Here is a 144,179-nt window from a genome sequence, read left to right as displayed (position 1 = left end):
TGCAATAATAAAATATCCATCCATCCATTCTCTTATCCTTTTCATGGTCAAGAATTTATAGGATGCAATAAACTGATTTGAATGTGTACTGCACTGCATGTATGCAAAATGTACATGCTACCACACTGTACACAGTGACAGTGGGGCGATTTGTCATCTGAATAGCTGGTCGGCCAATGTTGCCAAATTAGTGACTTTGTCACTAAGCCTTTTCAGATCCCTATCGACTTCTTTTCCAAAGAGCGACTAGCAACAAATTCAGCAACATTTTCTGGTGACATCAGCAACTTTGTGCCGGTGTTGTGCCAAAAAAGTGATCGTCGGCCAAAAAGTGATTTCCAGTATTTGCCAAAGAAAAAAAAGATTGGTTGTATTGAAATTGCATGAATGATATTACACCATTTTGAGCGAGAAACAACACTCCTGTCACAAGGTAGAAGCTGTAATCACTTTTTGGCAAAGTGACTTTCGTATATTCTTTATTAATGAGGTTAAAAACTATCACTGACATTAAAAATGTATTTTTTCCTGAGAGATCTGGCCAAGAGGGCTGCAGAAACTGCAACAAATATAACATTACAGTTCTATAAAGACTAGCCAAAAAGGACTGAATTGATTATAATGTAGATACAATAATCCAGAGTCATAAATATATTTGCAAAACAAGTCATTTCTTCATTTTATTTATAAGGCCTTCATAAATCCTGTGCACCAGTCTATTTACCGATATAAGATAATACATTAAAAAAAAAATTGGAAATCACTTTTTGGCACAACACCTTAAACCTGAAAACTCCGCTGTCACCATGTTTTGTGTACATACAGTGCTCGTACTGCGTCCCTTCGCCCGGACCTCGCCTCAGTGCCGAGGGGGACACCCCATCCCCGAACCTCAATTCGTCCTTTAGCGACTTCTAGCGGTTTTGAGACAGCTGACAGCGAGTTTTCTCACACAAAAGTTGGCAGCAGTGCCACCAATCACCAGATTACGCTCTCAGAGTGTTGGGATATCTCCCCTGTGACCTGATGTCCTGACTCCCCCTTGCCGTAGCATTTGTGTTGTACCTCATCAATCTCTGGTTGTGATAGCAGTTGTTTCTTGTGGGAACACTGAGCTACTAGTTGTTTTGTCTAAATGTTGGGTCTCCTCTTCATGTAACCCCTTTCACTTGAGTTACAAATGCAGTAGCATTCTCATCACTTGCCCAATTATGTCTTATCCGTGTCCTTGTTCCACCTATTGTCAGCAATGCTCTGGCTCCTCAACATCTAACGAGGACCTTGTTGATCAGGCACAGCTCTAAGTGCCCAAATCAAGGAATCTTTGTAATGATTCTTTACCACTGCAAGAGCATCACAGCTTCACAAACACATACACTCTAAGAGTGCTGCCGATGTTTGTGCTGTCTGCTATTTTTCATCTAACATCTTCAGATGGATTAGAGAAGCTAACATTCCAGTCAAGACCAAGAAATTGTGTTACTTGGTGGGTTTGAAGTTTGATTCTGGCATTGGCAAAATGGGGACGCTGTGCTCAGAAGCAGTTCTGTTTCTGAAAGGCAGGCGAGAGGCAGCCAACCAGAAGAAGGTTTGCTTAAGGGGAGGGAGATGAGCTAAAACAGTGTGTTTCAGAGGATAAACACCAAGGCTCAGTGAAAGACCAAAACAAGATTATTTTGAACTATCAATCATGTAAACAGATTCCACAAACCCCGCCTCCAGCAGACGTTCTAGCTGATCTGATGGTTGTCCGTTTCACGAACATGTCGCTCTCCGAACACTGAATCACCAAGATAACACAGAGGTCCTGTTGTTCTTTGTTTGGTTTTTCTTCCTATTTTTTCCCCCTTTTCTTTTTTCTTTCTTGCTTTTATCCTCACCTGTCAACTCTGGCATTGCTACAATACATTTATGTGAAAACTATTTAAGAGATAAAATAAAAAGGAAAAACGTTAACAAGAGGAGCTCATAGAGAATCTATAGAGCTCATCTCTATAAAAATATGGTAAAATATGGAGTATAATCAACTTTAAGGATGCTGTATATGATAACAATGTATGGAGGAGATTTTTAAGCTAAATGAATTAAATTTGTTTAACTAATGTGTTTCATCCATGATCAGTTAATTGCCAGCATATAGTCATAATGAAAAATAAAAAATAATCATGCTTTTTCAAATGACTTGTAGATGCTGGAGACTGTTTCCATCCACGCTACACAAAGAAAAGCCACTGGGGACAATCTGCACGTGTTCTGTGAGGCATTACATTGAATGATTAAACAGTCATTTTCCATGCAGCCATTTCATGCAGCTGTGAAGTGACAGGTGGACCACACAGTTTTCTTCCAGCTTTCTTGTTGTTGCCAAAGTGCTTTCTGCACATACTAATGATCGCAACCATTCTCTTATATTTAAAGCAACTTGTTACTAGGAGTAGCACTTAGGCAGCAGCAGCATGAGAGGTTTTTTACAGCTTGTTGAGCTGCTTTTCTGTCCACTCTTTATACGTGTTTGAATATACAAAGATTTATGTTTTCCTTTCTCTGAGGTATGGTACTTAACAGCAGACGATGGCACATTTAATATTATGGATACCATATACAAAGGTCTTAAAAGAAATAACCTTTATTGTCACATACACATGCATGTAGTGAAACTCAGTCACTGCCTTTAAGCCATCACCCACACAGCACAGGATGCGGAGCAGGGGGCAGCTAGAAAGCCCTCGGGGAGCAACTGGGGGTTAAGGGCCTTGCTCAAGGGCCCATAGTGGTGTACTGAGAGTGGAGACAGGTAGCACTTCAACACCTCAATATTCCAATGCCAGTCCGAGGGTGCTCTGGGGTTTTTCCCCCGATGGTTGAGAGTCCAGATGGTTTTCAATCCATTTCAGTCCATCCACGGGTGGAAATCCCATTTTTTCTAGTACATGTCAGTCCATGGAGTCGAACCAGCATCCTCACACACAGCATCCTCTCAGTCACAAACCTTCCTCTTCTCCTCTTCGTCCTCTTCTTTTCTGCCACTGAAAAAAAAACCCATCCATAACTTTTGAGTTATTTCTGCCAATCAGGGAGCTCAGTGAAGGAAGTCACTTCATCATGTATCACAGCATAACAGCATACGTGAGCTACCGATGTACAGCAAACCTGAATAAATTGGTTCTTCAGCTTTGAATGCCTTCTTTGCGAATGATAACTGGATGAAACTTATAGAATCGATGTGTTCATGTCAAACTGCAGGACAGGTGATGCCTTCTGCTTCCAGGTAACAAGGAAATGATGGACGTTCACAGAGCTTCCTGATTGGCAGAGCCAACTCGAAATTTTAAGTTAATACTTTGAAAATTTGAGAAAATAACTCAAAATTTTGAGATACCCAACTCAAAATTTCAAGTCATAGATGCCAATTCTATTTTATTATTTTCAGTAGCATAAACAAGCTTCCATACTTTTCAGACTGCAAGCCCTCCATAGACATTCAACAGCCGTTAATCTTTGACTCAGACAGCCTGGGGGGGGAGAGATCAGCTGTCACCGCAGTGCTTTTTTTTCATGACTGCATACAGGTGAAATTGTACTTAGAGAAATATTCTAGAAACACAACACATCTCTGCTGGCAAAGCAAGAGAGGAGCGCTATACAGGTAATGATAACCTTGACACAGAGATTTCTAAAGAAGTGCAATGAGAGGAAGAAACACTTACTCTTGTTGCCTGGAAACTACAATGTGCCAACTCTTTATAACACACATTACTGTATTAACTCCAGAAGACCTCAGAGGAAAAATGGACTCTGGGCCCCTGTTCAATACCTATTACCTCCCTCTGTATGTACACAGTGTCCCATTAAGTGCACTAAAATATTACCCTGTTCAAGGTTTGCAGAGGCATGTGGAAATCTGACCTTTGAGTTTAGGAAGATTCAACATTGTAGACCAAAGTAATGAAGCTAATTTAAAGCTGAAGTCTAGGTAGATAGCTTCTTGCTTGACACGCTGGTTTGCTCTCATTCTCCACGGTGTCTCATTTCAGTGTGTTCCCACAATTTCCAATCAGTAACTCAGCCAAAGCCACCTCGCTTCAGCAGCTTTCTGCTGTTTCTATTTGTGGCACCAGGTTGCCAGTGACAAATTTGGCTTTTCTTCCTTCACCTCTCTAATTTCCTGCTGTTTTCATTAAAGACACCGGTTGCCAGGTATTCGTTAAGCCATTCTCACAGCATTTAAATAGTCTCATTCTGTTCCCGCAGCACAGCAGCTGGAAGCCTCCTGCCCAAATATTCTCTGACCACCCAGTTTGAAACATTCGCAGTCCCACAGGTGGAACTAATGCAGTGCAATTATTGTAATGTAACCCTGCTGACAGTGGTGTGACTGGTTACATCTGCATTTGTTTGGCAGGTAAAAAACACATTCTGGTTCATTCTGCTTTAGTTTCACTCCAGTTTTGTTTCCCTGGTCACCGGCATGGACACCAGTTGGTGAACCCAACAGTGACAGGTTTCACTGAACATTTAAGCCCTCGTATCAGTCAGCAGTGTGTTTTAACAGGGCACATTTCATCCTTTCAACACTTAAATACATATAGATATAAATCATGTTAAAGCACCTATAAGAGGAGATGATATTAATACCTTTTTCATGATCATGGATTTCTGTTGCTGTAATCTCAGTATGTTTTATCCTACAGGTTACTGATGTGTTCCTTTTCCCTTTATTTTTAATTTGCATTTGTTTTACCCATTTTTATTCTTTTATTTTATTTACTCTCCTTTCTCTTTGATTCTGTCTCTCTCCACTGTGGGTGCTGCTGGTGTCTTTCGGAGCATTTTAAGGATAAAATTACAGTCTGCTGTGTGGCACTGTCAAAGGAGTTTGGACAGTGAAATGTAATATTTTATGAGCAGATATGTGTGTATGTGTTAAGCAAGCTAGCTAGCATTAGCTGATATCTTGACCCACACCCACCCACCCACCCATATCTTACCACTCCTGATTCCAAAAACTTACATATTTGCTCTCCAAAATGCTAAAACCACCACAGATTCATCCATCTTTTATATCGTCTCTATTTAACCTATCATCATTCTAATATGCTACAGTACAATTAAATATACCCACTTTACCAATCAGACATTGGCATTTGTGCCCAAAAAAAAGGCAGTATTACAACACACTGAAGACCTTTTTTTTTTACACATTTCTAAAAATACTAACCACAAACTAGCAGAAATATGAGGATCCTGAAGGTTTTGGGGGGTCTCTGGATGATTGGAGCACTGGGTTGTCTGCTCCACCTTTGGCTGACTGGCAATCATGCCAGGGGGGGGGGGGGGTTGTCTTTACTTTTTTCTCTTGGACTTAGAAAACTTTAGATTAAAAAGTGGCTTAAAAAAGATTTTACATTTGAACTGAGTAAAAAAAAAAAAAAAAGGCTGTTCTTCTTCAGTAAATCTGGACATCAGGGAAAACAGAACAGCTTTCTAGAGACGACTCCAACATTCATTCGCTCTGCTGAGTTTCAACTGCAGATGTCTGAGGACTAAGAGGTTAAAAACAGCAACCAAGGATTCAGAGAATGAGCTGGAGAAATGAGGGTTTTTTTGTCTTCCCCAAAAGACCCACAAGCTCATAAGTCAGTCCAGTGTGTCAGGAGGTTCCTTGCTTTTAGTACTGGCACAACTGTCGGCGATGACAAATGGTTTTGATTCCTCAGCCCTCTAAAATCTATTACTGAGCATGAAAAAAAAAATTGAGTTCTAGCCTCTTACAGTGAGTATATACACCACGACTACAGTGGCAGAGATGCCGACAAAGAAGCAGGATGATCGGCCTTTCCATCATTTTTTTTTTTTTTCCTTTTTCTGCTCCCATGTTATACAATAATGTAAAACAGTACTAAACACAGCGAAGAAGGCAATCTGAAAAGTGATTGAAAATATGGTTGTGCAGCCAACACATAGCCACATAAAGAGTTTTAATGGATTACATAACATAACATACATAAAAAAACAAAAAGAAAAAAGAACTTCTTGTGACCTGTAGTTCCAAAGGTCATTTAAGGACTGATTTCATTAATGCAGAATTCGTCCTCCACGCTAACAGAGCTGGGGTCACATGGTTTGATTTGTGATGCACAGAGCACCAAAAACCTCATTCGTGTCTCGATATTTTTCTACCTTCCTTTTAAGAGCGTTTGTAACGCCTTCGGCTCTTTCTTTGAATTCTGCTTCTTTCTGTCCTGCCTTGGTCCCAATATGTGCTTTAATTGGTCTCCTTCACCACATCTTTCTGCTTTTATGTGTGCAATGACTACTTTGCTTTTAATGATTACATTTAGTTCTATTTTGCATTTTGGTTTCCCCTTCAAAACTTCACCTCAGCACAAAAACAGATTTGGGGATTCTCTCAGCATTTGCTGGTTTTTAAGGATAAAGGCTGCAGTCCAGCTGGGAGGCACCCAGCATTCATCCTTTGGAGATATCCACTAGTAAAGCCCATCTGAACTACACTCAACCACAATTTTTTAGCTGCTTTTAGCTTTACTTAAAATTTTGTTTGTTTTCAGTTCAGTTAGTTCTGGAGAAAATTTTAGTATGAGTTTGTTTTGTTACTATGTAGCTGGTGTTTTGTAGCAGATTTTAATATTCAAGCAGTTCAGAACAGCACTATGAAACCATACAGCTGTACGTGCAGTCATGCACACACACACACAAATCTGACAGATCTGATCAAAACTAAAATTATAGACATTCACTGTATAGTTACAGTGTTTCTTGTTTTTTATTTTGTTAGCTTAATTTTTTTTTCACTGACTGAATTCAACTGTAAGTCTGAGTATTTTTGTTGCCCTATCGTCAGCCCTCTGATTTGCTGTCACACGCACTCGACTCAGTCATATGACAGCTGGCAGAGATGGACGCAGGCTGCTCTGCTACCTAAGTTAACTAATGTAAATGTGAACGTAAATAGCATTTAGTCATTTAGCATCATACTTAGCCGTTATTATCTGCTCCACTCACTGCTGCCTAGCTTTTGTTCTCATCTTCCCCCTTTTTCCTTTTTTTTTTTAACTCCCAGAAGGATAATTCCTCTTCATCTTCATTGACAGGCATCAGTCATCAGGTTTGTTTAAACAGAATCATTAACACCACTTGCAATGGGAGTTAATGGAGTCAGGTGGGGCTCCCTTAGGGAGGTCAGATCTTCCTGTCATTGCAAACTTTGCACACTGACACTGCTGTAGTTTCAAGTTTGTCAGCCCTCGGGGGCCCCCCAGTGGCCTGGGGCTCCATGCAGCTGCTAATTGGGGGCTCTTTGTTTGTCCTCCTCATGCTCCTTGTGTTTTTTGGATTCCTCCTGCATTTGAAAGGATAACACATAATGAACATTTTACTGTTAACTGAGTCTTGCTTTTCTCAGCTGTGCAAAGTTATGATCATTTTTGTTGTTATCATATGAGCCTTTTGTGCTCCTCCACTGCAATGCAGACGTTTTCCAGTAATTATAGCGTGAACATGTTAATATCATATAAAGTAGTTTTTTCCAGTTTCATTTGGTTCATGCTAATTCATAACTAAACTTGGACTCAGACCTTAAATCATACTGAGCCTGGTTAATGAAAATCGGTGGCTGTGTTGCCACAGGTGTGTGTGTGTGTGCGTGTGTGTGTGTGTGTGTGTGTGTGTGTGCATGTGTGTGTGTGGGAATAAATGTCTGCCTGACAGCTCTGATCATGTGATATGTCACAAGAGCAAATTGGGTTTTTTTTGGAGCTGACACAGAGTGTAAATTGTGATGTGTAGGAAAAATAACTGAAAAATGATTGCTGCTATTTTGAACCACAGTTGCTCATTAATGGCAGAGCAACACGGTGCTGACAGGCTTCCAGGGTTGGAGCTCTCCATTTGGGTCTGTTTGGATCAAGGCCTACCTGAAACCTGATTCTCACTACTGGAGTAACTTTCTGATCTTTAATTATTATTTAATCATATTTTGTTATCAGTAATTCATTCGTGTTGGGTTTAGGTAGACTTTCTGTTTTGGATCAGGTCCAACATTTACAAACTAGTTTTATACGAGTGTAATATGAACTGATTCGGTTAATTTTCACAGTGGAACTGCAAATCTTATTACAGGCCATTCCTTGAGTTTTCCCAACATCATTTAGTTTGTTTTTTTTTTGTAACTAGAAAAAATAAATTTGAATACACTTCGAGGTCTAGCCTGTGTGTACACTGAGGCAAAGTAACACTGAAATCTGCAACACTAGTACGAACTAAGCAGTGCAGTGACACGAGCTGAGTTTTCGTCCTATTATATTTATCCATCAAAAACACAGAACACAACTTTTTTTTTTTTTTTTTGGTTACATTTTGAGGCCTGTTGCCGGGAGAAGAGACTGAAAAAAATATCTCCTACTGTGATTAACAAAGCCTCAAAGCATTACTCTGTGTGCGAACCCATTTCTCCAGTGTTCTCATCAGTGTGCGATAACAGCAGCCACGAATCATTAGAGCAGGCAATGTTTCAAATCGTGAAGGATTCACACTTCACTCTTTTTGCTGGATCACAGAAACTGACCTTAGGTTCAATGCCATCAGTTCCACTTTCTCTCGCTCCCTCTCTTTTTTTTAATGAAGCAGAAGCTCTCTGTTGGACTTTTCTGCACCATTATTTTAGTTTTGTGTTTAGCTTTTTGCACGTCCTCTGGGTGTTGCTCCATTATTACACTTACAGAGTAGTGCGGTTGCAGTTCTCTGTTTTGTTTAAAGAAGCAAAACTATATATGAAGAGTCCAGCTGGGTAATTCATAACACTTGACATGAAATACTGAGATGCCAAAAATGAGAGCAAAACCTTAAACAGTGAAAAAAATGTTAATTCATGCTTTCAATATGATCCAAAATCTCAAATCTCACAAAGATCTAAACTGGTCACTCTGAAGCATTCCTCCCGTACTTGATGAAGCCAACATTGTTTCAGAAATGTGCAACAGAAAAGTTTTCATTTTGCCATTTGAAAATGGCACGTCTGCATCTAAAACAAAAACCAAACACAGCGATATGAGCAGCACGAGCCAACGAGGCGCCGCTGCAGGCGAGGGCCTCGAAATCTTTTGTCCTCACGATTTCCACCTTAAATGGCACACGCGGATAATCAATATCTATCACGTCTGGACTCCAAAAATCCTTCTTTAACTTCTGTCTCACCTTCGGCTCTCGAAATGCCAAGACGGCTGCCAGTTTTGCAATTATATCGTCTGCGTAGACTTTCCTTTTAAAGTGGAATATTGTACTTCATTTCAAGAGGAGAATAATTAATTAGCCACTTAATATTCAATTATTCTTCCAGCAGGCCAAACCCTCCAGCATTCTTCAGCTTTATTGTTGCCAAAGCTTAAGATGGAACTTCTCTCTATTTGTGGAACTGCGGCACCAAAAGCATCACATCCACATGTGTATATCAACGCTGACAAACTGCACACACGTGACCTTTTGTCCCCTAACAGGTTGAATGGAATAGAGTAACAAATCAAAGCAAGTCTTTTGGATTTTGGCATATTGACAGCTTCCCAGCAGGTAGAAAAATCCACTCAATAAACCATCTGAGTCCAGAACAGAAATCTATTTGGCTCAGGCCTCACCAGCCTTTCAATCCATCAGCCAAAGGCAAGAACACAAACACAAAAGATGCCAAGGAGGCATGAAAATACAACTTGCATCCGACACAACGTGAAAAGCAATAGAAGAAAAATGGATTTGGTGGTTGAGCTTCGCGGTGCTCTGCAGACGTACAGCATCTTAATGCTCAACACTTGTTTCAGAGCTTCAAATATGTCAACACTCCTTTAATTTTTGAATTCAAATCAGCACCCAAAACCTTTTTGTACATATGAATTAAATATAAAGTAATAAATTATAAAATGAGGGGTCATAAACTGGGAATAAATCATTGATGGGAAATGTCTTTTCTTTTTGTCACCCCGAGTGTCTCAGCAAGCTAACAGAAACATTTCTGTCCCATGAATGCGCTTAAATAAACAGAAACACGTGATTATTTTCCCCCACATATGACCAGTCCTTAAAATAGCCACTTCCTCTGCTGGTTACACGCATCCCGTATGGAATACCCTCCGGTTTCCAGTTTCAGAAGGGCAGTACGGGCACAAAGGTGAGAGAGAGGAGGATTACCAGCCACAGGAACATATGGGCCAACCAGGCTGTGATGAGATGGGATGTGACAGCCAAAGAGATCCCTGGAGATCCACCTGAGCTGGGATCAAGCTATAGCTGTGGAGGCATCTGTGGGCAGGAGGAAAGTCCACCGAGTCAGCTGATGCTGCAGACATGTTTTCACCTGCTCAGATTTTAATTTAAAGTGTGTTAACATTTTTAAATTGAACAGTCAGGGCTCGTGTTCTCACAAACAGCATTCCCCAATCTGAGCCCTGCTGTATATTTGCGTTATATTTAACTCTAAATAGGAGAAAATACAGCAGTATTTATTATAACTCATATTGCTATTTGTTAATTAAACCAAATCAAACATGCGGCCCTGCCCACCCACTGTGGAGACCCCTTGTGACAAGAGACCAGCTGAAAGAAAGAAGGAGAGAAAGCACCCATTACAATAAATAATGATGATTCTTGATGGCAGCCCTCTGGCATATAAATCATACAGAAGGTGCCACTAATGGTTTCATAGAGTGTGCTCGTGAGGTAGTCCAGAGTAAATTATGCTGATTAGGCTGAAGCGTGTACAGTGACAGGAGGGGATCAATACCATAGATATATTTCCATATTTTGTTTAGTTTTTTTTTAAGGAGTTTTCATTGTAGTACAATATCCCTCTGTGAGCGTTAGGGTCAGCACAGCGCCATGAGCCGCCATTTTTATTTCAGCCATGAAGCGAACAACAGCAGAGGATTTCGAGCAGTTCTGACCTCCTCGTAGTGTCACCTTTCACCCACCAAAATCACCTGCTTCTTATCATTTGGATAACTAATGTTTGCCTCAGGGAATACGTCCTTAAAATAAATCCTTTAATCAATGCGTGCATTAGCAGAATGTTCACATTTTATATATAAAAAGAAAACTAGGACATCCATCCATCCATTCACTTCCGCTTATCCTGTTCAGGGTCACGGGGGGGCTGGAGCCTATCCCAGCTGACATAGGGCGAGAGGCAGGGTACCAATCAGACATACATATGTCCTAGGGTACCAAACTAGGACATATGTATTTATTTCTATTCATACACATTAATTCTGTGTAAGTCTAAAGACCTGCTTTTTTGTTTAGAAGCAGCTGTAAATGATTGTTTAACCATGTGGCTCCACTCAGTCCCATCACGGACGACCATCCTGCACTTGCACTGCCCCGCCGTCGAACTGCAGCCACTTTCTGTACACTGAGATTAGAAGGAAATGTTTCACTCTGATCAGAATCACATGAACATGCTTTGACACATTACCAGTTAGCCAGTGACTTTACTCTAAACCATGTTTGTCCGAAGCTCTGCTGAGACTGAGAAATTGACATGTGGGCAAACTGCTATTGACCTAGATGTCTGTTTTCAAGTTGAGGGACTGACAGGAGCAGTATTAAGAAGTGCATCTAAAATGAGCACCGATGTTATCATCTCAGCACCACAGCAACCTAGAAAACTGAGCTTTCTAACACATTTGATGCTGCAAACAGGTGCATGTTAACACGAACCACAAGCTTTTCTTAACTCCACACGAGTAGCTTGCGTGCTTGGTGCGGACCAATGTACAGCGAGTGAACGCAAACCTTAAAAATGGTCCTTGACGAGACTCAAATTTCAGCCTCCCATCGGACGTCTGCTCCATCTGAGCCAGACAGCAGCCTGCTAAGAAACAAAATCTGTAAAAAAGAGAAAAAAAAGAAGAAGAAAAAATATGAACTTTCCTGCTTAAAGTTGCCTCCTTATCTAACATGGAAACATCAGCAACATTTGTCATGCATCTTGCTGTGAATTTTAGCTGCAACACATTTAACGGCACATAAGCAAAGCTGAAAATGTTACTTTGGTCTGTTTTGGATGCTGGTGTGGTCCTTATTTTTCACTGCAAACAACCCACTAACTGCCTGCAGTCTGAATACTGTAACTCGCTCCCGCCTGTGTTCAGCCAGCCACTTTTCTTTTGATTAATTCATAACAACAAGTAAATCATTTCTAAATGTCATTTTGATATTATTTTTGATTCAGCTTTGACTTTACCTCCTTCCCTTCTGGCACGGGATTGATTCCTGCAGCTTTGAAAGATTTATTCTGAACTTCACGCACTTCATTTCCTCAGCAAAATCTAACCCTGATGTACCCTCCCAAAGCGGGGCAGCGAGTGGATGTTCGTATGGCATTACAAGAGCGAGGATCTTAGAAAAAGGCAGGTCTGCAGTCTGTTTGATATGCAGTAAATTAGACCTGTTAACCCATAAGAGATCTCTCAGATCATTAGTCGTCACTTTTGTCTTTTTCTTATTAAATGAAGCTCGTCTGTGCCTGAACTGAAGTATGAAGGCCGTGGGAAGACTACCACTGCAGAGGGATTTTTTGTGTGTGTGTGTAAATCAGACTGTGTGGATGTGGTGTGTGCTCCCAGTACTGAAAGATATGTGATCGTGACTTTCAGTGAATTGCTGCCTGATGTCTGTCTGTCCTTGGTTACTAAATAATTGTTGATAAAATAACTAACAGACATTTTTCTCTTCACTTGCGGTTTATAGATTTAGTCAGCACTGCAAAGCAGCATTAAACAATCTTTAGTTCAAACCAAGTCACAATAATTAAAATGTTAATTAAAAATAGTAAAAATTGACTGAGTCTTTTGTCTACTGTGGTATTGCAGTAATGCAGTACTGCAGGTCCTTGACTTCTCTCAGTGATTTCTGTGAACCTGCCTTTAAGGTTTTCTTTTTGATAGAACAGAGACATTTTAGAGATATAAAGAATCTCACAGGTTAACCAGTAATATTTTGGAGATCAGTATCAAATATAAAAGATAGACATTGCTAAAGGGACACCCCCCCACACACACACTGCATTACAGTATGAATTCCCATTTTGAAGCCTCAAGATGAGCGATTTAGTCATCTTGGTGATTTGAAACTGGATGTGATGAGCGACGCCCAAATCTGACTGTAAAACCACATTGAGCATATCCTGGATAATCCTCCTTTCTGAAACTTAGAATGACCAAAATTTACTTAATGTTTTATTCAACATGACCTGAAAGGAGCCACTGAGACCATAAACACAGCAGGAAAGTGTTTGCAGGGGTCCGGGCAGTTGCCTGTTTTCCAGTAAACCTCTATAGGACTGGGAATCTTTTAGTAACCACAGACCGTCACACCCTGGTGGCCTTTTAATTAAAGAATAAAGGTTTAAGGCACTTCGTGTTGGCTTAACTGCTCAGATGCAGAAGCTGTGTGAGTCTTTTATACTGTCAGTGATCAAAACTGACCCTGAGCTGGCTTCCTTCTGGTTAATGCTGCCTCGCCTGTATCCAACATAGCAAACATGTAGCCAAATTACAGCTGTTTCATTATGCTGTGAGCACGACCCTCAGGAAATAACATGACGATCCAATCAACAAGAGATCTTGAAGCACTTGCAGCTCATTAATGTTTTAATATGAAGCTGCAGTGCAAGTGTGGCAGACCTTATGGAAAGAACATTTTCATGTGTGCTTCTGTGTTGGGTAGACACAATGCCTGGTGTTTCCCGAGTAACGTCACCTTTACCCTTTCGACCTGCCTCCTTCACTGTCACTCAGTCTGCTGGATGTCTCCAGAACCGCTCCTTACAGAACAGATGCAGTTTTCCCTCAAACACTTTCCTGCTAGTTTACATGTTTGTTTTGTTTGAGCTGCGTTTTTCAGCCACTGTTTACAGACTTTATTCTCCTACATGTGTTTAGCATTTGAAGGCAGACTAAAGACTCCATGACTGTAATAATCTGTCAACAATACATTTTGAAGCAGCTGCCACTGGGTAGCATTCATGGCTCAGCTTGTAGGGCAAACACGCCCCTCTGGGGCTCATATAGGCCCAAATGAGCATGTTTGCTAGGTTAGCCACACAGCCAGTGTCTCGTGCAGTGACAGATTTTGTCTAGTCAGCGTTGTTACCATCACAATAATACTCAGGGTACTCAGCATATGAATGTCAGACATAAATGCCTGAGATGGTGCAGGACGGTTTTGGCTGATGTTTGCTTTGTCATGGACTCCAACCACAAATGCTGTCACCAGGTTTTCTGACTGCAGTTCACTTAAGCTGAACACACACTTAACAACTGTCAGGCTGTTTATGGCTGTGACCACTGATAAAGTTTGTTCCAGCTGGGCTCAGTCACTGTTTTCCAGTTGGCAGCCCCATCATTTATTATAGTGTGCGTTTCTATGGTGCTGACACCAAGGATGGGGACAGATTTTTACACTCAGCTGTGTTAATTTAATTCTGCTATTAATTATCATTAGGCTAGGGTTAGGCTTTAAAACTACTGGTTTAGGTTTAGGTCATGATTTAGGTTTAAACAGAACAGTTGTTACTATTTTCCTATTTTCGGGGCACTTCATGCCCATGCACAGATAGATGGATTACTTTATGGTCTTTGTGGCTGTGTGCATACTTGGTTGTCCACGACCAAGTATAATCCTGGCCTCACAGGTGTCAGTGGTCTCTTATGAGTCTTCAGTTTGTGTCTTGTGTACAGGCTGCTGATGTATGCTCAGGTGCAATGCTTCTCATCTGCAGGCTCTTTGTAGTTTTCTCCAGTGTAGCATGAAAATGTACTGAGAAAGTCAGTAACTAGGCCTTCGATTTTAAATTATTTCCCCACATATAATCTCCAACTTCAAGAATGAGCTCCCGTGATCATGTAAGAGCTGTGTTTTAAAATGTAGCAGCTGTGCTTGCAAGTTTCAGGCCTGAAAATTGATTTTACCCTGCTCTGACTTCAGTGGAAACAAATGGCTGCAGAGACTTAATCTGCCATAATGTAAAATGTATCTAGTTTAAAATTAGGGTGCTAGAACCACCAGAATAGTCCTTTATAGTTTAATTAGGATTCTGTTTAGATTATGGTGGGGTGTGGCTCTGAGTAAGTAGCAGAGAGGATAAATGCAGCCAGTTATGATCCAAACCATGTGTATGATCCTGACAAGTATAAGCCAAGCACATGTGTGTGCAGAGACATAAATATACATTAGTGATTATTGATCTCGGTGGTCAGGATTCAGGGCCCTGCTGATTTTCCTTTCAGTGACTGAATCAGTGATTATTTTCCACCTGGGATATCATCAGTAACACTGATGAGAGTTGCAGAATCAGACATAGACTGCTAGCAATAAGTTGCCCATGTCCTGCATTCACCTAGATATGACGATAAATTGTTCTGACAGAAACTCTCAGCCCTAAAGTGCCAACCAATGATCACTCAATAGTCCCCGTGTCACTGAAACTACATGAAACAGAAACAGATTAACTGAAAATAGATCATCTTGGAACATCTCACGCAGTCTCATAGCACAGTTCATGAATTATCCTGATCAGTTCATTCATGACCATGAACACAAACTGTAGTTCTTCCAGTTTAAAAAGAGCAAAAAACAGTCCTGTGGGTTCATATAGCAGAGAACCTGCAGGGCTGGTATCAGTGTCTCAGCATTGCATCCATACAGTCAATTGGCCCTTTCACACAGAAAGCAGCATGCGCCACACTGACCGCTAGGTTGAGTGAATGGCCCAATATTTGCTTTACACTGGCCACTGCACTCTATCTGTACCATGCCATTTTTTTAATAAGCAGTAGTATTGCACGTGTTTGTCCCAGGTAGGCTTTACCACGCTGAACACCTTTCCTCTGAGGACTCTGGACCTTTGAGACAGAAGAACTTCGAGTGTGTGTCAGACTTCTGGGTTTCCTGCGTAAGCTCCGACTGGCTCTAATCGACTTGACTCCGCAAACATGCAAACACGTGTCTTCCTTCAAAACTGTGGGACATGACAAACCGTTGACTGCTTTTCAGTCCTGATTCTGCAGTACAGGCACAACCCCACAGATTTCTATTTCCTTAGTTGACATCGATGGGTTTTGGAAAGGCAGAACACACCTCGTCAACAGAACCGCAGTTTTAACTCTTACTGTTCTAATCTGGCTGAGAAAATCAGGCTTCAACTCACTAAAAATAAATACATTAAAAGCCACAGGCCTCTTATTGACCTATATCACTGTTCAAATCTCCTCAACCCACATTTCCATTTCAGAGGGAGTTTGTATCCAGTGAACCACCTGGATGTCCTTTTTCAGTCAAACCAGTGTTTCGATGCTTCTGTTTCAAATAACAAATTTAATTGACCTTTTAACCCCATCCCAGAGGATTACACATGTTCTCCTAAGAGCATTGGAGTAGCCATGGGAGGAAGATGTCAGATGAGACTTGTGTCTTATCTGACTTTGATCAAAGAGCATCATCAACATGTTGAACTTTTATTTTTCCTCATTTTCCTTTGAAAACATGAATCTTAATAGCCTTGCATCTGACTCATTAAACTTTCACTCAGTTGTGTGTGTCCGTCCACGGCAGGAGCTCTTGTGCCCCTGCAGGAGCGCGGGCATTGTTCGTCTTCACATTAGTATATGGTGTTTGGTCGAAGTCCCCCAGCGGAGGTCATCAGCAGTCAGTGCAATCCCTCACTAACGCTCCTCGACTGCCATTGACCTACTTGCACTGTAATGAGAGCCGACATTCTCTCTGCAGTCTGATGGTTTTCTCCACAGAGGATTCTTGATCTGACAATTAACCGAAGACTTCAATATAACTGACCTAATTCCTGAAAAAATTTGCATCAGCTCCGACTCCTCTGCTGCCCATCGCCTCATATCTCTCTAGATGTGATAGCTTATAAATAATCTTTAAATAAATAAATTATATATCAGAAACTGTTATTTTACCTGCAACCATCTATTTTATTTTTAAATATGACAACTTATTAGAAAGTTTTTGGACCTCGAGCAGGAGAAAAATTGCAGCAAAGCTGTTTTAAAGCTGCGCTCGCTCACTGAACTTCTGGTTTCTAGGTGAGATGCCGGCTGTGTGTCAGAGCTGCAGGCTAATGGGAGCTTTGCATAAAAGCACGTCTCAACTATCCGCATGGCAGGACACTCACTCATCTTCCTCTTCTATCATCAAGCTCTTCAGAGTGGAAATAGCAGCCTAAATAAATAGTGGAGGTATGCGAAACGGGTAATTTTCTGCCCATCATCGTCGTCCAAATGTGACACTGCCTGACTAATCTACTATAGAATTCTGCCTTGTTTACAACTAAGTGGTTTAGGCTGGATCTACAAAATAATTGCAAAATAATGCATCTTACTTGGCATATTATATGTTTGATATATTCTTGTATTTGAAGCCAATGTAATGGAGGCATTTGCATTATACTGTTGAGCCCTTAATGTGTAATGAAAGTGTTCTTGAAATTGTTCAGATGAGAAGATGCTCTGTGTGGGAAAATAAGACAAGCCCGCTTTCCGCAGGGCGTCAGGACCTGATATCTTTAATTTTCTCAGGCTTCCATTTGTTTACCTTCTTTAAGATGAGATTCAATTTATGTCTAATTATGGTTTGTGGAATGCTAAATGATCAAATTCTAAACAGTATTGCTGCAATCAAGACTGACAAAAGGCATCAGTAAAGAAATTAAGAAGGCAAAAACAGAAATGCACAACAATTTCAGCTGATCCTCGGGTCACATTAGAGCTAACAAATGCTGCTTTTCTTCTCAATTTAAAGGAGTAATTCAACATTTTGAAAATTACATCTTAAAACATTTGTGATAGGCAGGGCACACCCAGTCGCTCACCCTGTGTCACGTGGCTCCTGCCGTCCTATGACGTTAAGAAAATGAATAGATGGATGTTATAGCATTTTTTGGCTCTGGGTCCCTGCTATCCTTCACTTTTCCTTTATTGACCACATGAGATTTTCCATGGAGTATGATGGACCCATTCAAGGTCTGGAAAACATGATTAGTTTTTGTTTCAGTGATTGTTTCACTGACACCATCTCATGAACCAATCTGGATGATAGGGTGGACTTGAGAAGTTGTCAGCTACTGGCTAGCTAGCTCGGTTAGCAAAGTAAATCCATAATGAGATTCAATGGAATGCTAAATTTGTTGGCTAAAAGCGGGATTTAAAACAAAATTTAATCACTTGGCAAACTGAGCAGGAACTCTTTTTAGTCTCTTTCAGTCTGACCAACAAGACAAAGTTAAACAAGAACATGACAAAAGGCCACCGACCCGTCACACAAAGCAGCCACACCCTGTATGATACACAGGTTTAAGCATTAATACAGCTGAGCTGGTGTGCTACATAAAAACTGACTTACTCTAGGGTTGTCGAAGAGAAAATTTAGCAAAAAAGCCTAAAACTGCCTTATTTATTTTCTTTGCATATTTACTGTAAACAGCTGATCTGTGCCTCTGCTGTCCTGTGCCTTTACGTGCAGACATATTGTGATCCCAGCAGAAACAGTTTATGTTTGTTGATACTTGTTGAGCTGTTTGAAACATCTTAAATTACCTGCAAATTCTAAATGTTACTCCATTTATAGTGGCTCCTCTTCTGTAGTGCTAGCCAGAGCCCTCAGCGAGACAGTGAAGTTCCCCAACCACGACTTTACTGACATCTGCAGCATGAACGCATCACAACGATGAGAAGGAAACAAGGATTTCCTGAAGGTGTGGGATGACATTATTTTCATAGAGCTAAGCAAGCAACTCTCTGTTGTCAGCTGCACGCTATGGCAGGCTGCAGCACACACAAAATTATCTCTCGTATTAAACTGACTCTCAGATTTGATTACACCTTAAGTGAAGCTGACAGAATGCCGTTCTGGATCATATCGGTCCAGTTTAACCCCTCAATATAACACTTTTGTTGCACCTTTTGGTTTGATTTTTGCTGGCCATGTAGCATTTTATCCCTTTCTATATTATGACTTTCTTTTTCTTTCCCCTGCTACTTGATGTTTTTATGTTTTCTTCTTGTTATGTCTCACAAAGTCAAGGGCAGTGCTGCTGAGATCCCAGTGGGAGGGCAAAAACCTCATAATGTTCAGCCAGAATATACCATATAACACAGGCAGATGCTTTTCCCATTAGGACATTGCGGCCCCAAGGATGTATCTTGACAGTGTGAGGTGTCAGCTACATGTTGCACTGCTGAGGCAGGGTTTGAGGATGATTATGCTGAATTGCATATCGGGCATGTGTGTGTCGCAGCTCGGCCACAGTAATTATCCAAAAGAGTTTTATCTGTTTTCAGCAAAGTCATCAGTGTCCACTGAAGTGTGGAAAAGCTACCACGAGTGTTTCTAAGTTCACTTCATCAGAGTTAATTTAGCTGCCCCGGAGGCATCTCAGCTATTTTGGGAGCAAACAAACTGTCTAATCAGCAACTGTCAACAGACAATAATCAGTCGCTTTATAATCCAGAGTTATTATCACAGGAGGATTTTCTGCCGTTACTGATGCCGATGACCACAGCAGACGCAGCACTTCAGCATCTCTGAATAAACCTCCTTCAAACGAGTAATTACACATGCGTGTGAAAAATGTATTTAACCCCGCTACAACAGCAGCAAGCACTGAGGATTCTGGACATCACAAGGCACATTCATAGTGTGCTGTAATGGAGATTGTTTAGTCTTTAATTACCCTTTCTTCATCTGAAATTACCATTACATTTTCACTTTTCAGATTCTCAAGGGGTCGCAGAGTTTTGCCTCAGGCACTGGAGGAGGCTAATTGCAAATAACTCCCAAGCAATTAAATGTCTAAACAAGTAATGTATGGTACAACTGCGCACAGAAAACTATGGAATGACTGGATATTTCCAGTGTGTGTGGATTACATTTGCAGTATTATATATTTGTGATTTTGAAAAGTGCCGATTTTAAAGCAAAACTCCTCCTAAGAGCAGAGCCGTAAACGTTTACCGTGTATCATTTTTTTCATCAGTTCTTGATCATTCTTTTGTTGCAGTCATCCTTTCATCTCGATTTTCTCCCCGAGGCCTCTTATTACCGCTTTCAAAACACAAGAACATTTGAAAAAATGCTTACCGACGGTGATATCTGATCAGCTCCACTGTCAGGGCCAAGTGCACTTTTGTTAACCCCCCCCCCCCCCCCCCCTTCCACCCCCCCCCCCCCCCCCTTACCCCCCCCCCCCCCCCCCCCCTCTGTTCACACAAATTCTACATGAACATATATTTCATTTAAAGGTGTTTGATGCAAACGGCTCAGTACTGTGCAGCATCAGTTAAACATGTTATCAAGTATCTAAGAAGCCAAACCAGTTTCTAGTCAGGTCACCTAAAAAAAAAAAAGTTGTTTGCAAGGCATCACATAAACAAAACTCACTTTTGGTGGGGATGAAGCTCTCAGCGTGAGACATACTTCAAAATCTCTCAAGCCCAGAAATAGAGTTGTCAACAGATGAAAGTCTGTGCCCTGAATTCATACTTTAATAGGTTTTACAGGCCCTAAGAGAATGTCTTCCTGGTAATAACACACTCAAACGACATAATGGTGTTTAATAAAATGTGCACGTTTAATAACGTATGAAAATATGTGGGCTCGTTGTGTGCTGCAGTGGTACATATGTGTTTCGTGGCGTCGCTGTCTCTGCACCCTCCGTGTTCTGCCCTTGTTTCTTCTGCAGCAGGTGATCCAGCGCAGCTGTTTCCACCGGTTCGTCCGGACCAAGCTACAAAAGCTGAAACAGGAAGCACAGCTAGAATCCAGTGGGCCATTTGGGAAGCACTCAGGCTGTTTGTGTGCTCTATAATAGTGAACCAAGCCTGGTAGCTTTTACCTGCTTTTGCTTTTCTTTTATGTTTTTGACTTCCTTCCAGGTTATGTTTTTACTCTGGATTTTCACAGACTTGCAGGAAGTTTCTTTGTGTCCTGTCCTTATCTGGCCCCTGTTCTGAGTAGTGTACTTTAATTTTTAATAAAAAAGTGTCACTTAGACTTATCTGTTTCTCCCAGTCTTTCTCCTGTTTAACTTTTAATTGTTATGCCCTTCATACCCCTGGCCTGCTCGGGAAATGTAGCAGCGCTATGCCAATATATCGTATCAAAGCAGCGCAGCAGAAGCTGTATTGATTATACTTGCTTACTTTTGCAATTTCGGTATTAGCTGTGGAATTTTCTAACATTTCTCAAGTCTCCTTAACTGAACCTCATAAGACCCAAGTTTTGATTTTGTATGCATTTTTAATTTCTTTTAGCAATATGGAATTACCAGGATCTAATGGGTATAAAAACTAATCCTTTTCCTTTCAAATTAAGTGGTTTTTTGATGATGCTCTCATATGGAAACAATAGGTTTAATTTATTGTTTATCACAACAAATCACTAGAGAGTCATGTATAAAAGTTCATTTCAGTGAGTGCCTGGCCTGCAAGAATCACAATGCAAACAATGAAACATCCAAAACTCCTGTGATTTGCTCAACATTTTTTAAGTCACCGCACTGCAAATCAGTAAAGGGCCTCATGTTTCAGCCTCCATAACCTCTGCTTATCACCTCACACACACACACACACACACACACACACACACACACACACACACACACACACACACACACACACACACACACACACACACACACACACACACACAGCACATCTCCAGAAACATTCATTCTTAGGATGGAGTGCAGAGAAACTGATGTCCTACAATTAGGCTTAAGGAGGATTGTCTGATTGTTGAGGTTCTGGCTAATATTGACGGGTCTTTACCTTACAACCTAAAGCTCCTTGAGATGACTGAACTGGAAATATATAAATAAAATTAAACTGAATTAAATTAAGTAGACATGCATTCCAGAGGCCTGCACCGTGAAAGTAGTTTTTTTTTTTTTTTTTGGTGTGAATTATGTTGATAAAGCTTATAAAATAATTAGACTCACTGTGAATCAAGTGCATGAGGGTTCTCTGGCAGAAATTTGGAGCCCTATATGCAGCACTTTCCCCAAGTTTGTATTTCTGCAGACTCAGCAGACGGGAATTACACTTCATAGTACTTGGACATTAAATACACAGTTGCAGTCGTGAGCAACCAACAGAAAGGTATGAGGAGAAAAAAGTTTAAGTCAGAGAAATACTTGCTTTATTGTATATTATCCATCTTTCAGTGTGTAGCCATCCAATTTCTGTCAAATACCTGCATCTGAAAGATGCCCATACCCCCCACTTCTCCCCAGCCACTAACTCTAATTCCTCTGGGGCGGGGGGTTACACTGAGGCGTTCCCAGTTCAGCCAAGAGACATGTCCTGGGTCTCCTCCCAGTTGAGGTGGTTCAGACATCTGCCGGGATGCCTACTGGACATCTCCTGGGTGAGATGTTTCAGAAATGTCCAGTAGGCATCCTGTCAGATGTCTGAACCACCTCAACTGGTTCCAAGTAAATGGTGAACAGACTGGTTCTTAATGCAGCGCTTTTCTACTCTATGTAGAGCACTTTACACAACATGCCTCATTCACACACTCACACACATTCATGCACGCACTTCTTGCTAAGCTTAAGTGCTTTCTAACATTCGCACACACTCACACTCCAACGCTTGCATTGGAGAGCAACTTGGGGTTCAGTATCTTGCCCGAGGATACTTTGGCATGCAGACTGGAGCAGCCAGGGATCAAACCGCCAACCTTCCGATTAGTAGGTGATCTCCTCTACCTCCTGAGCCACAGCCACCCCAAGTAAAAGATGTTAAATCCAAGAGTAAGAAACTACTATACTAACTATACTGTTGTGGCTTTGTTAAGGTGGTGTCATGTCACAAAGTAACGTCCCATTTCTATTATTATAATTCTCTAGAGCACTACTGCAGTGCAAACAGGTGTAGTCAGTCTTAGAGGGTTTATATTAAGGTGGTGTTTGGCCTTACAATTTAAATGGAACATTTTGTGCCTGTGAGTGAACAAATGTGGATAAGTGTGTCTGCAAATACATTCTGCCAGAAAAGTAGCCACTGGATGTTAACAGTTCTGTGAGTATGTGTGCTTAGCCCCTGATTTAGCTTTTCAATTGCTTGCGTTATAGTTTCCACATCTGCAAATATGCAAGGGTCAGGTTTGGTCATCAGAGGCTGAACTCAAGGCTCTGAGCAGACATTTGTGTGACCGCGGCGCTACAGAGGCACCACAGTGGATGCTGGATATAATGAGAGGTTGTGTGAAGAGGTCAGTTACTACCTCACATCTGTAAGAAGGAGACAGCAGTGTTTGCATTCCCTCTTGACCTGCTTCTCCAGCTTTGTGATACCAGGACAGAGACTTCAGCTGTCCAGTAGTGATAATGTCAGTGAAATTTGATTTTCTGCTCTCTGCCAAGGGACTCTGCAAACAAACTGATACAAATCCTTCAAGCATACTCTAAGCTAATAGAAATGAATAAAATAAGATCACACTCTCTTCTGTGATGTCCACAGCTGTCAGTGCCTGTGTGGGCAATCATCCCGGCCTTAGTTTGAGGCGGCCACAGCCGCCTCTGGCTACTATGTAGCTCCACCATCGCTGCTGCAGAGAAACGGGCTGCTCTGGAGAATGTGTGCATGTCGTGTCATGTGTTTTTATGATTACAGGCTGAACTGCTCTGCAGCGTTTGACGTGGGTCAACAGGTGTGACAAACTGGCTTTAAAGTTTGGCAGTGCTTCATTTTTGTACTTATCAAGTCCACCTCCAAACTGAAATTAAAATGCATAAAAATCTCTCCAGCTATGACTTACATTGTTTACATGTATGAGTTGTGGCTATCGTCATTGTGTTGATCAGAGCCTGATGAATCACAATATAATCATCACTCGCACAAAACCCCAGGGCTGGCAGTTAGCAGGGTTTTTTTGTTTGTTTGTTTGTTTGTTTTGGGGGGGGCTGAAAAAAAGAAATATAATCTGCAGTAGAAATCAGACAAAAAAAAAAAATTTAAATCAATGAAGAACAAAAGCTGAATATCAGTAAAAGTTTCATTTGCTGAACAGTAAATGAAACTAAACTGTATTAATAAAGAAATCAAATGGTAACTAAAACTATAAAAAAGCATTACTTTTTCCACAAACTATTTATAAAACTTTCTTCATATCTTCCAAAGCTATTTTCCCTGCTTTCAGACCATCGCTATGCATGAACCTCAAATATGTGATTCATTAACAGCACCAGTCTCTATAGCTGGAGATCGGTCCGCCAGGGCCTCCACCCTTGGCCACCACCCGACTCACATTGCACCCGACCCCTACAACGCCTACTGTGGGTGGTGGTCCTACAGGAAGGTGGACCCATGTCGTCTCTTCAGGCTGCGCCCAGCTGGGCATCACGGGCTGATGCCTGGCCATCAGACGGTCTCCCTCAAGGTCCCTCCCCAGGCCTGGCTCCAGGGTGGGGCCCTGGTAACCCTATTCCAAGGAGGGTAAACAGTTCCCTTGTTGACTCTTCCATAGGGGTCTTTGGAATCGCTCTTTGTCTGGCCCCTGACCGGGAGGGGGTCAAAGTAGAGCCGCTGCTCCTCTACATCGAAAGGAGCCAGTTGAGGTGGTTCGGGCATCTGACTAGGATGCCTCCTGGGAGCCTCTTGGGTGAGGTGTTCCAGGCATGTCTTACTGGGAGGAGGCCCCGGGGCAGACCCAGGACATGCTGGACAGATTATATCTCTCAGCTGGTCTGGGAAGGCCTTGGCGCCCCCCTGGATGAGCAGGTGGAGGTGGCTGGGGAGAGGGAGGTCTGGGCTTCTCTGCTTAGGCGGCTGCTGCCCCCATGACCCAGCCCGCGGAAGTGGATGGATGGAAGGATGGACTGATTGATTAACAGCACCATCCCAGCAGCACAAATTAATTCTTTTTTTTTTAAGCCAGAATGGACCATATTTGGAGGAGAGGCCACACACACACACACATACCTGCTAACTATCAGTAAATAACATTTAATTAGCATTAGATAACTGCATTAAAATGCATTAGCATCACAAACATGGTCGAGAGGTCGGGTTTATTGACTGCGATGAAAGGAGGAACTGGGCCGTGGGAAAACTAAATTTGTTTTTTGCTGTAAAAATTTTTACTTGGGAGTCACCGAGGACTGACTTTGGAGCGACCTCAAGTGGCCATTCAAGGAACTGCACTTTGCTGCTGAGGCTCAGTCTCACTCAGACTGACACCATGTTGTTACTCTGGATGGTGCATTGTGCTCTGTTTTTGTGCCATCTGGTAGCAGCAAACAAAAAAGATGATTAAGCAACACCTGCATCTCACAGCATCTGCAGTCTCACCCACATTTGTTTCACCAAACAAATAAAACAGGTTCAGGTTTAAAGGCATTGCCAGCGTGAGTCCTGCTTTTTTAGAAGACAAATTTAATCTTGGGAAGTATCCACCACAGAGGGACAAAGAAGCTGCATGGGCAGAGGGAAAATGTCACCTTTAATAAAGCTGCGGGAGCATGAAATTATCAATACTAATAATAGAAGAACTCCACTGATGTCGTGCTTTGCAAACAAACTTAGACCACCTTTATCTTTCAAGATGGACAGCAAATGAGAATTGAATCAATAATCTAAAAAAGTATAAAAATATTGTTGTTGTTGTACTATGGCATTATTACTAGTGTACTGAAATAATCTCATTCAATCATCAAATACATGCGTCACTGCTCTCCATCCAATCACAGTGTAGAAAAACACTATGATTAAAATGTGCTAGACTGCTGTATGAAGAATGTTATTTACATCATCTACTAATACAGCGTAATGTATTTTATTTTTGTAGTATTCAAAAGATAATTATGTAATTCCTCGGTTTGTCCACTAGGGTGTGGTATTTCCCCACGGCCTCAGTCATGTTCAAACATGGCATGTTCTAAAAGCCTCCTCCCTGCTGTGCATTTTACACTGAAGTGTATCCCCTACTGATGCTGTCATTTATTTATTTATTTATTTGCCTCAGCATCAGCTCTATCTGATGTCAGCACAGTGTCCTTTCCAATACAAAGTAGAGAAGAAGAAGCAGATCCTGTAAGGACAGGTCTCTGGAGTGGACACAGCCTTCTTGTAGAGCTGACAGATCATTTTGGTTCAACATCCCCCCCCCCCCTCACGCAACTACTGACTTTGATGTTGTGTTTATGCCCCTGCACGGGAGCAGAAAAAGGAGAAAACTGCTTCCCCATGCACATTTGTTTTAGAGCAGTGGGGACAAAAATGGCATAAAAAACAAGATTTTTAACTTTGTTGTCTTGCATTTCAGGGCTCGAATTGCTTCCCTGACATTTAAACATGGCATTTAATCTGACATTTAATCACTAACCCTTAGCTTTAACCTAGCATGAGCTAAATCCAAAAATGAACCACGCAGCAAAAAAAAAAGTATACCTCTAAATGGCAACTGAAGGAAAATAATTCCAGTACTGCATTTTCATCCTTGTGAGGACATCACGTTCCCCTGAAGGTCATTGGAGAACAAACACCTGAGGCTGAGTCTCGTATGCAGGGTTACTGCCTGAATAATGTCGGTTTTTATTTGGCAAAATTTGAATCCAGTTAACAGCAAGACAGAATGGAGTAAGCAGGAGGATCATGTGGAGACACCAGATGCAGCAGGCAGAGATATTAAAATGCAGCACAGGTATCTTCCATGAGCAGAACCCTGGAGAGGTGTGATGTGCTGCTTTACTGACATCTAATGGTAAGCAGTATGAACTCCATCAGTAGTGGCAGATCAATAAATCTGTTATAATGATAGCTGTGATCAGTAATTTAAAGTGTGCAGGAGCTGCGGTGGAAACAGAAGCATTGCTGGTCAAAGACCTGACAGCATAATGAGCCTCTTTTTCAGCAAACAGGATTTTTATCTCTAAAGGTGAGAATTTTTAAAAATGTGATAAACAGACTTATTAGTCAGTCAGTCAGTCATCTTCAGCAGGGTGTGCATTCAGTTGTTGTCCTGTGAATAATTTTTCCTTTTTTTTTCCTGTTAGAGATCTTTGCATCTTTTGTTCTTCAGATTGAAATCTTCTCTTTTTTCATGCTTATGTACTGATTTGTTTTATCTAATAATAATAATAATAATAATGATTGGCTATCAGTAGAACATGTTCCACTTTCATTTAGTCATTGTGATTTATTTTATGGATGTCCTCGATGCAAACAAAACAAACATATTTTTGGTAAAGAAGACATACTTGTAAGTGGAGGGACTATAACCCTTCTTCACTGTCTATCTATTCATTCATTCATCCATCCTAATCTGGGTCTGGCCTCACAGGTGAAGCAATGCAAGTAGAGATGCTCAGATCTCCCTCTCCCTAGCCACCACCCTCGCCCTATCTCCTCTGGGAGAGGGGCATCGAGGCATTCCCAAGCCAGCTGAGAGATATTATCTCTTCGGCGTGTCCTGGCTCTGCCCTGCGGTCTCCTCCCAGTTGGACAAGCCCGAAAGACCTCAGCTATGAGGCTTCCCAGTCAGAACCTCCTCGACTGGCTCTTTACAATATGGAGGCGCAGCGGCTCCACTCTGAGCCCCTCCCGGCTGACTGAGCGGTAGAGCTGAGAGGGAGAGTCCAGACATCCCACTCCACTCTCCCCTCACTTGTAAGCAAGATCCCATGCTTGAACTACTCCACTTGGGGAAGAAGTTCTGGGCACTAAACCCTCCTGCTGAGAGCCATGGCCTCAGACTTGGAAGTGCTGATTCTCATCCCTGCTGCTTCACACTCAGCTGCAAACCAATCCCATGTGATCTAGTGCTCATCACTCCAATGTGCTTGAACAAATTTACTTTATAATACTTATTTTTTTATTGCTCTTGTTTTGTGCTTTGTCTTTGATGGGCTTCTTGGATTCTCTCATGTCTGACAGCATTTTATATTTTCAAAATATATTCCTCATCTTGTTTTGTAAAATATTTTTCTTCCTCTTTAAAAAGGAGAAACCCGGCTTCCTCTCGTTCACTGAGTGCAGCGCTGAAAGCTACTCTGTGACTCAGATCAGTTCATTTGTTATGATGTAACTGATCTGCATCAATGAGCCACAGGTTCATGTGAAAGATGCATTAAATGGGCTGAACGAGCACTAGAAGCAGCAGCGAGTGCTCGGACGTGAGGCCGTGTTCAGCGGTAACGAGTTCTGGAGGTTTCGTGTCAGTCTGAAGTGGGGCTGGGGACCAAAGGTTGGGCCCGAAAGCCTCCGGTCTCTTTTAGAAAAGAGGAAATAAAGAGAGACCTAATGTCAGCACCCAAATTACCCATCTGAGAGACACATGCGAGGTGGTGAATCCTTTAAGATCTAGAAGGCTCATCGGTGAAGCTCCGAGAAAGAAGGGCTTCATGGCACTTAAGTTGGTTTTCCTGCCAAGACTTAGATGAGATTATTGAAACTCTCACGTTCAACTATTAAACATACTGCAGCCGAGTCAGTATAACTTCACCACAAAGACTGAATCTCCCAGTTAATGATATTTTGTTGGGGTTTTTTTTATATACAAATAAATCAGAGTGTAAAAACTTTAAGTTGTGGTTTAATGGCAGTCTATTTCCTCCCATCGCCTCAGTATTGATCAGATTTTATCGGCTCATCCAGCAGACACGCTGCGGTCGAAAAGTTTACTTTTAAAATGACAGTCTTAATTTATTTTTTGGGAAATGAAATCAATTCTTCGGCAATAGCAAACTGGAGTCCAAACACTTTGAGTTATAAATTGTGTAATTATGTTTTGCTCTGGTTCAAAAGATGGAAGAAAGATTTCACATTTTTAGAAGAGGCCCGTTACAGCTGAGGCCAAACTTTAAACCAAAGTTGAACAACTTCGTCTTTGTTGGATAACATGTTACATGTTGCATCGTGTGATTCATGCAGCAACGTTATAAAACAAACAGTTAGAGGGTGTGAGCCATGAAAACTTCTGCAGCAGTCTTTCTTCAGGAGCAAGGCAGGATGCTCTGCACGCTAGTCACTGGAGGTAAGTGTTATCTGAGCTGTTCGATAATTAAGAGGAATTAGAGTCTGACTTCTTGGTTATTTCTTTCAGCAGGTCATTAGAGGGGTTACTGGCTGGCCAGAGGGATCCAGTAGATGAGTGTGGTGGAGAGAGGGCAGGCAGATGAGTAACAGGTAAATTATTTTCCTCTGCAGGTAGGGGACCAGCTTGTAGAAGCAGGTAAGTGAAGCAGCAAGTGTGAGCTTAGTTTCCCCACAAAAGTAATACTTTTCAGTCACCCTTTCACCAGAGAAGTCACACTATGAAGGCAACAATCTGATGGAGAGTGGACGCGTTAAACACTGCAGGCTGATGAGGAGATGGGAAACAGGTGTGACAGCTGAAGCCCAGGAAACCAGGAACTCCGCCAGTAGGCTGACACACCTCTCCACCTGAGAGAAGAGAGAGGGAGGCAAAGAAGGAAAGAAAGAGACAATCAGCTCAAGCTTTTCTGTTTCTGGACAGTAAAACTTTGAGGCAGCCAGGTTAGAAATTATTTTAAGTTGAATAAACATATTTTAGTTTGTGGGAGGAGGCTGGAGTACCCGGAGGAAACCCACGCGGGCACAGGGAGGGAGCCCCCGGCCGATAAAGAGCCGTTTGCTGCTGCAGTACTGACTGCTTTTATTTAAATGGAACATCCGCCCAGAAGGTCTGTTGGCCTTTCAGAGCTCCTGAGTTCCTCACATAATAGTCATCTGTCTGACAGGGTCAGAGTGGAGAGGTGACTCCAGCTACACCTGTGGCCGTTCCACACAACAAGCGAAGCCCACACTCATAACTGCAGCTGCATCCAGTATTTACAGTTTTTCTAGGATTACTCATATCTCTACAGATACATTTGAATCACCCGTTTAAATTAGAGTTCTTATTTCTAGTAACTGATGATAAAAGGTCATCACTTCAGCAACTTTTCTAGATTTGAAGGTAACATTTTAAAAAGATAATTATATACCTTCTAATGACGAATCTCTATAATTAATTGGTAAAAGTAAGTGGCCAGAAAAAGATGACTCACAGTATAAGTAATCTTTACCCTTGTAAGGATTGTCTGTGTCCACCGGTAACTGTAATGAAACAAAACTTTATGTTGGATCATTTTTTTACAGGTTAAGAAGTTTTGCAAACTCTGTTCACCAAGTATGAGCAGAGCGTGGGAGGATGCACCCTGTGCTAAATAATCCCAAACTGCAAGCAACAAAAGTGTCAATGAAATGCAGAAACATGCAGAAAGTACTAAGAAGCTTAAGTTTAAAACGTTTATGATTTCGATTCTTGTGATTTCTGGGGGATTACAGTCAGCGGCTGTGTCCTCGCATGCTGCCGAGTGAAGTGCTCGAAAGAAAACAACAGCAGGCTGTGAAGGGATTATCACAAGAGTCGGTGCGTCCACTGGGCGTCATTCTGCATCCACTCATCAAGACTCATGACAAGTTTGTGCCTTCATGAGGAGCCACCTTGTGATTCATTAGAGGATTACAGGGATTCATTCATTTAAAAGACTAATAACTTACTACCTGCTAAATATTATTAAGCAGTTAGATCATCATCATCATCCATGAGAGTCTAATTTTCTTACACACCATCAGCAGAAAGTCAAATGCAGCTGAAGGTCATAAAATATTCATGAAGAATTGTCATAGTAATCCATTCATTTTGTTGTTGTAAATATTAATAACTTTCCTACAAATGGATTTTGGCTCAGATGTCCTGCATAAGGAAACAGTCCATGGGAGGGAGCTGCCTCATATTTGACATAATGACATGGAAATCCAAATATATTCTTATAAAAACTTCTTATAAAAACAGATCACTGGTCAGAGATTTCAGGATGACTTATCAGAACGTAGCAGATAACTGGGCAACACTCGAGGTTGTGACACGTCACAGACACCACGTCATTACACGCAGCAGGTGTCCTCAGAGCTTTGATGACTGAGTGCCGTGTGAGGGGTGCACAAGAGAGAGAACTACTAATTATTTATTTTAGTTCTTTTATTCTTGCATATTCAAATATAATACATATACATAATATCTGAAAGGGCAGCGTGGTGCCGTGGTGGTTAGCGTTGTTGCCTCACGGTCTGGGTTAATGGGTTTGAATCCACCTTATCCCGGGTCTCTCTCTCTCTCTGTGGAGTTTGCATGTTCTCCCTGTGTCTGCGTGGGTTTCCTCCCACAGTCCAAAGACGTGCAGTTACTGGGGTTAGGTTAATTGGTGGTTCTAAATTGCCCACAGGTGTGGATAGTTGTCTGTGTTAGCCCTGCGACAGGCTGGCGACCTGTACAGGGCGTACCCCGCCTCTCACCCTATGACAGCTGGGATAGTCTCCAGCCCCCCTGCAACCCTGACAAGGATAAGTGGAAGAGAGTGGATGGATGCCTGGAATATTTGAAAGAATTACACTGTATAATGTAGTATTTAGAGTCAGCAGCAGACTGTGACCTCATCCCAACATACTCTTCCTCTCTCTCACACACACACACACACACAACATGAGGGAAAATCTGTTTGAAAAAACATAACCATAGCTGACAGTGTGACCTGTAAAGGTCCGCAGATTAGGAATGAGCTTGAAAGCCCCTTAAAAACGTTCACATCTTTAAAATGACTTGGCTCACGTCCGTCCTGTAGGTTTAATTCCTGTCTTTACTTTCCTCCCACCATAATTCTCTAATTGGTTCCAACTGTGTCCTGTTACCCAGTCAGCCCTGAGTGAACATATATTCTCGCCTCTTCCTCTGTTTTTTTTGTCAGCTTGTCTGTTTACCCAGCTGCTCGATAATGTTTGCTCTGTGCTGTCTTTGTGCTCTCTTCAGGCCAGAGGCATGTCTAAAAGCATGGAACTACCCCTAAAATCTCCCCATAAAACTGTGTTGTCCTATTTATGCCAAACTTGTTAGTGGAATCTATTTTCAGGGCCTTGTAGCCAGTGTTCCCTGAGCCAATTTTGAGTGCTGCATTTGTCTAATTTCCTGGCTTCCTTTGTGCCTCTTTTCTTTTCGAGTGTGTACTCAGCAGAACAAAGAAAAGATGGTGACATGCTGAGAGCTCCACGTTACACTAGTCCGGTTAGCCATCGTCATTTTCAGTCATTTTTAAGTGATTTATTTATTCAGTGTTTTCTGTATTTATCACTATAGAGATTTCAGATCAAGTATTTCACACATTCATCATTAGAATCATAAAACCAATTACAGCTCCAGTTCTGTCTCTAAGAGCCTCCCAGAGTCATAATCTGACTCCTGACACTGTTTCCCGCTCGGGTACGTCGTAATGGTCTGCTGGAACCTTGAGGCACAGACGTATTTAGAACAACGGCTGCAACTTTATTGATCTGAACAAGTGCAATACTGTGATAAACTGATCCACCTGGGTGACATCCACTTTGAAGGATCAAAAATGTCTTATACAAAAGAGTTCACATGCTCAGGAACCTCTTCATTGTGCAAATATTATGGCTCAATTCCAGGTTCATGACATGAACCAGGACATGATTTTTGATATGGTGTCAACCCTTTGAACCCCGCTGTAATGTGTAGAGAACATCACAGCGCTGTTATTTTAGTCTCCATGGTACCATTTTCAAGTTTGCCTCTCTGTTGCTTTTGCACACAACTGAAACTTTTTTACTTTTTCTCAGTTTATAAAGGTGAGTTTCTGCTTTATTCTGTGTGATCTCCTGGAGAGCACCGCTGCACAGAGACATGAAACGCTGAGAGAATATGTGAGCTCCAACCAAAGCTGGGATACAGGGAGTATAACACAATGGGAATGAATTCACCCCAAACTGTAAAGTAATAAAGAAAATGGCGTTAAATGTGGCTGCTGAGTTTCCTTGTCTCTGTATTCGTTTGTTTGGTGTTTCTTGTACTTGAAGTTTTACGTCTTCCCTGCCGATCATCTTAATTATGTTCAGCTGAGCCTCATCCCCCATCTGTCTCCCCTTCCCTAATTAGCCCTGTGTGTGTGTGTTTCTTTGGATTTATGACCCCAAATCCAAATCAAAGTTGGGATGCAGTGATTTGTAAATAAAATATTGGTTTATGGGATTTGCAACAAAACAGAAAACATATCAAATGTTTGAGCCGAGACATTTTACTGTTTCATGCGAAATTTTAGCTCGTTTTGAATTTGATGGCAACAACACATCTCAGAACAGTTGGGACAGGAGGACAAAGACGGGCAAAGTAAGTGTTACTGAAAGGGAACAGCTGGAGGGAAACAGGTCAGTAACATGAATGTTTTTAAACAAAAGCATTTTAGAGAGACACAAAATGGGCAACAATCTGCGCTAGTCTGCAAACAAACTGCATCTGCTAATTGTGAACAATGTCAGAATAATGTTCCTCAACATTAAATTGCAAACAGCAACATATGCTCCCATCATGATGACTTCTTTTTCAGGCAAGTACTTGCATATTTCAGCAAGTCAATCCTGAACCATATACTGCAGCACGAGAAACAGATTGGCAGAACAACATTATCGTCCTTATGTGGCAGATTTGTCAGCAACACTCAGAGGAATTTTCTGCAAGCATCCCAGTGCACTTCAGACCCAGCAACACCCTTAGACAAAAACTGGTTCATCCTGAGGACAAAACACTCAAACACAAGCTAAAGAGCAACGTGTTTGCTGTGCAGTGCAGCAGAGGTGGGAAGTAACGAAGTACAAATACTTCGTTACTGTACTTAAGTAGATTTTTCAGGTATCTGTACTTTACTTAAGTATTTATTTTTCTGACTACTTTTTACTTTTACTCCCTACATTTTTACGCAAGTATCTGTACTTTCTACTTCTTACATTTTCAAACAGACTCGTTACTTTTTAACGTCAGAGAGAAGTTTGCATTTCCGGTCAGTGCGCCTTCAAACATAAAGCGATCTGAGCCTAAATGGAGGAATAATAACATATAAGAGACAATCGTACTGCGTATCCTCCATCATCGGGGCTTATCTCGTACAAAGAGATTAAATACGCAAACCCATATAATTAATGTATCATTTATAGCGCTATAATCGGGCCGGACCGAGTCCGTAAGTTGCGCTGCGGCACATAAACAGCTTAGCTAGCGCTACTGAAGAGGAGCGAGCATGAAGGGAGTAACGTGTGGCAGGTAAATGCAACGTTTCTAAATGCTCAACAAATATCAGCAAACACACAAAGTGTGTGCAGTTTGTCACACAGTGTGTCTGCTAGCTAAAAGAAGAGCTGCTGTATTTCAGGGAGAGCAAAGAGAGAGAAGTTCACTCAGAGATGGAGAAAGAGGACAGGAGAGGAAGAAGAGAGGTTAGATTTAAAGGTAAGGACTGGAAAATAAACTGAAGTATGCTGACTTTGTGTAATTCAAAGATTCTATGAAAATGCTGCAGTTTAGTGTTTAATAAATAGGTTAGCTTGTTGTACTGTATTTACAGTAAAGCTCTGTGTTGGACTGGAGCGCAGTGTTTGTGTTCATGGTCAGAGTTACAGGTTACATCAGTGCAGCAGAGATGAGTTTGAATCAAAGCTGCTGATGCTGAGATTCATTCACTGAATCCAACATTTCTACAGCCTGTATGCTGTCAGTGTAGGGGATGGAGATCAGCTCAGATAGCTGTGAAATACTGGGTTACATCTTTGTGAGTTCACTTCATCCACGCAGAGCAGTAAACCTCAGAGCAGCAGCAGCAGGTCAGCTGATCACAGCCTGCACACCAACATCATTTACTGCAGCTCACAATAGAAAGTTGTGATTCTTCTCCCCATGCAGAGCCTCTACAGCTGATCTTAGGGTTCCTCCACCTTCTGTAACCCCTGAGTATCCTCATGTTGGTGTTTAGGTGGAGGCACAGTCACCCTCTACTATGGAGGACACAGAGAACAGAGCTGTGTTTAAATTCCCTTTAACAGTTTGTGTCCTACATAACAGATTCAAGCTGAGTGCATTCATTAGGATTAAAATTTAGATTGGAATAACATTTGTATTCTCATGTACTATTTTATATTATTACAATAATATATAATGAGGTTCGGTTTGTTTTACACAAAAATAGCAGGTAGAAACATCCTCCAAAGAACTACTTTTACTTTCTTACTTTGAGTACATTTCAGAGCCTGTACTTTTTTACTTTTACTTAAGTAGAGAAGTTGAACCAGTACTTCGACTTTTACTAAAGTATTTTTTAACATAAGTACTTGTACTTCTACTTAAGTACAGAATGTCAGTACTTTTGCCACCTCTGCAGTGCAGTGAGGAGTGCTTCGACCAAGCAGCACAAATGCATGGCACAGGGGAGCACGGGGGAGCCAGCTCAACGACTCAGCTGTACACCTGCATTTAACGGAGAAAGGACACTCTCTGTACAAAGGATGCTAATGCTCACATTATGGACCACGAAGACAGACGGTTTGAGAAAGAAGTCCATCTACATTCACTGTGAACAAAGGCAGTTCAACCCCCACTCGCACCTTGGCTCATATCACCTGAGTAGGGGACATGATAGTGGGGTGGGGCAATGTCTTTCACCGAGGTTTCACGCTTTGGCCCTGTGAGAGTAATGACCTACACCTTTTACCACACCTTGGCTCATGTGATGATTCACATGATTAATAGTGGATCAATGACCTCGAGGGGTTAAATACCTGGGAGACTCTGCCAGCTGTTTGGGAGCCTCTTGGATGAGAAGCAAAACATCTTCACGATCCAAGAAGAAGTCCAGTTTCCTTCTTTTCAAGCCCTCGAGTCTCGCTGATTGTGTTTCAGCTTTGAGGGAATTCCCAGCTGCAGGATCAATAAAGAAATTACAACGCTTGTGCAGCTCTTACAACCAATGACGATCATTATGATTATCAAAGTGAACGTGTGATGGGGCTTCCATTGGCAGGCAGCAGGGATTAGAGGATTATTTCTCTCCCCGTCTTTGGCCATCTCTCTATCGTTCTCGTTCCCTGGATTAGTTTTTATCTACAAAGTAATCGGGGCTTTACTCTTGTCTGACAGGACTACAACTCCCACAGACACCCACAGACACACACACACACACACACACACACACACACAGATTACATCAACACTACACAGTCTACTGCAATATTGACTCAAAGACTCAAACCAGGCAGAAAGGGATGAGATAAAGCAGAAAAACCTGGATTTCCACAGGAATTATTTTGTATGAAATCTCCTCTTATCACTCCACAAACAATATGAAACCACCTGAATGAGATTTCCTTCTCTGGCATTCTTTGTATTCACTATAAACAAAGACTCTGAGCAGTCAGATTTCATTCCAGGAGTGGGGAAAGAGCGAAATCCAAAGGTAAATATGGTCTATATTCAACACATTTTGGAGAGTATTATAGTCACAAAATGTATCTCGGTGAAAGAAGCGGAGCTGGTATTGAGTGATCTTTTGTTTTTTCCTCCTTCTGAAATTTTGAGCTGGTGCATAAATTACTAATGAAAGCAGGATCATAGGTGTAAAGGACACCAAGGTCTTTTTTGATATGCTTATGGGAATTTGGCAGGTTGCCTACATGTTATTAAACCAATTTGTTCTTTTAAGACAGGATGGAACCTTTTTAGGCTAAAGAAATCTTCTAATTTGGCCTTTTTATGCAAAAAAAAAAAAAAGGATATAGTGAACATGGATTGTAACGTTATCATAGAAGACAGTCTGTAAAAGCCGGAGTGTATTAGGGCAGTTCCAGGTTAGAAAAACAAACCTCTATATTTTTTCTGAGGGGGGGGGCTTGTGATTTTGTAAGAAAAATATTCTGAGATTATAAAGGCAAATATAAGAATCTTTTCTTTTATGCATCTGTAGACTGAGTTTTCTCAAACTATTACCTTGTTGTTGTTGTTGTTGTTGTTGTTGTTGTTGTTGTTGTATTTCTTTTTAAGAATGCCCTAAAACTCAGATTTTATCATTAAAAACATGCTTGCATCTAGATTTGTGATGCAGCTGCTTTGTGTGCAGAACACAATGAGCTGTAAACAAAGTGTTAACTAACGATGCAGTTGTGTAAAAAGTGACATGTTTCACTGGCTGCAGTGAGGCGGTTTCTTTACATGCAGCAAGACGTGCTGGGGAAAAAAAAAATCAGCATTATTTTGAAGCTTGTTTTCACAAACTGAATATAACATGAAAGGAGACGGAGACCTCGGGCTCGGCTTTCCGTGTGCTTTGCTTTTCCAGCTGTGCAGCTACATCAGCCCCCACTGAACATGTCAGCTCTGTGAATGTTGCTTCAGGGAGTCATTTATTGTTGGCTTTGTGCGCATGTTGTTATGTCTCCCTCCATAAATGTGCCTGTGAATTAGAATTACAAGCCTGCATTTGACTTGACCTTTACTGTGCAGCATATCTGTGCTGTTCCTTTGGAAACTGAGCCTGTCTGATTAGCTTTTGTGCACATTCAGCATCACATTTAAGGCTCATCTCTTTGGATATGAAAGCACCGGTGATGATGAACGTGAAGCATCAACAGCAGGTGTCGCAACATCTCCACGAAGCCGCATTTCATTTTGTCCTACCGGGCTTTTATCAGCACTCTTCATATTCAGACCCCACACCGCCTTTATTCTGCCATCAGTCTTTAAAAAAAAATTTTTTTTAAAGATATTTTAGTGCTGTGCAAAAGTTTTGAATTACCCCGCATTTCTTTCTTTAAGCGACTGTTGTGATTTGGTGCTAAATAAATAAAATTGAATTGAATTTATATTTTCTAAGCAGGTGCAGTGATTTATTGAAATGTGCAAAAATACATGGAAATACAGAGTTACAATTCTAAGTTGCTTGGCAGGTTGAAAGTCCATATGTGGTGTGACCACCTTCATTCCTCAGCATGGACTGAAGGAGATTTCTATCATTTCATTAGGCGGTCTTCAGGAATGGTTCTCCAGGCTTCTTGAAGCTCTTCTTTGGACCTTGACTGCTCTTTGTTCCCTTCTCTGTGACATGTGATCCCACACTCCTTCAATAATGCTGAGGTCCGAGCCCTAGGGGGGCCGATCCATGACTGATGGTGTTCCACTGTGTTTTTCTATTCAGGTGTGTGTTTGGGTTCATTGTCGTGCTTAAAAATGAGGCTGCTTCCAATTAGATGCTTTCTACGTGGTATTGCATGATGGATCAAAATCTGAGGATACTTCTATTTGTTCATCTCCTTTTGTTCTCCATTTGTCTGGTTTCTTCAAATCTTTAAGGACACAATGCACACGATGCTGAGATGTCCGGTTTCCAGCAAACTGTTCGGGAATCCCCAAAAATATTATTTTACGTCTGTCAAACTTTTATCTTTGACATTTTTTGAAGAAATAGGAAGAAATTATGTTTTTTTTTGACTGACTGCTATTAACAAAGTGCTTAAAGATACAGTTTGAAATTGCTTCTTTACACATGACAGAAAACTTTGCAAACACAACACTGGATCCCTTGAGTTAGGAGCCTTTTGTATAAAGAAATGAGGGGTGACTCAAGACTTTTTCACAGTACTTTCCATCTGGCCATGCTGTAAAGGGTTTAAGTCTCTAATTTTACACTCAAAACTCTTCATCTAAATTTTTTAATGCTCATTCAGAAATGAAAAAGCCAGCACGGTGACCCTGCTGGAGGACACAAAATACTTTTTCTGAGCCAAAAAGCATTTTGGCTCTGAATCACAGCAGGGACGACGAGGATTCAAAAGCAGTTAAATCAGGAAATAACCAGGAACTGGTTAAATTTCAGAAATGGAGAAAATAACTTCCATCTCTCCTTTTTCCTTCCACTTATCCAGCGTGTGGAGATGAAAACAAAGAGCATAAAAGATCTTGGTTGGAATGGGCGATACAAAAGGATGTGATTTAAATGTATCATTCTATTTCCCATAGCTGCAGATCTGGAGAAAATAAACATGGAGCAATATTCAGTGTATACCTGTCAGAGATTTATATCCACAGGTTGTAAACTCAACCCGACTTTTTGTTAATCTGCATAAATTAAGTTACAGGGACATGATTTCATTTTTTCTCTCACTTTTGCTTTTTTTTATATTTATTAAGGAGGAGATGCTATAACTGTCTACATGTAAGACTTCACTGAACCGGACATGGTTTTGTGTTTACATTTCACTGATCGCTTCATATCCCAGAATGCTGCTGCAGCAGGAGCATAAATCTGCTGTTGCAAGTTCATTATATAATCTGCAATATTGTATCCATCCATCCATCTTCTTCCGCTTATGCAACTCAGGGTCACGGGAGGGCTGGAGCCTACTTCAGCTGTCACAGGGCGAGAGGGAGGGTACACGTGGACAGGTCACCAATCTGTCACACAGCAATATTATATTGGCATCATAATCCCACCGGCCTGCAGCTTGTATGGCTCAGAGGAGGAACAAACGTGCTTCATCACTTCTTCTCAGACCTCCGCCAGCAAGTCTGCTTTTAACGTCATAGACACACCTGAATAACCAAATTCTTTTTATCCTCAGCTAATAATAAATGCCATTAATTTGAACTTTTTCTGTTTCCCATTTTTGTACCTCTAGAAAAATCTTTGTTTTTATTTTTTTCATGCAATTGGAACAAATTTCATGTTTCTGAAATGTCCTTTGACTATTTTTATTCATAACCTGTTCATGAACGAGCACGAACTGTTTATTTGTTTTTTCAGGCGATTCATATTTCATACACATAAAGCACGTAATGTACTTTTATGCATGTGAAAAATATAAAATATATATTCTTCCACAGGCAAATTGCTGCAACTGCAAAATACTACCCAGTACTTACACATATACGAGCATAATTACTGTATATGTTATAATCCAGCAGATTGCACTCGCACACAGAGACACTTAAAATGTTACAAATGCAATATTATCATGAAAAGGGCACCTGCAGGTTGCTGTATGTGTGTCAGGTTTATTCAGGTCATGTTTCATTTAATGCTTTAAATGTTCTCCCAGCTTTCTTCATGCTTGACTCAACTTTTCAGATAACAAATAGATTTTATTTTCAGGAGAAAAATTCAAACTGCATCTGGATCTTTGACATTTAGTTTAGCAAATCAGCACCTGGGTGGAAACTCAGATAATCACACACTCATCACCACGGCTGAACTTCCTTATCCGAGACAAATTTTCCATGAGGTTCTGTGACTCCGGGCGGCAGCAGGGCCAGGTAGACTGGAGTCACAGCGCCCTCGTCTGGTGACTTGGGGGCTTTCGCATCAGTCATGCCAGTGTGCACCCACCCTGGACAGCAAGCATTCACCAAGATCTGTTAAAAGAGTGAAAATAATACACAAAATAAAAAGTATAACATTAACTACTTTAACGCGTTCTACTCTGTTTTCTCTCCCAGCTAAAGTGGAAGGTACAAGATGTTTTTATTGGCAGCTTTAAAGTTGTTATAGATTAATTACCCCATCGTTCGGCCTCTCTTTGGACACACAGCGAGCATGAATCATTGTCAGGGCCTGAAAACACACACAGACAAACACATTTATGATCACAGCCTCTATAAACACAAAGAAATATGTCAGTCGGTCTGTAGGGCCCTGGTTTAGAGCAGCTGCTTTACATGTTAATAAGTCAGTCGTACCGTCAGCCCGACTTTAGACATTCCATACGCCGCATCAGGAAAGCCGCCTTGCTTGTGTTCGCCTTTCTTGGCTTCATCGACAAACCGCTGCATCAGTCCCACCAGCTCGTCCTCTGTGAGGTCCTCGCTGCTGGAGGTCCGGGCTGCACTTGTTCAACGTACGTGGGCTGATGAAGCTGGAAATGTTCACCACGCGACGTGAAACACACACACAGAGGGACCCGAAACATCTTCATGTGCACCTCTCACAGCACGTCAAACGAGCCTGTCACCTTAAAGGAAAGATTAGATGTGAGTCGACTGTGTGGTGTCGTGCTTTGCTTTCAGCGAATTGTTACTCTGAGGGCGAAAAAGAGAAGCAGCAATTTGATGTCATTTTCCAATTATAGATAAAATGTTTACGATGGGCCGACAGCTGTGATAAGATCACACGTTTCAGAGCATCCACAGTCATTATTAGTCTGAATCAAGGCCAACTCTTGAAATTGAAACGCTGACCAGAACGAGCTCTTATAAACGCCAACAATAACGGCTGTTAAAGTAGACAGCAGGGACAGACTGGACCGGCAGATCGGATTCAGCTCTGTGTCCGTACCTCCAGCTTTAACCATCGGCAGGAAGTGAGTCAACATGTCTCTGGTGGCGAAGAAGTTTGTCTTGAGTATCACCTCCGCCCGGACAGCAAATGGGAGTTGTGTCTGCCACTGAAGAAAGAAAGAAAGTTCACATGTTGTGTCACTGATAGCATCCGTAAGCAGTCGTTTTATCAGAAACCCTTTTTTTATCATTAGTTTTTATCATCATTTACAAACAGGTCATGTTTGTAAATGAGAACTAGTTCTCAAACATTTTTACCTGGTAAAATAAAGGTTTAAAAAAATAATAATAATAATAATTTAGAGTTTAGGACAATTTTCAGAATGTTTTCAAATGTTTGATATTCAGAGAAATGATTCACTTCCAAATGCACCATAACATTCCTTATAGTACTACTATTAGAACTGGTAAAATCTGGGGCAGGTTATATTATTGTATAGCTGTTTCCACACATGCACAGCAACCCCAGGCCTTTCTGGACCTCGCCTGATGGAAGTGACGTGACAATGAAGCTGCAGCCTCCCGGGCTGAAAAATGAAAACCAGTGCTGAAGTGTAAAAACCTGCAGCTCCTCTAATGGCCACTTGTGGATGCCTCTAAAAGCAAGTCAATCCCCTTAGAGTCCCATGTTAAAATCCCAACCTCTCCTTCATCCCTTCACAATGACAGGGGGAATCTGAGGCCTGACAGATGTGCTAGCTGCCTGCTAGGCTTCACCTCAGCTAACTGGAGTCCCTGAAGTGGACCTCTCAACCATGTTTGTGCTGTTGGTGCCTTTTAGATCACACCCATACAGTCTACAGTTGCACTCTCCTAACTAAGCTTGCTAAATAACTTAAAACTCCACCCTTTCCTCCAAATATGATTTGGCGCTAAAAATTAGGACATTCATACAGGGGCGCAGCTATATATTTTCTGAGGTGTATGCGGACACATTTTTAGCCCCCCCTCCTCAGGGGCGGGGGTGGTAATAGAATAGAATAGAATGCCTTTATTGTCATTATACAGGATGTACAATGAGATTGGAGGGCCACTCCTGTTCAGTGCCATGTAACAGAAAATCAAACTCTCTAAAATAAAAATATTATAATCTAGTATGATCAATATAATCAAGAGATATACAGAAATAAACAATGTGTAAAATATACAAAAAAATATATACATACATTGGTGCATCTGTACATTGTAAGAAAAGTAAATATGTGTATACATATAATAATGAAGATGATGAATATTGCACTTGGTGAATGAATATTGCACTAGTGAATGAATACTGGATATTACACAATATAGGAATGTCAGATATTGTTCAGTATGAATAATATAATATTGCAGTTACAGTGGGTGAGTGTGTGAGTTCAGGGTGGTGATTGCTCTGGCGAAGAAACTGTTCTTGAGTCTGTTTGTTCTGGCTTTGATGCACCTGTAGCGCCTGCCAGAGGGCAGCAGGTCAAACAGGTCAAAGCCAGGGTGTGAGCTGTCCTTGATGATGTTCCTGGCTCTGCTGATGCAGCGGGAGGTGTAGATGTCCATCAGGGAGGGGAGAGGGCAGCCAACGATTCTTTGTGCTGTCTTGACTACCCAGATAGCAAAATGACTCCGCCCCCGATCCGCCCCGGATGTGCCACTGACTCCGTAACGGACCCGCAAAACTGGTCCGTATCGGAGTCCACTTGCACAGCGGGACGGATCAGTAACGGATCAGGATCACGGTTGAGGAACAGATCAGGACCGGATACAAATCGGACCTGTCCACGTTTCAGGTTATCCAAAACGGATCCTTTACGGAGCCGTCTGTGGAAAAACTGATCCGACACGGATCCGTTTTGAATCCGTTCATATAACAGCTTATTTTGGCCAGAATATTTTCAGGATCCCTTATTAAAAATTGCTGTAGCCATGCTAGCTACAGTTAAAGCTAAAATATCTATTTGGACATGAAGACTGATTTTAGGGAAAATGAAAAATCTTTAACAATTACGGCATCCTTATCTAAAGCCTAATTTTCCATTTGAATAACAAGATGAGCATATGAGTATTACAAAAATAATGGGATCATAAATGTATCAAGAATACTGTTTATTTACTATAAATCCTTTAACACTTCTTTATTCTTTAACAAAATGCAGTAAAGGAAAAAGTAAAATGGCAAAGAAAGGAAATACTATCACAAATTAATTAAGCAGGTGATGCATTGATTCATTACTGTACTTCATTAAAACATTAACAGACAAATAACTGAAAGATAACCATTTTTGGAACAATAACAGTAACAATAACAAACTGAAGTCCTCAGCATTGATTCGGGATGGTAACAGGAGGACGCCGCCTTCTTCCTCTGTCTGCTGCCAGATTGAACCATCGTATGGCATGTTTCCGAATCTCCTCTTCTGTGGCAGCACGGGACACGTGGGTCTTTCTTACTGCATCTATACACACAAGGTATATGTTATATGAAAGCTTTGAAATCTTTCCAGCAGCTTGTTGAATCTATACCATGAAGAATTAAGGCAGTTCAGAAGGCAAAAGGGGGCTCAACCTAGTGCTGGCATCATGTACCTAATAAAGTGGCCAGCAAGTGTAGCATGTTGATTGTAAGCTTTGGACATAGTGGGGAAAAAATTCCAAAAATTTACAACTCATCTTTAATATTTAACAGCATCAGTTATTGCCAATCAATGCAGTCATGTCCGGGTATCCAACTATGTACCACAGAGGAACATCACAGATCTCAAAGGGGAGTTTTTCATTTGAAAGAGTGCTGTGATCAGTGAGTGGAATAAAGGTACACCTGAAAACTGTCCTCCAAAGCCCATAACTGGCATTATCAATGAAATGATACAATACAACTCTCAGAGTTAAAAGATTTGTGCTTCATTAAACCATGACAATCAAATCATTTGCAAAATCTATTACAATTACTTACCCAAGAGTACTGTTTTTGATGCCATCTGGGAGAAACCTCCCTTTCCATTGGCCCCTGTCCAATTTATCTTCTGTCCAATGTCACTGTGGAACATGCGGGAAAGAATGTTCCATGTGATACTTCTTGCATCATGCCCCCCGATGGCTGCCAGTGAAGAAATCTAAAAATGGAGAGGAAATAATGGGAAATGTTTAAACACATTTCACAAAAAATAAGTTGCAGGCAATTAAACACAACAACAAAAGACAGCTTCATTTGTATTTGAGTTATCAAAAAGGTCCCGTGTGCCAGCTCAAATGTGGGTATATAGAAAAATTAAAAAATAATAATTTTACATTTTTCCTGAAAGGGCTATTCATTTTGCAATTCTTACTACTTATCCCTGGTCAAAATGGTAATATGAAAGTACAGAGTCTGCATAAAAGCACTTTGTGCTGCTGGATGGTCTTCCTCACTTTTATGACAGGTGCTTTAATTAATTTTACCAGTGCACATAAAACAGTTTAATACTTTTATTAAACATAACTGATTGTTGTCAGTGTGATTAAATATAAATTCACTTCAGCTGCACAGCCAACACACATAAATGCAAACATACTTTGTAAATTTATTTACACGTATTTCTCACATTTCATTTTAAAAAGTTAGGAATGCCATTTGAGTTAAGTGGAACATTTCCTTATTCACAAAGAAGCATTTCCAGTCTTTCAGTGAGAGATACAGATTATCAATTGAACACGGGTATTGGCAAATAACCACATCTTATCCGGACTGTAAAAACCTGGATCTGGCTGTTCGTAATATTTAACATTCAGCTTTTCATTATAAACAGCATCATTCGTATTATACAAAACCATGACAGTGACAAAAGTGGGATTTCTTTGTGTTGAATGTCAAGTAGAATGGTAATCAGATGAAAACTCACCACACTCTGCTTCAGGTGAGAGTTAGCAGGATCTTTGAGCCATTTCTCAAAATTCTCCACTTCCTCCACTGATTGTAGTGGAAACTGTACAGGGTCAGGTATTTCTCTTTCTTGGACAGTTGAGTTCAGCTTGTTGGTCAGATAGTTTACTTTGGTGGTTAATTGGTCTTGTTGGTGTTTAATGTACTCCAGTAAGCTCAATATTTGAACTTCTGCAGCTGTTGGAAGAAGAAATGAGACAAATTTGCTGTAATCTTTTCCAATAACTGGATTACATGGCAAATGGCTATAGTGTAGTATTCATATTTACAAAGAATACAATATACCGATTATTCAAGCTTTACTGTATACACTTTTGGAAAAATCAGTGTACATTCAGGAAGAAATGCATTGTTGCATTCGATGAGTTTATTTTCACTTGGATGTTACACTGAGAATAACTGAATTTGTGATGTAATTATCAGTCATTGAAAGGTGAATACTAGCTGTTTAAGAGATTGCTTACCAGAGCAGGTAATTGTGTCTGAGCCATACCGTCCCCCTTTCCAAGTAGGCCTGTAGACATGGCTTGAAGAAGGAGTTGGCTCATCTCTTGGTCTATTTTCCATCTGGGCAAGCAGTGGTGGTGATGGAGTTTTTGCAGAAGAAGCAATTGTGTGGATGCTAGCTCCAGTGAAAGGTGGTGGTTGGATAACTGGAGCAGGTGGTTGTAGTGGGCGTCTTACTGCAGCTCTGGCTTTCCTTTTCAGGTAAACTTCTTCTGTGTCACTGTCAGAGTCCCCAAAGAAATGACTGTCAAGCAGAATAGAAAAATAAAAATACTTAATACTTCATTTGTCATTATTAAAACATGTATTTTTTTACTTTACTCAAGCTGTACACTACTCTAATTGCTTTCGAATTCTGTGATTTGAATACCATCCATTCTCTTCTGCTTATCCTGTTCAGGGTCATGGGGGGGGCTGGAGCCTATCCCAGCTGTCATAGGGTGACCTGTCACAGGGTACACCCTGTACAGGTCACCAGCCTGTCATAGGGCCAACACAGAGAGACAGACAGCCATTCACACCTATGGGCAATTTAGAGTGACTAATGAACCTAACCCCAGTAAGTGCATGCCTTTGGACTGTGGGAGGAAACCCACACAGACACGGAGAGAACATGCAAACTCCACACAGAGAGAGGGAGAGAGAGGGAGAGAGAGAGAGAGAGAGAGAGGCCCTGGCCAAGGGGGAATCAAACCCAGGCCTTCTAGATGTTATTCTGTTATGTTAGTGCTAACCACCACACTACTGTGCTGCCTGTGTTTTGAATAATGATGACCAAAAAAAGCAAATCTAGAAAGAAAAAAAAAATGTATATACTAACATTGCCTTTGGCTTCCTTTTTGGTCGTATTTCCTCCTCTTCCTCTTCTGACTGAAGGTCTGATGTGCTGCATGTAAGCGATTTCTTCAGAAGCTGTCGTGCCTCAAAGTACTGATCTACAAATTACAAACTTGAGTTTACAACAGATAACACAGTTGTCTTTAAACACATAAAATATAATAGCAAATATATTTCAGTATTTAATTAAAATAGGCAGAGGTGTATTAGAAATTGCATACCACATGATTTGATAATTCTGATATCGTATGTCTTCCAGTCTGGTCCTGGTTCCTCTACATTTTTTACTGCCTTATCCACTCTTTCATCATTTCTATAGTTGGGCCAGTAGGTAGCACCATCACAGCACCAGTTTTCTGGTACTACTGCTACTGCTTTGTTGCTCTGGAACTCGACCAAATGGAACATCTTGAAGTGGAAAAAGAAATCAAACAACAACAAATAACAAAAAAAAGAGCTGCAACCAGCAACACTACCACAATTGCTTTGCTTAGAAAATAATATAACAAAATGGTATCATCCTCGACATTTTAAATGCCTGTTAGAAAAAAACAGCCTTAATAGCTATTAAGTTATACTGCCAGCAAGGACAATAGACAGGTACAGAGAAAAATCTGATGTGTCCCTAAAAGGCATGGAACATTGGTATGGCCACAAAACCATCTCTATGAGGCAAAACAGTACATTTTACAACAAGCTCTGACACTTGAACACACTTGAATGAATCTGATGTTTGTGAAATTTTATAAATATTCAGATAGTCAGAGTTAAATGGATAATCAAAGAACAAAGATTTATCTGAGAATTCCTTGTATACCACATAGACTCCATCACTGCACTCTACAATGTTATGTATACAACAAATATCATTTCCAATAACAAAAACATTATCCCCAGTTGAAACTTTAACAGTCCACTTATCACAGGTCATTTCACCATACTGTGCTTTCACTGACAGTCCACCTATAATTGGTCCAACATAATGTGGCTTTTTAAAAGAGGTACAACTTAAAGGAGCTTCCATAATTCTAATTTCAGACAATCGACGGATTATTTGGGCAAGGGGGAACTCTGGTTTCCTGATGAGCTTTTTAAGCTTATGCAGATAATTTTCATAAGCAAATGCTGAAAATGAGTCCAGACAACCATGTAGTTGCACATCACCTGCTAGATGGACCAAACCATGTACATTATAAACAATTTGATCTTTTCCATATATTTCACCAAAGTGACTAACAAAACATTTCAGCAAAGTACGGGCATACTGTGTGTGGCAGGACAGTCTAGGACTAACTAAAATAGCAACACCAGAGAAGAGTAGCATGAAATTATAGTACATATTTTGATCCAGAAATGTGCCTAGCATTACAGGTCCTGTGTACAGGAGAAACTGTCTAAATTCTGTGGCCTTCCAACGATCCAATTCCCTCAGAGATCTGGGCTTCCGTGCAAACTCTACAGGAATAAAGGAACGCATTTCTAACAGTTTTGCTGACATTCTTTCCACTATGCTCGTAGGCAATCAAAAATTCAGAGGACCCCTGAGCCAGATGTGTAGCATTCTTCTAACAACTCCTAAACAAACTAAATGCATGTAATCTAGAGGGGACTGTGAAACCATACCCACACTACTGCCAATAAATGGATGTGGTCCTTCATGATGATGACTCTCATCGGCCATGTTTGTGAATGATTCATCTGTCCATAGGGCATAGTCTGCACATGGGTATGTCATGCGTCTGTTAATATAGTTTCCAGGCTGCACACATTTGTCACATCCATGGTAGGCATTGTGGTTCTTTGTGTTTTTAATAAAGGACCTGGCTGGTGTGTCACAGATGACTGTATGCAGCTTGAGATTTAACTGTTTACCTTCTAAATCAAAACCATTTTCAAGCTGTTGTAACTCTGTAACAAAGTCTTCAAGGAAGTCTTTTGCTGAACTTGGTTTCTTTGGTCCACAGAACAAACCTATAACTACAGGTTCCTTCATGGGAACACTTAATAGTAGACCAAGGATGGGCCACAACTGCAGACAAGAACTCTTGAACAAAGGAAGTCCATCTATGTTGATTTGTAACTTCAAAGTGAAACTGTCTGCTAACGTGTGTTTGAACTTTAACAATGTATTTCTAAGAGAAGCCAAAATGCCAAAATAGTGGTAATGTCCTCCAGCCCTTTCAAGAATTGAGTATTCTGTCTCAGTTCTGAGGAGTGTCCTAGCATCCTTTGGAATATCAGAATGGTAAATGCGAAGTATGGCCAATAATGCTGTCAAAGCGACCAAGGAAATACGAAATTGTATGGCCCAGTGGGATAAACTGTCAGAGAGTGAAACCGAGTCTTGGAGTTCATCATCAAAATGATCAGACTCAGATGTCTGAGTCTGAACATCACAAGCAGCATCCTCAAAATCCTCAGACAGGCCTAGATCTATCTCCATGCCATCTTGCTCACTAAAACCAGCACCGGTTTCAGTGTCTAGACAGTGTGGATTATCAGTTCCAGTGTGACTTTCATGAAAATGCTCTTCACTGATGTGTCCATGGTCAAGGTTCCTCTCTGTTGTCATCTGAAAGTCAATTAAATTTGTGGCGTCATCCCGCATTTGTCTACACGGGCCCTCCTTCTTAAGGTGGAGTTGGAGACAGGTAGAGTCTTTCTATTCATTTTATCTAAAAATAAAAATTTTAGAAACACATTTTTGTTATTATTCTGAGACCAGACAGGATTTTAAAGCAGGCAAACAAGCCTCAACCTAGACCACAGGACAAAACATTGAAATGACAGAACTTACACATTATAATAGAGAAGAAGCTGTTATAGCCACTTATACTGGCAATAACAGCTATTTTTTTAAATGAAGAATATATTATAACAGTCAAAGCTTAACGTCCATTACAGTTGCTTTTTAAGTACAGATGTGCGTGTGCAAGATTTCTGATAGCATATTACAAGCTCAGGTTTCCCTCCCCTTGTAACACACACATAATATTTCTGGCAGAAATTATTTGCAGTTTTAGAAAAAGTGTCTAAATGAACTCTAAGATTGAATTTTGGCTTACTTCAGTGAGGTAGCAGACAAGGTGGAGGGGGGAAGGCAGGCTGAATTGATCTGTAACAGAAGACATAAATAAAATTAATGATTATAATGATGAAACTACAGAAAATCTTTCTTTTTGTGGCATGTTGGATATTAAACTTTGGTAATTTAAAGTATTTTAATTGTATCAATAGGGACTTTCAGTAAGTCAGAGTCCAAATATGCATTGTGGAAAAGTTTAAGGTCAAGCAAAGACAATAAATAGGGTTCATACACTTTCAACGCACAGGAGTTGTTGAATTTACTCGCGAGAAGTGAATACCTACGCTTGGGGAATTTGCAAGGATTGTTTTCTTCTGACTTAATTATAATTCCATACTGATCTTATCCATTACTGGAATTTGCGGTTTTCTAGCCAACCAGCCAACAATAATTAAAGCCCCACTCTGGCCGGTTAAAAAAATGTGACCTCCTAAAGGTCCGCTCACTCTCTCACAGACTGTCTTCTGGGGAGATGCTCATATGCAGACGTGCAGGTTCGTTTCCATCTCATAAGTTAACTATTCAGATATTTTTTAAGGCAGTTACAGTTTTAAGCAGTTTCAAGCACTGTGCCCCAAAATCAAGCACTTTTCAATCCTTGAAAGGACAATTTTAAAATGGAAGCATTTTCAAGGATAAGAAAAAAAGAATTAAATTTGAATCAAAAAGTCTTAGCAGAGACATAACTAAATCCATTTCTAAAGCTTATTAAATACTTTACAGCAACACCTGAAATCGTGAGACCCACTTTAACCTGATGGATGCTCTCAGATTAAATTTGGAGAATAGGCTGTGTTAGCTTAACTTTACCTGCAGTCAGTCCTGGAGAGGCTCAATGAAATCCTTCATGTGCTCAGTCTGCTGTAACATCAGCTACCTGGACAGTTAACCAAATCACATCGCCTTCCCCACCGAAATAAATCCCGGAGGAGCTTTTTTTTTTCTTTTAACCTCACAGCTTCCCGCTGTGTTAGCTAATAGGCCAGTAGCTAATGTGCTATAAGCTAACTCCGCTGCCACAATCTCACATTTCTGAATAAAAAATAAATAAAACCTTAATTATCTCCTACCAGGATAACTTTACTGTACAGGTAAAGCCATGAATGAAGAATATTTAACAGAACAGCTTACAGTTCTTACCTTAGAGAAGCTCTGCTCCTGCGCTCCTTATGACAGCAGTCCTTGACTTTTGAAAAAGAAAAAAAGAGGGGGGTGGGGAAAGGCGCGAGTTCGCTGACGGGCTCCGCCGTGGAGCCGTGGCGGAGCCGCGTTTTGATAATCCGCTGTCAGTAGGTGGGGCGGGCCCAGTCCGGAGAGCAAGAAGGGTGGGGCGGAGCGGCTGACTTGAAGGCGGATCCGCCCCGAAGTGTTTTGCTATCTGGGTACCCTCTGAAGCCTGACCCTGTCTGCCTCAGTGCAGCTGCCGTACCATACTGTGATACAGTACGTCAGCAGGCTCTCAATGGATGAGCGGTAGAAGGTCAGCAGCAGGTTTGAGTCCAAGTTGTTCTTCCTGAGGACCCTCAGGAAGTGAAGTCGCTGCTGAGCCTTCTTGATAACAGCTGTGATGTTATCAACAGTTGTGATGTAATGCCAATTAGCAAGCTAATACTAACTGCTAAAAGCTGCTCCCGATTGTTAATTGAGTGAAGGGTCCTACACATGTAACCAGAAAGCACATCTAAAGCGTAATCACAGTCTTTGTGAACCTGTAGTTACATTTGTCGAGGTTCATGTCATTTTAAGGCCTTTCACAGCTCCACTGGTGCTGAAAACTAATGTTTGACTATGGCTTTCTGAATACAGCTATCGATTATTTTCAGAATCGAGTATTGTATCAATTATTCCATCAATTAATCAAGTAATCGGATAATAAATAATTTTTCATACTAACAATTCATCTGCCCATTTTAACTTCCGTACTGCAGTTTTTCTCTATGTCACGTGTGTCAGACTCAAGGTCTACGGGCCACTTCCGGCCCACGATCTAATTTTATACAGCCAGCAAGATGATTTCATTCAGCTATTATTAATAGCCCGCGGGTAAATGTGCTCCCACCACTTATACTACAAATTCCACGCACTGCAGCAGCTGCCGGCAGGCCAAGAACTGTGCGCTAACCCGTTTTCCCTATTGCCGGTTGATCAGTGATCAGCAGATAAAACATCGGTCAGCACTTTTTACAGTGACATTTAAGCTGCCTGACTCCCCAAAAAATGACCCAACGAAAAGTGGAAAACAGGGATTTTCCAAACAGGTGGAAGGCAAAAGACCTGAACGCTGACATCGGAGGTAAACCATCTGTCTCTTTTCCTCACTTGCGCTCCGGGGAAAGAGCGGATTGGTGGGACAGATACGGAAAAGATGAAGAGGAGACCTGCACAGGTGAGCTGAGAGTGCATCACTGCGTCACACAGCAGGAAACGCCGCGCAGCAAAGTCCTGAAGACAGAACGCGTCATAAACACCATAACACAGACAGGGAACTTTGTAAGAGGCAGTTTCAGTCTTTTCTGGAGTAAATAGCTTCTGAATTTGGTGACGCGCCTTATTACACAGGTGCGATGAGCTGCCTGAGGAAATCTGTCAATTCATAGAAAGTGAAGGAAAAGCCTCAGCAGGGCTCCGGGATGAAAGGTGGCTGAGAGTCGACTTTTCTCATGAAGCATCATAATGTGTCCCTGCAGCTTTGGGGACTGGACCGCGTGATAACTTGTCTCCAGCGCTGTGTTTGCGGCTGCGCTATTTGCTGATAAACTGGACACACTGCAGTTTATGCAGCGTTTTTCCGACTGTGAAGCACAGAAATTCAGTTTGAAATATATTCATTTTTCCTAATGTGATTTTTGAAGAATAATATAATTTTATATTTTATTTAATGTGTTGAGGAAAAAAGCTGCTGTATTCTGGCCATTCAAATTTATTTTACTGATTTAAATAAATCCTGTTTGCTAAATGCAGAGACAGCAGAGCTCCGAAAGTGAAGCGTCTCAGCCTGGCGCGGCGCCTTGGGATCAACCACTAGCTAGAACACTACACACACACACACACACACACACACACACACACACACACACACACACACACAACGCGCCATCCGCCTCCTCTCAACGTTTACTGTGTTCATGTGTGCAGATCACTTATTCATGGACTTATAAAATACAAGACTTCTATGACATAACTTACCGACTGTCTTTAAATGGGACAGGAGGAGGGGAGGTGAAGGAGCGCAGGGGCGCCTAATCAGCGCCGCGCCTCTGTTATTGATCATGTCATATGCACAGCTGTTAAATACAGAAAATGCAACTAGAGAAATATTTTCCCACATCGTTTTGGCGCCCCCCTCTTGTGCGGCGCCCCTATGCATTGCATATAGTGCATACCCCCTTTTTGCGCCACTGCATTCATAACCACTCATACAAAGAAAAAGACTAAAAGTGGGGGAAAGGAAAAGTAGCTTGGGAAGATTTGCAAGAGTGCAAATAGTTTGTTTTTTCTGGAGCTGATCAGTTATGACAGTTTTGCATTTTTCATTTCATTTAATATTTTTCAGGGGCAAGATTTAGGAAGTTAAACAATACAGAGCACAGAAAGCTGGATTAGACATTAAACAGTTTTTGACCTTTCAGCTCCCCAGTACAAAGTCTACATGTGTGTCCCATTGTGAAACAGTCTGAATCCACAGCCAGCGACTCCTGTGTCCCGCCTCCTGCACCCACTTTGCTTAGGATACCTGCCAAAATGATGGTTGATGGTTGTACTTCCTGCTGGAAAGGACAAAGTTGCCCTTTCTGCTGTTCATGAAAGGACAACTTTGGACAATGTCCTGACCTGTCCTGTTGCTCAGGTGTAAAAGCAGCTTATGTTTTAAATCCTAATTAAAGATTGATGATGCTGGAGCTCATTTCACTTCCAGGATTTTTCCAGTGCGTCTAAACGGGAGCCACAGTGGTATTAATGACATCCTGCCTCGTGATGGTGGGCAGGTCTGCACGCTTTGAGGACCCCGGGGCCCTCGGCTGTAAACGTGTACAACATGTCAGACTGGTCAAAGACAAGAAGCCAGACAAATGACTGTGTGAGGGGCTAACAACCACATAAACAACCTTTTGCTACAGAAACTGCAACAATCACAGAACCTACTTTTTTGTCCTAGTGGCAGCTTTATGTTTCACATGGGATAAAAAGAAGTAGTGGTGGTGTCAGTACTGGTGGTAGTGTTGTAGCTTAACTTCATGTGTGCATCGTTCTAATTCTACCTTTGAATGCTATTCCAGCATTATTGATGAGAATGTCCACTCCGCCGTACTTCTCTTTAAAGTAGGCAGCAGCAGTTTTGATGCTGTTCAAGTCGTCGATGTCCAGTTGATGAAACAAGGCCTTCAGCCCCTCTGAGGACAGAGCCTTCACTGCTTCCTCAGGTCACACCATCAGCACTGGGATGACTGTTAAGCTGTGATGCAAACTTCTAGCTAAATAAACTGAACAGGATTTTTCAGGATTGTTGCAAACAATCCTGAACAGATCTACTGCTAGTTAACTTTTCAGCCCATCAACATTTAAAATATTTGATTTTAGCTTTCAGAGATGACCTGCAGGATACTACTTTAGTTACATAAAGCTGACTCACTGATGTAATCATTACTAGAAGCCAAGCTTTGGACTCTTTTTTAACTTGCACAGCAGCGAGACAGAAATATTTGTAGTTTTTAAGCTGCTGATTTTTTTACCAAGCTGTTCCAGATAGACACATCTGGGCCTAATGTGGGCCACCTCTGGCACTCACAGGCACACAGACTCCTGGGCACGAGTGTTTGGTGCGTCATAGCCAACTTTTTTATTTCTTCAATAATGAGACATAACACACAGGAGTGTGTACACAGGTGCGCACTGAACAGTTCTGAACACAGAGCACTGGATCCTACCAAGAAAAAGAAAACATCAATATACAGCTTCACTAAAAGCTTTGAAGTATCCAAAAACCAGTGGAGAATGAAGCAGCCGGAGCTTTTTCATGTCTTTTTTTTAATAAGGAGAATGCTATGTTTAATGTAGGTGTCCTCACACACACACAGACACACACCTTTTGTTGTCTCCTTCCTGTCCCTCTCTCTCTCTCTCTGCCTGACAGTCTCCTCTTGGTAATAACACTTCTCTCCCACTATTTGTAGCATTTGTTCACAGTCCCGCTCCCAGATGAGTGCTGAAGCAATAATTATTGTGCTAGTGTTAGGGGGCTCACGCACATGTTTGGGATGCGTACTGTGTCCAAAAAAAAAAAAGAAACTTTATCTCCATTAAAGAAGCAGGAGATAAAGAGGGAGGGAGTGGACTTTACCTCCCTGGACACTTGCTTCTTCAGCAGGCCCTCCACCCACTGATGGTGACGGCCTGGCTTCTTCATTTACTCCAACCACAGTTTTAGGCCATAAACCCACTGCCATGGTGACCAGTGCTGCTGCTGCTGCTGCATCTCAGCAACTTTCATTTTATTTGGTTGAACAAAATAAAAAAGGATTTTTAAAGACTACTTGATGATGACGTGAGGGAGAAAGGGGTAGATGAAATACGGCCTACTGTGCTTTTCACGTGGTCCTGGAACGTAACACCCGCGATACGTGAGGGATTACTGTACATTGTTTTATTCAGTAAAGCAAAATCCCGAAACATACAATTATATTACAAAATATTAATTTTAAACAGAGTTTATGGCTCTGTAGTAGACTGGTAAGAACCTTTGCAACCACCGCAAACACAAGTCACACTGAATCTATAAACAACAAACAAACAAACAAAAATTATTACCTTTAATGTCGTAGAGGGCAGCTTTTCTTCGGAGAAGGAATTTCTCCTTTTTCGTGAGAAGCAAAGGGTACTCGCCTTTTAGTTTATACAAAACCAAATTTTTGTATTCTTCTGGTTCCATCCTCTTACAGTGTTGGTTATTAGATGAAAAAGATACAAAAAAATTGTTTTCGCTAGCTCTAACGCGCAGTTGCTGCAAAAAGTCAAGTCTAACACAAAACGTCATTGATTTGCATAATTGAGGAGGAAAATAACACGTGGCCTAGGATGTTAGCAAAAAGTTGAAAAGGCCCACTAAAGGTTAGCCAAAACATGCTTGCAAAATTATGACACTCTCTGTTACTGAGAAAGATACTGATTAATTTGTGGTCTATAGTTTTAAGTATTAGGGATTTGCAAAATTAAACCCTCAATGAAAAGAGTGCTCTGCTTGATTCATCAACTAAAAGCAGTCATGGTAGGACAATAAGGGTGCATTATAGCAGGGGGGCACAGATTTTGGCAGAGGGAGACACACAGCCTGATAAAATGTGTATCCCCCTCTAGCTTTTGGTAGGACAAAGGAATCATTTTGAAAATCACGCAGATTATTAGGCATACTCTGCTTGATTCATCAACTAAAAGCAGTCATGGTAGGACAATAAGGGTGCATTATAGCAATTCAATTGAATTCAAAGATCTTTATTATCCCCAAGGGGGCAATTATTTCCACAGCCAGCAGTACAACAAAGATAAAATTAAATTTATACCGTAAAACATACATAAAAATGCATAGAATCACAACAAATGATTTAAAAACCTAATTGCTGATGGAACAAAAAGATTCTCGTAATCTATTTGTCCTGCATCTTTGGACCTGATATCTGCATCCAGAGGGAAGCAACTTAAACTCCTGGTGCAGTGGGTGGTGTGGGTCTGCTAGGATCAGTCTGGCCTTTTTCACTGACCTCACTTTTTGTAAGTCAGCGAGGTTGATTAAGGCTGTGCCAGCAGTTTTTCTACACACCTTTACAACTCCTAGCAGCTTATTCCTGTTCTTAGCATTTAAAAATCCGAACCAGCAGATAAGATTAAATGTAAGAACAGACTCAATAAAACAAAAGTGAAACATTTTTATGAATGTAAAATCCACGGAGCTTCCGATAAAAGTGCATCCTCTGATGGGCCTTTTTGCAGAGTAAATCTACGTGGGCTTCAAAGTTCAGCTTATCGTCAAGGGTCGTTCCCAGATATTTATACTGGTTTACGACCTCGACATTTTCCCCAGAAATGACCACAGGCACGGTGACTATCTAGCAGGGGGGCACAGATGTTGGCAGACGGAGAAACACAGTGTGTGTAGTGCAGTTTAAACTAGTAGTACACTGCAATGTCCTGAAATTTGTATTAAAATTCATTCAATTTACTTACTTTTGTTTTTCACCGTTTTAGGTTTATTGGAGCGAATACACACTATGAAAAAGTAGCTTACAGAACCACGTAAGAGCTTGCTTTGGATGGCAACTGGCTCCGCCTCCTCTGCGCGCTCTCGAGGGCGGGGATACAAATTATATCGGGGATAACTACTTTGGCACGACAGGTTCTTTCTGCGCAGCAATACCGCGCATACCCGGAAGACCGCCCTTTTTAAAAACATTCTTTCTGGGTGCATTTGAATAAATTAAAATATTTCACGACATTAGACCAGAAGCAGGAGGTCTTATTCAAGAAGCCAAAAAAAAAAAAAGTTTAATTGAAAAAAATAGAAAACAGATCTTTGAATAAATTTTCAAAATTCTCCTCCATCATTTGGATCCCATCTTTGACTGAAATCCCGTGTTATGGAGACAGCTAAGTAAGCAAAGCCACTCATTTCTTAACGTCTTCATCACAGGCAGCTTATAATGGGTTTAACTCTTGTACAAGAGTTTGATGGGGTAGAATTGTGTCTATAGCCATGTGTTTTATAATTATTTTTAATTAACAGTAATTTAGCAAGTTAAATAGGAAACGTTTTGAGTAGTTCCAGCTTCACTGAATGAAAATCATAATGAAAGCTGTTATATCATGTTTTCTTGAGAGCCCTAAATAGGAAAATTCATTAATGGAAAAAATAAATATCATCTTTCTCATTCCAGGAAATTATGCATGCAGTAAAAACTGTACAGTTGAATGTCCTTTCGCTGTCACGTGGGATTTTGTTTAGTGTAGCTACAATCTGTTAAGTCACCAACTGTGCACATATGCTGTCAGAGGGTTTGTTTTCTGTTATTGTCTTTGAGATATTTTGTTATAACCTTTGCAAAAGCATCAAATCACAATGTGGAAAGTTCTGTTGAGTGAAAATGACTGAAGAATTATTCAACTTTCTACCTTTATATTGTTTTTTTGTGCTCCCTCATCCCGGCAGGTTCAGACCTGTGTGCATTAGAGCTGCAACTTATGGGAGATGAAAACTGAAGTGGTTTTTAGTGCCCTTCATGACTTTCACATACACTATACTGTAAGGATTCACTCACCCATCCAAATCATTGGATTCAGGTGTTCCAGTCACTTTTACGGCCACAGGTGTATAAACCAACCACCTAGGCATGCAGACTGCTTCTACAAACATTTGTGAAAGAATGGGTCGCTCTCAGGAGCTCAGTGAATTCCAGCGTGGTACCGTGATAGGATGATGCCTGTGCAACAAGTTCAGTCAGGGAATGTTCTTGCTACTAAATATTCCAGTCAGCTGTTAGTGAGATTATAACAAAGTGGAAGCGATTGGGAACGACAGCAACTCAGCCATAAAGTGGTAGGCCACATAAAATCACAGAGCAGGGTCAGCAGGTGCTGAGGCACATAGAGGTCACCAACTTTGCATAGAGAGCTTCGTGGAATGGGTTTTCATGGCAAGGCAGCTGCATCCAAGCCTTACATCACCAAGCTCACTGTGAAGTGTTGGATGCAGTGGTGTAAAGCACACTGCCACTGGACTCTAGAGCAGTGGAGATGTGTTCTCTGGGGGGGATGAATCACACTTCTCCATCTAGCAATCTGATAGATGAGTCTGGGTTTGGTGGTTGCCAGGAGAACAGTACCTGTCTGACTGCAAGTGTAAAGTTTGGTGGAGGGGGGGGGTTATGGTGCTGGGGTGTTTTTCAGGAGTTGGGCTCGGCCCCTTAGTTCCAGTGAAAGGAACTCTTAATGCTTCAGCAGACCAAGACATTTGGGACATTTTGATGCTCCCAACTTTGTAGGAACAGTTTGGGGATGGTCCCCTCCTGTTCCAACATGACTGCACACCAGAGCACAAAGCAGCTCCATAAAGACATGGATGAGCCAGTTTGGTGTGGAAGAACTTGACTGGCCTGCACAGAGTCCTGACCTCAGCCTGATCGAACACCTTTGGGATGAATTAGAGCAGAGACTGTAACTCAAGTTCATATGTGTGTGAAAGCAGATGAACAAATACTTTTGGCAGTAAAGGTCGCATAGAGCAGAGAGTGCAAAATGTCATGGCACACCTCATCCGCAGGTTTCTATTTCACTGCTTTAAGTTAGCCCATATTAAAGGAGTATGACTAAATTTTCCTTAAAAAGTACATCAATGATATTCTGTACATTGCTTTATCCTGTCTCTACTGCACCACCTATGGATGGATTTCACTTTTAAACACACTTTTGGGTGGGTCCAGCAGCCAGTGCAGAAGCAAGCTGTGCAGGTTGTGGAGGATGTGTAAGTTTACACTAACGTTTCTGAGAATCTGAAAACAGTGTTTGTTTTATCTGCACAGTCTAAGAAGCTGGGATTTTGTAATATCTCTTCTTTAGTTCAACCTGCAAGTACCAACCTGCTGTTTAAGCACCATATGTTGAATGGTACAAAAAAATGACCACGCCCAGTTACCCTCATGCAAAGCAACATTCCAGGCTGTAGCTGATTTAGGTGCCGTTTACACGAGACCGTTTTCATTTTGAAACGGTGTCGTTTTGATGCGTTTCGCCCTTCTGTTTACACGAAAACAGAGTGAAAACGATGTGTTTCAGAAACGGGGTCCAGAGTGGAGCGTTTCAGAAACGCACCGGCTTGCGTTTTCGTGTAAACACTTGAAACCGGGGTGATTTGAAAACGCTCGACTCGCACATGCGCACTATGGTTGCGACGGCCAGTTTTTCGCGCACGCGCAAACTGATAAACAGTACTCGCGGATTCACGAGTGCTTCTTATGCTTTTCCTGTGTTTTTACCGTTTTGTAATTCAGCGTTGTGTGCAGCAGCGATCCAACCTCATCATCGGTCCACACAAAACCTCTCACATTGGCCGTTTTGTAAGTAATGAACAATTTGCCGCACTACCTACTGTGTCACTCCACGCATGCGCGTCTTGCGTAAACAAACTGCAAAGAGAAAACCAACGCCAACTTGTGGCCTGGCATGGGAACTACATCGTTTTCATCGTTTCACATGTCCTCGTGTAAACGCGGATCGTTTCTGAAACGCCATCGTGTAAACGAAAGGCTGAAACGCATCAAAACGACACCGTTTCCAGTGAAAGCGGCTTCGTGTAAACGGCACCTTAATCTTAATCCAGTTTTCTGCCGCCAGCCTCGAGTCAACCGTCAAATCGCACACAAAAGAGTCTCCACAATCGAAGCAGATCTGTTTTATTGCGTCTGGTCGCATTCTGCAGTATGAAAACCAGCGAGCCTTTCTGCCCATTCGGACCCACAATTCTCTGCTGCAGCTACACGTTCAGCAAGAGAGTCAAAGTTCAAGGATGTGACTGCAGTTGTAGCACATACTCACATAAAAAAGTATAAGGCTTAGAACAAAGTTTGTGTTTTTGCCAGGACAGGATGTTTATGCTTTAGCTTCCTTTGTGGTCCTGCCCTACCACTGCCCTGATAAGCAAAACACATACAGCATGGGTACTGTGTGTGTGTGTGACCTATTCTACACCACAATATGACTTTTAGCTTAGTGAAATGACAAAAGTTTAAGTGATGCTGCAAAAACCATCTCAGTGTTAAATGCCATAACAGCAGCTACCATGCTGACCTTAAGCTCACTGTTTGGCAATTATCCAAAGTTAGATGTGACCACATTATGGATCAGCTCTGTCAGACCTGTAACAAGGAGAGACCTGCACTAATGACTAATGAGGGAGTTAGGTTTTTGGGTTTTAGGTTTTGTTGAACCCGTATGTAATAAACAGCCTGCATCGAATTCTGCTCTTCTCCAGTTATTCTTTGGAAACTTTGTTTCTAAATAAGTTTTATAAAGGCTTCAATCCACATCAGCATTTCAGCCAGAGGGAAATACAGGAGCCCTTAAAATTAAGAGCCAGTGCATGCTTTATTTATTATTACAACAGAAAATCAGAGTAAAATCTTAATAAAAAGCATTTTATTTTCTTTGATTTAAAAAAATGTAGCTATATCCAGCTAAAGCAAGTTTATTTTTTACATGTTAAAAGGCATTCAAATGTATAACTAAATTTTTACATTGATTATTTGAATCCCAAAACACACACAAACAAGCACACATGTTGGTTTTGATTATGTGACATGGGTTTTTGTTGGTACTGTATAATGTATGATATGAATGCCTTACATATCACATATTTATTTCTGAGAAGATCAATATAATATCAATTTTACACAAAAATCAAACAGAATTTGCATGAAAAAAATTTATTCTTATATGTCATCACACACTCAACTCTCTTTCACCATGGCTGAACTTCCTTGTCAGAGACGTATTTTCCATTAGGCTCGACGGCTCCTGGAGGAAGCAGGGCCAGGTACACCGGAGTGATGGCGCCCTCGTCTGGTGACTTTGGGGCACCTGGTGCAGCGATGTCAGTGCGCACCCATCCTGGACAGCAAGCATTCACCAAGACCTGCAAAAAAGAAAAACAAATCCATATCAGTGATGAAAATGAGACTTCAAAAGATAAAACAAACACTTAAAATACATAACACCACACTGTTTAATCTATTACAACAAACGGGAACCCTGAGCAAGATGGGGACAGTTTTTTTTGCAATTTGATTTTAAGTTCTTATATTTTAATTAGTTACCCCGTCATTCGGTCTCTCCTTGGACAGACGACGAGCGTGAATCATGGACAGCACCTTAAAACACAAACAAACACACATTTATAATCAGAGTCTCCAAGAAGGTGGAACCAAAGAAGCATTTCATTCAAACTTTAATAAATCTTTTGGGCACTGGTTTGAAACAGTTGGTTTGCAGGTTGTCATGAGTGTGAAATATCTGACATGTCCTTCAATTTTACTCATTTTAAGACCTCATAGACAAACTTTTCAGTCGTACCGTCACTCCAATCTTAGACACTGCATACGCCATGTCAGGCCAGCCACGTTGTATGTGTTCGCCTTTCTTGGCCTCACTGACAAATCGCTGCATCAGTACCACCAGCTCGTCCTCTGTGATGTCCTCGCTGCGGAAACGCTGCTGGAGCTCTGGGCTGCATTGTTTTAACCCACTGGCACCAATCATGCTGGAGACATTCACCACACGACCTAACACACACACAAAAGATGCTTAAAGTACTCCGAAACCTTCATTCAGTGCTGTTCAGTGTTTGTGGTGTTAGGAGGATTCGCCACTTTGGTCTCCATTAGCTTTGCAGACCTGGATTTGGGCAGTACTTCCCATTTCTTGTGTTAGATTGAATGGAAAGCTAACTGCCTGTCACTACTGCCCTGAAGAAACCCCTTGCATGATGCTACTTCCACCATGCAGCACAAATGGTACTTGGTGAAGAGCTTTTCTTGGTATTTTGGTTAGTTAGCTCCACAGAAAACTTCTGAACTTCTGTTAAAGGGACTTTTAGGTTACAGGTTGCCTTGCTGACAAAAAGGCCCTTCTTGCTTGGTTACTCAGCTTAGACAGAACCAGACAGCTTCCATTTTTTTTTTTCATCTAGGTCACTGAACTCCAGGAAACACTCACAGTTTTAGAAAAGCCTCCCATATCAGGGCCTGATTTCTGTCCTGAAAGGCAATGTGACTTGTGGGACCTTGAATACATAAGGGTGTTTATGTGGGGCCCTGATAGACACATGTCAATCATAATGACAACTGATTAAAGCAAACAGGATGCACCTGACCCCATCTTGAAGCAACACATGAAGTCTAAATACTTTTGTTAAAAAAATGCTTCAACTTTTGATGTTTAATACATTTAAGTGAATTCTAAAAGTGTGTGCTGTGCAGCAGACTGGATCAAGCTCTGCATCTGTACCTCCAGCTCTGACGAGTGGCAGGAAGTGAGTCGACATGTCTCTGGTGGCAAGGAAGTTTGTCTTCAGGATGACCTCTGCCTGGACACCAAATGGAGTTGGGTCTGAGGCTGAAAGGAACGAGTTAACATGTTGTGTCATCCACTTTGATTTTTGCTGCAGTTTCAGATGTTTATGTGGTTCCAGCAGAACATCCATCATGTTATGTTTCTAATTCTACCTTTGAATGCTATTCCAGCATTATTGATGAGAATGTCCACTCCGCCGTACTTCTCTTTAAAGTAGGCAGCAGCAGTTTTGATGCTGTTCAAGTCGTTGATGTCCAGCTGGTGGAACTTGGGTTTCAGTCCCTCTGAGTTCAGAGCCTTCACTGCTTCCTCACCACGACCGCTGCAAAAGGACCAAAAAAGTCTCATTTCCTTTTACTTTCAGTGCTTATCAATTTTTGGATCTGTCTTCCTTTTGATCTTAAAGTCCCACAAACACATTTTTATTTTTCATATTTTAAGTAAAGGGTTTCTGCATTGTTTAACTTTCTATAGTGTGTACCGGGATCAGGACACATATGTATTTAACATATCTATAATCAGTTTAGAGCCATTTTGGTCACAGGCAGGACGGACTGAGACAGGCATGTAGTGATTTACAGCTTGAAAAGAATGGGGGATAAGGCTGGGAAGAGGACCTGTTGCCGCTTTGCACCCTGACTTCTGGTGCTTTTGCTTAATACCTACATTTAACTCTGGCAGTTGCTCATTCATTCATGAATATTACATTTTCCCAAAAGCTTTGAAACCAACATTTCAAGGATTTCAGGGAGACAGCGGTGCTGAAGACTGATGATCATTTCTGCTCAGGATTCTTCGAACTGAAATCAGGAGCCACAAATCATCACCAGAGTCGTATCAATTAGAATTAATTTAGATGATCTGTTTATAAATGGAAGTAGCAGATGACTGCCCCTCCCTGAGCCTGGTTCTGCTGGAGGTTTCTTCCTGTTAAAGGGAGTTTTTCCTTCCCACTGTCACCAAGTGCTGCTCATAGGGGGTCGTTTTGACTGTTGGGTTTTCTCTGTATTATTGTAGGGTCTTTACCCACAATACAAAGCGCCTGGAGGCGACTGTTTGTTGTGATTTGGCGCTATATAAATAAAATTAAATTGTATAAAAATGTTTGATTCCTGTTGAATTTTGACGACTGCCACATGTGAATGCCTTCACATCAGCCCGGTCCTGGTGAGATACCCACACATCTCTGGAGGTGAGGTAAACGTCTCCTTTGAACTGCTTGCAGAGCGCTCGGACGATGGCCAGACCGATGCCTTTGTTACTGCCAGAAACCACTGCTACCTTGGTCGACATGTCTGTACACACACACACACACACACACACACACACACACACACACACACACACACACACACACACACACACACACACACACAGATATCAGCGCATGAAGTCACAAATTAAGCCAGTCTGGATAGCATAAAGCTTCGGGACATTGTCAGGAGAATCAAGGCTTTGTTCTGAGGTGTTTAATTTCTGAACCATTTATATGATTGGAATCTGAAAATACAGCTAATGATAAATATCTGGGTAATGCCTGTAAAGGTTCAGGCTTTAGAAATGAATCCAGGTGTCATCAGTGAACATGTGGTTTTAATAACAGGAAATCAGCATCATGGAGTGAGTGTAACAGTCTGGGAAACCATGAGGCTCCACCATCCCTGAAATATGAGCTACAGCACAGAACAAAAGCTAAACATATCTTGGCTTTGACTATATTTGACTAACATTTCTTTATCGCATCACCCTTTAACAACATTTATCTAAAAAGCTTTCACTCCGCTGTTATCTCTCAGTTGGATTTGTTTATTGAAACATGGTCACCTGTTACAGCCCCAGCAGAGACTTTTTTTTTTTCCCTGTGTGTGTTTTACACTCTGTCTTACGGCTCACCTCATTCAGCAACCGGAGCTAAGGAGTATTTAAGCTCAAGGAGAGCAATCTATCCTCACTTCTCTGACAGTGTGATTTACAGGATATAATGTGACCAGATACGACCCACAGTCTAATGACATCAGTGGATGGAGTATGAAGAACGCAAGCTGAACCTTTAATACGTGCCATCAAACAGAAGATAGTCTGACTGAGATCGTCTTAGTTTATAGAGCAGCAGGAAGCAGGACACGTGAAGGTCAGTCAATCAGTGTGAAATTCACATCATGATTATCTGCACTTGTATAATTTCTATAGTGACCCAGTTCAGGTCAACACTGTGCGGGTACAGGTACGTTAGACTTCATTTAATATTGTCCTGTTTTACCTAAGACAAGAAAACCTAACAGCTGCAATGATTTACATGTGATTTATTGAAATTGAAAATGGCAAGAATATTCTGGAACTGCTGGGATTTATTTTAAAACCCTATATAACCACTGTAATTGCACTGCCCTAATAGCTTTATCATAAAATAAAAAGCATAACTGCCATCTATAATTATCTATATTAATTCAGCATAATCATTAGATACAAAACTTGCTTAGTGATTAAAAAAATGATTTATTGCAAACTAGTTTGTGCATTCAAAGCAGTAAGAGGAAACGTTGAGTGTGCAGGACTCCCACGTGTTTCCCACACTCACTGAAATGGCAGCTCAGGTTCCTTTATGATGTTTTCACCCCCTAAATCCTCTTATCATATTTTAATATTAGTTAGCTTAATTTCAGGGAAAAAGATGTACTCTAATCTGTTCATTTTTAAGATTTACTTACTGGTGGGTTACATCCACAGTCAATTTAGAAACACCAATACCCTGATGTGTGTCTTTGATTATGGGATGAAGCTGGAATACCTGAAGGAAACCTTCAGGGAGAACATGCAAACTGCACACAGAAAGGCCTCAGCCATGACTGAAACCAGGAACTTTGAAGCTGTACCACTACACCACCCTATTTCTATTTCTTGTACCTGTGTCAAAGCACCCCCTGACCTCTGTAGCACTCCTTCAGTGCACCATATATAATCACTCCTGTGCTGCTTTACTATTTCACTGGTTTGTGATTCGCCCCATGATCCTTCAAAGGCCAGGAGACACCTGAGAACCTGAGCAAAGACGGCTGTTCTGATAGTGTGGAGGTCCCCCTTGAATTCTGTCATGGCTGTCTCATAAAAAATACATAAAAAATACCCACAGACATGGACAGTTTCACATTTTCAAGATTCCCTAACACCACGATTTTCCTTGATTTGACCTCATAGATGCAGGCCAAACACACAACAGACTCGGTGTGCAAAAATTTGTAGCATCTGTAGAATATTAGTTTAAACTATATTTTCTTTTTCTTGTATTTTGGATCACATAAATAAAAGTCAAGTTTCAGGTTAAAGGTGATATTTAGGGTATTTTTTACTGCTGTTAAAACCAGTCAAATTTGACCTGGTGGGTGAAAATCATTAACAGCAGAGAAATAATCTGCACAGAGCGTGGACCTGAAAGAGCTCATTAACTCAAAGTCACTTCTCTTATCAGCAGTGTAGGAGAGCTGATTGTAAACAGGTGAGAGTTGCAGTGTCACGATGACGCGTCAAAACAGCAACAAATCAAAAAGATATGCAGCTGGTTTATTTGAAACTATTCTGTTAATCTTCCTGTTTCAGTGCATTTTAGCTATAAAGGAGGACATTTCATTAGTGCAGCTGCTGTACAGTCAGCTAGCAAATGTGCAATAAAAGTACAAAGTGGGTTCTTACTTACTTATGTTGCTGCTGTGATGCTGAATGAAGCTGCGGCCGGACTGAGAGTGCTGCAGAAGAAAATGACTGATATACTGCAAACGATGGGAGGGCAGCTGGGTGGGGTTTTGAACCGTATCAGCGAACAAATAAAAAAAATAAAAAATCTAACAAGTCATTGAATGTTAATAAGTAGCTGATGTACACTGAAAAAAAAATACATTAGTACAGCTGAAAACTGCTGCTGTACCGATTAAAGAGGCAACAGTTTTAATTATAGCGGTTCAATTATAGCCCCAAAAATGGCCAGAAATGGTTTTCTAAGATGTGGATCTTATTACATCAAAAATATCCAACAAAATGAAGAAAGCCAGGCTCGTCTCACAGAGACTCTGAGATGTGGGAGGCAAATTTCTGAATGGGAAGAGGAAGGCTCAGGGAGAAAAAAAAAGGATTATGGACAACCAAATGAGTTTGAGGTGTTTGGATTAAAGAAGGAGAGGAAACGAAACAAGGATGCCGGAGGAGCGTGTGACCCTCCTCCGGCACTCCAACAAGATCATGTTGGAGACGTGATCTTTTAATATCGTCACTCCACTTTGCCGGATCAGGCCTTCCCTGTGAGCGCTACTCGACTGGAGTCAGTTCAAAGGGACAAGAATCCAAAGCAAAGCTCCAAACTACACAAGATCTCCCCAGAGAAGAACCAGTCAGCTCAGTAAGAGGTGCCCATTAACCAACTTGGGGAATGTTTGAGGAAGCATGGGGTGAAATTTCGATGACAGTCAGAATCACCCGCTGTGATTGTTTAATGTAAGCAAACACTGAATATACGACTGCTCGTTTTACATTTTCAGACATCCGAAAGAAAATTTCAGTGACTCCACGATATCCTGTGACATCATCCCAGCAGCTACAGGGCACACAATGGAGACCTTAAGCTTCCTATTGCTGAGTCATCATCCACTGTGCCATGATGACTCAGCAATGTGCCATGACTTTTCATAATTTAAAAAAGAGAAGGTTGTGTTGTGCACTTTTTTTTTTTATCTATTTCATCATTGTTTGATAATATTCAGACGACTCAACTTTATATTTTGAAATTCTTTTATTAATTTTAACTTGAGATCCACATGTTTTATTTAACAAACGGCATGTTGTATAAAACAAGCTTATTATTTCTGAACAATTAGCTTCATCCAGTTATGGCAAGTTTACAAAGTCAAAATATTAAAATGTTTATTGAAGGCAAAGAAAAACAGGCTGAAAACTGAGGTTAGACAGCAATCCAACATTTGATTGATTAATTTTCATACTGATGCATTCAACCTAGCACACGCACACACACACACACACACACTGTTCCCTGGAATAAAATGAATAATTTTGGTTTTATTACCAACACTATTTGGATTAAGTGCTAAACTCTGTCCTAAAAAGCTTTTGTATTGTCAGCATATGTTAAGGGTTTTTGTCACATGTAACTTTAATCCTTTGTATGTGATTTTTGATTTTTGTTACCGCTTATGTGGAAACTCTTCCAGTCACACACTCGTCACCACTTCTGAACCGTCTTCTCAGAGACAAACTGTCCGTGAGGCTCTTTGGCGCCAGGTGGCAGCAAAGCCAGGTACACCGGAGTGATAGCGCCCTCATCTGGTGATTTGGGAGCTTTTGGTCCAGCCATGTCGGTGCGCACCCATCCTGGGCAGCAGGCATTCAACAGGATCTTTTACAAGAATAAAATGTAAAAACAGCAGTGACAATTTAATGGACTCAAAACCACAAAATAATCCTCAAATACATCATTTTTACATCGTATATATTATATATATATATATATATATATATATATTTTTTTTTTTTTCCAGTTACCCCGTCATTGGGTCTCTCCTTGGACAGACGACGAGCATGAATCATGGACAGGACCTAAAAAACATCATTATTAATATGGTATTGATGAAATCTTCAGGACTGTGGTTTATTTTTTAGAATCCCAAAGTGTAAAAACTACTAATCAAACGTACCGTCACACCAATTTTAGACACTCCGTACGCCGTGTCAGGCCAGCCACACTGTTTATGCTCCCCTTTCTTGGCGTCGTCGATGAATCGCTGCATCAGGTCCCCCAGCTCTTCCTCTGTGATGTTCTCGTTGCGGAATTGCTGCTGGAGGTCCGGGTTGCACTGGTTCAAAGCACGGACGCTGACCATGCTGGAGACGTTCACCACACGACCTAAAACGCACAAACGCACACAGAGGGCACTAAAGACGGAAAGAAACGCACGTTTCTTCCTCGAGCTCTTAGAGTCCTATAAATGGCAAATGTGAGCTTTAATGACACTGATATATTTATGTATATAGTGCTTATGTATATGTGTATAGATTTTTGCTATTTTATTTTATTCTATTCTATTTTAGTTTAGTTATTTGTTCTTACTCATCCTTTTCATTTTTTCTCTGTATTGAGCTGCTGTAATGCACAAATTTCCCTGTCGTGGGATCATTAAAGTTTTATCTTATCTTAATGTGCCTCTCACTGAAGTACCATCCTTCTGGCCCCAGTAGCGTCAAAAAAGAAAATGAAAGACGGTGCGCTTTACCGTGTCATCAACGAGATGCTAACCAATGACCCTGCACTGTCCCTGGTTTCACATCAGGTTTTTAAAACATTGAGAAAAGGCTTCTTTTCAGCCCATGATCCTGATATACTATAACTAGCTCATTTTCACAGCCATTGCACCGTAAACTCAAATGTGATCAACAATATTAACTTAATGCTTCACTTAGCTGTTCAAAGACCCTGTGGTTCTTCATGCAGGCTCACTGAGCAAAACAGGTAATAATTTTACCAAATACACCTGCGTTTACCTATAGTGTATCATATTTGTGCCTTCTCTTTGCATGTGGCCTCTGCCCTCCTGCCTGTTACTGAGACATCAATTTCAGAAATCAGTGCTGAAGGAGGTCTCAGTTGCTGAAGCAATCTGGAGGACAAATAGCAGAGGAGGCAGCAGGAGGAGCTATAACCAAGGATGCATGGGTACCTCCAGGTTTGATGAGCTCACTGAAGCAAGTCAGCATGTTTCTGGTGGAGAAGAAGTTTGTCTTGACGGTGACCTCCGCCTGGATGCCAAACGGAGTCGTGTCTGCCACTGAAGAGAGAGCGTTCACATGTCAGTGTGGCTCCAGAGCGCTATAATATACATCAGCCAATCAAGTTCATTACTTTTGAATGCTATCGCAGCATTATTGACCAGGACGTCCACTCCTCCGTATTTCTCTTTGAAGAAATCGGCGGCGGTTTTGATGCTGTTCAGATCGTCGATGTCCAGCTGGTGAAACATGGGCTTCAGTCCCTCTGTGTTCAGAGCCTGCACCGCCTCCTCACCACGGCTGCTGCAAAAGCACCAAAAAAAGAAGAAAAAAAAAATCCTTGTTCATTTTCAATTTGTCTTCAATCACATCACTGACACATTTATCAGCTTAGCTTCTCACTGGGTCTTTCTCTCTCCAATTGTGTCCCTAAAGGTCCTGAATATATAAATTCATGATAAATATGATGAAGTCCCATCACTACTATTGCATTGGAATGGAGAGCAACTTGGGGTTCAGTATCTTGCCCAAGGATACTTTGGCATGCAGCCCAGACCAGCCAGGAATCGAACCGCCAACATTCCGATCAGTAGCCGACCTGCTCTGCCTCCTGAGTGACAGGTGCCCCCACACAGACAGCCAGACTTTATCGGTGCCTGTTTCGCCTCCGTTGTTGCAGGGTGTTTATTTTGACCTTGTTGCTGTTGGTGCTTTTGGAAGCATTTTTCCCTAATTTCTATTATAATTTATCCAAATGAAATAAAACCAATTTATCCATGTTTTATTATAGCCCAAGGGGTGTACTATGATTAATGGGTTAACACGTTAAGTTGGAGTTTTTATGTTTTTTTGAGAGGCAGCTCTCTTTCATGGTTTATCCTGCTTGAATTGCAGCTCAAAGAACAGAGAACTGTTGAGTCTATCTGTAGGCTGTTTATCAGAGAAAATAATGAAAATCAGATTCACTCTGATCTGGCCACAAACCACAGTGATTTCCACGTCCCCTTCATTAGGTTATGGGACAGAGTCACACAGGAACGTCAGGTTTAACAGCTCCACTGAGCTTCGATTCGTGTTGGAGATGAAGAGCAGCAGGAGCACACGAAAAAGTAAAATAACTGGCGTCAACCAGCTTCTGCAGCATTGCCCTCTTGATGCATCAGCAGCACCTGTGTAGCCTTCTGCCATTTTTTTTTTTTTTTAATTCTTTATGGATTTTTGCACTCAATTGGTCAAAGACTGGGGTACAGGAGGAGAGTGAAATGATGCACTAAAAGGCCATTTTTTCCATGAGCATGCTCAGAGCCTGAAGCAGAAACCTTGGATTAACAAACTGCTGTTGGAATAGAATAGAGTGCCTTTATTGCCATTATACAGAATACACAATGAGACTGAATCCCTGTTAGCTCTGACTGGGGTTTTTGTTTTAGTCAAACTAAAGTAACACACAAAAAAATGGCTTTGTTGGACGCTTCATTGTACACCCCCCTCTGGTGTATTCAGCATACAAATTATCCCCCACATATATATTACCCATCTACATTTAAATAAACATATAGATATGAAACCAGGATATTTAAAGTGCACATATGGCAACACTGATCAGCTGCTCCAGGTGTTACCAGGTGAGTCACTTACACATCTCTGGCTGTGAGGAAAACATCTCCTTCAAACTGCTTGCAGAGCGCTCGGACGATGGCCAGACCGATGCCCTTGTTACTTCCTGTTACCACAACAACCCTGGTTGACATGTCTGTCCAAAAAAGAGAGAACCATCAGCGCACAAATGCCACAGACTCACACTGGTGAGGAGTGGGTGTTAAACTGGAAGCTGGGAGCAAGGGTCTGGCAAGCATGGGTTATTTAAGGAAAAATGAAAGTTTGGTGACATCATCAAGCTGATGTTTAATTAAAATATCCTGGGGGGTTTTTTTGTTGTTGTTTGTTTTTTTTACACTAACTGTAAAGTAAAATTCAAGAAATCTCTAAAAATATTATATCTAAATGTGTCCTAACAACATGGATACAAAAGTGTCACAGTGCTGCAGTGTTACACAGCTGTGGTCACTCAATTGTTATTTCCATTTGTGTGAGAAAATGTTACCAAATATGATGTTTAATAAGGAAAATTATTTCCCGGTAAAAGAAAAATAGACAGTCCCAAAACTTTAGTGCGTCCATAGCCGGTAGGGTAGCCCAGCTTTATTTTAGTTCACCTGATCCAGGTGACAGAGGAAGAAACTAAGCTACAGTCTCTAAATACAGGTAACAGGACAGACTGGTATCACCTGCATACTGCTGTTGGCACTGGGCCCTCACTTGCGAGTTTTCTGTGAACGTTTCAACGGTTGTGCTTGCGTTCAGCTAAATAAAGGAAGGCGTTCCCGCTTCCACTCCAGTCTACCTCCACCCAACACTGCGGTCACAGTGTCCCTGTGCAGGTGTGCTACACGTCTGAAAGAGAGTTTCAGGACGGCCGCATTAAACATGGTTAATAAACTGCTCTGCTCTGTCAGCGCTTTGAAGGCAAAGTGGAAACTAGATTTGCTGAGTCATGCTGACAAGTTAAGAGAGAAATTTTGGGGAAAAAAAATCCAAATATACTGCTTTAATAATTTAAGGGGTGAAACACTAAATTATAAACGTATATCGCAGCTTTAAAAGCCAGAGCAGAATGAAGATCAAATCATTTTATTATGAATTATATTTTGGAAAGGAGCCGTGCGCGTGCGCGCGGTCACGCGGTTGGCTGGAACGCACTTCAGTCGCGAGACAAACGCTCGAGAAACACGCAGATTAAGAGCAAACAGCACGTGACTGCAATTTAAACCATAAAATTAATCAACTGTTAACGCTTCCTGCTGATAAACGCTTTATCCGTGAGGGGACCTTTCAGCTGCGGCTCCTTTCTGTTACATAACGCTTATACACTAACACACAACTCTCCGACACCTCTTTAAATCTACCACAAACAAAACAAGCTGCGGACACGCGAACGATACAATGGGAAAAGCGGCCTCTCACTTACTGAAGCTGCAGTTTGGTGCTGAATGAAGCTGCAGACGAAAATGTTTGAATATTTGGAAACCGAGAAAAGTGGGGCGGAGTTTTGCGCAGGCACAGTGCGCATCTCCGGAAAAAAAACAAGTGGAACACGTGGGTTGGGTTTCTGGAGCAGCTGTGCGGTGTCGACAGTTTGATCATATTTGGGTATTTCCTCTGTTTGGATCGGCTTTCAGGAAGCTTTTAGGACCAGCTGATAACCAATTAGAGTAACGCAGCTCGAGATCACTGAAGCTGGTTTTGTGTAGCACCTTTAACATCCATTTGTTTTATGTTTGTTTAAAGATGAGTGTGTGTTTATTGCGTGTCTGTTTACCTACCAAAAGGGGTCGCGGGTCGTGATGGGGCCATGAGAGGTCACAGCCACAGAGCTGGACGAACTGCCCGGAAGCGGAGGCAGAAGAATGAAAGCACCGTCCGGTCAGGTACCGACATGCTGACTGCTGTCACTGCAAATGTTTCCGTGCTGTATGCTGGCTCAGCACTGACCGGTGTGCCCGTCTCTTTCAGTCTCTCTGTGTCACCAGCCGCAGTTTGTGAACCTGCTGAAGTTTCTCCACCAAAGAGGATTTTGCTCCGCGCTGCTGCAGCCTGCCCTCTTCTCTGGTACCGCGTCCTGCTGCCTCTTCCATAACCTCAGGAGTCTTATAGCCTGAAAGGGACAGTTGTTCATTTTTTATTGGGTCATTCTAGTGTTAGTCAGTGCTTCCCACCTCACCTTCTTCAGGTTTTTTTTTTTTTAAACAATATCTGTATTCACTTAAGCCATGCCGAGTTTGACCTTCATCCTGTGAATCTTTTGAGTTAAAGGTTCTCACAGCACATAACTGTGGTTTTAAATGTTGTGCTTTTTACATATTTCACGTTATTCCAGCATTCTTGAGACCATAACTTCAAAATGTCATAAGTACAGGAGCATCCCAATCACTCCATGATTGGGATGCTCAGAGGCTGGATCACAGCCTCTGTGATCCAGGCCCATCTGTGAGCTGAAAAATGTCTTCAGGACCTAAAGTTATTGTGATCAATATGATTATGTCCAAACTACAGAACATGTGAACATCAGCTCTAAGCTGCATTCACGAGTACTGAAATATTACCATATTAGATAATTATTTTGATACAGAAGGAATCCTGGCTAGAAGATGAGACAGGTATCAAAATATATGTAAGATTGAGATCTTGGATAGTTATCCACCCTGCTGATAGGAGCTCTTGAGCCTCAGCTGAAGGCTTCAGGGGGAACCTTTTTCAGGCTTGGTTGATTTTATATAGAATGATCCTGAGTAGGCTTTCTGTTAGTGGCAGTTTGGACCAATCAGAAACACCACTTACAGAGAGATGTTTAAATGTACCCTCTGTCTCTTCATACAGACACCGGCAGAGGACTGCAGGCTCTCCAAACCATAAAGGTAATCCAGCTTCCCTAAGCCAGGGTCCAAAGTAACTTTGGTGGTGCTCGTGGTAGACGACCAAGTTAATAAGCACATTGTTTTATTTGGATGCATGTTCTGTAAAAGGAAATCATAAATATTTTATTTTGAAGATCACACTGTACAAACTTAAGGCAACAAACTGGAAGTCACTGAGAGGCTCGTTAGAGTCCAGGATCCAGTGCAGTACAGCAGGACACTGATGTTCCAGGGTTAAATTTTCTCCCTGTATCTGTGTTTGTCCATCAGCCCGGTCAGCTGGTTATTTCCCTGCCAGAGTCGTGCCTCCTCACGACCTCCGCCGTCCTGGACGGCTACCTGGGACGCTACATCAAGAGGTAAACATATCCCAGTATTTCCACACACTGTACAGCCTGTGGGATTTAATCTAGAGTTGAATGTAGAGTGTTTGATAAGTTAGCACCTGCTCAGACTCAGTGTCAGGAGGATTCAGCAGATGGTTCAGTTTTTCAGCCAGAATTAGATCAAACTAAACTGTCACTGATTTTCTCTCCACAGCTGGAAACCCCGTCTTTCTCCCCTCTTGGCACTCTGTGTCTTCTTGGTGTGTGAGCGGCACAGAGGAGAGGCCTCTGATTGGTTCCCTTACATCGATGTGCTGCCCACAGCTTACACCTGTCCCGCCTGTTTCAGCGATGATGTCATGGCTCTTTTGCCTACTAGTGTGCAGAGGCGGGCCTTAGAGCAGAGGGAGGCAGTGAAAGAAATGCACTCCTCCAATCTGGAGTTTTTCAGGTGAGTGCAGTCAAAGCCAGGATTGTACTCCCGTGTGGATCACCTCCAATCATCTCTGATACTCTTTCACCTTTCAGTGTGAAATGCATTTGAATACAAGTCGTTATTCACATCAGTCTTCTTGTGTGAAACGTGAACGATGAAGCTGAGATTGATTTATTGGTTCAGGTCCCTGCAGCCAATCCTGAGCCAGCCCGCGGAGGATGTTTTGACCTATGAGGCACTGAGGTACACAGTTTCTTTCCTTCTTATCTTTCACCATATGAACAGTTTACACCAAGACTTTAATAAATGACAGTACTGTCAGGTAACTAAGCTCCTCCTCCAGGTGGGCATGGTGTAGTGTCAACACGCGCTCCGTCTTCATGTCCCATCCTTCAAACAACTTCCTGTCTGGACCGGATAATTATGCTTTAGCTCCCTTTCTAGATCTGCTCAACCATCGGCCTGACGTGCAGGTAACCTTCATACTGCAGCAGAAACTCTGTAGCTGCTGAGATTGAACTGATCGGACTGGCCATTTCTTTTGCCAGGTAAAAGCAGGTTTTAATGACGTGACGAGATGTTATGAAATCAGGAGTGTTTCCGGGACTCTGCGTTACCAGCAGGCCTTCATTAACTACGGCTCCCACGATAACCAGCGGCTGCTGTTAGAGTACGGATTCGTCGCCCCCGCCAATCCCCACAGTGTGGTCTATGTGGACACAGGTAAATGGATCAGGAGACGCTTTTACTTTTACTCTGAAAAAAGGGCTCTGCTGGTCACAGCTGATTTTTTTTTTTGTTTGTTTTGTGCTCTTTCTGATTCAATATATAATTAAAGAATATTTGGATTATATAAAAAGTTATTCTCCTGTAGATAAACTTTTCCTATTTAAATATCCCCCTGTTCTGCCTCCTTTTTGTTCAGTTCTGATTGCTCTGTATGAATATTTGGCTGTTTGTGAGGGGGAGGCAAAGAGAAGGAAAAACAGTCTTGAGTATTTAACCCTGGAACACTAAAATTGGGTGGTTTTCACCCACGTGAGGGATTACTTGTACATACACTGACCTCATTATTGGAAACCTACGAGAAGCTACCAGCGTAACATTAGAGATGTAACAGAAAATAAGGAAAATAGCAGTAGGTCCACTTTAAAACTGCTCGGGCTGAAAGATTTTTTTTCACTGTGGTTCCTCAGATCTGCTCTGTGATGTTTTAAGAGGTGACAGAAGTTTGGCTCAGAAGATCAAGTTTCTCAGAGAGAACGAGTTCCTTCAGTAAGACTCCATTTACATACTGACTCATCAGTAAACAGGAGCAGTGCTCATCTTAGTTACAGCTATATGCAAAGATGTCTTCTGTGCCCCTCCTGCCAGCAATCTCACCGTGTCCAGTGAAGGTCCCAGCTGGAGGCTGATGACGGCTCTCAGGCTGCTGTCGCTGCCACAAACGCTGTAGTAAGTCTCCACTTCCATTCCTAATCAGTTTATCAGTGTGGTATCTGTGTAACGATGAACTCTGAACCTGTGTGTGTGTGTGTGTTTTCATAGCCACCAGTGGAAGGCAGTGTTACTCGGTCAGCTGGTGTGTGAGGAGAGAGAGCAGTGGAGTGTCTGGGCAGCTAAGACTCTCTGTCAGCGACTACTACAGGACACATGTAGAGCTCTAGATAAGGTGCATGCACATAAACTTAACTCTGTGGCAGCTTTTCATTACAGACTGATTAGTTTTTTTCACATTAACTGTGTGTTTAGGTCTCACGTCTCCTCCAGCAGAGTGAGCAGCCAGTCAGGGAGCAGCTAGATGTGGTCAAGTCACTGCGACAGGAGGAGAGGTGCATCCTGGGAAGCTGCCTTGAGGCACTGGAGGACTCACTCAGACATAATGACAATCTGCTGTTGGGTCATCCTGATGTTGGCGCTGTGAGCTGACATCTGATTGGTTGTCTGGCTTGACAGCTGCTACACTAAGCAGTGCGATTGGCTGAAGTGATTTCTGTGGCGCGTGATGGCTGAAAAAAAGCAACTTCTCCAACCAGAGGGTTACGGGTTTGATTCCAGGAAGGCTGAAAGAACCTCTGCCCTCTGTTGCCGGGTCTCATCACCACCAGCTTAACTGCTGTAAACAAAAACATCACTGTTACCTCCATGAGAGCAAAAACAGCAGAAACCCAGGAGAGCTCAGTCCTTTAGACGGAAGGGATGCTTCTCCAGTTTTTTAAAGTTGTTGTTTTAGGTTTTTATTTTTGCTTTATTTTGTAGTAGTTTGTTTTTTAAAGAAGTGTGTTTTATTGAGTCAGATGAAACCTTGCGTATTCTGAAAGAAATATTAAGTGAGGTTTGAATGATCAAACAGACTTTAATGTGTTTGGATTTAAAGAGATTGCTCTGGTTTTCTTTTGCAGTGTAAAGTCAAACTGTTCAGGTGAAAGACTGACACACGTCTGGGGGCTGAAACCACACATGTGTTAACTGTATGGTTAACAAGTAAAAACAGTGACTTCATTGTGACAGAGTGTCACTGCAGAGAGAGGTGATCCTGCTGAACTGCGTGCCGTTTTCTTTTCGCTCTGATCGGTCGGGTCAGAGTTGAACGACAGCCTTTTTCTTCGGGTGACGCTGGACAGTCTCCATGGCAACTGTGGCTTCATAGAGAGGGACCGCCTCCTCGGGCTGAGGCCTGACGAGACAGACGAGTTGGATTTGGTCAGAGTTAGGCTACTTACACACCAAGTTACATTTTCATTTAAAAACAGTCTCAGTGCGGACGGGCTTGTAGCAGCGCCGGAGAAATAATTACCGCCTACGCTAACGTGACAACACGAGCTCCTGCAAAGTGACGGTGAAACATTAGAACTGCATTTTCATGGCGATGGGAAAGGAGCACCCACACTTGAATGTGTGAGCCTAGCGCTAATGCTTTGGCTCCATTTATGTGACGGATGAGACAGAAATCAGAAAGTGATCTTAAAGTGCCAAAGCAGAGTGAATGGCAGGTGTAGACAGTAAAAGTTGCAGGTTTAAAATTAAAACTAATGTGGGCGAACCTTTACACTAAACTTTGAAATGTGTGCAAGAAAAGATATGAACTGTAAACACCACATGGCCAAAATATGGCCTGACGGCTGAGCCTGGCATGCCTGGCATGCCTGCCATTTTAATCCTCTGATGCCCTAAAAACAGGGGTGTTAAACGTGAGGCTGGGGGCCATAATCGGCCCACTAAAGGGTCAAGTCAGGGCAGCTAGCTGGCTTAATGTGTTAAAACTGCAGTGAAGTCTATGTTATCCAGATTTGGTCTTCCCAGTGAAGGCATGCCAGCATTACTACACAAACACGTATATTTGCAGATTTGAGAAGTGGTTTGAATGAGAACACGAATATTTCTTCATTTCCAAAAACTCTCCATGTTGGTTTAACGGTGATTATAACGGGGTAAACCATATTGAGACAAAAAGTAAACATTTAAACAGACCTATTGTAAAGCAGTCTGTTATTTATGGATTGTAGTCTAACTCAGCACTATTCAGTCATGTTTCAGTTATTCAGAGTGCCGCCCTTTGTGAACTTGATGATAGTATGATCCCACTGAGAAATGTTGTCCAGCACTCCTTAAAACTATAAACTGGATTTTGAGGTTACCTGAGTACTCCAGCTGATATCTTCTCTACAATATCCTTAAGAATATCTGCAAAAGTCTGTTAAGGCCTCATAAAGTCACGTCACAGGGTAAGGGGTTTTAGATGCTGCGAGAACAGGATACGAAGGTATCTTCCTTGCTGCGATGATGATGCTGTCCAGACTTCAGGGTTGAGGAAAGACACACAAGCTGATTTTAAATGAAGTAATCTGCAGTCTGGAGGATCCAACTGCAAAATCACAGACAGAGCAGAGTGAAACGTTCAGACACTTTAAAGCCACAGGAGTTATGAGTCGTCTGAAATAAAGACTTTTTAAAAAAGCGATTTAATTTAAATGAACATTTCCATGTTTGTTTACTTGAAAAGACAAATCAATACATTAAAATTACAGAAAAAGATTTTGGATACAGGATCGTAAAAATAATAAATTATGAAATTATCACCAAGATGCAACTTCCGTGTCCAACTCCAGCTCACCTGCAGGTTTTGGTGGGATGTGACCCAGTGCCCGCCCACTCCCAGCACACTGATGATGTCATGTTTGTGTGCAAGTAGTTTCTTCTCCTCTGGGTCCCCTTCCTCCTCCTCCCCGTCATGCAGACGAACTACACACACAAAAGGAAACAGAGGGCTTTTCTAATTGGTCTGTTTGGCCTCCTGCCTGTGACCCTGAAGCCAATCTCAGCATCATCGTGGAGGATGCATCAATTTTTAAAAAGCAGGAGGAAAGAGGAACGAGTATGGACACAGCTTGCCAGAGGTGCCACGATCGAGGAAGCACAGATGTACCCTCGACATATAAACCGGTGCAATACACACCCTGAATATACAAACAAGGGCAGGTGGATTATATTAAGAGATTATAGTACTGATGGGTCATTTCATCATAATTAATCCAAAAAAAAAACAAAAACTTCTAGCATTCAGCTGATTTGGACTTTTAAAGAATATCACATGCCGTGTTTTCTGCAGGACTTCTAATCTGTAAGAGATCGGACATCCAAATATTGCAGGAACTTCAAGCAGCCATCATTCTGTTAACTTGAGCTCCAGTCCTGAGAGATCCTGACACTGAATTACATTAATGACCTTGCTCGATTGGTTTTCTAGATAATGGAATATTAAAATGGCCCCTTTAAAAAGAAATAAATAAATGCTAGAAAAACATCTCTGAACACTCCAACCTTCATCCAATGAAGCTTTTTTTTTTTTTTAATGACAGCAGGGAGCATAATTCTAATTAAGAAGTCTGTACACAGAAACTACCAGCTCAGGTGGGAATTTTTTTCCTCGTGTCCCCATTTTGATAAATTGAGATGGAATGACCCACGTGATGGACCGGATAATCCATTTTGCGGGTTCAAAATTTAATTGCTCCTTTTTATTGTCTTTTTTTTTTTTTTTTTTACCCATACGACTTGTTTTGTTCTGTGATTATTTTTTTAGCTATATTGTTTTTCATGTTTTGACTGCTGTATCACAGTCATTTTCCAACTTTTTGGATAAATAAAACACAGATGGGTGATGCAGCTGTGAAAACGATGGCTCCGTTCTCATCACGTCTCTTCCTCACCTCCCCCACTCACATCTCTGCTGAGGAGAGGAGGTGAGGAAAGGAATCAAGGACAATCTGAGAAATGCATAGAGTCGAGTCTAAATTTGAACACTTTTTTTTTTGTTGTTGTTTTTTACCTCCAGAGTCAACGACCACATCCACTCCCAGTCCTCCCGTCTCCTCCATAACTGCCGACAGCAGGTCTGAGGAGTCGTTATAAACCGGAATAACTCTGGCTTCACACAAAAAGACACACAAACATGATCAAACGAGTCACTGTAACTCATAATACATTTAAAACTGAGAAACCTCCACTAAATGAACCTCGTATCCAGAGCAAAAGTCTCATCAACTGCTTGCAGTTTTCACTAATATCCACTTGGTGGCAGCAGGTTTTAGAACAAAAATATTCCTGTAGACTCATCCTGCCATTAATTATGTTACTAATCAAGCAAGGACGCAAGGCAAGTCAGTGGGAAAGAGATGGAGAAAAAGATCTCACCTACTAAAGGATCCTGAACACCTGAGGAGAATATGAAGGCGGGAAGACGGGAATAGGATGCAGAGATAAAAACAGGTTGAAAGCAGATAATATGAATATGAAAGGAATGACAAGGGCAGATTTCAATGTGTAAAAATGTGATTTTGAAGAACAGTGGTGAAGTTTTTGAAAGCGAGCTACAGAAACCTCGACCTAGGCCGGCACACACCTACGCTGGGCCGAAGCTGCTCCAGGAAAGCGTGTTTCTGTGGCGAGTGTGACGTCGTCAGCACCTTCACCCCGTGATAACAAGCCAGCTGGATACACATGAGGCCAAAAGACTTCACAGCAAGAGGAGATGAGATCATTACCCGTGCGCGCACTCAAACTTGAGCTTTGCTTTTCAAGGTCACATGGTTTATATTGTGTGGTTTTACATACGCTGGCTCCGTCCATGACCAGGAGTGTGTGTCCGGCCGCCATGCGAGCATGTGTGTGCAGAGCAGTGTAAGCACAAAGGCCGTCACGCAGCGCTCCTGCCACACACGCCGAGCTGAGCTTCTCCGGCTTCTGAACTGTAATCACAGAAAAGCAGACGCTCACTCAACAGCTTTTTAATGAGATTTATTTTCATGACTTCAAGTTTTGCGGAAGTTTATCCATCCATCCATCCATCATCCATCATTCATCCATCCATTATCCATCATCCATCCATCCATCCATCATCCATCATCCATTCATCCATCATCCATCTATCCTCTTCTGCATAAAATTCATTTTCACTCATCATCTGAATTAAATCTGTCTGCGTAGAAGGCGATGTTCTCGCCCTTCTTCTCCAAGGATTCTTTTCCAGGTGCTTTTATAACTCTTTCAAACTGCCTACGCTGCATATAAAATTCAAGAGGTGGACAACAACCATCAAAATAAAAACATTCAAAAACAGAAGCATTCTGTCTGGGGTGCCTCTGTGTGGAGTTTGCGTGGTCTCCCCGTGTCTGTGTGGGTTTTCTCCCACAGTCCAAAGACATGCAGTTACTGCGGTTAGGTTAGCTGGTGATTCTAAGCTGCTCATAGGTGTGAGTGTGAGTGTGAGTGTGGATGGTTGTTTGTCTCTCTGTGTTGGCCCTGCGACAGGCTGGTGACCTGTACAGGGTGTACCCTGCCTCTCGCCCTATGACAGCTGGGATAAACTCCAGCCCCCCACCCCCACAACCCTGAACTGGATAATTGGAAGAAGATGGATGGATGGATGAAAAGTTGGAGAAATAAATTCCACATTACAAAAGGTGTTTGTGTGCATCTCACCTAAATAGTGTTCATCCATGTCAATGACCTCACAAAGTCCAGAGCAGGGAGAGTCCAGGGGAAGGATACCTGAAGAGGGAAGATCACCGGAAATATTTAATATGGGAAACATGGAAGCAATAAAGTGAAAATAAATCTGGTTGTTAATGTTATTATTGTCTTTATTTTTGCGCAAATCAAGACTTAAATTAAGAGTTAAACTTATTTTGTTGCTATGGATATTAGAAATAAAATCAATAATCAAAGATATCACAAAACTCAAGTAATTATCTATTCTTAAAGAGGTTCAAACTTATAGAAATTCCTACCATGCAGTCCTACACAGAATTCCACCTGCTCTCTCTTACCTACACTGAGTTTTAAGTTTGAGCCCTGAAGTCTGGATTCTTATTTGCACGTGCCCAGAATTTCTACAGAAATCATCCTACCTACGACTTCATTCTCCGGCTGAAAGAACGTAACTTTGGGACCAACTGTCAGGGGAAAAAACACACAAAAAATACAAGCAGTGAGCCTAAGGACTCTCACTCACTCAGCACTAAAACACACACACACACGTGTATTTATACAATAAAGCAGCTCAAATGACAATCGTGTCTGTGCGTTTGCAACCTTGAAGGACGACCCCGGCCACCTCTCTGCCGACAGGAATGAAATCTGTCTGCATCCCCATGTCTCTGAGCAGCTGCAGCAGACACAAGCGGAGTGGTGAGGCATCATCACTGATGCACTGATCAAATGTTTCAGTTCAGTTTAAGTCAATTCAGAGGCAACAAGTGGCGTGAAAGTTAAGAAACAACACTGTAGGTAAGGGGTGCCAAGAGCATGACATACACACACAAGTGATATTATATATAAAGAATTTAAAATGCTTTACTGCGATGACTGCATTTGAATTTTGAGGCGTTCATCGTTGAGGTTCATTTCTGCATTATGTAAAAAAAAAAAAAAATCTTCCATTCATTATTCCTTCATCAAGGTTTAAATTCAGGCTGATGTGATTGTCAGTAATTTACACAGAAACTACCAGCTCAATAGTGTGAACTTTGCTGGAGACACGGAGCAGTTAGACTCTGTACATTCTGCTGGGATCGCTTTCATTAAAATCCCCTGGGGAGGTCACAGGACTGACTCAGTTTGTTTGTTAGCAGGATTACTACTGAAGACTTTTACCACACGTGGGACTTGGCCCGGCTCAGAAGTGATTAACATTTGGAGATGTTCCATCTGGATGTGGGAATTTTAGAAAGGATTATTTTCCAAAGTGCAGAACTGAAATTAGACATCATATTTTCACATACGAATAAAATTGAAAAGAAAAAAAAAATCATGAAAATTCATTAAAATTTAAAAATTAATCAGAGACTCAATTCATGTCTGATGCAGAGGGATTTGGTGGAGGTATGCAGTCTCAGACTCCCCCAAATTTTATCCTTTTTTTTTTTTTTTTTTTGCAACCCTGGATTGGACAAGCAGATGAAGATGGATAGATGATTCCTTTTCAGAGCTTCAGTTTGGGCCAAACTAACCTGCACTATAAATAAACTACTGTAAAGGAAAAACTGGGAAATAAAAAGAAGCTTGGACTGTTGAACACCCTTCATTTCTGCCTTCACTGCTCAGCCACAGGCCTCGCACTGTTGGTACCTTAAAGTCCAGTGGGCTGAGTCCACACGCCTTCACCTGAACTCTGACCTGATGGCTGCTTAAGACATCTGGGAGAGTCTGGAGAGAAACACACAAAGCTGCTCAGTGCAATAATAGTCACAAGCAAAACAAATGTAACAATGCTGGAAAATGTATTACTTTGTAACTAAGAAAAACATTATGCATATATTTAACACTTTCTTCCTCTAAATGTTTACCTGCCGCATGAACAGGGGCTGTTCCCCAATATATTTACACCTTGACAAGGTGTAAATAATATCATTCAGACTGAGACTAGTCAGGAACAGCGAGCTGAACATGCAGATTAAATAAGCACATTTCATTTGCTTTTCTAATCAGTGGTTCCAGTACTGACGTTCTCCGGTTATTCAGCATCAACCTCGAACTCACCGTTTCCTGGATGACGAACTTGGGGTCGGCATCACTGACAGCTCGGCAGTACAGACCTTTCATAACGCTGCAGTTTTTCATCAATTCCAGACACACAGAGCGACGATACCCAAATATTATAACGTGAGTGACCGAAGGAACCCTCTTCCTGCAACACAGGAGAGACCACACGGATAAACGGAATCAGCTGACCTCCTCTTCTTCGTTTTGTGGCTGGTGCCGCTAAAAGTATACATTATCGCCCCCTACTGGAGTTTATGGCATGGATGACTCTTGGTACATAACAAAAGAATAAGATCATATTTTAAAGACAGTCATGATTAAGTATCATACAGAAGACGAACAAGAAGAAAATTAAACAACAAAAGAATGAGTCACACACAAAAATCTTACATCTTATGGGATGAAAGACCATGTCTCATACAAAAGTCAGTGAACTACAACCAATACCAAAGAAAAACTCAGCTAATGTATTTATTTCTACATTAATTAAGGTAGTTTTATTTTTCTGCTGTTCTGTTTTGCTATGTTTTATTTTACGGTATTGGTTAAGTCTTAGACATATTAATTTGATTTGTAACTACTAAAAAAAAAATTACCCGTCTAATAAGCTGGCAAACTTGTTTTAAGTTACTGCTAAGTTTTTTTTTAATTTATTCTTAAAAAATATGCGTGGTTTTGTTTTTGTTTTACTTTGTTTAGTTTAGTTTTGCTTTGTTTTGTTTTTGTTTTATTTTTCCCCTCAAACAGCTGCCAGCAGGAGCGCTGCTAATCCGTTTATTTCGCAGAGAATCCCGATGATCCGGACAAGAAAACTGCTCTCGCGAGGTTACGTCGATATACTTTAAACTGATGGGACATCTCGCGATATCTCAGGAGCGTTACCCCATTTTCCAGCTGTCCCTCAGTCGGTCAGGATTCCACAGCCACGGAAGATTCACCGGAAAGGGTTTTAGTGATAAACCAACAAATTTTGGGGGGAGAGACCACATTGTATGGTCACATAAGCACGCAACGGGCTACTTCAGACAGCATTCAACGATGGAAAGTGAACTATGAGGTAAGAGCGAAGTGTACTGTGGGTGATGTGAAAGAATGTCCCTGAGCGGGCTGGCGTTAGCTGCTCACTAGTTAGCCTGCTCGCTAGCTGCACTGACAGCTTTCGAGCCATTAGTTGGACATTTTTCCTCGCTTGAGTGAACTCCCGTCAGCCTCCGTCTGCGATAATCACCAGTTTAAGGAGGTGCCTGATATTAGTCTGTGATACGAGAGCGGAGTGTCAAGAAACTGAGACGATGCTATCCACCCACTACTAACAGCTAACCTGCATGCTAATGTTAAATCACAGCATCCGCACTGCTTGTCTGCGACCTAACGTTTAATTCCGCCGGCGTGTTCCTGGTGTTTAGCTGGAGCCTCGTTAGTAGCCGAGATTAAGATGATGAAGCGACAGTGCTGACGGTGCGAGGTCAGAAAGCCGCTCTCAGGGTGGAGGTGTGTTCGGTTAGCCTGGCGTTTGCTGACACATACAAGTCTGGATTTTAGCCACACTGCCTGTCCAGTCAAAACAGCCTCTGAGTACCTGATCATCAACCTGAAAGCACTTAAATCGCTCGTGTGCGTTGAGTGACACACTTAGTCTTTTGGCGAGTCCAGCTGAGCTGATGCAGGAAGTGATGAGGTATTGCCAAACACATCTTTCCTGTTACTGTAAACGCTCTTTACCCGGAGAACTTGGCACACTCCCTCTGCATTAGAGGAGGTGTAACATCAGCATTTTGATTGACAAGGCTTACTAGGGTACATCCGCACGGACCGGTTTCCATGGTAACGCGGATGCTGACTGGCCTCGTGAAGGTCGGAGGATTGCAGCTTGTTTGACTCCGGTGTTGATTGAGAAAAATCTACTCAGTAATGCTTTGACGTTTATTTATTGATTAGCGGATGGAAAGAAAATGAACTATTGTGCAACAAAAGTGAATACACCTATGCTCACTGAAATAAAACCGAAACACTGAAATAACCTATCCTATCAGTGTGAACGTGGTTATAAAATCGACTTTGAGACACCAGACTTTTCTCAGTTATCTGTATGTCTTCATCATGATTCTAAATGACAGAGCATTGCCTGAGGAGCTGAAAACTGTGGCTGTGAATGCACTATCTGGCTGTGAAAAACAGATGGGTGAATGTGTGACATGGCAGAGGAGACTTCTTAGACAGTGTGAAGGACAATGGATAGCATCAGATGCGGTCCAGCACTTTTGGCATTAACCTGGTCAAGACTGCAGCGAAAGCAACATCCTGACGGTGAAGTGTAAAAGTGGGAGTGCAATTTTTATGGCGCTGCGAGAGTTCAAAAGTTGTTGAGGACATGACATGGACACAGCAAACACTGGTTGACAAGGTGACTCTCAAGATATTCCAACATGATAATTATCCAGAACACACTGCCGGCATCACATATGTTCTTTTGAATAAAAAAAAAGAGAAACCAATGCATTGAATCCTTCCATCTTTGGCTGCATTTTAAGACTAAGGTCAAGCAGCACAACCAAAGGAAAAAAAAAAACAGATTTTTCTCTAACTAGTAGTAAGTATTGACAGTAAGTATAAACCGTTTTTTTTAATTACAGAAGAGCAAATACACTACTGCTTAGCACTGAAAGGCGATGACTTCTGGGCTTGTTTGACATTTAAGTGATATTCCAAACATTTTTTTAATGTTGTATATGTGTGTGTCAAATCCTTTAGTTCCAGTGTTAGTCACACATTTAGCAGTGTCAAAGCATATAATTTAATGAAGAATTTAATCTATATTTCAGAAAGTTCAAACGTTTACCTGTAAGCAGAAAAAAAAAAGGTTCATAGGGTTCAACAAGTACAGCTGTTTTCAGGAGGGCAATTTTATGTTCTCGCCATAAATCAGGACCGTGTAGTAACAGTTTGTTCCAGTGTATCCCAGAGCTCCGTTCAGCACAGTCAGTTGTTTGTTTGTTTTATTTTTTTAATTGCAGTCCACTTTCAGAGGGGCAGAAAACACAATATAATCCATCAACAATGAAAAAGTTTTTAGATGACTTGATTGTGTGTGCGTGTGTGCGTGCGTGCGTGCGTGCGTTAGGAAGGAAAGGATTCCACATCGTTTGATGGAAATTAAAATGATCAACCTACAGAGGGCTGAGTTCAGTGTCATCCCAAAAGTCAAAGTGAAAAATTATACAGCAGGTTAGTCAATTTTGCCAAAATTTCATTGCAGCAACTCAAATGGTACTCAGCAGTTTGTTTGGCCGCCACAATATTTGTATGCATACCTGACGACTTCGGCGCATGCTCCTAGTGAGTTAACCGATGGTGTCCTGTAGGATCTCCTCCCAGATCTGGACCAGGGCATCACTGAGCTCCTGGACAGTCTGAGGTCCAATCTAGCAGCATCGGCTAGACTGAAACATAATGTCCCAGAGGTGTTCTGTGGGTGGGTCAGGCGAGCGTGGGGGCCAGTAAGTGGCATCAGTTCATTCATCCTCCAGGAACTGCCTCAATACTCTTGATACATGAGGCCAGGTGTTGTCGTGCACCAGGATGAACCCAGGACCCACTGCACCAGTATAGGGTCTGACAAAGGGTCCAAGGATTTCATCCCAACAACTCCAGACTCTTTCATGTCTGTCACATGTGCTCAGGGTGAACCTGCTCTCATCTGTGAAAAGCACAGGGTGCCAGTGGTGGGTCTGCCAATCCTGGTATCCTATGGCAAATGCCAGTTGGGCTCCACGGTGCCGGGCAGTCAGCACAGGGCCCACTAGAGGACGTTGGGCCCTCAGGCCACCCTCATGAAGTCTGTTCCTGATTGTTTGGTCAAAGAGTTTCACACCAGTGTCTGCTGGAGGTCATTTTGTAGGGCTCGGCAGTGCTCATCCAGGGTTCTAGCCAGAAAAAATTCACAGACCAGCAGTACTGGAGGATTGGACAACTGGGGTGGGGGTGGCAGAGTTCCCGGGCAACCGCTTACTAGTGCTAATAGCTGAAACGGATTAACAACCCCCTCTGCTACTTAACTGTATTACTATTATATTATTGTATATTATATTATATCTCTGGGATTGTTCCATCTTATCTGTGTATATGCATAAATCATAATCGTAAAGCCTTTGTTTTCACAATAATTTATAAATGTTTGTCCCTTGCATCAGAACAGGATTAGGAATGCCTCTTTTTCTTGGAACAGTCTACAAAAGTAGCTGAAATTGTCAGAACTGGTTGCTCAGTGTTAAAGTATCAAGAAAACGGTGCTCTTTGTCTTGAACTTGCATTAAAAATCATTTGAATTTGAACCTTTCTGTTCTAGAAGTGTGATTGCATATAATCTGGACTTTTAGAGCCCTTTACATGGTTATATCAAGGATATAATACAGTTTATTCATTTAGTATAAAGCCAGTCATAAGTGCCATACAATTTGACAAAGAATACGGTTTGATAGTGCAACAAGGACAGACACAGGAAGTCCTTGCAGTAAGTGGATAACTGCAACTCAACACATTGTCTGGAAGAAATTCCTCTGTTATCTTGTTTCAGTACCTTCATTTCAGCCCTGCACGCTTCACTGCACTTTATACTCTGTGTATATTAAGCTATTTTAGTGGTTTAGTAAGTAGGTTGCATTTAGTAATCCATTTTTATTCTATTTTATTACTTTTGAGTTTCTTGAGCTATATTTATTTACACAATAATGGTTTTGTATTTTAGTTCGCTTCTTATTTGACATTTTGTTTTTGTTTTTAATTTAGGTTTTTTAAACCTTATTTATCTGTTTTAAATTCTGTTTAACTGAGCATTTTTACCTGAGCATTTCTACTTTCTTGTTTTGTCATATGTTGTTTTTTTTAAGCTAGTCTTATTTTATTAATGGTTTTGTTTACTGTTTTGGCTGCTGTTACATGGGAATTTCTCAGTTTTGTGGTAAATAAGATATCTTATTCAATCTTCATATCAGGGTCAAAAGGCCAGTTTGTTCTTAAAGCCCCTACACAGCCATCATGGTGGATGTTGTCAGTGATATTGCCTTCTTAGAGCAACATGTTCCTTAACAACAATAAGGCGGGTGTGCAGTATGTATGCACATGTATGTATAACAGCATGATGCTGTTAGCCATCACTGCATTGCATTGTATTTGTTGTTCAAAGAGTTTTTCTTTTTTACATTTAAAGAATAACCGATAAGCAGCAGCACTAACATTAGTCTCTGGGGATAAAAAGTAACTGGGCTGCTTGGAGTGCATCTTGAGTCACAAGTGGGCAGTGTGGAGAAAATCGTGGTGTATTACCTGCTGTATGACTGATAAAAGTTGGTCTTGACTTCAGTTTTTAGATTTTGCAGCAGCACTAATCAGGGGTGTTGTACTCACAGAGAAAGTGGGACACATTGTCGAGGGCCCCAGTGGCAGGAGAGGCCCTTACACTCTTGGAATTAATTTTTTTGTTTGTTTTAATGTTTTATTTCTATGTAATTAATACCATAATTAAATAACCTGAATAAATTGGTTGGGTGACTGAATTTTGATTCCAAAGAATAGTGGAGCCTCTCTGATGCCTCTTTCACCCCTTACACATGATGCAGTCAGACTGCCTTCACAGCACAGCTAATTTATTCTAGTTAGGCAACTGCTAATGCAGACTGCAAGTCACGCGTTTCTCCAAGAAAGTGAACTCTGGTTGTCAAGAAACAAAGAGAGGCAGAAAGGAGAGGGAGAGAATGCAAACTGGGGGATTTCCTCTGTTAAGGTATTTCTTTCAAAAGAAAGGTGAACAGGTTAAGAATGGCTTAGTTATCAGCAGTTGCTAAAGACAGTGAGCAAGTGTGTCAGATGTGACTCTATATCTATTACGTTTACCCAGCACAACTTAATTCAGAACAGCGGGAGAGTGAAGAAGCAGCAGGTCCAAATGATGTGACACAAGCTGAGCTCATATAGTGGCAACTAACGTTATTCAAAGCAGCCATTTATATCGATAACAGCTTCAGCTGAAAGCCGAGCACTGTTTAAACTGTTGGACCAGCAGTTCTCACCCAGTGTGCCATGAGGTAATCAGGGCATTTTAATGGAAGCGCGTTTGAGGCTCATGAAGTATAATTTAAAAATACCACAATGATGCTGCTACTTAACTATAAAAAAAGTTTGTAGATAGTTACTTATATGAGAGTGGATGCATTTATTTACCTTTTGCTAGTTCTAATGGAACACCATCAGGCAGCACCTCTGTGCAAACATTTTCATGTAGTACTAAACCACCCAGTATATCCTCAAAACCATCAGACCGCCGTGTAAATGAGGACAGAGTGTGGTTATAAAAAAGTGTTACAAAACTAATATTGCAAAATGTAGCAAATTATGCAAATTCAAGGTTGATACTCCAAGCAAAATTCATGTGATCATAGAGTAATTGTAGACTACAGTGTGTTGAGAACTGTGGGTTGAAATGTGAGGCCATTTAGATATGTGCAGACCTATGGAGGTATCATAGATTTTCATTAAATGTGGTATAGCAACAGTTCACTACTGGCTACCCTAATGACCACTGCAGATTGTTGTCCAGTTGTCAGCTCAATTATTTGTTTTAATTAAAAAAAATCTAAATACGCATGAGAGAGATGGATCAAGAAGTATGTATAGGGCCCACAGTTCTGTGCTATGCCCCTAGTACTAACATTAGCTAGCTGTGGAGGATTGCAAGCATGTTGTTGCAGAGGGATGTGAAGCCTTGGGGGTGATGGGATAGGGATGATGTGTGAGGAGCTGATGGAGACACTGCTGTGGTAATCTTGTGTTTGCGCTGAGTGGGTGTGGGTACTGCCACCTATCAAGCCTCACTACTTGGCAGCAGCGTGATTAAAAAAAAAAAAATGTGGCAGAGCATGTCGTAGACAGATGCAGAGCTTCGGGTCAGTGTGTCACAGGGTGTGCTCAGAGCGGGTGTGTTTTTCATGTGTGAGTGAGAAGAGGAGGAAGGAGGAGGGTGGGACTCGGTGTGTGTGTGTGTGTGTGTGTGTGTGTGTGTGTGTGTGTGTGTGTGTGTGTGTGTGCGCACGTGCGCGCCTGTGTCTGTTAGATAAAATGCATGTTATTTATGTGCGGGGGAGTATGTAGAGTGTGAGCGCTCATGTGAAGAGGCTGCAGATATTCATGTCAGTGTTATCACTGTTAATCCATCTGACAGGATGCAACAACAAAATCAACAAAAGTCATGTTCTTAAAGTCAGGGTTCAGTCTTATTTAATAACCTTTTTGTTGTCTTTCTTCTCTTTATACGATCATGTTTTTGTTTCCAGTTAATTTGTTGATTCTTTAGCCTAAAAAAAGAATAATGCCCAGTGAAATTATTAATTCTTAGTAGGGTTGGGCAGGATGTGGCCACCATCGCCATGGTTTTTTTCCTGCATAAATAAGGTCCACCAAAGTGGAATTTCCTTTTAGGTGTAAATTCCATTTTTGCTTATGTGTCCAAAAATATTAACTTTTTGCATAGATTTCTGTTAATGAAGTTATAGAAGTCATGCTTAGGTGCACAGTCGTGCTCCAAACACCCCTTTTGAGCTATCAGAAGCCTCTGGTCACACAAAGTCGAATCACATCACATTCTGCAGTGACATTAAAAGGAGAAAACAAAGAAAACGTCACATACTACTTGCTAATAATAATAATAATAATGTCTTGATTAGTAATACAACAGTGTATTAGGTGTCAGTATTGGCTGATATCTGGGCTTTGCTGACTGATGTCGGTCAGTATGGTGAGATTTTACAGTTACTGTGTGGTTAATGTTGTCTGTCATGTCAACTTTGCAGCCACTAAATGTTCAAAGATGGTGTAAAGAAAAGCATTATCATCATCTGTGATGTGCCCTTTTACATTTTTAGCTCCTCCCGGTAGTGTGTGTGTTTGTTTTCTACGACAACTGCTGATTGGCTGGTGTGAATAAGTTCTATAATTCGGATTGGATGATTGGATCGACAGCGGCCTCTTATCCTCCAGCTGGCAGCCACCTCGCCCTCTCCTTGTCTCTTCTACACCCAACAGCCAGCCAGCTGCTAGTAGCTCTAAATCCTTAGTGAACTGTGTGACTGTATTTGTGTTTCTGTCGATCACTGCGAGCCGTGTGCTTTGTAAATAGTTTTGTAAATAGAAAACTGTGAATATTTACCCACTGTATTATTCACTGCTGCAGTAAGTAGGAGTGAGACGCAGTTTTTTTTTTCTCTTGTTTATTGGTTAGGAGCCTGGGTTAGAGAATTGTCTTTTGTTTGCCTTTTATTTGTCGGTTAGGAAAGAGTAGGGAACATTAGAAACTTTTGGCATTGCTCACATCCAAAGCAAATAAACTTTAGTTTAGAAACCACTAAACTTTAGCTTTAGTGGTTTCTGTGTTACTGGCCCTTTCTTAGGAGTGCTTGGAGGTGGGAGTCGCACATTATGTTATGTCCAGGTTACCCCTTGGCCAAGGACGTCACAGCATTGACATAATATAGTCAAGAATGATCTGGTCTGCTGCTGATGTAAGCGGACACATGTCAGATGAAACAGTGGGTCTGCCCCATTGTTAAATTCTTGGATTTGACTGAATTGTATTCCAGCATAAGAAATGATCATAGCACATGATGAATGTCCTTTTTTTAATCACCATGATTATACTGAGTGTAAATGTAATGAAAGCATCAAATTTACTGTTATTGCCTCAATAATAACAACAGAGGGTCATTTCTTGGATAAAGTTGATTCATTTCATGTTTTCTATGTCGATTGCAGTGTCAGGAGTTATGTTAACTGCAGTGTTCATGAGGAACTTTTTTCACTTCCCTGATCAACAACAACATGTTCACTTTAAGATAGAAATAGGCAAGATCACTTGAGGGGAACTGGAAACTATAAGCATGAATTGCAGCACTTCTTCCTCTAAGGCACTGTACAGTTCAGAGGATGTCCACAGTGATAAGAATATTGAAGTGGATGGAGCATCAGTGATGCAGGAGGCTCAGCAGGAAAATGAGGGGGAGGGACAACGAGAAGCCATTAGAGTGTGTGTGTGTGTGTGTGTGGGGGGGGGGGGGGGGGGGGGGGGGGGTTGAGAGGCTTTAAACAGTCATCTGCCACAAACATGATAACAGGACTCCAGTTACATCCAGTGCTCTAATTATGGAGACTAATCTCCACAATTACAATGTATAAACACGGGTAAACAGAGCATTAAACCCTTAACTGCACATGATAAATATGACAAAAGAATAGATGCAACTAAGGGCTTCAAATGAACTTTTGTTCATACCTGTAACATGTTATTGTTTAAATAAATTTGTGCCTGCTTTAGTTGTACAGTTCTGCTAAGGCAAGGTCCCACTGAGCCTGTGCGGGCTGACAAGTGTAGCTGGACGACGTGGCCTGAAGATCATATGACAAGACATTGCTGTTGAATATCTGTCTCCCCACACTTTAATTTGAATTTGATTTAGTCTGCGTATGTTTGCCTGAATGCAAATCCTGCCACTTCAGCTGATGGCTTAGTGGACAAATATTTTATCCTGATTTCACTCTCATTTTATTCTGAAAGGCTAGAGTAGGGATGGGCATTTCAAGCAAAAAAAGCTATTTGCTTTTCACTGGGAGCTGTTTGACTATTCTTCAAAGAGTGCCCTCTTGAATTTATATAGTTGTGCAAGACTTGTGTTTTGCTAGCTTACCTGGCAGTGTGGGCACTGGACTTTCATTTGTTTATCAGACCTTTATGAGTATAGATCTGTCTTTGGTGGTATCTCCTTTAGCATCTTATCTGTGGCTGTCAACACGACAGAACGTCCACTGGATGGTTTTGCAAAGTGTTAAAATTGTAGTGAAGTATGAATACTCAAACCTTTAATAAAAGCATTGCAGGAGTGGAAATGGAGACATCTAAAGTATTCTATTCTACAGCTAAACAAGTTGTTTGAATCATAAATATCAAAAAATGGATTTGTTCTGCGCAGTGCAAAAAGACTTCCGTCCTTGTCTTTCACATTAAAAGTCTCGACATAAACACTCTGTACTCTGCAATCATAGAGCGAACTTTTGCTGATAGTAAATGAGGAAATGTCTTAAAGTAGTTGCATCATAACAGTTTACACAAAAACAAAAATAACAATTTGCAGTTTTTGTTAAAGATGGGATCAAAAGTTTGATGGCTGCAGTAAACTTTTTCAGGCTCAGGATGTTGTGGGGCTGACTGGTTAACATGCCGCTACTTGCGTGGAATTCCAGGACAGTGCCTCTGGATGTGCAGACTGGAGCGGCATCCCCACTTTTTAAGGAGGAGAACCAGAGGGTGTGTCTTATTATTATTTATTATTATGTCTTATTATTTAACACTGGAACTGCTCTTAGTAGTAGTAGTAGTCTGCATGTGTTTTGTGGTGTTGGAAAAGACATTTGACCATGTCCCTTAGGACGTCCTGTTGGATGCTTCAGGAGTACGGGGTATCTGGCCCATTGTATGAAACATTCATCCCTGTGCAGTCACAATGAGAGTTTGATTCATATTTTTGGCAGTAAGTAAGACCTGTTCGTGGTGGGAGTCTGAATCTGTCAGGGCTGCCCTTTGTAACAGATTCTGCTTAAAACTGTTGGACAGAATCTCTTGGTACGGCAACTTTCACCTTGATGCCTCAGGATCATGTCTTTGTTTTGGGGGGTGTGGGGGGGTGGGGGGGGTGGTAGGAGGATGAGGATTGGCTTCATCAGGTGGTGACCTGATCTTGGCCTGGGTTGGTTTGCAGCCAAGTGTGAAGTGCCAGGAATGAGAATTAGCACCTCTCCGTCTGAGGTGGTTGTCAGCCAGAAAAGGGTGGTTTGGCCACTCTGGCTCGGGGAGGAGTTGCTGCCCAAGTAGAGGAGTTTTAAGTACCTTGGGGTAAGTGAGGGAGAGTGGAGCTGGAGATTGGCTGACCGGTGGTTTGCTGTACCACTCTGTTGTGGTAAAGAGAGAGCTTTTCGTAAAAGCGAAGCTGTTGATTTATCTGTTTATCTACGTTCGTGCTCTCACCTATAGGCAAGAACTGTGGGTAATAATCAAAAAATTTGATTGGGATACAAGTCGCGGAAATGAGCTTCCTCCAAAGGGTGGGAGCTCTTCCTTAGAAACAGGGTGAGGAGCTTGGCCATTTGGGAGGGGTCAGAGTAGAGCCACGACTGCTCCACATCGAAAAGAGCCAATTGAGGTGGTTCGGGCATCTGACCAGATACTCCTGGGTGAGGTGTTTTGGGTATGCCCCCTGGGAGGAGGCCCTGGTGCAGAACCGGGACATGCTGGACAGATTATGGGTCTCAGATGGCTTCTGAACATTTTGGTGTCCCACCAGAAGAGCTGGAGAAGGTGGCTGGGAAATGGAGGTCTGAGTGTCTCTGCTTAGACTGCTGCCACTGTGACTCAGACTTGAATAATAATAAATATAATTAAATGCCTTTCATTACTATTGGAATATTCAAAACTGTTTGTTCTGATCTTCCAGGAAGTGTGCCCACTCAGTGCTACTCTTCCTTTGCCAGGGTCATCAATTTACAAACTAAGTTACATCTCCAAGATGCTTAGTGAGTTGAATGATAGCTGTCCTAAATATGTCACAACCAGTCATGCTTCAGCTAAGTTCATGATGAGCAAGAATGTTTGGACAGTGCTGCTGTTATTATTTTTCCTCCAGTGTTACAATGGGTGTAATCCTTCTTACTGGTGTAAAACTGGTTCTTATAAGCAAAACACAATTTGTTTCATAAGCAGCTAAATTGTTGTGAAGACTTCATGCAACTTGACTTCTCACTCGCTAGATTTTGGTAAAAAATAATTTAGTAGTTAAAAAACCTGCACTCTGCTACAGTTTTCATCCTTGGTAAATGCCACCAGCTGTTGAGTATGTCCTCTAAACTCTTGTTTTACAATCATTTTCTGTAGTCAGTTTAGTCTGAGTAACAGGCTTCATGTCGATGGCCAGAAGTGTAATCACTCCTTCCTGTGGTGGTTGTTTAAACCGGCAAAAAATGTTTGCAGTCTCTCAGCGCTTCAATGTTCTTTAATGTAATATTCAGCCGCATGAAAGACGTGTGTGCGTATCTGTGCATGTGTGCGTGTGTATGTGTATGTGTGCAGGGTGGGCTTTGTTCCTCTGACCTACTTAAGCTGTTACTTTGTCCTCCTACTCTGATGATAATTGGGCACACACACACACACTCCACAGCAAACCCTTCATAGGCCGAAGACAGACTCATACTAAAGAAACAGTCTTATTGAGCAGCATCAGAACAGTTTTGGGAAAGCACTTTCGTATTGAGTTTTCTGATCTGAGCACTGTAGAGTGAATTTCATCTGTATTAAACTGTTTTGATTGCAGATATCTGAGAACTTCATGAAATAAAATTTGGCTTTGTGTGGCCGATACCTCTAGGACTAGATAGAAAAGTTCTCTTTGTGATTTGGACTCTGTAACAGGAGTCTTCCCATCATGGGAACTTGTTTGTATATACATGGGCAAAAAAAAAAAAAAAAAGAGGTCAACAACCCACTCATCCACCCGTCCCAATTCTTTCTGTTGCGATGTATGTCACATTGTTGTTGTTGGGTTGTCTGTTAGCCACAATACAGGGGGGGGAGGCAGGTCTGGATCTGATTAACATACCTCTGCTAATGCAGACAAATATGAGTTGTTGATTGCGAGGGAGGAGAGCGCTGGTCATTTTTAACTTTTTAAATTGGTGGAGAACTATGCGTTATTTAGTTTTATTTATTCACTTTAAAAAATGTGGAGCTTCTAATTCTAAAAAAATGTTGCTGGTGTCTTTACTTGGCTGTAAGAAATATTGACTATTAAGACAGGAGCTTATCCCAGACCACTCTTCAGTTTTCAAGTTATGACTTAAGACTAAAAAACACTACTTTAAATGTTTGAAACATTTGTTTGGATTGCGATGGCTTATTTGTGATGGTAGTAAGGCAGAGGGTTCACGTGTGTGCGTGCAAAAAATGTACCACACTTTCCTAAATAATACCTTACATACTTTGTAACAACAAATAATGCAAAGTAAGTAGCTGCCTCTCCAGTAAATACCTTGTCCCATTGATGAACTCCCAACTCCACCATCTTTGGACTGCAGCTGGTGATAACGGTGTCTGTTCTGTTCTTCAGCCTCAGTGAGCTACAGCATAAAGCACCAGTTTTCCACCTGCCGTGGATTCTGGTTTAGAGTGTACCTTCAGTGGGACTTCCAGAGCAGAAAAAGCACAAGGACAGCAATGCCAGATGCAGTCCAAAGTGTTGGAGTTTGATCGACTACCACAAAAACAACCTGGCCTGCTTGACTGCAAGGGATTCAAAGAAGGACCAGAACTAGCTGTAGCAGTGACTGAACTTTGAAAATAAGAGCGAGGGGATTGTCCAGAGGTAAATCACATTGTCATCTTGGAGGGACGAAAAATTGAATTAAATTACAAAATACACTTAGGTGGCTATCACTGTATTTCAGAGGCCTGTTCAAGTAATGTCTTATCTGTGGGAAACGCAGCAGAGGCTACAGAAACATTTTGGTGAAGTCCTCCAAAGAAACGGGTGCTTAGCCCGCCGTGTCTTGGGTTGGAAAATTCAGCTTGAACATGAAAGGAAATGACAAGGATAAAGTGTAGAAACATGGATGAGAAGCCACAGAGAATGGCTGCAGTGGAGAGTTTTCATTCTTACTAACACTGTGTTTCACTTCACTACAAAGATGTTCTTCGTCATATGATTTCTGTCTTCTTGTTTATCAGGGCTAAGCTTAAAGGACCAACAGTGCTAACACCATTTGTTTTTTTTTTAACACATTTTTGACACTAAAAATGGACTAGTTCTTATATAGCGCTTTTCTACTCAGTATGAGCACTCAAAGCGCTTATACAACCTGTTTGCATTCACCCATGCACTCCCATTCATACAAGCACTTCCATTTTTATGAAGCTAAGTGCTTTTAATTACCTAACATTCACACGCATTCATACTCCGACAGAACGGTCGGAGAGCAACTTGGGGTTAAGTATCTTGCCCAAGGATACATTGGCATGTAGCCCGGAGTAGCCAGGATTCGAACCGCTGACCTTCCGATCAGTAGGTGACCTGCTCTACCTACTGAGCTACAGCCACCCCTACACTAACCCCTGCTGACAGTACACAGCTATAGCATGTAGATGTGAGTCTGCAGTACCATGGTGGGTATTTTTATGTGCGGGTTCTTGTGGTGTTTTCACTTATGCAAACATTATCTACTTCTAGAAATAACGAGTTAAAATAATTTTACTTAATGTTGCTTTGCTTCAGTGTGGGTAAACCCAAGTATGAGATCTGGAGGGACAATAGAAGCTTGATGAAAATAGCAACACACTCAAATTAGAAACTTTACTGGAGTCCATTTTACGGTGTCTTTATAACTTAGGGTGAACAGTTTTTCAGAAGTTCAGAGGAAAAAATGTGTTGCCGTCACTTCGGCGTTAATCTGTATTCAGATCTATATCATCACCAAAGTCTGGCCTCAGAATGAGTGTGATCCACTCTGCTCTAACGACATTTACTCCAGTAAACAACCTCCAGACGTCTTGCACATTTAAGTCAGTATTAAAAGCAGAGGAGCTGTGGGTGGTAGACGTTAGTCTTATAAAACTTATGGAGACACACATGAAATTCAGTTTTCCTTAATATCCTTTTACTTTTTTTTTTTTATTTTTAAAAAAAGTTGAACTAGGTCTTAATTGCATTCATAATGGTCTTTAAAAGTCTTAAATTGTTCTTGCCCTGCACAAAGAAAAGTTTGCAGCCCTGCTGACATGCACAAGCATGGGTAATGCAGGTAAAGACTGCAGTCTGCCCAAAAGTTAGGAAACCGTAAGCCTGTGAGGATCAGTGGGATGGAGACCCAAAAGAAAGACAGCAGAGAGGAATATAACTCCAGACTGGACTGGAATGCCGCCTTCCCCCTCACTGACTTTGTCCACTGTGTCAGCACTTTTGGCTGTTGACCAGACATTATTTGGTCCTTTTAAACATCTTGCTGGGTTTGCTGACCTCGCAGACAGAGACTGGCTCCTTCACAATAAAAGCATTTTTATAGTTGTTCAGGGAAATGGTGTTAATGTGAGCTGGTTTTGTTCAATTTCTGTTGAGGTGGTCAGATAAAATCTTCATCTGTTTTTTTTTTTTTTTAATGTGTTGTTTCAGGTGTTGTGTAGCTGCAGAAGACTGAGTGAACCATGGCACAGTTCCCAACCACATTCACAGGTCAGTATTTATGTGTGACTGAAAGTATAGTGAGAGTTGATGTCTCCTTTTAAGAGCTGCTGGCTAAGAGAGGAGCAAATGGCAACGTTGAGAGTTCATTAGAAGACACACCGCGCTATAGTATAGTCATGCAAATGTACGAGTGGATGTAGCAACTAAATTGTAAAAAACTGTTGGCAGCGAGACAGATCAGAACAACTAACAGATGGAGACAAAGGCAGACTGAGTGAAATGGTTAAAAAGCACACAGATTTGTGTGAGATTTGTCAGACTGTAGACAGACTGTAAGCTGTTACCCAGAACATATTGCATGCTTGCCTCTGCTGACGGAGGACCAGCCACTCGAGTTTGTTTTTTTATCAGCGGGACGTGATGGAAAAACTCTCCCTGCAGCTGGAAGCGCCTGGAACCTGAATGAAAGGATTGCATCATAGTATAGTAACAATATAAGTATGTAGTATCAGACAGGTGTAGGCCAAAATATCATTTGTACAGTTTTTGCAAAAATATGAGAATTTAAAGCAGATTTGCAGTAGCTGTTTGTACGTTATTTTTGTATTTATTTTGAAACATTTTGACAGAAGCGTCCAACACAAAAGACAGGTGACAAGTGTCATTTTAGTCAGCTGTTTCTGAGAAATAACCTTCCTTCAGCAGCAGTTTCTCTTCCATTTTTAAAGGAGTCAGAATAACTCACTGAACATGTAAGCCCCTGCCCTTCCTCATTCAAGTAAATGGATGAAGTGTGACGCAAAAGTAGTACAGTTTACAGAAAGAATGACCCCAAAATGAGAAATATGCAAAGTGTATGTGAGGAAAATGTATTTATATGGTAGGAAGTATGTTTGTTTTATTTAATTGTATAAATGTAAAATTACATACGTACCATGCGTATATTTGTATATATGCATGGTCTGCTGTTTCAAAGAAAAAGTAGAGGTATTGTCACAGCGTTGGCGTCTACACCGTCGGGTCCACAAAATCTTTAACGTCAAAGCCACACCTGTGAGTCAAGGTGCAGCGCAGTAACAGTTTAATAGACCAGGCAGCATTAGCTGGTATCAGAGCGCCGGGGAAGGAAAGAGAAGCGGCAGCAGGAGCAGACACCAGATTGGAAGTTAAATTAACAGTTACGTCCTCTGCAGTTTGCCCGTCTCTGCTGCTTCACTCAACAACATAACACCACCTGTGTGGGTCTCTGTGTGACTTGCTGGGTTTGTCGTTTGTTCCTGCAGTTTGTAACTTTCTGCAGCGGTAGAAACATGAGTGCCGTTAGCAGTGGTTATTTTACTTTAGTGAGCCGTGGAGTGTGCAGATAAGCTGTGGCTGCACCATAGTAGCAGCTGAAAGGCTGTAGGAAGAAGAACGCCAAAGAAAGTGCAAAGTGAGCATTTAACTGTAACTGTGCTGGCACTGGATTGTGTGATTAGCATATATTTTTGTACATTTTTCAGTATCACAGTTAACACCAGCACATCATGCTGCAACATCCCTTTATAGCTCAGCATAGATCTTGAAGGCTGGGTTTGTAACACCTACATTATTTCTGTCAGCTATCGATTATATTCACGTTAATCATTCACTCTGCTGACGCTCTTTTTAAAACTTAATGGGAATTTTATAACAGGAAGTGAAACTCATGACTAACACATTCTTCTCGTGCCTTCTTTTTCTCCCTGTCTGTGTCTGACTTTTTCTTGGCCTTTGGGGTTGTAACTGACTGTGTGTGTGTGTGTGTGTGTGTGTGTCTTTTTTTTTTTTTGCTTCTCATGGGTGTGTTAGGTCCAGATGTGTTTCTGATCTCTGTGGATGAGAGAGCCAAACATGATCAGCAGTTTCATAGCCTCTCTCCGACTGCTGGTGGTTTTATCACAGGTAACACACTCTCTCTCCCTCATGTGCTCTCTCTCTCACTCACTCACTTCCTGATAAACTGGACTTTATCAGGAAGGAAACATCATAAATTACAGCCAGTTAATTTAATTTTATAGTGAATTAATACAGTGTGCCTCACAAATGATTACATACTTGTGTCACATGTGAGCATAGGTGTGTGTGTCTGTTCCCTAACACCTCCTAGATGCATTAATCAATCTGGATGAAACTTGCTGTATAAACTGCTGAGGGCACCAGAATTATCAACTATAATATATATAGCATTTGGGAATTGTTTTATAACACTCAAATCCTTCCAAATTATATATACTACTTGTAGTAGCCGATCTTAAAATGAATGGTGATGTTACATGCTGAAGGAATTTTAAATAATAAGAGTGTGTGTATTGCTGTTGCTGTTTAAGCCTTTAGGTTTCTGCGCGTTCGTTTCATCGAACAGTAATGGACACAAAACAAACAGGAATAAGGAGTCCAATTATTAAATTTAATAAAGCCATTTTAAACAGTTTACAGATTAATCTGGTTCAGAGTTGTCGTAGCTGTCTGATGCAGTCAGTGCAGCTTCACACAAGTCTGACACGGCTCTCTATCTTAGTTCAACTTTTATACACAGACTTAGACACAGTTACACAGTTATTGAAATATGCAAGCATGTAGCAGCTTATCAGTTCCTTCTTCTGTGCCCTTCACTGTCGCCTGTTAACGACCTCATCTGGGTCCTGTAGACACAAAACATCAGACCAAAACACACATTCTTTTCCAGTACATCATCGGCATGTGATTTTGTTGTCTCTCTACTATGCAGTCTTATTTCTGTCTCCTGTACAGAGTTATTTCAACACTTTCACCTTGTTGTGAAGATTAATGCTGCAATATGCAACTTGATGCTGTATTTCTATTTGAATTGTTATATTTATGGTATGTCTAGTGTGCAGCTTATTTACACTCCTTCCTTCAATGCTAAACAATTTTTAGTGCAGTGGCACTTTGGGGTCACTGGTGTGTGTTATCATGTATGTCTGTAAATAAACGTTGATCAAACAGTGACATTACCGTATTTTTCGGACTATACGTCGCTCCGGAGTATAGGTCGCACCAGCCAAAAAATGCATAATAAAGAAGAAAAAAAACATATATAGGTCGCACTGGACTATAAGTCGCACTTTTTGGGGGGGGGGGGGGGGGGGGGGGGGGGGGGGGGATTCAGAAATTCCATCTTGAACGGCAATTTAAAATAATAATGGATTAAAGAACAGGACGAACACGGTTACGCCTACGTTATGCTAACGTAACACATTCAGCTAAATGACGCACAACGAACACGTGTTCGGTATGTTAACGTAACATTAAGTTATTCAGATAACCATAGCATAAAGAACATACTAACAAGTTAACCAAACCATCAATCCATTGAATTCTTCATCCTCGGTGTCACTTCTAAACAATTCCGTACACTCCGTAGACGAAGCGCCGCTTCCTCTTCTGTGTCGCGTTAGTCAGACTCGTCGTCAGCTGCAGTTCCAATTATTCCAGCCTTTCTGAATCCCAACAGGATGGTTTGTCACTGAAGCCCATGTTTTCTTGATCCATCCAATGACTTCCAGGAAAGTTGGGTGGCGCATTCTCCCAGTTGCCGTTAAGCTGTGCTCTCCGTCCATCATCCACTGCGCCCACAGGTTACGCAAGACTGCCTTAAAGCTGCAGTTCACGGAGATGTCAAGTGGCTGGAGTATTTTGGTTCATGTGTTATAAATGTCACATATACGTCGCTCCGGAGTATAGGTCGCACCCCCAGCCAAACTATGAAAAAAAGTGCGACTTATACTCCGGAAAATACGGTAATAGCGATTACTTACCTGGCAAAAACTCCCCCAAGGTGGGTTTTTACTAGTTGAATAACAAATACAAACATTTATTGTAATGTAGGATGTAATGTATAATATTGAGAATACTCAGCAATGATGAGGTAAAAGCTCGGGCTACAGACTGCTTTAAATGCTCAGTATCAGGCAGTTTTTTTTTCTTTTGGCTCTGTATGATGTCATTGCGAACAAAAGCCTCCCCCTGCTGCTCCAGTACTGTATGTGAGGTGCGGCCAATCAGAAGACAGCTGACTTATGGTGGCCTGTGCCAAAAGCAACATCACAACTGCTGGCGCGCAGTGATGTAGTCCATTTGGTGTCCTTTTGGCCTGTCATGCAAGACCGGACATACAAGTTTTGCGGGTTGCTCCGTCTCTGCGTGCGTTTTAGTGATGTGATAATGCAGGAGTACAGAGACCCCCCCCCCCCAATCAGACTGATGGAAATTGTTGCAGCAGCTGAAAAAATTGAAACTTCTGCAGAAAATCTCCAGAGTCACTTTGTTTCCTGTTACACGGACTTGTCTTCCTATTCCAGGATATGTGCTGATGTGATGATTTTAGGTGTCATGCGTCAGGCATGAGAATAAATGGGCACATGGCTGTACTGACATCAGTTCTCGGGAACAGTAACCAAACCGCCGAGCTTAACCGCGGCATTAAAGGGAGTAGGAAAAGAGCTTGTTTCAGACAGGATGAACTGAGAGGCCAGAGGAGATGAAGAATAGTGGGACAGACTTACTCTTGTTTGACCCTTACACATTGTGTTGCTGCTTAATTAACACTTTAATTAAACACTGCCTACGCATCTTATTACTGTTTATCTAGAGGTTCTAATCTACATGTGGTTTTGGTAATCGAGTAATGTCTGCAGACAGTTTCCGACCTGCTGGTGTTGGACCACTTGATCTGTTCTCCACATTGTTGCCTTCGGGATCTTTGATCTTAGCTTTTGTCACTGTTTAACACCTACATACCAGTCACACCCCACCCACTGATCACTGCCCCCTGCTTTCTCTAGTGTATCTGCATAAATGTGATAGCTTACCGGTGACTCGGGGTTGGCTTATCTTCACAGACCCACCCCCTGGGGTTGGAAAACAGGACACTGAGTGAAAGTCGCAGTTTCTATTGTACATCGTACGTTATCCTGTACTGATTCAGACGAACTTCAGTATGGTTTGACTAACATTTTGTGATTTAGTTGACATCCGAATTAAGATTTGAGGTCATTTTCTTTAGATTCTCTGGGCTCTGCACTGATCTCACATCTTGTCTGTCAGGTGACCAGGCGAGGAACTTTTTTCTTCAATCAGGGCTGCCCCCGCCCGTCCTCGCCCAAATATGGTGAGTCACACAGCCAGGTCATTAGCCAGCTCTTTCATTTCAATGTTTTAAAATTTGCATTTCAAAGAAGTTACAGAATATTGTGTCACAAAATATTTATATATCAGTGTTTTTTTAAGCCACATCAGAATTTCCTGTGTGTGTATGTGTGTGTGTGTGTGTGTGTGTGTGTGTGTGTGTGTGTGTGTGTGTGTGTGTGTGTGTGTGTGTGTGTGTGTGTGTGTACCTGCAGGGCTCTGGCTGATATGAACAGTGACGGAAGAATGGATATCCATGAGTTCTCAATCGCCATGAAGCTCATCAAACTGAAACTCCAGGGTCACCCTCTGCCCCCAGCACTTCCTCCCAGTATGAAACAACACCCGCTGCCTTTACCCCCCACAGACTGGTTTTGGTAAGACTGAACTAATGGCTTATGGACCATTCAGTGGATATAAGTGTGTACCTCCCACCCGTTACCTTTAGTATATTTATTGAATTTATTTAGAAACTGAAGGAGTCACGTCTACAGTATGGTATTGAAGTGTAGGTAAAAACTGGAGTCAGGACAGTTGGTGGGTCACCTTTTCATTGGTGTTTCTTTGTGTCCTGTTGGTCTTGAGAAATAATTTGATGATAAGTCACTTTGTCTGCCAAAGGTTTTATAGATCTTGTTCGCTCTGTCGTCTCTATATTTGGCCTGTTGTACCGTCATCGCAGATCAGTAAAGTTATGATGCATGCAGAGTATAAAGAAATGGTCCTGTGTCCTTCACTGTGTGCATGCTTTCCATTTTTTTGGTATAAATATATAAGAGCAAATTCAGTTTCTGACACTCTTCGTCTGAAAAGAAAATGTTCCAGTGATCACGTCTTCTCTGTATGTCTGTTTTTGCACAGGCATGCCCCCCATGGCGCCCATCGCAACTCCTCTTCCAGCCGTGCCCCCCGCTCCCCCTGCCTCCTCTTCCCGTTGGGGTTTCGCCCCCGCTCGTCTCGTCCGCGCCGCCTCCTCTTCCGCAGCCCCTTGCCAACGGAGCTCCTCCCACAGGCATGATGCAGCCCATCTCAGGCTTCTCCCACCCAGGTAACAGCGGAGAGCATTGTCTTCACATCTTTGTGGTGTGTTGCATCTCTAAGCTCATATTTACACATAACATGTTTAATATATTTACACTTCAGACATTCACACGCTCTTTTATCCCTGCATGAATGCTTTACTGAGTCACAGGTCACTGCTTTGTTTTTAAGTTGCAGTCCTTCACCAAGTTTGTGCTCACGTTGATGCTGAGTGTGTGACTGCAGTCTCACTAAAATGAACTCCCCTCTGTCTCCCTCAGCTCCCTCTGTCAACAAGTCCTCTTCATTTAACCGGTCCAGTACCAAGTTGCAGAAGGGCTCATCCTTTGATGCTGCTGGGTAGGTCAAATGATCCAATATGTCCACACCTTACTGAACTCTGTGAATTTGTTAATATTCATGTAAAAGTAGGTTGTGCTCCACTCCAAGAGAATCACAGCAGAATTTAGATCCATTAGGGTCGGATGATCGGACAAATATACTGGCTACAGCGACTGGTCAGCCGACCCCATTGTGCATCCTGCATTGTATGTAATTATTTTCTTTCATTAAGAGATTTCATTGGTTCCTCATTTTTTCCTTTTATTCTGTGATCGTCCTCCCAGTGCTCAGCCCCCCTCTGATTGGGCAGTTCCTCAGTCCTCCAGGCTGAAGTACAGACAGCTTTTTAACTCCCACGACAAGATGATGAGTGGACACCTCACTGGTACTCTCACACATCCTAACATGCTATTGCTTATGATTTATATTCCTGTGATGTTTGTGCATGCATAAATGTGCATGTCTTTGTGTGTCTGTGGTTCAGGTCCCCAGGCTCGCACAATCCTGATGCAGTCCAGTCTTCCTCAAACCCAGCTTGCCACGATATGGTGAGTACATTGGAATTTAACCATCTATATCTAAATAAAAAACCAGCAGTCCTTTAAATGTGACTCTTCCTTTCATTTTTTTCCCCTTCAGGAATTTATCAGACATTGACCAGGATGGAAAGCTGACGGCTGAGGAGTTTATCTTGGCTATGCACCTCATAGATATGGCTATGTCAGGGTTACCGCTGCCCCCAGTGTTACCTCCAGAATACCTCCCACCATCATTCAGGTAAATGCTGAACTAAACACTAGGGATGTTATTTTAACGAGAGAAAAAACATCAGATTAATAAACTGAGCACAGTCCCAGAGGTTAAACATTGGCCATGCTAGTTTGCATGGGTATGTAAGAACTACTCCTTGATAATCAAATCATATTGTAGATGCTGCTGTGCGGCACTCTGTGCTGTGCATAATGTTGCACACATATGAGCTCATAAGAAACATTAGAACACCAGCAACACCTCTTTCCAAGCATATCATGAAGGCAGATGAATTTCCTCCCTCAGCCCTTAAAGTTTGCTTTTAAAATTTCCAAATATGTGCGACTTGTATGTAATCTCCCGTGTGAACTGTAAACAACCTAAAAGTGTCCCGCATGCGCAGTAGAGGACGCAATAATGTCACAATAACGTGGCGAGCGTGCTCAGTGTTTGCGGAAGTAAACACCAATCAGGACGCTTGTCGATTGTCAGTGACGCGCAGGTCGGATGAATGCGACCCGGCCGTACAGACGCAGGTCACATTTGAAAAGATCGGATACGTATCGGATTTAGGACCACATATCCAAGTGGCCTGGGTCGCATTTGTAAAAATCGGATCTGTGTTGTTCAGACTGGCATGAAAAGATCGGATACAGGTCACATGAGGGCAAAAAAATTGGATTTGGGTCCCTTCAGGCTGCAGTGTGAACGTAGCCATAGTTTCAGCTGACTTGTTACACTCTAAATGCAAAATAGTTGTCATGTGTTATTGTTAATACTGTATCAGTTATTTCATATGATGAACATAACGCAGGTGTGTAGAGCAGCATTAAAGGTTTCGGGATCTGACCTCTCGTTGTGTGTCACTGTGTGTGAAAGGCGTGTGCGCAGTGACAGCGTTCAGTCGGACCAGAAGAGCGTCCAGGAGGAGATGGAGGAGGAGACAGAGAGCCTGGAGAAGAAACTACCAGGTGACTGTAAATGGTGTTAAAGCTGAAGTTTAGACATCAGTCTTCTTTTTAGGCTGGACTTTAACTTTGCAGCTAAGTTAATTTCTGCAGCCTTCAGTAATTTTGTAATAAACAAATACTAAGCAGCATCTGTCTTTCAGTTCAGAAGCACTTACCTAAACATCCCTTAGTTTAGTGTTCATGATGCTGACAGACCCCCGCTCTGCTTTCCAAACACTTATACCTTCTGTTCTGTTTTCTAGCTTCTTCCCCTCACATAAAGTGGTTCTGGCAGTTTAAGTTAATTTGCAAACCATCTATTATAGCCTGTTTTATAAATGTGCTCCTTGTTTCAATGCAGTGACATTTGAGGATAAGAAGAGGGAGAACTTTGAGCGAGGGAATCTGGAGTTGGAGAAAAGACGTCAGGCTCTGCAGGAGCAGCAGAGGAAAGAGCAGGAGAGGCTGGCTGCGCTGGAGAGGGAGGAACAGGAGAGAAAGGTGCTGCTTCGACTGTGCACTCAATATTTGAATTGCTCATAGTTCATGGCGTCTTTATAAGGCCGTAAAATAAACAGTGCTTTCACAGGGCTGGCTGCAATCTCACGTGTCAGTAAATTATTTAATTTCACTGTTGAAACTCTGAGGATATGAAAATGCATCAGGGTGACACGCAACAAATAACAGTTTGTTTGTTCTGTCAGCTCATTTTTTATCGTTTGTGCTTCAGGAGCGCGAGCGTCTGGAGCACGAGAGGAGACGCCAACAGGAACTAGAAAAACAACTGGAGAAACAGAGAGAGCTGGAGAGACAGAGAGAAGAGGAGAGGCGCAAAGAGATAGAGAGGAGAGAGGTATGAAGGAGAGAGAGGGAACATGATTACCACATATCTGCATTTTAATTGAAGAGCCAAAGCTAGGCTGAAGCTTAACTGCTGCAGACTTGTAATTACATCTCCTGCAGACTAGTGCTCACCACCACCCCCTTTAAATGACTTACAGTAAAGAGCCCAATTCACACCCCTGCAGCAGATAACTTGTCATGTGTAATGACGTTTATAATGTACTGTATGCATGCAGTATTTAGTCTTGCGGTGCAGTTGCAGTTCTTTGAGCTGTAATACTGTGTTGTGTGAATAAACAGAGCTTTTTGTGTCTGCGTGGCAGGCTGCTAAGAGGGAATTAGAGCGCCAGCGTCAGCTGGAGTGGGAGCGCCAGCGGCGGCAGGAGCTTCTGACTCAAAGAAACCGAGAGCAGGAGAGTATAGTGCTGCTCAAAGCCAGGAAGAAGACGCTGGAGTTTGAACTGGAGGCTCTGGTATTCAAAAAACACACAGCTACACCGAGTGACATCGTAAATCCTGTTGTATACACACAGAAGACATGAGATTAAAATAAGCTGCTGAGGAAAGGTTACAAAGAAGCAGAGCTCAGTATGTCACCCGGCAACAGTAAGGATACTAGACTGTAAAAAAGGCAGAAGTACCAGTAACTTATCCCTGTACTGTAAATGGTTTTTCTTTGGAAAAGCTTGAAATCTTCTTCAAACATACACCCTGGAAATTTCTTTCATAAGCAAATCCCGTCCCACCGGGCTTCAAGTATGTATCCAAAAAAAAATCTCCCACTGCTTTGAAGCAATCAGCTTCCAATAATAATAATAATGATAAACTTGTACAGTTTTTTTCAAAACATAATTATAAAATGTTTACAAAATAAAATAGATCACAATTAAAAATAGGTAAATATGTCAATAAAAATGGTAGAGGAGCAATAGAAACAGCTCACAGGAGGATGAACCCTGGTCCAGCTGTCATTGTGAGAGAGGAGGGGCCGGCAGGTTTATCACAGGGCTAACAGAGAGACTGACAGCTATCTGCCTTTAACATCATGTCCTGACTCTGGTTTTCTATTTCACAGGTTTTAAGTGGTAAATTTGATTTATTCTGTATTTCATTTTCTCCAGAATGACAAGAAGAGCCAGTTGGAGGGTAAACTGAAGGACGTTCGCTTTCGTCTGTCAGCTCAGAGGAAAGAGGTGGAGCAGACCAATCAGACCAGAGAGACGCGCATTGCTGAAATCACGCTTTTACAGCAGCAGCTGCAGGTGTGCAAAAGCAAATGAAATCAACAGCTAATAAATACAAACTTATCGCACAGACGAATGGCACATTAATTTCTTTAGAAACTCGTATCGCAGAAATCGAGCAAAATGCATACGTGCTAATTGTTTCTGCTGTTCTTTCTGGCTGCGTGCAGGACTCCCAGCAGTGGCTGGGGAGGCTGATTCCTGATAAGCAGAGTCTCAATGAGCAGCTGAAACAGGTTCAGCAGAACAGTCTGCACCGTGAGTACCACAAACACTAACTCACACACACACACACACACACACACACACACACACACACACACACACACACACACACACACACACACACACACAATCTGTTGTTCATTCTTGTCATTTGGATACAGCTGAGATGCAGCTGAGGTTAAATCTGCTGCTTATTGTAAAACAGTGAAGAATGTCATGTGACGTTATGGTAATAAAAGGGGTTAAAATGCATGCATTTCAAATATTAAATATAGTGTCTGATTAACCGGTTAACTGTTCTAACTACTGCATAGCTTGGAATTTGCTTAGATTTATTAACTTGGCACTGTCTGTATGTGTGTGTATTTAGGTGATAGTCTGTCGTCCCTGCAGAAAGCTGTTGAGCAGAAAGAGATCAGCAGACAGCAGCTCAGAGAGCAGCTTGATGCTGTGGAGAAAGAGACGAGGGCCAAACTGCTAGAAATAGACGCTTTCAACACTCAGCTGAAGGTAAAGCGACAAACAACCGACAACGATACAGGACAGGAAAGCCGTGAATATATTAGGCAGGGTTTTTCCTGTGTACAGAACATGATGGCATCCCCAAAAGAGACAGTGTAATAAAAATATTTTTAACCATTTCTTTAAATTGGAGTTCATTTATTCTAGTGTAAAATACAAATAATAATAGTTTGCAAAGCAGTTGTGCTTAAATGTGTCGTTACCCCACAAAGGCTCATTTTAAGCCAGGAAAAACCCAGCCAGGGAATGCCAGGTCACAGTACTGTGTGGTTTGCCTAATAAATTGCTATGTGTTAATGACACTGAGCATGAAAAGAAGCAGAAAAATAACAGATATGAATCTAATACTATGTTCTTGCTCGTGTGTGTGAGACGCATGATGTGGTCTTTCTTGTCAGGAAAGCACGCTGCAGGTGTGTACATGGCATTTTCACAAAGTCTGAGGGTATTAATTTGTTTTTTTCCAAGTCATTTTATACATATGTGTTAAAGAGTCTGCTCAGTTAAATGGACCTAACATGTTTATATCTTTGATTTGTTCACCTTCTAATAATAAGATAAAATCTAATTTTGGTGCAGAGAAGCATATTTTTTAATGTTTATGTAACATAAAAATGAAGTAGTTGCATGATTTCTGTCCAGTGAAACTTAAGCAAAAAATAAGTAAATAACCAGTTAGTCATTTCTAACACAGTAGATGTTCTCCTAAATGAATCCTTAATTCATGTCCTGTCCGTCCCTCATAACCACATTCTCACAGCTTGGTAATTTGTCACAATTTTCATGTTGACTGACGTGTTCAAGGGTTTTGTGTTTATATCCGACTGCTGCTCTGTGTTTGTGTTCATGCGGATGTGTTATTTTCAGTATTAATGTTGATTGCCATGTTTTTGGAGAGCGTACACAGGAACACTGAGTCCAGCTGCTTCCTTTAGCTTTCACCCAGTTTACTGCAGAGAGATGAAGATGGAGGGATTTTATTCCTCCAGAATTGGATCACAGCAGTCTGTTTATGTGTCCTAGAGCACCTTTTGTCCCTGTTTCTTAGATATTTCCTCTTGATTTACCCGACAGTGAGGCAGACGAGGGAGAGGAGAAACAGTCTGCTTAAACGAGGAGGAGAGGAGAATGAAAAAAGGGAGGAAAGCAGAGCGAAAACAGGCCACAATAAACTGATTTTTTTCTAACAGCTAATCTAATAAAGTTGACTCTGGGTTGTATTCAGTGTAGAAATCATTACACAGTGATTTGATAAAGCCAATTATCATAGGAACAAATAAGGAGCCTGTATAACCATTTTTCTGCAGAGTAAAGTGCCGCCATCTCTCAGTGGTGTTATTCTTTGCAAACAGAGGCGTAGGCCACTGAGACATGATCGATATTTGATTATCCTTCCCTCCACCTTCCTTTCTACGCCACTTCCTCTCCCTGTAATCTTCTCTTGTCACGCTGCTGTGCCTCGTCTGGGACACTGCTCCTTCTGCCTTTTCTGCTTCTATCGGTTGTCCTCGTCTATATTTTGTTCCCGCTTCTTCCACCTGTATTTCTTGCATTCATTTTCTCCCTGTTTTACTCTGTTTAATCCTCATAATAAACCCTTCCTTTTATATTTTCTACTCCCTTTATTTTATCTCCTACACTGGCCTTTTGCTCCCTTGCCCATGCCAGTCTCTGTGTGAGTTCTATGCCAACCACTGTGCCAGGATAGATGCCCTGCGACGCCAGCTTCAGGAGGAAGAGAGAGGGAGACAGGTAGAGCACACTGCCACTGCTGGACTGGGGTGGTACTGCAGCTGGGACATACTCTGTAATATAAAATATCACATTGTCTAAATAACATTAAGCCATTAATGGCAGAACCTGGAGGAAGGAGCAGGTTCTGCGTTTGGATTGAACCTGATTTGGGAGATTGTGAGAGGAACTGTTGCAACTAAAACACTGTACACCCTCTTGTGAGAATACTAACCTGCTGTTTTAGTCACTTTTAGAAGGCTTTGCCATCTTTAACACCAACAAACCAGACTTCTGGTCTGATTTGTGGTAATATTTCAGTGCGTCGTTTGTTCTGCACCGTGCTGCCCCCGCCCCGCCAGATAGATGTACCGCAGCCAGTCGAGATGTTGTACTTGTCAAGCTGTGACGCCCTGATGTAGTCTGTGTGCTGTTTCTAATCTCACACGTCCGAGTCAGCAGCACCTCTGACAAGGGGGAACGCAACACTCATTACTAATCCTGGGCCTGTAAATGCAAACAGTAGGAAATAACTAACAAAGTAACTCTAAAAGATAAAAGTGTAGTCTTTATTAAGGCTGTAACGATTCTGACACAGAGGCCGACACGTCAGTACAAATGTCTGCAAAAACATACTGTGGTTGAAACTGCTGTTAATGGTGAAGTCTGCTAGGGTTAAAGGCACTTTTTGCAAATTTAAACTAGACCTTCATCAAATCCTGACTTTCCTGGTTAAGTAGAGGTTACACAGACTCTGCACCACCTTGTGGTGGAAGTTGGTATTACTGGAAAATGCAGCCTTGGTCGAGTTTAACTTTGTGTAATATCTCACAGTGTAATAAGTCACAGCAGTTTATCCCTGTAAAGGAAAGTCTGAACTGTACATTTGATTTGGAGATCTGCTTCTCAGAACGTATTTATCAAACAGAAAAAATGTGAGTAAAGCTTAATTACTAACAAAACAAAACAAACCAGAAATGCTACAACTTACAAAACATTTCAGGTTCCAGGCTATTATCTATGATCTAATCCAGGTGAATAAAAATAAGATGACAACTGGGATCAGCCAGCTTTAAGCCTCTGATGAAACTAACAGTCAATGACTCACAAGAGCCTCCCTTTATGAGTCAGGGCCATATTGTGCAAGCCCTCTTTTTCCTTTTGTGAGCAGAATCAGATTTGTGTCAGAGTTTAAACAGGTTTTATTTCTCAAAATTAACTAGTGATCTCATCTTGAATTAGAACTAGTCAGATATGAGGTTACATGGAGTTTACAAGGCTCACCTCAACAAAAATTATTTGGTGTCTACAGAAAAAAAAAACTGCTGACAAATATTGTGTGTGTGTTTTGAACTGTGTGTGTGTTTGCGTGTGTGTGTGTGCGTGTGTGTTTCAGCACCAGGAGCAGGGACAGCTGCAGGAGTGTGTGTCAGCTGTCAGAGTGTGTCTGACTCGGCTACACTACGTTATAAAGGTCCATGAAACAAACCAGCCTCCCATCATGCCCCTCCTCCAATTTTCTTCTTCTTCTTCTTCTTCCTTTCTTGATTTTTCTTCATGACTGTTCATCCTTTCTGTCTCTTCTTCTCTTCACCCTAAATTTCTCATCTATTTTCCTTTTTTAGTGCCCCATCTTTTCTTCTGTTAGGCTGGTGGTGGCTCACTTCTTACCAGTTGGCTAGCTATGCTCCTGTAGTTAAAGGAACAATTCAGCTCAAAATCAAAATCTACATGCTTTCCCTGTAGAGCTCTTTATCTGTCTACATTTTGTTTGGTCTCAGTTGCCCAGTTTTTGGAGATCTTTGTCGATGAAATGGAACTAAATGGCCCTCGCCTTGTGAAAGCTCCAAATACCAAAAAAAATCATCTAGAAATCATTACCATTACCTTTCTACTGAACTCCAGTCTGTCAGCCGTAGTCGCTGTGCAGGAAGTAGCGTGCATTAGTGGCCGTGACGTGATGCAAACATGAATGCCAGAAGTTAACGGGAACAGTCGTAGCTTTTGTCTGTAAATACATAAACGTAAGTGTGCAGCTCACACCAAAACAGTGTAGAAAGATAAAGAGCACTCCACATAGGTGAAAAATTTTAACTGATTTGTGTCCCTGAATTGTCCCTTTAAAATTACAGCTGGTATATTAAATTAGGTGACTTTATACTGTTGCTATGCTGGGATACTAGATTACAGTTGCTGTACTGTAATGCTATCAAATTATGTTTCAGCCAGACACATAGAAGCTAGTAGAAGTTAACCAGGCTAAAGTTACGGTAAACTAGACTTGATATGGACGTGTGTGTGTGCGTGTGCGTGTGTGTGTGTGTGTGTGTGTGTATATATGTGTGTAGTCTCTGTTGTTTCATGTCCTCCACTTCCTGTTTCAGGTGATTTGGAGGATTCTGTCTCCACATTTGTAGTTTTTCTCCTCGTGTCTCTTGATTGCTCCAAGGTTTCCTCACATCAGTTGTTTGGCTGAAACACGACAGCTGCCTTGTGGTGTTGTTGTAGTAACAGAGTGTGTTCTAATGGCACAGCTGGTTGTCATAACTACACAGAACTGCCCCTCCCTCCTCCCTTCACTTCCCTTCAGTCCCCTCCCTCCCATTTTTTTGTTTCCTCTAACCCATCCCACAAACATACTGTGGGTTGTGCAAGCTCCGCCCCACTGTCATGACCGCAGCCCTCTGTTATGGGCCAGGTCTGTGGCAAAAAATACACCTTCCCACTTACTGATAGCATATTAAAAAAATTTTGTGATATCGAATCCTCAGTTTTACACCCCTCTTGCAGTTTGCTTGCTATTTTTTTGCTGCAGTCTTTGGGATCATTGGCACTAAAAAAAACTGGTCAGTGCACATTCAGACTGCAGGAAAAAGTGTCCAAAATCAGTTGTTTTTATTATTTGTGATTGATCCTTACAAATTCTGATTGAACCCACTTGTGTATGTGGTTCTAAAGCAGATAAATAATGAAGGCAGCACGAAAGTGCCTTAAACCTGCATTCTTTTAATGGCCAGCAGGGGGCAAAATTTGTGGCTTCAGAAAGATTTCTGGTCCTATAGAGGTCCCTCTGCTGTGACCTCTGCAAACACTTTCCTGGTGAATTTATGGTCTCATTATGTGTCTGAAAGGAGGGCTGTCCAAGGTAGGCTCAGTGGGTAATGATGTGTGATTGACATGTTGCTAGCCAATGAGATCTGCCCAACACATCTGCTGACAGCAGAAAGCGCTTTTGTCCTGCCGGACTTCAAGAACCAGTAGACGAATCAACTTTTACATCATTTAGCAGGTGTAGTTAAAGGTAATCCGTGACATCCTGAAATCTGTCTCAGTGATGCCATTCAGGTCATAATCCCGCCGCTCCTGGCTTCAACTCTGCATCCACATACACCTCCACACTGAAGTGGCGGCCACCACGCCACGAAAAGCTGTTCATTAAAAGTTTAACGTCCTGTTTCAAAATTGGTTCGCTGCTGGTCGGCCAGTTTAAAAAACAAGATTACCAGCGGTGACATTCATTATCCCTGTGACACAGTAAGAGGGCGGAGCTTGCCTCACTCACCTGACTAATGCAAACTTGCTGCTACTGCCGGTGTTGTTGTTCTTGTTTGTTGTCGATGGACACCCTTAGCAACCAGCCCTCTGACCCCACTTCCTCCTCATCGCTTGTTCCTTCCTGTATCCCGTGATGCTTTGCAGGAGCTGAGAGAGATCCACAGCCGGCAGCAGAGACAGAAACAGAAGGAGCTGGAGGGAGACACACACACACAGACACACACACAGACTCACACACAGTCTCACATACAAGCCCCCAGCGAGAGGAAGTCCGCTGAGCTGCAGGAGGGCAGGTAAGAATGAAGTGGATGTGATATCGGACCACGAGGTCATAAAGTCAAGTCTGTTGTTTTAAAGCGTTCTCTAAATTTGCTTTAATTTCAGTGGCACTTAAAATCTGCATTTATAGAATTACCAGTCAAATCGCGTTAAAATCTGATGACTTTGCCATTTTAAATATACTTCTCCTCCTCTTCTGTCACAGGTTGTCATCAGAGGAAGGTGCCGCCTGGAAGGAGGAAGCAGGAAGCTCTGCTCCTAAAGCTCCAAGCCCTGCCTCTGTTTCCGCACCCCACGCATGGCTGAACAGAGTGACGCAGGAAGAGGAAGAGAGGAAAAGGAGAGGAATGGAGGAGGAGCAGGAGGGCAGAAAGGGAGCAGGATCGACAGAAGAGAAGGAGGACGAGGGCAGAGGCAAGAAGGATATGCAAGACAAGCTAAACAAGCTTTTCAGCCAGCCGGCGGACCCCTGGGCTTCGGCAGGTGTGTTGGACATGGCCATCGTGAAGTCACGCGCCGGTTAACTGCTTCTGGTTTTAAACCCTTTGAATTTCGGCCACCGCCATGTTGCTTTTTTAAAAGCAGAAGTGTTCACAGAGGAGGATGGCGTGCTGAGCTGTCCGCTAATGATAACAAATGCATGCATAGACTGAACAGGCGTGTCACATAGAGACAGATGTCTGCTAACTAGTGCTGAGTGGCATACAAATAAAAATACAGCAATTTCATTCATTAAAACTGGAGCACAGACCTCTTCAGCAGCCCATGTTTTTGTCACATAATTAAAAAGTTCCAGAAAGGCACAAATACCAGAATGACAGTGTGTGGGTTCACTGCCACCACTTGATTTAGTTGAGGTGACACCCAGCAGGCAGCGACCTGTGTCAGCATCCACCTGTATGTTAGGATCGTCACATCACCAATCACACAAATTTTAAACCTCAACAAAATATAAACAGGTGAGTTCACCAGTTGTGCAATTATTATGAAGGTGGAAACTATCCATAAACACCAAAACCATGTTTTTACAGTTGACTTCAATTCAGTTTTATCTCTATAGCGCCAAATCACAAGAAACAGTTGCCTCAAGGCGCTTAATACTGTAAGAGAAAGACCCTACAGTAATACAGAGAAAACCCAACAATCAAAATGACCCCTGATGAGCAGCACTTCGTGACAGTGGGAAAGAAAAACTGCCTTTTAATAGGAAGAAACCTCCAGCAGAACCAGGCTCAGCTTTTGGTACTTCTGTTCTGACAGCTCAGCTCTGCAACAGCAAACAACACCTTTGTTTTTCCCACACTGACTCGTTCAAAAAACTATCTGCTCTGATAGGTGTTTAAAAAAGGGGGAAAGCAGCACACTGAGCTCTGTATGCTGAATTCTGACTTTAGTGATAAGGAAGCCCGATTCCTGTCCACCAGGAAGTGCTTCATGAAAATGTGGTCCTGTAGTTTGATCAGCAGTAATCTGTTTCTCATATTTTTATTTCTCTGCTTTTTACAGTGGATAAAGCTCCTGCTCCTGCTCCCAGTCTGTTTGACCAGAAGGCTTCGGCCAGCGCCTTCGACCAGCAGCCGGTGAAGGTGGTGTACTACAGGGCTCTGTATCCGTTTGACGCTCGCAGCCATGATGAGATCAGTATTGTCCCCGGAGATGTTATCATGGTATGTGGTTTGCATAAAAAAGTACTCATTTAAGACGTCAGAGGAATTGTGCTTCACTAAAATAAGCTCACTAGTCACTTAAAGGACTTCCATACATGTGTCTTGTTGTCTTTTATATTTATGTGTGTTTCTTATTCTGTCTGATGGTGCTTATGTGTGTGTGGCTGTGTGGTGTGTGTGTATTAACGTTTTCCTCTCTCCTCTGCTGTGCAAACTGAAGGTGAAGGGGGAATGGGTAAGTTTTTGGCCCCCGGCCCAGTGATGTGCCTCCACCAGCCAGAAACCCTTTCATCTCATGTCGCCTCCATACTCATTCATCAGTGGATGAATGTGGTGTTTTGTTTTGTTTTTTAAGTCATTGCATTCAGATCCATAATGTTGGGCTTTTTTTTAGTTCACGTGGAAACCTGTGAGTGTGCCAAAGACGGGTGGCTACAGTATAAAAGCTATTTTTCTTCCCATATAAAGAAAGTAAACAAAGAAGGCGTCCCAGCTTGCAGTTTTCCATTTTTCATTTAAGCATATCACATTGTTCCGTCCCACTTCCCTGTCACATTGTGGCCACATTTCAGTGAAACATTATTTATTGTAGTGTAATTTCTGACACATGAGATCCTGGTTGGGATTGTGGGGAGCAAGTGTCAGATTTACTGCCCTAAAACAAACAAACAAAAAACTCAGACCTGTTTTATATTTGTCCGGTCTGCCTCTCAGTATTGTCTCTTTGTGCACCTCAGCAGCGCTTCCAGCACTCCTCCTACGTTTAGTCTGCTCACTAGATGCTCGTTTCTACCAATTGCATCCTCACATGGATCACCTTCACTGTCTCACCACAGCAGCCCTTTAATGTATTTTAGAGGATCAAGTTGGAGAGAGCCACAGCTGATATGTGGGACTGTGGGTGAGCAAAGATTGTGCAGGTGTGGCCAAGAACTCCTCATTCAGTCAGACTTCGGGGAGCAAATTCACAGTGCAAAAAGGAAGCTAAGATTTAGCCACTAAAACCCATCAAGTGGAGTCATTTATGATCCCTTACGTTTTTAATGGCTCTGTTAATCTTGATCATACCTCTACAGTTCCCTATATTTATGGCAGATAGTCTAAAATGTATTTAATTGGGGTTTTCAGTTATGGTTTAATCTGACCTGATAGGTTCAGATCATTTTAAAAACTCAGAGAACAAACACACAACTCTTTTGAACTTGCGCAAGGAGGAGAGATCCGTTCCTTGAACTCAGCTCGCGGCTGAGCGGAAGTTATCTGTCCTGGCGAACTGCTTCCTGCGCAGCGCTTTTATTCGGATTTTCACAATAAGATCACGTGGGTTACATCAAACACAGTTTACAGCATGTAATAAACAACATTCTTGGCTTTTTCCTTACCATATATGGTCGTAAGCATACTGTGACATGTGCGCATGTAACATGGCGTATACGAGACACGTATCCTATATGTGTTCTCTGCAGGCTGAGAGCAGCCTGCAGGTAACTACAACTTCCTTTGTAAGAAATACCACCACGTGTTCCCATTTCAAACATAAAAACAACAGTATCATATGTACATAAAACAACTTATAGAAAATATACAAACAGAAGATATGATAATTTATAATAAACAGAATGGAATTTATACCGTAACTCCAACAGACCAATCTCTTGTCATTTGAGCCTTTTGCATCATCACTTTGGGCATTAAATATCTGCTTCAGGGTTGCTGCAGCAGCAGTACCTCTGCGCTGTCAGTCTGTTATCTATACATAACTGCATTTTCAATCCCCATGGTGCACTGCTCTGTTTGAGGATGTTTAAGGTCCACGGTAGCATCCCTAATGTCAGAGCTGCACAAGGAGGCAACGTGTGCAAGAGCCAAATTTAAATCGGGTATTATTTTTGGGCAGAGTCCTGGGATCTTTTTGCACCACGTGTTATTTTTTCATTCGTCCACTAATTTGGATCTGAACAGCTTCTGCTTTTGTTGAACATGAACATGACATGACACACACTTCTTCATGAGTTTGTGTCCCTTGGGTGCCTGAGCTATACCCTAATCCCATCCCTCTGCTCTAATAGGTCGATGAGTCGCAAACAGGTGAGCCCGGTTGGCTGGGAGGTGAGCTCAGAGGGCGGACCGGTTGGTTTCCTGCCAATTATGCAGAACGGATACCTGACAGCGAAGCGCCGATCAGCCTGCGCTCCACAGCCTCAGCCACAGCCTCCTCAACCCAGCAGCCAATGACTACACCCCCTCCAGCCCCAGGACACACCTCCTCCTCCACCACGTCTTCTGCTAACAGCAACTGGGCAGACTTCAGCACAACGTAAGTCTCATTAAAGTCTCACTAACTTTTGAGGATTTATTTGTAGCTTACTGGCTCACATGCACGTTATATTAATCCACATAGCTGCAATACTCCTGATCTGCATGTATTTCCAGCTGGCCCTCAAACACAACCAGCCAGTCAGACAGTGAGGGCTGGGACGCGTGGCCAACCTCTTCAGCCAGTCAGAATCCATCTCTGAGCGTTCCCTCAGCACAGCTGCGGCAGCGCTCTGCCTTCACACCCGCCACTATGACGACCGGTTCCTCTCCTTCTCCGGTGCTGGGACAGGTAACAAGGAAAAACATATTTCTTTTGGTTTTGCATCTCTTTGTGCTGCTAATAATGGCTGTAATTCTCTATCAGGGAGAGAAGGTCGAGGGTCTTCAGGCTCAGGCTTTGTATCCCTGGAGAGCAAAGAAAGAAAACCACCTGAACTTCAACAAAAATGAGGTAGATACCCCCTCATTATTAATTTCTTACTCTTTGTGCTGTATTATAATTGTTGTAACGGAATTTATTATTTAATACAGATAATAACAGTGTTGGAGCAGCAGGACATGTGGTGGTTAGGTGAACTGCAGACCGGACAGAGAGGCTGGTTCCCCAAAAGTTACGTGAAGCTCATCTCTGCCACCACGACGGCCCCCGCTGTGGCTGCGGCACGTGGCAAAAACACAAAGTATGTCAAAAAGCTTCAAGGAGTCGCACTTAGTCAGCACTTTGCAGCGGGAACTGCTGTCACTTCAGGCTTTTCAAATTACAGAGTGGGAAGGAGGACAGAAGTCTGCTGGAAGGTTGTTGTCAAAGTTAAAAACACAGGATTGTATAACTACTACTTTAGCACTATCAACTTTAAATGGTTCATTCAGACAGACACAAAGCACAGCTTCTGCAGAACGTGATCCATTTGTTCATCTTTATTTGCTGTCTATAAACAGGAACTTGTAGCCTCGACGCCATTGTTACCTGAGGAGCTTCAGCTAGCAAAAATAAAATCATAATCGACTCAGTGGGTTGAAAAAAAAAATCATCTATAGTTGCGCCTGGGTGGCTTAGTGGTGAAGCCGGCGACCACATACACATGCCGCGTTGCGGCGCGGGTTCGCGTCCCGGCCCATCGTCAATTTGCCCGCATGTCTTCCCCTGTATCTTTCCCCCATTTCCTGTCTCTGCCCACTGTCCAATAACGGCTGCTGTGGCCAAAAAACACCAAAAGAAAATAATCTATAAAAAGAGTTGGATGAAGGGCCACAGTAACAGTGATTATTGTTGTACTTTAAGTAGCTTGGGCTCTTGATGCACTTGAACACTATTATTTAATATATTTACTGATTTTTTTTGTTGTTGTTGTTTTCCCCTCATCTCTCCTAGTGAAACAGGAGCATCAGAAAGCCCACCCAATGGAAAACGTCCCTCCCCCTCCCCAACAAAACCTTCTGAGTCCGGTGAAGGTAACAAACGCAGATGTGGAGATTTTTTCCTGAAATGTCAGATTGATTGTTGTCATTGACTCTGTCTGCATGCTTTGGTACAGAATATGTGGCCATGTACACCTACGAGAGCAATGAGCAGGGGGACCTGAGTTTCCAGCAAGGTGACATCGTCGTGGTGACGAGGAAAGAAGGTGATTGGTGGACGGGCATGGTCGGAGGAAAAACTGGAGTCTTTCCGTCCAACTACGTCAAACCACGGGACTCCACGTCAGAGGTGAGAGCTCGTTTTGAACAAGTGAGGAGAATAGAAGATTTTAAGGTGAATATTTCCAATGACTGACTACATTTTTGCCTGTAGTCACTGGGAGCAGCAGGGAAGACGGGCAGCCTTGGAAAGAAACCAGGTAGGCCTTTAGTGTTGTTCACTGCAGCTAAACTGCACTGTGATTTTCCTTGATAAAAATTTCAAACTGTAGTCAGTAAATGTCTTAATTCACTCATCTTTGTTTTTGGTGTGTCAAGGTTGGGGAGCAGAACTTGCCTGATTTGTGTTTAAACTTTCAAAAGTGTCAGAGGCTAAAAGTGCAGAAATAAAAAACTTCTTCCTCTTCCCGTTCAGAGATCGCTCAGGTGATCGCCCCCTACAGTGCTACAGGAGCAGAGCAGCTAACTTTAGCTCCGGGACAGCTCATCCTCATCAGGAAAAAGAACCCGGGGGGCTGGTGGGAGGGCGAGCTCCAGGTACACAAGCACAGTAATACATGACAAAATGCATCCACCACAGTGTCTCTACCTGACAAACTGTAATGAGGTAGAGAAGGATAGTTATACTGGTAATCTCTGCAATGGATCCATCAAATATAGACACAAATATTTATTATTGTCTGAGGTATAATTTTTTTTGTCATTATCATTTTATTTAATTTAGACATCATTCCTAATAAACAGAAACAGCCTAAATGAATTATCTGCTCTTTTTTATTATTATTATTTGTTTACATATTGGTTTCTGGCTAATGGCATGCTGTGATCTTATTGGTCCAGGCTCGAGGGAAAAAGCGTCAGATCGGTTGGTTTCCAGCCAATTATGTGAAACTGCTCAGTCCCAGCACCAGCAAGACAACGCCCACAGAGCCCACCCCTCCTAAACTGGCTCCTGCCAGCACAGGTACAGCAACACACAAAAGCAAATCCACACAATTTACCACAACACCTTCATAGATCCTTAATGCCGCGTTTCCATTAGTACCTACTCAGCGCGGCTCAGCATGGTTTGTAGGCATTTCCATTAGTACCAGGTACCAGGTACTTTTTTAGTACTCACGCAGCCAGGGTTCCAAGCGATCCAAGGCCATCTGAAAATGTGACACAGAAGAACAACATGCCACTGATTGGCCAGGGAGTATCGTCACTAACTGAGTCATGAGAGCGACTCCTTCACCAGAATCAACCGTGCCATTTTAAAAACCGACAGCAAGAAACTGGAGGAACCACGGGGAGGCTCGGTTGAATGCCCAGACCAACAGTTTGCAGCGGTATTTTTGCAACAAGAGAGCCATCTGAAACGTGCACACAGTATACATATTATAACCCTATACTGCCGGGCGATCGCCGCTGAAGCACCGTTACCTGTCCCTGCTAGCCGTGAACAGCTAGTTAACACCGAGCGCTGAGGCGGCTGATCAAAGGAACTTTGAATTACTGTTATTACGCAATGGTTTGTCCTATTGGAAAAATTCAAACAGTTTCTGAAAGCTGAGAAACTGCACTTCACATCCAACGTAGGGTTATTACGGTAATTGTTGCCGAAAGTATGCAAACGGCAGCACTTTTGAAGTACACTGAGTTGATTATGTTTGGCGGTATTAATGATGACCTTCATCCATTAAAACATTGTACTGGGGACTTACGCATGATGACAATCGTAAACTGGCATTAGCTTTTAGCTTGCCTCCATCTCATCCATTGTCGCGTTGTGTTTTGAGTCTCATACAAATTACGTCAAGAGACTACTGCCCACGCTGCTGTATCGACTACATCCACATTGAGGTGGTGCTCAGTTGCAATGGAAACAAAAAAAGACTGTGGCGAATTGTGCCGAGTTGAGTCAATCCGCACTGAGTAGGTACTCATGGAAACGCAGCCTTAGTTCATGTGCTGGAAAATAAGGGGCATACCTATACAAAAGGCACTGCATTCTTTCTGCTGGCCAGCAGGGGGCTCATTTTTGCTCTATGTATTCATTGTCTTAGCTCCTAGTTTAAAGTCTTTGGTTTTTGTTTTTTAAATTATGACCCCATGTAGAGCAAAACAGATCATAATGTAGTCTGTTTTGGTAGCGGGCTAACTTGTAATTGATGATGAACCAGATCCGATCCTCGCTCGTGATGTCAAGTTTAAAAAAATAAAAAAATTAACATGGTGAGATTTAAAATGGGAGCCCACAAATTAGGTGACATCATGATAGCTTTGCCCATCTTTATGTACAGCCTATGAGGTCCTCTCATATTTCATGGATTTAAAAAAAAAAAGGAAATATAAAATTTTTATCTATGATCGGGCCTGGAGAAGACTAAATAGCGAGGCCAGCGTATGTACAAGAGACTCTAAACTCCCTGTTTCCACAGTTCGGTTATACTTTTAGATCTGTATGATGTCAGTGAGGGTGGGTTTCCCTAATATAATCATCAGAAGCTCCACCCACGTGTTGTTCACACCTTTTATGTGTAGGGTGCAGGCAATGAGAAGAAAGTAGGCTAAGCCAACTTTGTTTCAGTGGATCAGAACAAGATTAAAAATGGATTATTTTGAACTATGATGCTTGTAAAGCTGTTCTAGAAAACTGCAGTCACAAAACTGGGTCCCATTAATGCTGAAATTTCTTTCAAAAATGTGCTGTTGGCGTAAATAAACTGTGTTTTTTTGTTTTTGGATGAAAAAGATTTTATGAGACACAATTAAGCAGATATGATGGTATTAATATTTAGTGATGAACGTGAAGAAAACAAAGAGAAACCTGGACACCGGGAAGAAAAGTCACACAGGTGTAAAAAAAAATCTGATGATAAACGAGGACGTCACCTGTTAAACCGTCACCCTGACGTCTCGTCCCTGTTCTCTGTCTCTGGTCCTGAAGCGCTCTGTCAGGTCATCGGCATGTACGACTACGTGGCGCAGAACGACGATGAGCTGGCGTTCCAGAAGGGTCAGGTGATCACAGTGCTCAACAAAGACGACTGTGATTGGTGGAAAGGCGAGCTCAATGGGAGGGAGGGTCTGTTTCCCAGCAACTACGTCAAACTCACCACAGATACTGACCCGAGCACGCAGTGTGAGTAAACACACACACACATCAATCACCTCCTCCGTGGTACACATACAGACATACTAACAGACTCACAGTGTTAACACAAAGTAGTGTAACACTTAAACACTGAGACACACACTCCCCTCCCCCTCCTCCCCCACACACACACACACACACACAGCCCAGAGCCAGGTGTGGAGATGCTGTCTCAGTCTTTGACCCCCGTCCGCAGACTTATTTGATCTTTCACCTTTCACCTCGGCACTCCTTTGGGCCTCTTTGATAACCTCCCAGCCATACACCACCCCTGGGTGGTGTGTGTGTGTTTGTATGTGCATGTGTGTGTAGATTTGCATGCATTAGTGTGCAAGTGTTCCCCCTCTTCCCTGCATGTGTCCCTTCAGCATGATCCACCATAGACATAGAGTTTCTAGAGCAGAGCAGAGAGTCACTGGCAGTAGATGGGAATAGGATTGTGTGTCCGTGTACAGGGAGGGTTCTCAACTTGAGGCCTGCGGGCCAGTGGGGGCCATCGGTAACCCAGAGTTCAGGTCGAAATAAAGTAAAGCAAAACAGATCAGAACCAAGGGAACATTTTTCTTCAGTTTTAACTCTTTGGTTCGAGCAGACTGAAGCTGGTGTAAAGCAATGCAACAGTCACCTAACTAATAATTACAAATATAAAAACCATCCCCTGAACAAACAATTTGTGTGCACTTTTTTCGGTGTGGCACTCGTTCAAATGTTTGCACTCTGCCATCAAAGCTTTGGCTGGGCTCTGTGTGTGTGTGTGTGTGTGTGTGTGTGTGTGTGTGTGTGTGTGTGTGTGTGTGTGTAAGTGAGAGAGAAACTCACAGCGTGCCTGCTTCCCTGTTTTTTGTGCTCGTTTGGGCCTCACATTGTGTGTTACAGAGGGTGTAAAGTGCTACCATAATGGCAGGCTAATGTGCGTACATGTATCTATACCAAGTCTCAAATGTGGGACACACGATGTAACAAATTAATAACTAAAAGTTCATAAAGTACAAAGTGTTTGCTTTTCCAAAGTGAACGTTTAAAAGAAAACAGCACCAACCAGAACCGGGTTCTTGTGGTCGATGTTGCTCACAGATTATAGGAAGTAAATAAAATGCTGATATCTGTAAATGTGAAGCTTTATTGAAAAAAAATAAGTCAGTGTGTTAGTTTCCAGGGGCAACACGTGTGATTGGTCCCCATTTATCAGCAGAGTCGGTGTTGCTGTATTTGACAGAAATCTATGAATTTTCAGGTTCTCTCTGGGTATTTGATAAGCCAAAGTTTATTAAAGTAGTTATAATATATACTATGTGATGACACCGGCTGTTACGTCAGTGGTTACGGCTCGTTAAAAAGCATGAATTTAGATTCTGAAACTGGTGCAGGATCCCGGCCTCGACATGAACGTCTCCAAACGATCTCGTGCAAACTCTCTGCCTGCTCTAGCTCCTCTGTTTCTATGCTAGGTTAGACCACGCCTCCACACTCTCCGCCTTGCTGCACGCTCCACCCACCTAGCAGTCTGACTGGTTGTTGTTGTTGTTGTTTTGTTTAGTTGTTTTTGTTGATGTTTGTTGTTGTTGTCCTCTCTCTAGGATCATATCATTACCCAGAACCCCCCTCTCCTCAAAGCCCTCAAAGAGACCCACTAGGCCACGCCCACTAGGCCACTCAACCAATGGGACAGCAGCAAGAGGTCACATGACCCGGAAATGGCGACTCTCCACCAGTAGAAGCCAGAGAGAAAGAGAGACAGACAGACAGACTAACAGACTGTAACGTTAAAGCGCCCTCTGCTGGCGAGATCTCTGCCTTTGAATGGCTCTGACTGGACTTGGCCAAACTCTGTTTATCTGAGGCTCTGGCTGCAAACAGCACTGTTCAGCAGGAGGGAGATCAGTAGGCAGGACTCCTCTCCTCTTACATGCTCTTCTTCTTCTTCTTTTTCTTCTTCTGTTCTCTTCCTGTTTTATCCGTTCCAAGATGCTTAGATAATGAGGGAAGGGAGAAAGGAGGAGACTATTGATCTCCTTTTATCCAAGATTGGACTGATGAACATGTTTTGACTGGATCACAGTGACTGTAAACACACGCACGCACAAACACACACACATTAACACGTTCTCGGCCCTGTGCTGGCGTGGTAAAGTGGATAGTGGGTCGTTTTGTGGCTTTATGGGAGACTCATTAGAATCTTTCAACTCATTCTTCCCTCTCATTCCTATTTTTTATTTTTTTTTAACCCCACTCCCATTGGTTCAGCTGCCTGTCAGTCAGAAATGCTGGCTCCACCTCCCTCACTAACCCCTCCCCCTCCCACAGCTTCTCAGAAAGACCCACTATCTGCTGGAGGACAAGTCTCAATGCCAGAGTCTTTTACTCTCCTCTCCTGAACACCAAAGACTCCTTCCTGCTTTCTGTTTCCTTGTCTCCTCGTCTTCTTCCCTCCCTTCCTCGTTCTAAAGGAGGCAGGAGAGGAGAGGAAGTGAGGCAGCATTGAGACGTGTCCCACAGCAGTTACAGGCTAAGTTTCAATCCTCACTGCCGCTGCCTTCTGCTAGCTTGTCCTCCTTTCATCCTGTCTTGGGAAGGAGGCACAGAAGGAAGCAAGCAGCTGGAATTTAAAAAAAAAAAGCCATGCTGCTTAGCATACCGGCTAACACACACACACATACACACACAGATGATGTTTTTATCCGTCGTAGTTTAACATTCTGAATATGTATTAACTTTAAATGTTTGTTCTGTTGTTTTTGTTTACATGTTTATTGTTTTGTCTGTTGCTATGGTGATGATGATGATGATGATGATGATGGGATGTCACATTTATGAGAAAACTGATGAACACTGACCTGACAAGCAGAGGGGCGGGGCTTTATTGAAAAAAGGCTCGCATCTTTGAGTCATTCCAGTTAAAATAACCCCCCCCCCCAGCTTCTTTAGTGAGGCCGGTGAACTCCTGGCCTCGTATTTACAGACATCATCTCATTTAAAGCAGTAAGGGAACTTGGACTATTCTTTTAAACAGCTTCTTTTAGTTGAGGTTTAGCCGTATTTACAAGTGATTTCAGTGCATTTTCTCTCTGCGCTGCATCAGAATCTCTCAGCTCAGTGTCAAACTGAAACAGCTGATTTTTAAGTTTCTGCTTCCCTTCTCGCCGCATCATTATGAAACAAAAACTTCTGAAGAGGAAGTGAAGCGCACGGAGCCCCTAAAGTCTCCCAGAGTTCGAGTAATTTATCTCGCGCTTGCACATTATTTTAATCTTGTGCACACGGCTTTTTTAAACTTTGCGTCAAGAAGTCTGGACTCACTGAAATCTTATCCAGGCAGGTTATTTGGAGCTAATGTAACCAAGTTGTTTAAATTTTGTCCAAGTTAGTTTTTAAAATCTTTGTCTGGTGCGGATAATTTACTATAAATTCATGCAGATGTGAACTTTCATCTTATTAAAATCACACAGCATGATAAATTGTGCTGGCAAGATTTTCTTTGTTTTGTTTTTTTGCGAATCACCTTTGTGGCTCCAGGGGCTCCGCAGATTCGTGACATCTTGACCAAGTATTAAAAACCGATGTGCTCCAGGAGTGGAAGAGTCCACCTTTACCGCAGCTTTATTTTGCCGCCTCGTTACCGCCCGTTCTTCCTGCGCGTCACAAACAAGCACCTGTTTGTTCCCACTCAGCGTTTTTATCTTAATTACCTCCTGAAAACGTCTTTTTCTTCGTGTCATTTTACCAAGTTTAGAAGCTCCGTGTCGGAGGACGTAGAGATGCTGACCTCCGTCCTGGCTCCGCCCTCCCCTCTGTTTGTTGCCATAGCGACAGACTAGTATTAAGATAATGGGGTTGCCATGTTAGATTTATATTTCTGTTGTGTGTTTGTTGATGACAGTATTGGGATTTTAATGTTTACCCTCAGAAACACAAACAATGAATGAAATGATTCTTGAACTACGCAACTTTTTTATACAATAAGCAATAGAGTTATTGTTGTTGTTGTTATTATTATTGTTATTGTTATAATTACCCTGCTTGGATCCCATTGGCTCCTCAGTGTGTCAGTATTGGAGGTGAAGTGCTCTGATTGGTTGATGAGGCCAGACCATTGGTGTTTTAACAAATCGGGTTTGTTTTGGGAGGTTTTTTAACAACAGCTGCTGGTTTTCAGGGTCCGAGGGGAAGTTTGGGAACCGATGGTCGAGACTTCTCTCAGTCAGAGTTTTACATTAGATCAAAGACCCGCCTGGACCAGAGCCACACCTGCCACACCTGCCCCCCCTTCCCCCCTCGTTAGCATTAAGTTTAAATAATTTGGGGAGTTTACAGTGCTGCAGGTTCATTTGTGGTGCAGCCGAGCAAAAGACTCTGAAGTGTGGCTCTGATCTTGTCTGGTTTGTTTAAAAAGATGAATAAAACTGTGTATGAACTTTACATAATCTGATGAATGGTAATGGTGATGCATCTTATAAATATAAATAGTAATCTGATGAATGGATGAGTGAGTGTATTAACAGCCAAGCCAAATGTAACCAGACTGCACTCGGTGTCAGTGTTAATGAGTGAGTGAATGAGTGAAAGTAAAGCATGAATGAGCAATTTTATGGACAAACAGATTCATAAAGTATAAAAAAAAGAAACACAAGAAGGAGAAGGTGCTTAAATGAATGAAATGTATAGAATGTTAGCATAGCGCTGATAAATGAAATCTGAGCTTTTATTTTGGTGGTGATTTGGATGACGTGGTGAATCTGACTGGTCCTGATGATTAAACGCTCTGAGACAGACTGCAGCGACTCGCCTTCTTACTCATCCTCGCACACACACACACACACACACTCACACACACACACACGATTTCACACCCTTGACTCTGTTGGTCCAGTATCTTAAAGGTTTCCAACACCATGAGGCATGAGTCACAGTTCAGAATAATCCTCATTTATCTCACACTGGGCGTTGGTGCAGCTCCTAATGCATCCATTTCCCTTTAAGCTGATGGTCTTCCAGTGTTTTCTGCCACTTCAGAAGCCCCAAAATCCACAATTTTCACCACTCACTAACCAAAAAAGCTACATTTGAGTGAAATAAAAGTCAGCACCGTAACATCAGCAACATCAGCATTCATATTCCCCTGCTCTTCTATGCCCCATACACAGCTTAAAGAATGCATCTTTCTTCTGATTGGCTGCCCCTCGCAGACTCAAAGCTGGGAGCCTGAGATGACCATATCAGAGGTATCCCTGTTTAATGGCATCATACTATGGGGGTGCTCACAGCCATATTAGGCATATCCTCTTCGTATGGCATCATTCAACATGAGCGATTAGAAAAACCTGTAGAGTTTACAGACGTCTGCAGCCGGAGCCTTTGGGTCACATACCTACTCTTCCCTGATTATCTGACTGTGTTTAATTGAATAAATCCACCACTGGAACAGGAGATGACAAAAAAACAAAGAAGAGTATAATAGATCCTCCTTAAAGTTTTAGCAAACTGAATGATTTCCTGTCACGTGAAAGTGGTGTCTTGTAGTGATGAAGCCGGGAGGAAGAGATCACCAACTCTACAGCGAATTAATTAGAGATTTATTATTCTGTTGGCTTCTTTATGTAGTTGGTATGCCCCCTAGTGGCCAGAAAGGGAGCCATGCAGCACAAAAATCTTTCCTGGACACAAATTTGAACTTGAAAGTTTAAAAGTAACCAGTTACTTCTTAGTTTATTGTTTCTTAGTGAGAAGTGTCTCATAAGCTTCGAGGTCAGTGCTGTCAAATCAGTGCCACAAATGACCTCACACACGTCAAAAAGCAGCACATTTACATCCACTGACATTCAGTAAGCACTCCTCCAGGTGTGTTAGTGCAAATGCTTTCACGTTGATCACAGGTATGTATGTATCATTACAGCTCGACAGGTTTTCTTTGTTTTCTCCTTCCACGTTTGAGGACATTTGACTGACGGCAGGTGTGTTTCTGTGTGTGCGCGTGTCGCTGTGTTTTCAGGGTGCGCTGACCTGCATCTGCTGGACATGCTGAGTCCTATGGAGAGGAAGAGGCAGGGGTACATCCACGAGCTGATCGTCACAGAGGAGAACTACGTCAACGACCTGCAGCTCGTCACGGAGGTAAACTCAGTTCCCTGCCTCGTGTCTCCGCCGTCCTCCTGCCCGTCAGGTGGAAATTGTCCTCCAAAGATTTTTCAGTTTCTCAGACGCATCTGGAGATGAGATGACGGTGATGGAGGGAGCTTCATGGTTGGGGATGCATGTATAAAAGAGGCGTGGCACACAGCTGGAATATAGAAAACACAGCATTAGGAGGACTGCAGCAAGAAGGGGTTTTAAATGATCACGTGTGCGCTCAAGTATAGTTTCCAGCCCTTATAAATAAAAATATATATATATCTGTATATTGATAATAATGACTTTTATTTCAGTCATATTCACAGTTTTTTTTGCAAACAATAAAGGTAAATAAATGACAACAAATAACCAATTTAAATGGAAAGAACACATAGTATAGGTTTGTTATATATTTAATCCAAGTCATGTAAAAGAAAATATAAAAATTAGTTTTAAAAATAATTCACAGGAAGTGACTGCTTGATTTCTGCAGGCAGGTTGTTCCAAAGCCTGATGGGAAAAGCATGCTAGATATAAGATATAAGGCTTCCTCATGTGTGGTGTCTGCTGTGCAGCTCTGAGCTTTAAAAGTGACAAGCAAAACACAGAAAGAGCTTATTTCAAAATAAAAGCCCCTAGGTAGTTATAGGAATGCTAAAAGCTAACATGCTTTTTAGTTTTTACTGTACATTCTTCTGCTTTCAGCTTTTTTTTAGTCTACCTGTTTACCTCAGACTTTTTAGCAGCAAGCATTAGACTGAGTCTGGCAGCAGCAACAATCCCACTGCTCCAGAAAAACCTGCTCCTGTTTTCTTGTTTTGGCTTTTTAATTTTTATCTAGCACTGCTAGTTCAGCCAAATTTAATAGGAAGTGGGCAGGACTGCTAAAAGCATTATATAATAACTTTTATTAAAAATAAAATACATCTCAGGCTGAACCTATAAACCCGCATTAAAGACACAAATTAATGAAGTCCTTTAAAATATCAACAGAACAAAGTTTTTTTTTTCCTTACGAACCAGAAAATAAACAGCTTGATCTCATTTTTCCCCACTTAACTGAGTCCATCACTGAGTGGCACCAGCACAGGGTTAGGGTTAATAGTGGCTGGTTTATTTTAATTTTAATTTCAGTGGCATTTTGTCTTAAATTTTTTCTTTTATTTGAACTTGTTTATCAAACGATTTCCCCTTGTAAAATTGTGTGTGTGTGTGTGTGTGTGTGTGTGTGTGTGTGTGTGTGTGTGTGTGTGTGTGTGTGTGTGTGTGTGTGTGTGTGTGTAGATCTTCCACAAACCTCTGCTGGAGTGCGAGCTGCTGACGGAGAAGGAAGTGGCCATGATCTTCGTCAACTGGAAGGAGCTCATCATGTGCAACATCAAACTGCTCAAGTAAACACAACTGAGCTAAACGCGCACCGCGGGCGGACGTTCACCCGACACGACACATTTGCATCTCTCTGCATGTTTTTGACTTGCAAAACTCAAATGATTCTGTTTTCCTGCTGTCACACAGTGTCACACAGTGTGCTGCAGTGCACTTATAATTTCCATGAATATTGTCTGCAGTGATGAAACTTTCCCTCTGCAGGGCTCTGAGAGTGAGGAAGAAGATGTCGGGCGATCGGATGCCGGTGAAGATGATTGGTGACATCCTGACCAACCAGCTTCCTCACATGCAGCCGTACATCAGGTCCTGCCTGCCGTCTCTGGTCCTGAATCAGCCAGCGGGGGTGATCTCCCCCTCGACCGCATGTGTTTCATGACTCTTGATGTTTTCTTGTGTTTAGGTTTTGTTCGTGTCAGCTGAACGGAGCCACGCTCATTCAACAGAAAACCGACGACAACCCCGAGATCAAAGACTTCCTCAAGGTACAGCGCCCTCTACAGGGGAACTGTGTGCAGGGTTTTAGCATCACCTCCTAAAATTAAATCACCAGCACAGAGAATCCAGCCACTGGAAGCATAACGTCCAGGAGCTGGACTCCAAAATGCAGATTTTACTGCAGCCCAGCGTGTTCTTACTGTGTTGTTTCATGCAGGTCATGTCAACGAGAAGCGCCGGTGCAAATCTAACTGGATTAGGAAGATTGGAATTGTCAAGGAAAAATTAAATAAATGTTATTTTGCTGCTGGAGAGACCATCCCCTTGGTCTTCCTCTGTTTTTGTCCAACTGCTGTGCAGATCAAATTTTAATGGACAGCAGAAAAGTGGATTTAATTTTCTCACTCTCTGTGTGTCAGAGGTTAGCCATGGATCCCCGGTGTAAGGGAATGCCTCTGTCCAGCTTCCTGCTCAAGCCCATGCAGAGAGTCACGCGTTACCCCCTCATTATCAAAAATGTACGTACATCATCCGCACGCACATACAGATCACACTCCCTCATACTTCATGAATTTTGCTTTCCAGTTAGTCTGTTTATTTTCCTTGATTACAGATTTTAGAAAACACTCCAGAGTCCCACCCAGACCACAGCCACCTGAAAGCAGCTCTGGAGAAGGCAGAGGAGCTGTGCTCGCAGGTGAGCCCCGAACGCGAGAAGACGTCCACGCCGCTGCAAAAGTCTTTAATTATTCAGGCTTCCTTAAACGTTCTTCAAAGGCACCAAATGCATGAATCCAAAAATCAGGCTTCACGCCTGAGTTATAGTTCACACGTCCTCGAGTATGCACACTGATGACATACAAGCAGTATTAAAAGAACCACTCATGTGTGCCTGCTTGCATATCCACGAGTATACTTCTGACATCTGTTGTTGTTGTTGTTTTTTTCCCCGTAACTTATGAACACCTCTCACATTAACACCCAGCAGATGACAACAAAGGACTCAAAGGATCATTTCAGGAAAAACAATCAAACAGACCCTCAGAACAGCTGATTTTTGTTTGTTTGATTGTGCATTAACTTTAATATGTTGCATGAAGCCATGCAGAATCATACCTTTATACTATAAATACTGAGTGACAGGCTTAGTGTGCGGAGGTGGGGCTGAAATTTTGTGTTTTTTTTTTTTTTTTTAATTCACATTTTTCAGCATATTTGAACCTTCATAACTTGTTAAGTGCAGGACATGTGCACCTGAAATTCTCAAGCCTGAAAAAGGTTCGTTTTTGGCTTCACGCGGGACTTAAAGTGAAAATGTTGAATGGATGTGTGCCGTTGCCCGAGTCTGAGGCTGGACTGGAAAAAGAAACCGAGAGATGCAGATTGCCGTCTTTTTTTATCAACAAGGCTGCTTACCCGAGGATGGTGTGAGGGGAAAGGCATTAACGCTCACGTGAGGTTTATCCTCCATATGGTGGACAGTTTAGGACGTCTCAGACTGACTTTATCTGCGGTTTTTCACTCTTAGTAGGTGTTGATGTTTATTCCTGAGCTGGAACTTCACTCGGTGCATTTGTGGAGGTTTTTGTTCAGTGTGTGTTTTTTGTGTTTTTTTTTCAGGTGAACGAGGGCGTCAGGGAGAAGGAGAACTCGGATCGCCTGGAGTGGATTCAGGCTCATGTTCAGTGTGAGGGCCTGTCAGAGGTACAGTCAGCTGCTCACAGAAACCCTTCGCACACACACACACACACACACACACCTGCGAGGAAATCACCGACCATTTTCATTCAGATCTGCTGGAAACTCAAATCAGATCCACTTCATGTCCTTCTAAGCTCATCTGATCAGAGGCAACGTAAATTTAACAGATCAGCAGACGACAGTTTGAAGTCATCACTTTGGATTCTTATGTTTTTGTGCTGTTTTAAAAAATGTTTTTTATTTAAACTCAGTTCTTGGAAGGAGATCACAGCTTGGACGATAAACATCTCAAATCATATATTGATTGAGATTTTGCAGGATAAACTATCGATGGGTTACTTAGGAAACAATAGCGATAACCTCTCTCTGCGTCTTCCTCAGCAACTGGTGTTTAACTCCGTCACCAACTGCCTGGGTCCCAGGAAGTTCCTCCACAGCGGGAAGCTGTTTAAAGCCAAAAGCAGCAAAGAGCTCTACGGCTTCCTGTTCAACGACTTCCTGCTGCTCACACAGGTGAGTCTGACACCTCGACACAAACACACGTTTAGTTTCTGCACCTGCATTCATCTGTTAGACCCTACGAGTCTGAATTGGACTGGACGGGCACTTAGATAGTGCTGTTTCCAATTTTCAGTCCTCTGAAGGGGACAATAGCTTGGACAGGACACACACACACACACACACACACACACACACTCACTCACTCACTCACTCACACACACTCCAATGGATACATCAGAAGCAACTCGGGGTTCAGTATCTTGCCCAAGGATACTTTGACACATGGAGGAGCCAATTGGTGGACGTCCCACTCTTCCAGCTTTTATTTTGAAATGTCCCCTCCACCCCCACAGGTAACCAAACCTTTGGGCTCATCGGGCTCGGACAAAGTCTTCTCCGCAAAAACACACCTGCAGTACCGCATGTACAAGACGGTAAGCTCTCTCTCTCTCTCTCTCTCTCACACACACACACGCACACACACACTCTGTTAAACCTGCTGTGGGTTGGGTTACAGTTTGTGAGCTGGACCTTCAGCAGCAGCATACATACATGTACATGTCCTCTGTGTGAATCCCACTCACTGAGGTTTCTGTTCACTCTCAGCCGATCTTCCTAAATGAGGTGTTGGTGAAGCTGCCAACGGACCCGTCAGGAGATGAGCCTCTGTTCCACATCTCCCACATAGACAGAGTTTACACGCTCCGAGCCGAGAGCATCAATGAAAGGTGAGACGCCCCACAGTACGGCCCCACGCCGTCAGGCAGAGTGAAATACCTGGAGGGATTTTCTCCAACCGTCCCAGGGCTGAAAGTCACCCTTAATTTGGTGGATTAACCTTAAGAAGCCTAATTAAGTTAGCGTTATCTTTAGAAGAAAAAAAAAAAGAAGAATATGAACAGATGTGTGTTTAATTGCTGGTCTCCAAATGTGTGTGTGTGTGTTTATTCAGGACGGCGTGGGTTCAGAAAATTAAGGCAGCTTCAGAGCTCTTCATAGAGACGGAGAAGAAGAAGCGGGAGAAGGCGTATCTAGGTATCCATCCCACTCAAACAAACATCCTCAGATTCACGGTGTTCAGAAATATCTCTAACTCCTCGCTGTCGCTCTGCCTCAGTGCGTTCTCAGAGGGCCACGGGTATCGGCAGACTGATGGTCAACATCGTGGAGGGAATTGAGCTCAAACCCTGTCGCTCCCACGGTACCTGTGAACTCCTTTTCCTGAAATTTGGGAAAGGAAAAAGGCTGATTTTCAGTTATTAGTTACATAACCTAGCTTTGAGTTTGTGATACTCATTCATTGTTATCCTGTAATCTCCTCTAATCTGTATTATCCCTCCTCTCTATACTTTCAGGAAAGAGTAACCCATACTGTGAGGTGACCATGGGTTCCCAGTGCCATATCACAAAAACATTACAGGTAAAAGTTTTACATCAAACACATATTAATGTAATAATAATAATTTACTTCCCAGCTCAGTCAGTCAGTCCTGCAGTAAACCACTCTTGCAGTTGCAGGAACATAAATGCGTCTGTTATCATTTATATTTCACTGTTTTCTGTCTGTTTTTCAGGACACCCTGAATCCTAAGTGGAATTCCAACTGTCAGTTTTTTATTAAGGACCTGGAACAGGATGTCCTCTGTATCACTGTGTTTGAACGAGACCAGTTCTCGCCTGACGGTCGGTGACGGTCGCGCGCTGATTTCAGTCGTTTGATTTGACGTTGCCGGCCCCTTCCAGAAAGTACAAATGGTTTTGTTCTCTTTCCGTTTCATCTCCAGACTTCTTGGGCAGGACAGAAATCCGGTTGGCGGAAATAAAGAAGGACCAGGGTTCTAAAGGACCAATTACAAAGAGGCTGCTGCTCCACGAGGTTCCCACAGGAGAGATCGTCGTCAGGCTGGACCTCCAGCTGTTTGAAGAACCGTGAAACCTGGACGGGGCCGCACCGGACTGGACCGACCCAAAAAGGACCTACTGGAAAAAATGATTTGGACTGGACGGCAAAGATGGATTAGACTGGACTGGAAGGCTGGGCTGGTCTGAAATCTTTGGTTTCTCGGTGTGCACATGTGGGCTGTTTGTGTCCGGGGACAAAGTGTCAGTGAGCTAAAGGAACAGTGACCCTGTGTGCTGCTTAAAAGCGATCCACAGACAGTGGATCAGCTTTCATGGTCTCGGTGGAGGATTTTTAGAAAAAAGTTCCCTTCACTCGAGCTTTTTAGGCAGTGATGATATACAGTAAAATAATCTGGCTGCTTATTATGGTTGCATTTCCAAATTCTTTGACCTGTTACTGTCTCAAAGTCAGGGCCCTGCACCCGCAGCAGGGTCTCAAACCGATTCAGTGGACGAGGATCATAAAAATCTTTAATCAGACAAATTCTCCCACTTTCATGATGCATTTTCATCAAGTTGGTTCGAGGTTCTCACCATTTTTAGTTTATTCCTTTCAGTGGAGATGATAAATAAAGAGCTTAATAACTGTGCAGCTCTGTTAAACCTTCACGTCTCACATTTAGTTTGCTCGTACTTCCATAGTTGCACCAGTTTAGCAGGTCTGACATTTTACTGAAGCAGCTCAACAGGTTTTCTGGTCTGCAAATAAATCTGAATCATTTTGGTGCCACTGAGAAGTAAAAATCCAGGACCTGCTTCTCTTCCAGTCCGGTCCAGTCTGCTTGAGCCCTCCCTCGGTTTGGCCCACATCGGCATTTAGTCCGGTCTCGGAGAACATCAGCCAGGTCTTTACTGTTTCCTCTCCCTCTGCTTCATCGAGACAGTCTCACAGACACTCCAGCGACAATCCCAGCTCTCCTTTGTCCGACCAAACCCAAACCCCTGTGAGTGAGTGTGTGTGTGTGTGTGTGTGTGTGTGAGTGAGTGTGTGAGGCAGATGGCTGATGTGAATGACTGTACGAGTGTCGCGATGGACAGGCTAATTAAAAGCACGGTTCAGTATACATGTATTTTTTACAGAGTCAAGTCTCTCAGAGTCTTATGATCAAATCTTTAGGCGTTCAGCTTTTAGGTACGGCATGTGAAGGGACATTTTTATAATTTTGGTCTGTTTTGATGCTCACTGAACACTCGCCACGTTATCTCAGAAAGTGCTAAATATGTACAGGTTTAATGAGAAATCCTTAGGATGCTAATAAGCTGAAAATATAGAGAGAGTTTACCCTGATATACGACTGGTGTAAATACACTATAGACAAGGTGTCCCCTTCACATGCATCAGTGGTAATAATGCTGATAATAAGACGGAACAGGTGTGACAGCTGATTTAAGCTGAGGTACTGTAAAGAAGAATGTCTTAACTTTTTTTTTTTTAATTATTACATATAGGCGTCGCAGATTCAGACGATTTCTGTCACACATCTGAACTCTGATGTTACGTTGCTGCTGTGTTGCCGTCACAGTGGGCGTCACTATGCAGGGAGGGTAAGCCCTGAGGGATTTCAAGGGCCCGCCGCTGGATTGGGGCCCTCGAACAGGCTCGCTGCTGGGGCAAAAATGTATTTTATAGGAATAGCATTTTGACCATTTTCACAGTTTAACCCTATGAAAGCTAGAACAACTTTACTGTGCGATGGCACTCGCAGCACTTTGAAAAGCAGATGTTGGAGCAGAGCAGGACACGAATCTACTGACTTATATCACCCAGCAGCTGTTTTGGGTAATCAGAGGAGGAAGATTAATACAACGAGGCGCTCAAAGGATGTGTTTTTATTTATAGCTTATCATAAAGACATTTTAGTGAACCCAAACCACACCTGAGCCCACAGGTGCAGCCCATCAGTTTTTTTTCCCAGATAAAATTCCTTATTAAATATAATCTAAAGAGGGCAGACTGGTCCGCACTACCAGTTTTGTTCACTAAATTTAAAGTAATGGCAATAAATATGAAGCTGTAATTTATGAAGCTGAAAAAGTGCTTTGAGGGGACATTTAAAAACAGTCTCATTGCTGTAGGTTTAACAGCTTCATTTCCAGAGCGTATCACTGAGCTTCTTTGGGACGTTTCCTCCACCTGAGTGTTCAGAACGGCGGCTGCCGGCAGAGGCAGGTAATAGTGCCGGTTTGGTTTGCTTAGTAAGACTGTAGATTAGGTAGTTAGCTAGCCACTTGGCTAGTTAGTAAATCTAGTTAGGCATTTTAATTTAGTGCCAGTTACAGTAAATGCTCTGAATTACCACTAAGACAACAGTTACCTTAGTGACCAGCCACTGTCCAATCAGAAGTCAGCGAGGCTCGGCCAGCTTCAGCAGCTCGACTGTGGAGGAAGGTGTGAACGAATGTTTGTGTTTCCCCAAACTGAAGCTGATGATGATGATGAATGATGATGAAAGTGTCCTACATCCCTCTGTACTGTACTACTCAGTACCCCCCCTCACTCCTCCTCTCTACACTGTACTGAATCTAACCCACTCCAGTTTGAACCCGTTCTTACTGTCTACCTTCCAGGTTGTGTATAATACTGCTGTTATCTGAGAGTTAATATATGAGCGACAAAGGCAGCCTGCTGTTAATTATCACTGTAGAAGATGATGTACGTTGTTGTCTTTCAGTGTTCAGAATAAACTTCAGTTGGACCAAGAGCTCACCGGTCTGTGTTCGTGTATTTCTTATGGTTTTAACTATTTTCATGTAACAATCATAGACTGTATGTAAGAGGTGGATGTACAGTATTGTGCAAAAGTCTTGAACCACCACGTGAGAAATAGGCACAGTGGCTTGTTACAGTGTGTGCAGCACACTGAATAATTTTTAAGCTGTTACAAAAAGAAAAAGATGTTCTGAATTTGAAATGAAAGCAAAATAATCTTCATCATTATATATCTCACAATTATCATGTTATTCAAGTTATTGGACTGAAGTGGAGGTGGGATTAATTAGGCCAATCAGAAGCACCTGAGAGGAAGGTAACTGAAAGCAGCATTTATTTTAATATCTGGAGATGTTTTAAATATTTCAGCTTTTACTTTGAAATCACCAGCTGGAAATACCGGTCTCTTGTAAACATGACCAAAGCAAATACTTCATGCAACTTTTGTGTTTTTTAAAAAAAAAACAGGCAGCGCGACAGCTGAGCTGAACCTGAGAGACAGCAAACTTTACTGAGGGAAACTTTATTGAAAGTGGGCCAGGTAACAGCACTGCAGGAGGAGAGGGAGGAGAGGGACATGCGGTTCTCCTCAGGATCATTCCCAAAGAGATTACTGAGAATCTTTCTTCTCACTTTGGACATCTTTCAGTTCCACCAGCATGGCTGCTGCGCTGTTCAGAGCTGGAACAGGACTGAGTATCAGAGTAGGTATATGTTGTATTTTTTTTTCTATTTATTCCTGTGGCTGATAGAATGACTTTGAGTCTGCAGCTTCTCATAACTTTCAGCTGATACACACACACACACACACACACACAGATAACAAGTTTCAGTTTGATTCCCTAACACTCTGTATCATCTTAATCCTCGGCTCATCACTGAGAGGGCTCCAGGGACGTTTCCAAGATTGTATAAATATGAGAGGCCCCACAGGAAATAATTTTATCATAAATAATTCCACTTTAGATTAACTAGGCATGATTTTCAGCCTCATGGGCACCTCTGTGCTCTAATGCAGGTGACATTATGTGAAAAGTGGTGCTCAGTAAGAACTGAAGGATGGTTTTCTATTGAATAACATTTACCAGTATTTAGACTCAGTAAAACTTATAATCACAGCTAGCAAACCTAATTGTACAAATGTTAAGCCATAAAGTATACATGTATATGTATATGCTTAAGGTAAAAGCGCTCATTATTGGATCATAGTTGTTGATTCAGTGAGCTGCAGATAATTTTATTCATTGATGTATTGTATCTTTGTTTTTAATGATACAGAATCATATAGATTAACATAGATTTCTGACTTTTAATAAAACCTGTTGCCACCAGGGGGCAGTGTATTATCTAATAAAAACAGACTTTGGAGTCTTGTGAGAACTGTCAGTAAGATGTCAGGGAGAAGCCGGGCTGAGGGGTGGGATTTATCCCCCTCATGACTATAGCAAAGGAGATGTCCCACCATCAAACTACTGAGCAGTTGGCGCTGTTAAACTTTACGTGTTCGCTATCAGCACAATTAGGAACCAGGCACAGGCATTTCTAAACTTTATTTATTTTTAACATCAAGCTTAAAACTTTCCTTTATGATCAAGCTTATAGTGAGGGCTGGATCAGGCGACCCTGAACCCTCCCTTAGTTATGCTGCAGTAGGCCTAGGCTGCTGGGGGGTTTCTATGATGCACTGAGTTTTCTTCTCATAGGGGGTTGTTTTGACTGTTGGGTTTTCTCTGTATTATTGTAGGGTCTTGACCCACAATACATTATATATTTGAATGGAGTTTGGCAAAGAGCAAAGAGAATCTTAACACTTGTAGCTCACATTTGATAACATTTCAGTTTCCACACGCCAGGGTTAGAAGAACCACTGAGATCCATTAAAATAACAGTTGTTATGAATGTGTACCGTATTTTCCGGACTATAGAGCGCACCATACTATAAGCCGCACCTACAAATTTTTTGGAAAAAACTGGAAACGTACATATATAAGCCGCACCGGGCTATAAGCCGCTGGTATCTCCGCCGCTCTTGGTTTTCCACAATTACTCGGCACTCAACAGAGGGGGAGAGACAACCCCAAATTTGAGTTATAACAAGTCAATTCACCATTGATTCGTTCACGCCGAGCTTACGTGCAGCGGCTCTATTTCCCTCCTGTAGTGCCAGGTCGATAGCCCTCAACTTAAAAGCGGCATCATAGGAAGTTCATTTTGTGGTTTCCATGATGAGGGAGTTTGAAAAAAATCTCCTTTGTGCCTGCTGCTAGCACTTGTTGGCGCTTTCTTCTTTGATTTCCAACTTTGACGTCCCATGATTCATATCCTGCTAAAGAGCCCCCTGGTGGTTAAAGAAAAATCCACAGAAACGCCGCACCGGGCTATAAGCCGCATGGTTCAAAACGTGGGAAAAAAGTAGCGGCTTATAGTCCGAAAAATACGGTAATTAAAGCTGAAATGTCGTCTCGAGCGTAGTAGTTTGAAGTTTTCATCCCGGACCAATCACTGTGCTGAAAACTCTGAAACAACTTGCCATAAATATTCACCCTCCCTCCATCCAGCTCCACATCTGTTCTAGTACATTAAAATACCAGTACTGTTGACCAGAGTGCATAAATGCAACACATTTTTCATATTACACACTACAATAAATGACAACAATATAGTTGATTTGGATTTTTATTTGATATTGATTTTTTTTTTTTTTTTTTGCCATATTATACAGTACCAGTCAAAGGTTTGTACACACTCATGGTAAGTGTGTACAAACTTTTGTCTGGTACTGTGTACCCAACAATCAGACGATCCCTTATGAGCAAGCACTAGGCGACGGTGGGGAGGAAAAACTCCCTTTTAAAAGGAAGAAACCTCCAGCAGAACCAGGCTCAAGGAAGGGTGGCCATCTGCTGTGACCAGTTGGGTTTATTTTAGTATTTGTTATGGCAAAATTATATTTTCTTTTTTATAAAATATTATATGCTTAAAGATTTAAAAACACAAGGATGGCAACATGGTAATTCAGTCGTCACTGCTGCCCTTAAAGCAGGAAGATCTCCAAGTGTTTCAGAAGAGTGTCGCCAAAAGATGAATCTTCTGTAAGTGCAGCATTTAAGAGCTTTTCTGAGGAGCCAAATTCGTGGATAAGCTGTGCAGTCATGGCGTTGGTAATCTCATCCATGTTTTTATGAAGGATTCTCAGAGATTCTGCGCTTGTGACTTTGTGTAGCACCATATCTGTAAGAGAGTTGATGGTGGCTAGGACTTCTTCACTATTCTGAGCCCCTTTTTTGCTTTTCTTGCAATTTTGGAAGGCCCCCATGAACAGAAAGAAAATGAAGTTCAGGACAATTGTCTTATCAGCAGAAGGTGACGTGGAAATTTCTGAGGTTTCCTTCTCTGAGTTTTCAGAGGTGGATGGCTGACTGTGACTCTCTGTAGACCTTGTGTGAGAGACTGGTGCAGTCTCAGATCTTTCTACAGACAGGTCCTGCTCTACTGCACTCACACAGGAGGTGGGCTCATTTTTGGGAGCAGAACTTGGACTTGACTGTGGGAATGATGTAGACAGTTTGTCGCTTTCTTTTTCCTCCGTTGTCGTCATTGCTCTAATGATCACATTATGGATCTCTTCCACAGCACCAGAAATTTTGTCACTTTGCACAGTTTCATCTAATGCTTCGTTCTCCAACCACAGGAGAATCTTCTGCAAGAACCTTTCCACTGCGTCTTCTACAGACACATAGAGGAGCTCAGGAAAATAGGGGAACTGTGTTTTAAATGTTCTAGAGATGATGGAGTCTAAGAGACTTTTTCCTGGTACCATCGTGGGGAGGGGATATGTATGATAGATCTGGAGGTGGTCATACATTAAATCAGTCAGTTGCGTTGAAAATGTCTTGATTTCCTCCTCACTTATATTTTCTAGGGGTTTTCTGATGATGCCATTGTCTCCTTTTGTGGTTAATTTATCAAACCACTCATTAAGATTAGGTTCAATGATGTTAAAATCAAGTGGATAACACCTTTTAGCAGTCGGATGCATAACTGGTGTGTTTAGAGAGCTATTGGAAGGGCCCCGAGAAGATCTTTCTGGTACTTGAAGATAGATGAAGAATCTTTTGCTTTTCTTCATTTGGTCTGCCAGCTGTTGGATCAGTTTTTCAAATTCCTTTTTGACAAATCTGAAGAAGTGGGCTTTGTATACGTTTACTGGATTACAGTTTGTGAGTGGGGTACATGAGGAGAAAAAGTCTCTCACCTTTTCAATCAGTAACCCCACCTTAAAATCAGGTTTGGGTGATGTACCTTTCTCACCACCTTCAGCATCAGGATGCTGGAGATGATCAATTATTGCATTTATAATATCAGCTGCAACTGTGGGAGGCCAGAGACTTTTAGCTTTCTCCTCAGTTTCAGTGCACTCCTCTAGAGTGCCTCCAGCTTGTAAATAACGCAATTTATCAGTGATTGGAATGAGAGCCTTAGCTGCAATAATTTCAGCTTGAGTACAGGGACAAAGGACAGTCTTATTTTTTGTGCACTGCTCTGGTTCTGTAGTAGCTTCAACACATAAATTATTCAGCTCATCATTTATTATACTGATGACTTCACTTACCATGTCATGTAGCTCTCTGTAATACCGGTAGGGACCCATAGATTTAATAAGTAAACAGTCCAGGTTGTTCAGTATTGTCTTCACAACCTCTCTCCAAATCAGTTTTTCTTGAACACTGAGAGGGATTTCTATTTTCTCCATGGATTTCATATCATTTTCATCCTTAGGTATTTCTGGGTCTGCACGCCATCTGGTGAGAGCCAAACTCACCTCATTGACTGTTGCCTTCTCAGAGATCTTGGATTCAAGGGTCTCCTTGCTTGAATGAGGACTGGGTACAGCCCCCTTTCTCATGTGCTGGTAGCTCATTTTACCTGCGCATCTTTTCAGATATGAGGCAGTGTGAGAAACCATATGTCGAAGCTTTTTAATGTCAGTCACTTTTACACTGACATAAAACGCAGGTTCTGGCCGTAATTCTGGGTTTTTAAGGAGCAGTGACACAGCTGAGTGGA

At 42.0% G+C, this 144,179-nt stretch overlaps 5 protein-coding genes and 1 pseudogene across 9 annotated transcripts; 2 read left to right on the top strand and 4 right to left on the bottom strand.

The window, feature by feature from the left end:
* Positions 1-40,026: 40,026 nt before the first annotated feature.
* LOC115793564 (carbonyl reductase [NADPH] 1-like) lies at positions 40,027-55,009 on the bottom strand (annotated as a pseudogene).
* Positions 55,010-61,062: 6,053 nt separating this feature from the next.
* LOC115793176 (carbonyl reductase [NADPH] 1-like) lies at positions 61,063-63,965 on the bottom strand. Its single transcript, XM_030748026.1, has 6 exons — positions 63,853-63,965; positions 62,825-62,994; positions 62,607-62,714; positions 61,674-61,882; positions 61,418-61,471; positions 61,063-61,236 (listed from the first exon to the last, which is right to left on the bottom strand). The coding sequence occupies exons 1-6, from the start codon at positions 63,963-63,965 to the stop codon at positions 61,063-61,065; spliced, it is 828 nt and encodes a 275-aa protein (XP_030603886.1).
* Positions 63,966-67,434: 3,469 nt separating this feature from the next.
* LOC115793046 (carbonyl reductase [NADPH] 1-like) lies at positions 67,435-72,579 on the bottom strand. 2 transcript variants are annotated; one of them, XM_030747759.1, is made up of 8 exons: positions 72,466-72,483; positions 71,726-71,891; positions 71,076-71,190; positions 69,571-69,740; positions 69,389-69,496; positions 68,369-68,577; positions 68,217-68,270; positions 67,435-68,070 (listed from the first exon to the last, which is right to left on the bottom strand). In XM_030747759.1, the coding sequence occupies exons 3-8, from the start codon at positions 71,186-71,188 to the stop codon at positions 67,897-67,899; spliced, it is 828 nt and encodes a 275-aa protein (XP_030603619.1). In that variant the 5' UTR covers positions 71,189-71,190; positions 71,726-71,891; positions 72,466-72,483; the 3' UTR covers positions 67,435-67,896. The 2 variants fall into 2 exon arrangements, with proteins under 2 accessions (XP_030603619.1, XP_030603618.1); XM_030747758.1 differs by lacking the exon at positions 71,726-71,891 and having other exon boundaries at positions 72,466-72,579.
* A 13-nt stretch (positions 72,580-72,592) lies between these two features.
* setd4 (SET domain containing 4) lies at positions 72,593-76,950 on the top strand. The gene is made up of 13 exons (XM_030747754.1): positions 72,593-72,647; positions 72,827-72,925; positions 73,011-73,106; positions 73,875-73,912; positions 74,183-74,271; positions 74,453-74,689; positions 74,858-74,917; positions 75,018-75,147; positions 75,223-75,397; positions 75,871-75,949; positions 76,049-76,129; positions 76,223-76,346; positions 76,427-76,950. The coding sequence occupies exons 2-13, from the start codon at positions 72,850-72,852 to the stop codon at positions 76,601-76,603; spliced, it is 1,362 nt and encodes a 453-aa protein (XP_030603614.1). The 5' UTR covers positions 72,593-72,647; positions 72,827-72,849; the 3' UTR covers positions 76,604-76,950.
* Positions 76,951-77,215: 265 nt separating this feature from the next.
* On the bottom strand, positions 77,216-85,492 carry cryzl1 (crystallin, zeta (quinone reductase)-like 1). Of its 4 annotated transcripts, none has more exons than XM_030747755.1 (14): positions 85,296-85,488; positions 83,714-83,861; positions 83,303-83,380; positions 82,268-82,340; positions 82,084-82,128; positions 81,656-81,724; positions 80,789-80,922; positions 80,577-80,688; positions 80,369-80,389; positions 80,004-80,102; positions 78,789-78,916; positions 78,434-78,539; positions 78,313-78,358; positions 77,216-77,351 (listed from the first exon to the last, which is right to left on the bottom strand). In XM_030747755.1, exons 1-14 carry the CDS (start codon positions 85,301-85,303, stop codon positions 77,255-77,257), a joined length of 1,164 nt encoding a protein of 387 aa, XP_030603615.1. In that variant the 5' UTR covers positions 85,304-85,488; the 3' UTR covers positions 77,216-77,254. The 4 variants fall into 4 exon arrangements, 3 of the variants coding, with proteins under 3 accessions (XP_030603615.1, XP_030603616.1, XP_030603617.1); XR_004021092.1 differs by having other exon boundaries at positions 77,255-77,351; positions 80,004-80,098; positions 85,296-85,491; XM_030747756.1 differs by lacking the exon at positions 80,369-80,389 and having other exon boundaries at positions 85,296-85,487.
* Positions 84,603-136,433, top strand: itsn1 (intersectin 1 (SH3 domain protein)). Its single transcript, XM_030747753.1, is given in 48 exon segments — positions 84,603-84,773; positions 98,965-99,024; positions 100,807-100,899; positions 104,065-104,128; positions 104,361-104,502; positions 104,504-104,522; positions 105,007-105,043; positions 105,045-105,193; positions 105,447-105,525; positions 105,792-105,892; positions 105,992-106,055; positions 106,147-106,284; positions 107,137-107,228; positions 107,569-107,708; positions 107,938-108,060; positions 108,374-108,523; positions 109,172-109,312; positions 109,465-109,552; positions 109,890-110,029; positions 115,472-115,620; positions 115,812-116,089; positions 117,113-117,273; positions 117,494-117,508; positions 119,343-119,590; positions 119,707-119,881; positions 119,957-120,043; positions 120,124-120,272; positions 120,965-121,044; positions 121,128-121,300; positions 121,385-121,430; positions 121,646-121,767; positions 122,071-122,194; positions 124,163-124,357; positions 130,356-130,477; positions 131,759-131,865; positions 132,065-132,166; positions 132,264-132,345; positions 132,718-132,816; positions 132,912-132,995; positions 133,919-134,002; positions 134,381-134,512; positions 134,854-134,934; positions 135,107-135,228; positions 135,453-135,535; positions 135,618-135,701; positions 135,856-135,920; positions 136,075-136,183; positions 136,285-136,433. Coding segments are annotated over 47 exon segments (5,295 nt in total). The 5' UTR covers positions 84,603-84,773; positions 98,965-98,996.
* The last annotated feature ends 7,746 nt before the right edge of the window (positions 136,434-144,179 follow it).

The sequence above is a fragment of the Archocentrus centrarchus genome, chromosome 15 (genome assembly GCF_007364275.1).
Source record: "Archocentrus centrarchus isolate MPI-CPG fArcCen1 chromosome 15, fArcCen1, whole genome shotgun sequence".
In the NCBI taxonomy this organism is placed as follows: Eukaryota; Metazoa; Chordata; class Actinopteri; order Cichliformes; family Cichlidae; genus Archocentrus; species Archocentrus centrarchus.
Note: the sequence above shows the minus strand (reverse complement) of the source record. Positions and strands in the feature narration are given on the sequence as shown.

Coding starts and splice junctions, on each gene's coding strand:
- setd4 (XM_030747754.1), top strand. CDS start 72,850: ATGAGAGGTCACAGCCACAGAGCTGGACGAACTGCCCGGAAGCGGAGG. Junction 75,398..75,870: donor TGTGGTCTATGTGGACACAG/GTAAATGGATCA, acceptor GTGGTTCCTCAG/ATCTGCTCTGTGATGTTTTA. Junction 75,950..76,048: donor AGAGAGAACGAGTTCCTTCA/GTAAGACTCCAT, acceptor CCCTCCTGCCAG/CAATCTCACCGTGTCCAGTG.
- LOC115793176 (XM_030748026.1), bottom strand. CDS start 63,965: ATGTCGACCAAGGTAGCAGTGGTTTCTGGCAGTAACAAAGGCATCGGT. Junction 61,883..62,606: donor GCCACTCGTCAGAGCTGGAG/GTACAGATGCAG, acceptor TGTGTGTGTTAG/GTCGTGTGGTGAATGTCTCC. Junction 61,237..61,417: donor AGGAGAGACCGAATGACGGG/GTAACTAATTAA, acceptor TCTTTTTTGCAG/GTCTTGGTGAATGCTTGCTG.
- LOC115793046 (XM_030747758.1), bottom strand. CDS start 71,188: ATGTCAACCAGGGTTGTTGTGGTAACAGGAAGTAACAAGGGCATCGGT. Junction 68,578..69,388: donor TGAGCTCATCAAACCTGGAG/GTACCCATGCAT, acceptor TGTGCGTTTTAG/GTCGTGTGGTGAACGTCTCC. Junction 68,071..68,216: donor AGGAGAGACCCAATGACGGG/GTAACTGGAAAA, acceptor TTCTTGTAAAAG/ATCCTGTTGAATGCCTGCTG.
- cryzl1 (XM_030747755.1), bottom strand. Junction 82,129..82,267: donor GGCCGGGGTCGTCCTTCAAG/GTTGCAAACGCA, acceptor TTCCCCTGACAG/TTGGTCCCAAAGTTACGTTC. Junction 80,923..81,655: donor CATGGATGAACACTATTTAG/GTGAGATGCACA, acceptor CTGTGATTACAG/TTCAGAAGCCGGAGAAGCTC.